The sequence below is a fragment of the Eulemur rufifrons genome, chromosome 20 (genome assembly GCF_041146395.1).
Source record: "Eulemur rufifrons isolate Redbay chromosome 20, OSU_ERuf_1, whole genome shotgun sequence".
Taxonomy (NCBI): Eukaryota; Metazoa; Chordata; class Mammalia; order Primates; family Lemuridae; genus Eulemur; species Eulemur rufifrons.
In genome coordinates this window covers 38886559-39029298 of record NC_091002.1, presented here as the reverse complement: position 1 = coordinate 39029298, position 142740 = coordinate 38886559, and the positions used below count along the sequence as shown (strand labels likewise).

General features: G+C 45.0%; 4 protein-coding genes, 2 long non-coding RNA genes and 2 pseudogenes across 6 annotated transcripts; 6 read left to right on the top strand and 2 right to left on the bottom strand.

The window, feature by feature from the left end:
• Window positions 1-7253: 7253 nt before the first annotated feature.
• WFDC9 (WAP four-disulfide core domain 9) lies at window positions 7254-8500 on the top strand. Its single transcript, XM_069495775.1, has 3 exons — window positions 7254-7344; window positions 7939-7962; window positions 8355-8500. Exons 1-3 carry the CDS (start codon window positions 7254-7256, stop codon window positions 8498-8500), a joined length of 261 nt encoding a protein of 86 aa, XP_069351876.1.
• A 6234-nt stretch (window positions 8501-14734) lies between these two features.
• On the top strand, window positions 14735-16640 carry LOC138401013 (uncharacterized). Its single transcript, XR_011236406.1, has 3 exons — window positions 14735-14830; window positions 15867-16017; window positions 16397-16640. It is a non-coding gene; the product is annotated as an uncharacterized lncRNA (long non-coding RNA).
• A 9273-nt stretch (window positions 16641-25913) lies between these two features.
• On the top strand, window positions 25914-39827 carry LOC138400730 (WAP four-disulfide core domain protein 8-like). The gene is made up of 7 exons (XM_069495774.1): window positions 25914-25928; window positions 28106-28191; window positions 29403-29512; window positions 34776-34916; window positions 36431-36598; window positions 38597-38737; window positions 39688-39827. The coding sequence occupies exons 1-7, from the start codon at window positions 25914-25916 to the stop codon at window positions 39825-39827; spliced, it is 801 nt and encodes a 266-aa protein (XP_069351875.1).
• Window positions 39828-45087: 5260 nt separating this feature from the next.
• LOC138400837 (actin, cytoplasmic 1-like) lies at window positions 45088-45963 on the bottom strand (annotated as a pseudogene).
• Window positions 45964-48369: 2406 nt separating this feature from the next.
• On the top strand, window positions 48370-53245 carry LOC138400967 (eppin-like). Its single transcript, XM_069496148.1, has 3 exons — window positions 48370-48464; window positions 50182-50307; window positions 53083-53245. Exons 1-3 carry the CDS (start codon window positions 48370-48372, stop codon window positions 53243-53245), a joined length of 384 nt encoding a protein of 127 aa, XP_069352249.1.
• A 2884-nt stretch (window positions 53246-56129) lies between these two features.
• On the top strand, window positions 56130-60820 carry LOC138400729 (WAP four-disulfide core domain protein 6-like; annotated as a pseudogene).
• Window positions 60821-61200: 380 nt separating this feature from the next.
• SNX5 (sorting nexin 5) lies at window positions 61201-84405 on the top strand. The gene is made up of 8 exons (XM_069495772.1): window positions 61201-61254; window positions 75451-75556; window positions 75645-75720; window positions 76607-76647; window positions 76735-76820; window positions 78512-78671; window positions 82752-82837; window positions 84304-84405. Exons 1-8 carry the CDS (start codon window positions 61201-61203, stop codon window positions 84352-84354), a joined length of 660 nt encoding a protein of 219 aa, XP_069351873.1. The 3' UTR covers window positions 84355-84405.
• A 22835-nt stretch (window positions 84406-107240) lies between these two features.
• LOC138401163 (uncharacterized) lies at window positions 107241-111981 on the bottom strand. The gene is made up of 2 exons (XR_011236424.1): window positions 109206-111981; window positions 107241-108226 (listed from the first exon to the last, which is right to left on the bottom strand). It is a non-coding gene; the product is annotated as an uncharacterized lncRNA (long non-coding RNA).
• Between the last annotated feature and the right edge of the window lie 30759 nt (window positions 111982-142740).

Genomic DNA, 142740 nt, shown 5'->3' with positions numbered 1-142740 from the left:
ACTGACAGAGTTGGGGGCATGCGAAGAAGGTGCTATGGGGGCAACCAGTAAATATCTTAGGGATGGGGGAGGCAGGTTGTCCAGAAGGAGGTGGTCACTGTCCTTGAATATTGTGCAGAAATGGGATCTCTGAAGTAAAGATGTTTATTTTCCCCTAACAGGAGAAAGGGGGGACTACTTGGGGGCATTGGATTCTCAATAGGCATAGAAGCTGGGAAGAAGGTGGTGGGAAAGATTTAAACCCCATTTTGATGCTCAGAGCTATTAATGCAGATTTAGGGGGTAGAAATTTTTTTGTTTACATGGATGAATTGCATAGTGGTGAAGTCAGGCCTTTTAGTGTACTCAGTCCTTTTAGTGTACTCATCACCCTCATCATGTGTCATTTTTCATCTCTCACCTCCCACCCTCACTTCTTCTCAGTCTTGAATGTCCATTACGCCAATGCGTGTGACTATACATACCCATCACTTTGCTCCCACTTGTAAGTGAGAACATGTGGTTTTTGTTTTTCCATTCCTGAGATACTTCACTTAGGATAATGGTCTCCAGTTCCATCCAAGCTGTTGCAAAATACATTATTTCATTCTTTTTTTATGGCTGGATAGTACTCTGTGGTATGTATGTATGTATGCTTACATATATATGCGTGTGTGTGCACACCATATTTTCTTTATTCACTCATCAGTTGATGGGCACTTAGGTTGATTCCATATGTTTGCAATTGTGAATTGTACTGCAATAAACATATGTGTGCAGGTGTCTTTTTTATATAATTTGTTCTAGAGTTCTATTTAAGTCCAGTGTTTCTTTGTTGACCTCTTGCCTCGATGATCTGTCTAGTTCTGTCAGTGGAGTGTTGATTTCTCCCATTATTATTGTGTTACTGATGAAGCATAACTTTTATATGCACTGGGAAACCAGAAAATTCTTGTGACTTGTTTTATTGTGATATTTGTTTTATTGCAGTGGTCTGGAACCAAACCTGCAGTATCTTTGAGGTGTGTCGGTATCTTGGGAATAATTGCTCATGTATAGACATCTCATGTCACTATAAAATAATCCTGCAGACAGGGTTTCAGAAAAGGAAATCTTCTCCTTGGAAGTCCCTGCCTCTTGCCTGCTTGACTCTTTTCTAATGAGCTCCAAAGCATGTATATGTGTGCCCAATACAATGCCCCTCTCTGGCTTTGGTGAACAAGTCAACCCCAATCAACAAGCCTGTGCCAAGATCTTGGTGCTAGATTTGATTGCTTTACTTCCTTCATTTGCTAGGTCGTCATGTGCCATTTCTAAAATTCTTCCTATTCAGTCTCCTTTTATCTACCTAAAAGTCAGAGGGCATTTGGTAGGAAAGGATGTTATGCTTTGATTGACAAAGGAGAATCAATACTGAGAAAGATGGAATATTAAATAAGACACACAAAAAATTCAAAGATAGATGTAGACTCTATCCTTAACTCCCTACCTATGGATGGACACAGATAGATTCTGGGGACAAGTAACTTTGTTCTGCATGGGGTGGCCAGAGCTACAACCCGGGTACACAATGTTCTTCCCAGCTTATTAGAAGATCCCACCTGCAGCTAAGAAAATGTAGTGCTTCTGGATGGGTATCAAAGGAAAGAGCCTGTGATGCAGCCAACATGTAATTCCTGAGTAGTACTTAACAATCTATCACTACCAAAATCTTCATTAAGTTCTTGGCTGTGGAACATTGAGTGTTGTTGTTTTTTTTCTTTCTTTCTTTTTTTTTTTTTTTTTCTCTTTTTCCCCTGTTCTAGTTCCCATCCCCACTCCATAACAAGAGGTCAGATAAAAGAGCTGTCAGCCAGTTACCACAGACATTCTTCTCAGACAAGTTCAGAGGTAGGTGGTGGGAAGGGTCTTGAGCTTTTATTTGTGGCTTGCTTGGATGAGTTCCCAGCCCAGATGGTGTCAACACCATTCCTATGAGGTGGAGATTATTGTCTCTTTTGTTTAAATAAGAAAATCGAGAGAGAGAGGTGACATGACCTGTCTGAGGTTCCATAGGTAAAAAGGACAGAGATTAAACAAGATACCAGCATTTTTTTACTCTAAACCCGGTACACTCTCTTCTTTAACATTATCTGCACCAGGTGTCGGGCAGATGGGACGGAGAGGAGGGCATGGATAAATTCACAGCTAATGTGTGGTGCATGATGTCTGGGGGGTTGGGCACACTTAGAGCTCTGACTTGGGCAGTGCAAAGGCAATATATGTAACCAAAGCATTTGTACCCTCCCATAATATTCTGAAATAAAAAAATAATAATATAAAAATAAAGGAAAAAAAATTGTCTGCAAAGCCGAGGATCTCAAATTTTGGAGATGGTGGGGGACATCAGTAATTCTGTGTCTTTCTGATGCCTGGGGGCATCAGAAATTGTCCTGCACTCTATTTCAGAATCACCTAGGAAGTCACCCAGAACTCTGTATGTGAGAAGCAGTCATTCTGGGCCTGATGATGTTTCTTTTCTCTGGGATCATTTAGTACATGTGAGGCATGCAAAGAAGGGTATTGGGCATCCCCAGGATCCTAAGGCATTTTGGGGGGCAGGTAGGAACTAAAAAAAAAAAAACTAGAATAAGAATGAGGCCTCATAAACAGACAGATCTCAAAGCTCTGGAAAACTTGGGTCTAGGGTGATATTTTTTAATACAAAGAAACAGCCTCATAGAACCCATTGGTTTGGATGTATTATGTTCCTGTCACGGCATGCCAGCCTTCTCCCTTCTTTATTCAAAAGGCAGGTACCAGGAATCCAGAGGCCCACTCTCACCCTGACATTCCACCTGTAAGTGGACTGAGGGGAGTTAGATACACTCCCAGCAAAAATTGGGTCCCTTTGGCAGGGGTCATCACAAGAGATAAGGAAATAATAGAAAATAGAAAATAATAGAATATGGAAATAAAAGAATACATGGAGACGAAAGTATAGTTTTATAAAGTATAGATTTTATAAAAGTTGGAAGATCAGGGGACCTCCATCATTCCCGTGAGCTGTGAGGCCCTGAGTGAAGTTTTACATCAGTATTTATCGGTACAGAGATCGGTTGCCAGGGGTAACAGATTTACATAACAACAGGCAGTTTGTTTTAGGTTAAAAGTCTCCCCAAAAGCTTCTAGAGCTCCCTTAATTAACTCTATCTATGTGAGCAAAAGGTTACAAAATCTTTCTAAGACAAACTTCTAAGATAAAACTATCACTTAGCAGAAAGGCTAAACAGAAATATAGTGGCTCTCTATTTTTTTTTTATCTAGTTTATGTGGATTGAAACAGGTAGGCAGGAGTGAAGCAGGAACTGTCCCTTAGGCTAACTGCTTTTAGTGGCAGGTGTCTGTCTGTCAGGCAGGCACTCTTTGATCAGTTATCATCCTGTGGCTTCATGCAAACCCACTTTGTCATACAATACAGGCGAAAGCCGACGGATTTGAGACACAGTGTCACCTTGGAAAGCAGCTGCCACTGATCTGTGAGATGCCCTCCTGAGGCGAGGCAGCTTTTGATATGTGAACTAACACGTTTTGCCCTTTTGCCCTTCAGGGCAAAGCCCTGCAAACCCCCTGAAATCATTGCTTTCTCTATATAGCAATATTAATCTATGGAGCAACAGTGGACAACAGAGCATCTGCTTTGCATACCTGTTTTTCCATGTGCTGGTGTAGTCACATGATTAGAAGAGCACTCTGAGCTTCAGGCTCAAGTCTGCCTCAGTGTGGCTTGAGGAAGGAAAATTGGCTAGTTAAGATGTTGGGACTTCACTAGGCACAGTGGCTCATGGCTGTAATCCCAGTAATTTGGGAGGTTGAGGCAGGAAGATTGCTTGAGGCCAGGAGTTTGAGACCAGCCTGGGTAACATAGCAAGACTCCATTTCTTACATATACACATAAAAAAAAAAAAATAGCTAGGTATGGTGGCATGTACCTGTTGTCCTAGCTATTTGGGAGGGTGAAAGAATAGGATTGCTTGAGCCCTGTAGTTTAAGGGTATAGTGAGCTATGATTGTGGCAGCTTGAGCAACAGAGACCCTGTCTCTAAAAAAGAAAAAGGTATAAGCATCTAAGGCTGGAAGCCCCCAAACATCTGATCTTTCATAATTTAAAAGGGCTTCTCTTCTCCTTTTCTTTCTCTCCCTAATCTCCTGCTCTTGCATCTAATGATTCACGTTTCTAAAACTTGTATTTTTCCCACTTCTCAATTTTATATATGCCAAGAGGAGAATGAGTTTTCAAAACCCCCTTTGAAAAATCCTGCACCTGATCTCTAGTATAACAGCTGCCTTTGAGCAGGTGGATTCATCTGGAGCAGCATTGTTTCACAACTTTCTACATCTGAGTTGTTCAATATAATAGGGACTAGCCACATGTGGCCATGGGATACTTAAAATGACTAGAAACTGAATTTTAGTTTAATTGTATGCATTTAAATAGTCACACGTGGCAAGTGGGCACCATATTGGACAGCACAGAGGAGCCTCTTTTGCTTGGTTAAAAACTTCTGAACAAATATAAAGACTTTGAAGAGGAGAGACAATCTCTGTTACTATGCAATTCACACAGAATTTTTCCCTTTTCTTTGACTCTTATTTTCTTTCCTTTTTGGTTCCAGGAAGGTAAAGCAACAAATAGAGAAAGAGGGGAGAAGATGGGAGAGGGCTAGGAATTTTGAACGATAATTAAGTCTCCTCTTCCCATTTTCCAACTGCCCCCACCCCTCAGCTGCCACTTGGCATCTGGCTATTTTATCTCATTCTGTCTCCTTGTTTTTCTCCTTCCCATGTACCACCATCTTCATATTTCCTTATTATCTTGTTTACCTAGAATGTCAGCTCTATGAACGTGAGGATGTTTGTCTGTTTTGTTCACCACTCTATTCCAGTGCCTAGAACTTGGGATATAGTTAGGCACTTAACAAGCACTTATCAAATGAATGAACTTTCCCTCCACACACAGGCATACATTCTACACAGATTAAAATGTTATGTGTTTAATAAAAGAGAAAAAGAAATTGTAAATGAAAATAGTTTTCAAGCATCTGGAAAAGGAAAGAAATTCTGAGCTTAAGATTAACAGGTAACATTTATTGAGTGTATACTATATTACAGTTCCAAAGCTTAGGGTTTCATACATATTAGATTATTTAACCTTCCCAGTAAGCCAAGGAGATGAGTTTTGATATTTTTTCTATGATACATATGGGAAAACGAGGCCTGGGAATTATGTGATTGGTCCAGGTTCTACAGCTAAAAGCTGGTGGGATTGGGATTCTAGTTCACAGCTACCTGACTCTGGTGCCTGTGTTCTTTCGTTTGTAAAATACTGAACAGTGGCGAGGCACACTGGCTCACGCCTGTAATCCTAGCACTCTAGGGGGCCACGGCAGGAGGATTGCTTGAGGTCAGGAGTTCGAGACCAGCCTGAACAAGAGCAAGACTCTGTTTTTACAAAAAATAGAAAAAATGAGCTGAGTATTGTGGCATGCACCTGTAGTCCTAGCTATTCTGGAGGCTGAGGCAGGAGGATCACTTGAGCCCAGGAGTCTGAGGTTGTAGTGAGCTGTGATGACGCCACAGCACTCTAGCCAGGGGGACAGAGCGAGACCCTGTCTCAAAAAAAAAAAAAGGAAATAAAATGAAAACCCAAAAAATTAAACAGCCAACAGTGTGGTGAGAGAAATTGTCTTTGTATTGCCTAGGGTAGAACAGGAGGGTAGAACATGCATCTTATGTCCAGTAGGTGGAAATGTAACCGAACTCTCTTAGTGAGAAAACTGTGACAGCCACTGTTCAAAGCCTGAAAGAGACAATGTCTTTTTCCTAGAATTCTTTCTTCATTAGCTCATGCTACAAAAAGAAGAATATATCTGCAAAAGCTTTACCTATAAGGACGCTCATCAGGACATTTTTATAACAAGAAGAAATGGAAACTATTTGGGCCTTCATGACATGGGGAACAATCATAGTATTTATAATTGAAGTGTGGCTATGACTTATACAATGCATTTATATTTTTTTTGTCTCCATCTGTATACTGTGTTCCAAATGGTTCACGTATTTCCCTGTTTCTTCAGGAAAATTTATAGAGGTCCCCACAAATTTTATGTGACTCTTCCAGTGGCAAAACGTCTTCTCAACTAAAATGTTCAGGCCCGTGCAATTAGCCACAGCTCCACAATTTGTTCAGAACAATGGACGCTCCTCTCCCTTAGAAGCTCCCGTTATGGAACAGGGATGTGGTCAATCTCTCTCTCTCTCTCTCTTTCCGGTTCTTTGTGATTCTCTTCCTCCACCCCCACCCCACCTCACTAAAAAAGTTCTTGTCTCCTAGGTAGTAGAGGGAGGTAGGAGAGGGAAGAAGGAAAGTTCTTAGACAAGAGATACGATCATCAGCTGACTTTGTGCTTCTGGTCCTGACTCTTTCATGGGATATTTTAAGGGTTCACTGGAGACATAAAATGTCTCCCCACCATTTATGGTTTGGATACTTCCCAAATTGCAGCCGTCTTCTCTGCTACTATAGGCCACTTTAACCAAATCCTCACCCTTTAGGGGCTTTAGTCATGATTCGAACACAAGGCTACTGTGTCCCCGTAAACCTCTGGGAACACGTACTAAACTCTACGAGCAGTATTCATTAAGCTTTTTCTTTCGAGTTGGAATCAGAAGGCAGCATCTCCGCTTCCCCGAGCAAAGCTTTTTACCAACAAAATCTTCAAAATCCTCTATACAATTCCTTCAACTCTGGACCACTTATGTGAACGAAATATAGCATCCTGTTACATATGTTTTTAAATAAAATATCAGGACACTTAATGCATCTGATTTCATGAAAATAATGATTACAACGTAAAAGTACATACATGTACTGATTATCTCTAGGTGGTAGAATTACTCATGCTTCTCCATTTCCTCTTTGTATTTCTTAATTTTACAAATTGTATCATCTGAAAAAAGCAATTCATTTTAAAAAGAAACAAATTTTGCAAAGGAAGGGGTATGTACTGTGAGATGGGAAGAAACCTGGGGAAATCACTGGCCAGCTTCAGAGTTGATGTGCTGTTGGGTAGCTGAGGGTAAAAAGGGAAAGTAGGGGAGAGAATATCATAGCATTCACAAGCACTTTCCTTGTGTTTCCTACCCTGTTATTCTCAATCCCTTCTCTTCCTCTCACAGCACCGGGAAAAGACCTGCCTTCTTCCAGAAATTAATCCAAATACACAGAGACCACCATGAAGTCCTGGGTTCTCCTGCTTCTCGTGTCCATCTCTGACGTTGTGATCATTCTGCCTGTGCTGGGAGGCTTCAAAGAATACATTCCCCGTAGGTGATGTGAAGAGGGAAGGGCCGCTCTTCCTAGTCCTGGGATGTCTGTAAGAGCTGATTCAAGGCCTGCATTTCCAGAATCAGATCCTTTCTTAAGCAGAGACCTCCAAGCAAGATTAGGTGGGATGTTCCCAGTCTGGTGACCCTTCAAGCTCCCCCTCCCAGCTCTGAAAGCAAGCCTAGGTATATGAAGAGGGACCAGAGCTTTTGTGAACATTCCATAATCATATTTTCCAATGTCAGACCAGCTTGGTTAGAGGAGACACCAATATAGCTTCCCTCCAAGCCCATATTTTCAGAATCTCTATGCCTCAGTTGGGTGAGCCTTTAATGAATAACGAAAGGGTAATGTTTAACACATTCATTTAGTTGCGGGGGCAGGGGAAGAAATCTTTTAGAACATGTAAAAACAGAAAACACAAATCAGAGGTCCTTAGTTGATCAAAGTTTGGGTTCATATGATAAGAAAGTGGGGACAACAAGGGACTGAGCAGGAGGGTTGTGAGCCCAGTGAAAGACATGAAATTTAGGGAGAAAAAGAAAAAAAAAAGAAATTTCGAGAGAGGCTGAGTGCTTAGGTGGTATCATCAGGGAAGCAAATACAAGGGGAGAAAAGTAGGTTTCGATTCTCCCTCAGCTCAGTTTCCCATTGTGCAAATTCGGTGTGGAAATTAGATCTAGAGGATATTGCAGGCTCTGAAATCTAAGGTTATGTGAGAATAAATAGAGTGGTGTCATACATGGTCAGGGTGTTCCAGGTCCTAATTTTAGGAGCCAGAGTCCTGCAATGCTGTGGGGACATGTGGCAAAAGGGAACACATGTCACAGAAAGATGGTCTCTGTTGAAGAGACTGGTTAAAATTTGAGGAGGATATTATCTTGGAAGGCAGAGAAATACACTGTGGCTTGAATCTCAAGTTCCAGATGGAGTTGTCAAGCTTGAAAAGGGTTTCTTTTCCAAGTTGTGAATGGATGAACCCTACTAACTTCTACTATCTCAATTCCAGTTGAAACGAAACTACCTGAGCAGTGCTGGGTGCAGCCTCCACCTAAGTATTGTAGAAAGAAGTGCACTATAATCGCAGCCTGTGTAGACTGGAATTATACATGCTGCTGGACCTACTGTGGAAGCGTCTGCTTGCATAATGGGTGAGTTGGTTGGGGTGGGAAGGTTGGGGCCTGGCCATGCTTCATCCCTGCTCCTCATCCACCATCCAGAAGCTGTGATCAGGAGCAGAAAATTGCAGTCACCCAAATCCTGCTCAAGGGAACAGGCAGTGAAAGGCAATAGGCTTCTTCTATCTCCAAACCTAGGCTGCCTCTCACTAAAAAATAAATCAAGACACTGATATGGGGGCCTCTAATTTTTTCTTCGCTCTTGTTCGGTTCCCTTTGCTTCCCTCAAAACATCACCCACAAGTGTATACATCCCTCCTTTGTCCAAGGTCCCAATTACTGTCCCCTTAGTTGGGCCTCCCCACCGGCCGCCTTCACTAAGACAGGCACAGAGACCTGGTCTCTGCCTGTCTGCTCAGTCAGCAAACCTCATGGGAAAAATTGCTTAAAACTTAGCAACTCCTGTTGTAACATAAAGAATTTCTAGTCTTCTTATCTTGAGCCTAGGGGACTGTTAGGTTTGGAAATACATTTCCCCCAGGGTTCTTGCCTTTTGACTACCTGGCTTTTCTATTTCAGAGAGCCCTTCACATCAATGCTAGACTATGAGCCTCCTCCAGGTCTATGGTAGACTACCACCAGTGTGGGCTGGAGGATGACCAAGTGGTCTAAGAAGACAGCTGCCTGGTTCCCTGTTGGGACACCCACTTGCCCCAGTTGAGGACCTCCCTGCTCTTTCTTTGGCCTCTTTACCCTAAGAAGTCTCCAGTTTTTGCCAAATAAACGCATACACCAACCTGAGGGCTCTGCACTTTTTTCCTACTCCATACCTTTGACTTAGTTTCCCTCATTACAATCTCCAGTAGTCCCAATAGCTGTTCCCATCCCATCATGGGCCTAGGTACCCAATTCTGCCTTCCCAGTTAGACCTATGTATTAGCCAACCTGTAGCAACTATACAAGGAGATTTAATAAAATCTCATGGTCTTGACACAGTAAGAGTTTCTGTCATTCACAATGCATGTCACTGAGGGTGGTCAGTGGGAAGTCATCCATGCCATAATTTAAGGAACCTGGATTCTTCCTTCTGGAGCTCTGTTATCTTCCAGGGCCTCTACATCCAGCCAACAGATGGGAGAAGAAAGGTAGCAGGGAGACTCATATAGAAAGTTTTTAAGGGCTGGACTTAGAAGAGAAGTTCATCATTTTTATCAACATTGCACTGGCCAAAATGCAGCCCTATGGGTCCACCTACTGGCAAAGGAGGCTGGAAAATGTAATCTAGTTATTACAGAAAAACTGAAGATGGGATTTGATAAACGCTTGGCAGTCTGTGATCTGTCTACTCATGCAAAGCCAGACTCCTGAACAAAGACCCAAGACCCTGGCCTCCGCATCACTCTGTCCAATGAAACAAGTACCACTCTAGTAAGAAGCTGGTATATCCTGTCATTAGAGAAAGCATCCCTGCCTTTCAAGTGGGTACCACAAGCTTCCAGAATGGACTCATACTCCTGCCATACCTAGCGTCCTCTTACTCCTGCCAGGTCAATTCTGTTTCCCTAGCAATTTTACTGGGTAATGTTTCTCATATTTTGCAATTTCAGGTAATGCAAGGGAGGTTTTTTTGCCCATATTGTTTCCCTAGAGTATGTCTGAATTTTCACCATTTGTCATTAGTATTTCGACCATTTAAAAAAATGTAACTTCCCCTGGATGAGGAGATTATAGAGCACCCACTGTGTATCCAGTCTTGTACCTCTCCCTGGGCAGAGGACCAGATATTCTCACTTAGATGGGTGAGTCAGAATGTCACATCTGTCAATGTGATAGCCCAAGAAAAGGCTTGGGAATGTGGTAGGATATACCATTTGATCCAACAATCCCATTACTGGGCATCTACCCAAAAGAACAAAAGACATTCTATAAACAAGACATCTGCACTCGAATGTTTATAGCAGCACAATTCACAATTGCAAAGATGTGGAAACAACCCAAGTGCCTATCAATACATGAGTGGGTTAATAAAATGTGGTATATGTATACCATGGAGTACCATTCACCTATAAGAAACAATGGTGATATAGCACCTCTTGTATTTTCCTGGATAGATCTGGAACCCATTCTACTAAGTGAAGTATCCCAAGAATGGAAAAATAACACCACATGTACTCACTATCAAATTGGTTTCACTGATCAACACCTAAGTGCACACATAGGAATAAATTTATCGGGTGGATGGGAGGGGGGAGGATGGGATGGGTATATACATACATAATGAATGAGATGCGCACTTCAAGATAGACATGCCTGAAGCTCTGACTTGGGGAGGGGTGGCAAGGGCAACATACGTAACCTAAACATATGTACCCCCATAATATGCAGAAATAAAAAAAGATTAAAAAAACCTCCAAACAAACAAACAAACAAACAACAAAAAAAAAATGGAGGCTTGTATGTCAGTTTCTTGGTAAAGGGGTAGAGAGTCTCCAGGACTGGAGGACCCTCTCCTATTTAAACCATATAGGGCAGTTTCTGGGAATTACCATGGCGTCTGTAAACTGTCATGGCACTGGTGGGAGGAGTTTCTTTTAGCATGCTAATGCTTTATAACTAGGGTATGAGGGGCAGTGAGGGTGACCCGAGGTTGCCACCTGGGCTCCAACTGTTTTTAGCTGGTGTCTCTGCCAGCTCCTGTTTTATCAGAGACCTTGGTTTGGGGCTTATGACTCTTTATTGAGTAAGGCCTACTGGTTCCCTATCTCAAAGTTATCTTCATAACATGATAGTTCAAGATGAAGCAGTGCGTGCTGATGTAGAAGATGCAGCAAATTATTGAGAGGACCTAGCTAAGATAACTGATTGAGGTGGTTACACTAAACAGGTCTTCAGTGTACATGAAACAGCTTTATATTGGAAGAAGATGCCATCTAGGACTTTCATAGCTAGAGAGAAGTCAGTGCCTGGATTCAAAGTTTCAAACAACAAAGTGACTCTCTTGTTAGGGACTAATGCAGCTGGTGACTTTAAGTTGAAGCCAGTGCTGATTTACCACTCCAAAACCTTAGGGCCCTTAGGAATTATGCTAAATCTTCCTGTGCTCTGTAAAGGGAACAACAAAGCCTGGACAATAGCACGTCTATTTACAGCATGGTTTACTGAATATTCTAAGCCCACTAGTGAGACCTACCTCTCAGAAAAAAAGATTTCTTTCAAAATATTACTGCTTATTGACAATGCACCTAGTCACCCAAGAGCTGTGATGAAGACGTACAAGGAGATTAATGTTGTTTCCATGCCTGATAACATAACACCCATTTTGTAGCACATGGATCAAGGAGTCATTTCAACTTTTAAGACTATTTTTTTTTTCCTATGTTTTGTAGAGACGGGGTCTCATTCTCGCTCAGGCTGGTCTTCAACTCCTGAGCTCAAGCAGTCCTCCTGCCTTGGCTTCTCAAAGTTCTAGAATTATGGGAGTGAGCCACCGCACTCAGCCCAAGAGTTATTGTTTAAGAAATACATTTTGTAAGGTGATAGTTGCCATAGATAGTGATTCCTTTGATGAATCTGGGCAATGTAAGTTGAAAGCTTTCTGGAAAGAATTCACTGTTCTAGCTGCCATTCAGAACATTCATGATTCATGGGAGGAGGTCAAAATATCACCATGAACAGGAGTTTAGAAGAAGTTGACTCCAACTCTCATGGATGACTGTAGGGGCTCAAGGTTACAGTAGAGGAAGTCATTGCAGATGTGGTGGAAATAGCAAGAGAAGAAGTGGAGCTTTAAGATATTACTGAATTGCTACACTCTCATGATAAAACTTGAATGGATGAGGAGTTGCTTCTTATGGATGAGGAAAGAAAGTGGTTCCTTGAGATGGAATCTACTCCCGGTGAGGATGCTGTGAACATTGTTGAAATGACAACAAAGGACTTAGAATATTACATAAACTTAGTTTATATAGCAGTGACAGGGTTTTAGAGAATTGACTCCAATTTTGAGTGTTCTACTGTGGGTAAAATGCTATCAGACAGCATTGTATTCTACAGAGAAATTTTTCATGAAAGGCAGAGTCCACTGATGCAGCAAACTTCATTGTCTTATTTGAAAAAATTGCCATAACCACCCCAACCTTCATCAGTCACCACCCTGACCAGTTGGCAGCCATCAACATGGAAGCAAGGCCTTCTACCAGCAAAACGATTACAACTTGCTGAGGCTCAGAGATTGTTAGCATTTTAAGCAATAAAGTATTTAAAATAATATTTAAGGTATGTACCTTTTTTAGATATAATGCTATTGTACACTTGATAAACTACAGAATAGTGTAAATGTAACCTTTATATGCACTGGGCAACCAAAGAAAATTGTGTGATTCACTTTATTGCAATGGTCTGCAACCAAACGTGCAATATTTGAGGTATGCCTGTAATTGACATCTATAAACTACTTCATCCAAAAACAACAGAATACATGTTCTTCTTGATTGAACATTCACCAAGATAAACCACTTTCTGAGCCATAAAACACAACTCAACAAATTAAAAGAATAGAAATCATACAGTGTCTGCTCTTAGATTACAATGGAATCAAACTAGAAACCAATATCAGAAAGATAGCTGGAAAATCCCCACATACATGGAGATTAAACAGCACACTGCTAGACAGCACATGGGTCAAGTAAGAAATCTCAAGAGAAATTTTAAAAATATTTTGAACTAAATGAAAATGAAAACACAACTTAAGAAAATTCGTGGGATTCAGTGGAAGTAGTGTTTAGAAGGAAAATTTATATTCATCGTATTGACTGAATATATTAACAAAGGAGAAAGATCTAAAATCAATCATCTAAGATACCTATTAGCATGGCACTGACAACAAAAAACGCTGCTGAGGATATGCAACAACAGCAGCTCTCATTCATTGCTGGTGGGAATGCAAAACGGTATAGTCACTTTGTAAGACAGTTTGGCGGTTTCTTACAAAATGAAACATACTTTCACCATATAATCCAGCAACTGCCCTCCTTGGTATTTTCCAAAAGTATTTGAAAACACGTCCACACAGAAATGTGCACATGGATATTTATAGCAGCTTTATTCATAATTGCCAAATCTTGGAAGCAACAAGGATACCCTTCAGTAGGTTAAGGATAAATAAACTGTGGTACATCCAATGTAATATCATTCATTGCTAAAAAAAAGAACTATCAAGCCATGACAAGCCATGGAGGAAACTTAAATGTATGCAGGGTTGTCTGGAAAGTATCCAGCCACATGGCTTTGTGGGGGCAGAGAGGAATATCTATCTGGTTGCTGTCTCTATGGGTATGTTCACTTTATGAAAATTCACTAATGATCTCTGCATGTATGTGTGATGTGCATAAGGAAAATATACGGCAATTGCCCTAAAAATCATTTTATAGAAACTAAATTATTTCTACAATATTTGATTAAGTGAAAAATGTTAGAAACAGCATTTATAATCTGATGCCGATTTGATGAAAAACACATAAATAGATATAGATTGTATATGGGTAGAGGTAAAGATTAGATATCAATATAGATGATATGCATATTGATATAGTAGAAAGACTGGATGCATATATACTAAGTTATCAACAGTTGTTATCTCTGGGTAGTGAATAACTACTACCTTATTACTTTTCTTTGTTCTTGTCTGGTTTTCAATTTTTTTTTTCAAATTTCTAAAATAAAAAATTATGAAATTCTGAAGAATTCATTTTTACAAGAATAAGAGGGGTATGAGGTATAAGAGAAGGAAAGTACTTCATGGGAAGCCAGTGCCCAGCCGGGGAGTGCTGAGCAGAGGAGGAGGAGGAGAGGAGGCAGAACCAGATAGGGCGGTGAGAGTCCAGCCACGTGTTCTCCCAGCACCATGCCTGGAAACCTTTTCTACCCCCAGCAGAGCCTGGTAAAACCCTGGGACTCCTGCCAGTTTACACACAGATGTCCAAAGTCAGTATCATGAAGTGGTTTATTCTCCAGTTGCTGATAGTCCCCTGCATGGTGGTCCTGCCAGTGACGGGAAAATGGAAAGAAAGAATTTCTTCTGTGATTGTATTGTCAGATTACAGTAGGTATTCTGGCTGGGTTTCAATATGAAAAGGGGGTAGAAAACAAAAGGACTTTGCCCAGTCGACTTGCAGACAGGAGCCTGGGGCTGGAAAATACACAAACATAGTTCCTTTTTTTTTTTTTTTTTTTTTTTTTTGAGACAGAGTCTCGCTTTGTTGCCTGGGCTAGAGTGAGTGCCGTGGTGTCAGCCTAGCTTACAGCAACCTCAAACTCCTGGGCTTAAGCGATCCTACTGCCTCAGTCTCCCGAGTAGCTGGGACTACAGGTATGTGCCACCATGCCCGCCTAATTTTTTCTATATATATATTTTAGTTGGCCAGATAATTTCTTTCTATTTTTAGTAGAGACTGGGTCTCACTCTTGCTCAGGCTGGTCTCGAACTCCTGACCTTGAGCAATCCACCCACCTCGGCCTCCCAGAGTGCTAGGATTACAGACGTGAGCCACCGCGCCTGGCCCATAGTTCCTTTTTTAAGCAGAACACCAGAGGGCAGCTAAATGTTTAGTTCTCAAGCTTGAGATCTCCTGATGTTACAAGTCATACAATGTTTTTATGTGTATTTAGAGGACTGTGGTGGCCATGTTGAGGTTTTGTCCAGGAAGACACTTAGCAGTGAAGAGCTTCACCAGGTTCAGAGCCTGCATGGAGGGCACCTAGCTTGAGCCACCAGGAATCCATGTCCTCAGTTCAAGGATGAACACCAAATTGGGAAAGGGCTCCTAATCTCTTGAGATGTAACCCTTTTAAAGGGAACTGAATATTTTAGAACATTGGCCATAGGGTGGAAAAATAAAATTCATGCTGGATGGACAGAAGTTTGGAACCACTGATGTAAAAAAAAAAAAAAAATGAAATCTACAGAATTGAGGATAGGGTGGTGGGCAGATAGCAACTAATAAAATCTTCTGGCAAAGAGGTGAGTTTTTTTGAGGCCATTTCAGCCAGAAGAGGAGAAGTATAGGTACAGGCAGGCTCTTTCCCCGCCCTGGAACTCAATTCCCCCCACCCTATAAAATGAGGGTATGGAACTAGAAGATCTTTCAGGACTCTTTGCCCTAAGAATTGGACTCAGGTTCTGTGAATTTAAATTCAGGTATGGGGGTGACTTCATAGTGTTTGGGTTTGTTGCAGGACGGGTAGATGGTGACTGGATCCTTACTCCAGGAACCAAAAAGACTACCCAGATCTTTGGGCAGGGAGAGGAAGAAGGAAGTCAATGGAGTGGATCCGGGGGCTTTGGAGGTGCTGATGAGAGTGAGAAACACTTTTCTGGGAGTCACTGCTCATGTATTGCTTTTCAGTTTTATCAAAGGTGAAACTGAAACCCTGCCCAATGACTCCCTTGGATGGGCAGTGCAGCACCTTCTGCAAGAGACACCTGGAATGTCAGACTGGTCAACATTGCTGCAAGGCCTTCTGTGGAAATGTCTGCCAGTCTTTGGAAAAAACCCGGTAGGATCTAAAAAGCACCATTCCCTTCTGGTTCCCAAAGACTATGGACCCTCAGGCTGTAGGGAGACAGACAGCAGGACACTATGTCTTCCCAATCCCAGTATCCAATCCAATCTGGGGACTCCAATTCCTCATCCTAGCCCCAGAATCCCCACTTTCCACTTGCAGGAGCCACCTTACTTAGCCAAACCTCAGGAGGTCTGGCATTTACAGCTCTGCTCACTGGACTTAAAACATCCTAGGAGAAGCCTTGTATGGGCATCTCCTAAATCCTAGAAAACATCCCTGCCCCAAGGGTTTGGGAGGATTGGTTATGCTTAAATAGATCTCTTTCTCCAGATTGTGTGGCTACTGAATTCTTAGCCCTTTTCTCTTTCAGAGAGCAGTGATTGGCCGTAAAATCAGCAACATAATTCCCAGTGCTGAGTCCTTAAACCATCAGTGAGAGTTGGAGGATACCTGGGAGGTCTTGGAGGAGCGCTACATGACTTCCTGCGGGACCATCTTTTTGCTGCAGTTGTGGTTTGGGGAGTGTGCCCAGGACAATGTCTCTTCTACCTGTCAACCTGCTTCCCTGAGCTATTATGTTAGCAGCCTTTAGTCCTTGCCAAATAAACCGTGCAACCCAGGATCCTTGTTTCTTTTTCTATAGTCCCACAACGGTTTGCTGCCCCAACTATTTGCTCTAACCCTGCCTTCTGCCTAAGTCCCCAGCCCTTGCCTCCTAGTTTGGATTTCCCTATCTTCTTGCCCTTTGGAGGCTTGGCCAGGACTCCTGGACTCTCCTTATCTTTATGCACTGACTGATATTGCTGGGAAAAACTGCTTATGTGTGGAATGTTCTTAGGGCTGCAGGAAACACTGTCCTTCAGGGTGCAGCCTTTCTCCCCGTATCTTAGGCCTGTGATTCTGGTAGGTACCCTCCCTTTTAACTAATCCATAGGGGCATTATACAATCTTACATAAAGGTGACAGCCCCAATGGTCTGGAATTGGAAGGAAATGACATTGGCCACTTTGCCCAATTCTCTTCCCAGACAATGCCTAATTTGTTACTGTAATTTATTCAGTAATTTGGGATCTGTGAGGATCTTTTCAAATGTATATATTGCTAGAAAGAATAAAAAACTTTCAGAGGGTTATAGAGAGCCTACCATGTGCCCAGATTGTGGCAAGGGCCACTTCTCATGAGTAGAGCTGTCACTATTATATATTTGCTGGCATATAGCTCAAAGAAAGATTAAGTTGTATGAGCCAACCAAGTAGAAACCAGGGAGGGGTATGACAGAAAGGACCAATGGGACACATAATCAGTGCCATAAAGAGTGGAGAGGGGGGTTGCTGTGGGCTGTGGTATCAGGGCAGCCTTCCTGGAGGAAGGGATGCATGGTTTTATTCTGAGGGACAGGATGGAATTGATATACCTCAGGGTGAAACTTATTTTTCCTTCCATGACAAGATTTAAATATAGAATTTGGGGGGGGAGAAGAAAGAAAACTTGAATGAAATGAAAAGCTGGTATCTCCCCACCCCCAAACAACAGGTGAAGCCCAGACATGGTTGGATCATAGACTTGTTAGTAAGCTCCATGACCCTAGCGCATTCTGATTTGCCAACTTTTTCTTTTGAGCTTCTGCTGTTATACCTATAAAATCTGCAGAGCCCAAGTGTTGTGCTGTAATTAGCAAATGGGAACAAATAGGCCCAGATTGAATCTACCCAAGTTCACTCAGCAAGCTGGTGATGAATGGGTATACAGACTCCCTTCTCTAAACCCCTTTGTACTTGAGTTTCTTGTGTCTATTTCAGGGACTAGAGCTGTACTTAAAGCGGGGAGTCCAGGGAGGAGTAGAGGTGAAGAGGGGCACTGTGCAGAAAGATCCCTAACTGAGCTGGGCCATGCAGGACAGGTTCTTCTGGACTAGCGGGGAATGATTGCCTTAGGCCAAACCCAATGAACTGTTTCCTGCTGAGCAATTAGAAGGAAGAAGCATTGAGGAAAACCTCTGAGGTCACCTGGCAGATACGACAATCTAATTGACCCCCAAGCCTGCTGAGGAACACCCTGAGCCTTTGTACTTGGTTGCCTTCTTTCAGAGCCTATGTTACCGAAAGCTCAGTGCTTGTCCCCAAGGCAGCATCAGAAGAACAAGTGGTTTGAGGACAGGGAAAGAGAAGTTTTTTAACTTGTTGGTAAATGAGGAGGCTGGCAGACTCCTGTCTCAAAGTACCAATGTCCTGCATCTGAGCAGAAGTACAGAGCTTTTAAAGGTTCTGATTAATCCCATAATTCCATCTTTGGCTAAAACAGTCTTGTATCTTGTGGCCTCTGCCCAGATTCATCCCATCTTTGACTAAGACAATGTCATGACCTCCACCGGGGCAATTCCCCTGAGCCATTGCCTGTGGCACAGAGGACAAAGGACACTCCCCTGCCCCTCCCAACCACTGGCCTGCAGCAGAGATACAGGTTTTAGTTCTCAAAGAGGGTTAAGGGTGTTCTGAAGAGACAGAAAACATTTTTACCCTTTTCCCGGCCATTTTCTCTGTTACATATTCCCCACTGTCAATGTTACCCATCTATTTCTATGGGAGGAGGGGCAATGTAGTCATCAAGCTACTTCCTGCTGAACTGGGGCAATGTTTTAGATGTAAGGTCAGATTATCAGGTGAAAAAGGCCATAAGCAATTACTACAACCACAAGGATCAACAAAGTGAAATGGACTGTCGCCTTGCGCACAATTTCCAATATGGGGCTGGGTTAGAAAAGAAACATGGGACCTGTGAGCACAGAGATATTAGTTGTACCCTCTAGGTGATCCAAAAGACCGGGTTCTGCATATTCAGAAATTATGTACAGAAATACTTGTCCCAAATGAGGTTTAGGATAACACCTAAAGACAGATCAACAGATTGGGAGATAGATCAGGGAAATCCTCACTGAACAGTTGTCCCTCTATCCCACAGACAGAACAAATCACCAAAGAAAGATTAGCAAAAATTTCCACATTTTCATTTTTTTCTTTTTCTCAAACAAATACTTTAGATCTCCTAAAGGCTGGCCCCTTCATTGGAGGCCACACCTCTTTACTTTGGTATATGGACCCAAGGTTTCACTTCTGACAATTTCAACAAGGTGGGAGTTGCTAGAGTCACTTCATAAGGTCCCTTCTCTGCTTCCAACTGGGGCAGGGACTCGAAAGAGGCAAACTCATGCGTAGTGGTTAGCACCTGACCCACTCTTTTGACATACTATTTTATTATTATTTTTTTACTCATGGGTGTATTACCATACTTACTTTGGTGTGCTAGGAAGGGTGTCTCATAAACTATTTCTTAGAGGCTTAACTTAAGCCTGCTTCTAAAGGCTACCCTTATCCAGGAGGGCAAGTGGCAATATCTTATCCCACTTTTGGTAGGTTTCATGTAATTTTCATTTTAGGTGTAGGATTTTGCTTGTTTGCTGTGTTACCTCTGCTACAAAGGAGTGTCCATTATCACTGTTGTGAAATGCCCAGGCCTCCGCAGAGTGTGCTCCTGGGTCCTGTTGAAATGGGTGCTTGCTGATGTCCTCGATGGAGGAGGAGGAGCAGCTGAGCCGTCTCTGTAGCTGCCTGTCCATGGCATCCATCCCCAGCATGACATTCTCTATCTGCTTGGCCTCCTTCCCTGAACTGAACTACGTGCATGCTTGCTGAGGCCCTAACTTCAAAGCGTAATGGCAGTGTCCTGTGTACTTCACCAAGCCCCGGTATGCATCCAGCAGGAGCTTGGCGGTGCACCCACTTGGAGGGGAGCTTCCACTGCTTCTGAAACAACCCCCAGTCCTTCTGCTGCTCGCCCCGGTCCACTTCCTGGGCCCACTGTGATGAGTTTCTCAGCTGCCCCTTGTCTATGGCTGCCTTGCTGCCACCTCGCCCCTCCTCCACTGCCCCATGCCTGACTGCAGAGCACCAGGCACAGCTGGTGCCTGAGATCAGGGTGGAAGCCAGGGAAAGTGGTCCCCGGGACCACCTCTCTCTGTGTGGTTAATGCCAATCAAATTCCCACTGTCAATTTTGCCCAGGGCTCCTGTGGGGATATTTGGGGGCAGGGGGTTTTGGGCCCCTTCCTTTGCTGTCTGAGTCCTGGACTTAAAAAAAAAACACAACTATTTGCTTTTCTGGAGGCTTCCTGCCATGCAGAGTTCTTTACGATTTTGGGCAATGTTCCTTTCAAGGTCCTTCTTTCCAAAAAGTCAGTCCGGGATGGCTTTTTCACCCATTCCTTTTGACTGTCTCAAAGGACCCTTCCAGCTGTTCTTGCACATTCGAGCACCTACCTGATATTGTTGCAAATTGCCCGCCCTGGCTATGGGTTCTCCCTCTGGCCCAAGTTGAGTTTGCTGCCAGGAGAGACCATTCTGAAGCCCGAGTCATAATTTACTGGGTGTGGGACTGAAGAGTTAGTTCAGGGGGTGTCCTACCCAGCCCCTCCCATGGTGCTACGATGGCAGCAGCCGCAGGCATCCCTTCCCGCTTGCTGCACACCACTCAGTGGCAGGCCACATGCACTGTGCTCCCTCCTGCTTGATCTGCCCCCAGGCTGTGGCCCTGCCTGGTACCTCACCCCGGCCAGCTGTGGGGGTTCCGGCAGGAGCAGGAGGATCTCATTTATCAAAAATCATACAAACATAGATCACTTTGTATACCATAAACAACGGGTTTACCTCAAGCAGAGAGGTAAACTCAACATTTTAATTCTATGGTTGCAGGTTGACCATTTGATCTCTGAATTTTAAAAGAACCAACAGCTCAGAACAAACCATGGACCATCAACCACTACTTTTCCTCATACTCCAGACAAGTGGTATCACAGTAATCTTTAGACATAGGTACAAAAGCTCATCAGATGAAAACTCACAATCAAACACAAACAATAAAGGGAATTCCCAACACAATCTGAAATGCCAAGACCTGTCAGTCAAGTGGGAATTTTCATTTAAGAGCCGCTTCTCCCAACACTCCAGCAAGGACACTGGATTACAATAACACCATTCTCTTTACTATAAGTTAAAAGTGCAGCCAGTGTTTTTTCCCAAGGGACTCTGTTTCCTTATGTTGTAATAAAACTCACAAATAATAAAGATAAACAATATAGAGAACTTGCAACACAAAATTCCAGGGCCTCTCAAACAAATGGGAACCCAAAGGGACCAAACGCCACCCCAACTGGCACCTCAGATGGTGCCTCAAATGGTCTGCCACAGGGCTGGGAGGTTCACAAATGGGGATCGAAAGGGCCATTTTCTAAAAGTTTTCTGTCTTGTTAGGCTGCCTCTTTCCTGGTCCTTCGGCAAGACTGAGCAGGCTGCTTTTTAAATTTTTTTTTTTTTGAGGCTTTTATTGTTTCTACCCTCTGATTCTCTGGGTTTCCAGCTTCTCTAGCACCCAGTCTTGAATATATGAGGCCAAAACAAAACCCAAGGATCGCACTGCTGTGTTGTTTTCCAGGTCCTGGGGTCTGCCTGGCCCTTGGCACCTTTCAGAGTCTTGTGCTTATTTTGTATTTAATGTCCATGGTGTTTAGTTGTTCTTAGTGAGAGGAATAGAGAAAAGTACATCTACTTCCATTTTCCCAGAAGTAGCATCTCTGTTCTCTGTATTAGGTTTCTAAAATAAATAACTTAGAAGAAAAATTAGGAGAATAATTTAATAATCTTAGCACTGGAGAGAACTTCTTAAGCAAGAAACATAAAACCATAAAGACAAACTAATAGACATTGTTGATTACATGACTCTTTAAAATTTTATTAAACAAAACACATAATAAATAAAGATCAAGATATAGGCTGAGGAAAATATTTGTGATACATATGACAAGCCAAAAGTCATTTTCTCTAATACACAAATTGAAGAGAAAATGACAATCATCTCAATAGAGAAAGATTTGCACAAGCGATTCACAGACGAGCAAATTCAAATGGCCAAACGTGAAAAGCACTTCAAGATTGCTGAGAGTAGATTTTGAATGTTCTCATCACAAGAAAAGATAAAGGTCAGTAAAAACTCTGCATCCAATCATTCCAACATTGGGGAAATAGAGCACAATGGCGATCTCTATCATGGAATATAATGTATCTATTTAAGATAGTTTGTTGATCTATGTTTTTATATGGATGGACGACCATCAAGTAGAGTTAAGTGAAAAGAAGCAAGTGCAGTAGTAGAGGAATGTATACGTCATAATTCCATTTTATGTTTTTAAAGTATCAAAACCTCATGTACATACATGATTGTATGTGTTTGAACACAGAGAAAGGTGGTAAGGATAAAAAACGGACTGTTAAAATTGGTTATTAAATAATAACCAAGGCTATTAATATTGGAGGAGGCTATGTATGGAGAGGTGTGGCTTAGAGATCATTTACTTTTCCTTATACATGCTTGAACTATTTCACTTATTGCAAACTCAATGTGTGTAATTTTGTAATTAAAATACTAATGTATAAGTAGGACTCTAAGAAATCATTCCAAGTAAAATATGTCCCCAAAATATTGTCTTAAATACTGGAAATGCATGACTCTTTAAATCAATGAGTAAAGTGACAAGAAAGAAAGAGAAAATTTTAAAAGCCAAAAAGGATACAAAAGCATGAATTCCAGAGAGATAGGAAGTGCTTAAACCACAGGCCTCCCTGAGAGTACCTGTGAATGCCTGGTAATCTGGAGTTTGGGTTTTTATGGACCACAGGCAAGGGCAAGAGAAAGCAGCCAAGACTCAAATGAGGTGGAAAGTCAGACCAGAACCCCACACGCAAGGACCCCAGAATGTTGACACCTTAGTAAAAGGGTGAACCAGAAACACATACACATGCACAACTACAGTAAAGGAATTTGCCTATCTTGTCTTTGGATCCAAGTGGGAAAAAAATTCTTCCAAGAATATATAAATACAAGCCGGTTTCCTTGAATGGGAGCAGAGTAAGAACATTTGCACATGTGTGTAGTCCGAGAGATGTGAAGCTATGAATTTAATTCAAATAGTGTGAGTTGTTAGGGTAACATTTAAAACAAACTGATTCTTAAGAGTATTCCTTTAAATGCAGGAGTCCAAGAAATTCTGTAGATAAAAGTGCCATTACATACATAAGCTTCCACTAAATGAGCTCACAATTTAAAAAAGTACACATAGCTTAAGAAAATAAGATGAAAAAAAGTCATAAGAAACAAGCAGCAGAGATCCACAAAGGCTTCAGATATTGAAATTATTGTATGTAGTGTATAAATGAAAGTATTTAAAGAAATTAAATAAAATGAAAGGAAAGGAAACAGAAGAGGACGTTAGCAGCAGCATAGCTAAGGGAAAAAAGAGAAGAAAAATGACCAGCATGTCTGAAAAAGTACCAAATAGAACACATAGAAATAAAATCTAGAACAACAAAAAGCAAAAACAAAAATACACTATTTGACTAACAAAGGATTTCTCAGGAGAGGAGCAATGAAAGCCTGAAAACAGTAGAATAATATTTCCAAAGTGCTGGTAGAAAACAGCTGCTGTTAGCTCTGAATATACAATAAAACGTTCTTTTAAGAGGAGGAAAAAAGACATTTCAGACAACAAAAATCAAGAAAGTTAACAGCCACCAAATCCTCACTAGAGGAACTTGTAAGGAATGTCCTTCAGGAAGAAGAAAAATGAACTCAGAAACAAATCTAAGGTGCAAGAAAACATGGAAAGTAAAGAAAATGGGAAATATGGACAATCTAAACAGAATATTAAACGTATTAACAGTGATAAAATATTTTATCTGTGTGGTTTAAGAAAAAACAAGATATAACCAAAATTGATAGCATGTTAAAGTATTCCAGAATTTGTATTGTTCAGAAAAAAGGGTAAAGATGTTGACTAGCTTAGATCTTGTTAATTTAAGTAATTATGTTAAATATATATAATTTAAATTCCAGAATAACCACTAAAAGAACAGGAATGCATGACAAAACTTCCAAACTGTTACAGTAGAGAGAATTAGAAAAATTGGAGTAAGAGAAAACTAGATCAAAAGACGAGAGAACATTGAGGGAAAGAAACGTAGAAATAGGATTCCTGATTGTCTCTCGGGTAGGAAAGGCACACAATAAAGACATGCATTTGAAATGTAAAAGACAAACCAATAAAGGTTTTAAAACCTCACTCTTTATTCTGGGAGATGTTTATAATGCATTGTAACTGATGAAATGCTAGGATTCATAGAACTCGGTAAGAAAAAGTCAGACAATCCTAGAGAACAATAAGCAAAAGACTTCAATGGGAAATCATAAGAGAGGATGTCCAAGAAGTTCGTAAAGATAGGAAAAGGTGCTCAACCTCATTAATATTCAAGACATTCAAATGAAGCCCACCATGATGTACTTCAACACTCCCATTAGGATGGTAAAAGCAAAAAGATCCTGACAATACCGTGTACAGCATCGATGTGGAACAATAGGCATTCTTGACTACCAATGGTAAGATGGCGAATTGGTACAAATTCTTTGGGAAATAGTTTGGCATCAGCTGGAGAAGTTGAAGATACACATCCCCTGCGACCCAGCTCAGTGCATAAACTGCAAGAATACCTCCCCACGTGCTCCAGCAAACATGTACAAAGCATTCATAGCAGCTTTCTTCTTAGTGGCCACAAACTGTAAACAACCCAGATGGTACCATAAAGATATTGTGTATATTCATACAATAGATGATACAGCAATGAAAATGAATAAAATATAGCTACACACAACACTGTGGATGAAACTCAAGAATATAATGTTGAGCACAAAAAGCCAGGCACAAAAGAATACATCCCACGTGACTCTATGTAGATAGAACAGAAGCAGACACAAGCAAAAATATGTTTTGGGGAATGCATACTTAGATTTTGAAAATATGGAAAACAGCAAGGAAGTTATTACCATTAGCCACCTTCATGAGAGCAGGAAGAGGCTGTGATTGGGAAAGAACAAGCAAGGAGCGGGAAGTGTTGGAAATCTTTCCCCCAATCTCAGAATAGTTTAATGCGTGATCACTTGATAATAGTTTGTCAAATTGAACATTAATGTTCAATACATATTTTTATTTTTATATATTTTTTGCACAATATATATCTTTACAAAAAGGAAAAGTAGTTCTTCCTCTTTTTCTCTCCTTTCTTTTTTTCTCCCAAAGCCATTAGGTAGGGCAGACTAAGGTAGGCGTTTGCCCCAAGGGGAAGGGAGCCACAGTGGCTCTGTGTGGGTGTCTGAGCTGGAACAGGTCAGCAGGGCACCTCTGTAGGAGGCCGGCTGGCACGGAGCACTGGAGCCACAGGTGGGTGAGAATGCCCAGTAAGGGGTAGGGAGCAGCGTGGCATGGAGAGTCAGCCTGAGCAGGCTGAGAAGGAATTCCCCTGGGGCTGGGGACAGCTGGCACAGAACCAGAACTGAGTGGGGTGAGGAGGGCTTCTATGCGGGGAAGCAGCTGAGTGAGGAGCCTCAGGGCTGGAGCAGAGTGAGGAAGCTGTGTTCCCATACAGAGGAGGCCCGGTGTGGACTTTCAGAACTGAAGGAGTGTGAAGAGGGTGTCCACGGGGGGGTGGGGGGGGGTGGGGGGGGGTGGGGGGGGTGGGAAGACAAGACCCAATACAAGGTAACAAAACATGAGCAGGGTGAGAAGGGTGCCTATGCATGGGGAAGCCAGACTTGGAGGGTCAGGGCCCAAGGGGTTGGAGGACATCTAGAAGTTAGGGTGGTCTCCTATGGGGAATCAAGACCAAGCACAATGAGAAGGGGTTCCTCAGAACTGGACTGTCTGTGGTGCGGAATCAGAGCCTAAGCAGGGTGAAGAGGGCATCAACCCATAGGAGGAAACTGATGTGTCTGTTGGAGCCCAAGTAGGGCGAGATGGGCATCTACAGGGTGAGGGGCCCAGTGTGGAGTGTCAGAACCTGAGCAGGGTAGAGTTTGGTATTTTCTCAAAAGAACAAACAAATGCACACACGCACACCACACACATGTTTAAACATATATATATATATATCTGTATATGTACTTTTTAAAATGACATTTTAGAATATTTTAAAAGTTAAAATGGAACTAATAGTAATAGGTTATATTATTATTCACAATTATTCATTCCATCTTTCCTTTAAGAGGATTAGATCCCTGCCCATTGCCTTGCGATGTCCAGAACCTCCTGTGGAAGGAATACACATCCCTGCCTCATTGACTTTGGGCTTGACTGAGAGCTGTGCTTTGCCTGTTGGAACATGAGCAGATGTAACACATACATTGTGAGTTTTGTACTGTGGGTTTCCGCAAGCTCCTTTGTTTAACCCCTCTGCCACGAGAAGGGGCCTGGTCTGTGTAGAGACTGCTTCTTCACTCTGAGTCCCACAGCCCGGAGTAGAGCGCCCGCCTGGAACAAAGCAGCAGACAGCTCACAACCTAGATGTATCTTGAACAAGAAAACACTTTTGTTGCGACAAGCCACGGAGAGTTCAAAGTTACTTGTACCCCAACAAAAGCAAAACTAAAATACAGTTGTCATTATTTATGGTAGTTATGTTGTATGAAGTCACTGCAAACACGGAATTAGCACATACTGAGCTATTGCTCTTTGGGAAACACAAGGTTAGTCTTCTGTGAGCCTCTGGCCACAATGTTTTCATGATCTGATCAATACATCACCTTGTGTGCTTCTGTTTGAAGACACCTTATATAATATATACTGTTGTTTCATTAACACTGAATCATGACCACGAGCACTAGAACTCATGCCTGGATGAAGCTTATCGAACACATGCATTTTCTTTGTAAGGCTCGTCACAGCCTTCTTGCACTTAGGACCACCAGACAGCACTTCAGCACAACTCTTGGGGCCCATATTAAACAGCAAAACCACCAACAAAAAGCACAAAATGGTGAAAGGTGGCACTAAACAGACTGCAGAAAGGACACTGCAAAAATGACACTTGTTTACAGTATGAGAGCTGAGGCAAGGCAGAGCAGCATCTTCCTTGACTTCAGCTTGGAACGTGCGTGTTGGTGACTCACACTTTTTGCCACTCTTCATATGTCCCTGAACAACTGCAAAGCATCATGATTATTGATTCTAGGATGACAAATAATGTTAGCAAGGAGGCACATTCACAAGTGCAGAACCTGGGAACAGTGAAAACAGAGTGCGGCAAACTCATGAGATTGTGGAAATGAATCCAAATATCTCATTAGTATGATAAATGTCAGTCAATAGGTAAAGACTGCTGGACTGGATTTTTACATTGTAGATTTACGCTATTTGAAAAATAAACATAAGCACATGGAATGGTTGAAAGCAGAAACATAGAAAAGAGACCAGGCAAATGCAAACGAAAAAGAGAAGATTCAGGGGAGTGGGGGGAGGGGATGGGGGTATAATTACATGATGAGTGCAATGCGCACTATCTGGGGAAAGGACACGCTTGAAGTTCTGACTCGGGGGGATGGGCAGGACATGGGCAGTGTATGTGGCCTGAACTTTTGGACCCCCCATGATGATAAGCTGAAATAAAAAAAAAAAAAAAAAAAGAAAAGAGAGAGAGAGAGAAGATTCAGTTAGGTTAATATCAAGCACTAGAAAGTTCTAAGATAAAGATTCATTTTAGGGATAAAGAAGGCATCACTAGATAATGGTAAAAGATCCAATTCACCAGGAATGCATCTGTATTTACCTAAATCAATAGAATCAGGACATATAAAGCAAACACGGATGTAATTACAAGCATAACTTGAGAAATCTGTGGCCATGTTGACAGCCCTCAACTCACCTTTCTCAATTATTGATAGGTGAAAAGGACAAAGAATTAGAAAGATCTAAAATTTTTGAACACCACACTATCGAGATATACATGGAATACTCAGAAGAGTACTATTCTTCCTAAGTATCAGAATGTAGATAGCTGAGCAAGAGTTATTTAGAAAATAATGTTTTTGGAGGAGTCTTACTTACTCTGCCTGAACTTAGGGCAGGGAGTGTTAAAGAGGTGCATGGAGCTAGTTGTCCTCCTCAAGATCTGCCCAGTGACTGAAGCTAAAGTGCGTTTCTGGTTGAGCAGCCATGCACCAGAACACGCTGTGCCTTTAATACGAGAAGAGGTCTGAGCAAGGAGCTCCGAGCCATGGAAACAGGGCCTGGAGCTAGGTGAGCTCCCAGCGCGGGAGAACCATAGGGTGTTGTGGGATGTAGGACAGTCATAGCAGGGCCTTATGTGTAAGGTAATAGGTATCATTTTTGGCATTCACTAAATTATTATTATTTGTTAGCTGCATCAAATATATTAATCTCTGATTATAAGCCAGTTACCATGCTTTACAACAATAGTTCAATTAATTCTTGTGTCTACAAGGTAGGTGTTGTTATTTCCTTTATGAGAAACCTCAGTAAGCTTGAGGGGCTGAGCCAAGACCACACGGTGGTAGGTGGTGGATCCAAGGTCTAACTCCAAATAGTAAGTTTTCTACCAGGTTGGTGGTTTTATTCCCATTTTCCAAATGAGGAAACTGAGGATCCAAGATAAGCTGCAGCTATAAGTGACCAAGCCAGGACTAAAATCAAAGAGGGGGGATGAATTGCCACAAGTCTTTACTTTTAGGCAGCCATGTAAATGCTCTCTTTCCCTTCCTCCCTCCCTTCCTTCTTCCCCCACCCTCTGCTGTTTTTAAATGCATTTACTCTGAGAGTTAATACAGTAAGGCATTATTCATTCCTCATAACTTAAAATAAAAACTACGTAAGGGCCATGAAGAGATATATAGACAATGGGGGGTTGAGTAAATGGGAGATCATCTGTTTATCGTGTCTGGGAGTGTCGTAAGATCCTAGGCTTGGGTAGCAACAGAAGACTAAGAGGAATCTCTTGGTTAACCCAAGGTCATCTGGGATCGTTTTTTCTTCTGTGGCACCAAGATCCAGTAGGGTGTGCCCCCGCCCTCTGGAAAATCTCATACCATCTGTTTCTGTCATCAGTGGAACAAAGAAAAGATGCTCACTGGTGTCTAGGGTTGCACCAGGAGTGACTGTGGGCAAACTAGCCCTGTAACCGTTCCAAACAAATTTCTGTGATCATTTAAGCGTGGCCTCTTACCTGGGAGCAAGACAGCACGCAAGTGTCTGGGCAGGACAAAGCACAACACCACGGCAGAGTATGGGGCGACTGGGCAGGGTCCTGGAACTGATTGTCCTAGACCTACCCTGACTCACCATCTGACCTCAGACAAATCCCTGCCACATTCTGAGTGTCAGTTTTCTTGTCCATCAACTAAGGGAATCTGGTGGGTCATCTCTAAGTTTCCTCTGCACACAGTTTGTCTTTAGATTGTACCTAACTCCTGCCTCTCTTCTCATTCATACAGGCACCTTCCTCTCCACATCTCCACCCTCTCCTGGAGGAATGCAATTTTCCTGCTCCTTCTCGCCCTCTCTTTGGAGCAGGCCTCTGCATCGCTGGCTGATGAAATCAAACGTGGGTTCAAAATCTGCAGCTCTTCTTCCGTGGGAGGCATTCTTGGGGATGGAGGGTGAGACAGAGGCGAGGACTAGTGTCGGGTGAGGCCACCTCTACTGTGGATAGAGAGCTACCCCTACTCTCCATGCTGACCCTCCAAATCCTTCCCTCACCTGCCCCCTCAAATTATTTCTCTAACTTTTTCTGTTATGTGTTTTTTCCAAGTTTAATTTTTTTTAAATTACTGAGTCATCAGGCATGAACCTGAGGGAGAGGACCAGTGAGGAGGCTGTTTCGATAGTTAAGGAAAGAGGAGGATGAGTTCAGGTGCTGATCTGGGGGGCGGGGCGGGGGGGGGTGGTAGTGAAGAGAGAGAGGAGAGGGGCTTGGAGAGAGATTTTGGAGATAGAATTGACCAAAGCCCGTGACTGATAGGATGCTGGGGTGGCAGAGAGGGAGGAAGGAATCTCTGGATTCTAATAACAGACTGGACCTGTTGATGCCAAATACCAGGATGGGGAACAGAGAGTAAGGAGGTGCTGCCTAGGCACAATGAGACACTGGTTCTGTCTTAAACGTGTTAGAACAGGGGTACTTACGAGATGCCCAAATACTGTCTTTCCCAGGCAGTTGGAAATGGGGCCTTTAGTTTCGAATAGAGGCTGTGTCTGGAGGGTCACGTGGGAATTGCAGTCGAGAGCATGGGAATAGATGTGATCACCAGGATGTATGTGTCAGGTAATGTCAGGAGACAGATGTGTCCAGAACTCCCCAGTAGATGCAGAGAGCCCCCTGGGGTGTTCAGGAAGGAGGCTATATACACAAGGCAAGTAGCTGAGAAAAGCCGACCAGGGAGGAGGGAGAGTTTTAAGAGAGAGTTCAAGCTGACAATAGGGAAGGAGCTACAATGACTGAAACTCAATCAAAGGTTTAAATGGCTCCTGGAAGCAGGAGGGAGGCTGGAATCTGTACCAGTGAGGGTTGGTTTGCCTTCACAATCGTAAGGATTCCCTTTCTATGCCTCTTTACCCCTTTGGAGGTGTCCCTATTGGATTTTATTAAGTCTCCCTGTTCCCAAACCTAGAACAATGGTTCCTAAGTAAAAGCCTACATCCTGGTGCCTAACTGCCTGCTTCAAGATTTCCTGGGGTTCTTTTTAAAAAGTGGGGTCCCTAGGCTTCTCTTTCTAGAGATTCCGATTCAATCAAGGGTCTACATGTTTTGGAAGATGCACAGATGGCTTTTTTTAATTGCACTTTTTTATTGATACATAATAATTGTACATATTCATGGAGTACATGTTATATTTTGATACAAGCATATAACATATAATGATCAAATCAGGGTAATTGGGACATGATTCACCTGAAACATTTATCATTGCTTTATGTTGGGAGCATTTGAAAACTTCTAGCTATTCTGAAATACAATAAATTATTGTTAACTATAGTTGCCCTTTTGCACTACTGAACACTAAAATTTTTCCTCCCATTTAACAGAATTACCCCTTCACCAACACCTCGTCATTACCCCTTCCCACCACCCTTACCAATCTCTAGTAGCCACCACTCTATTCACTACCTCCTTGAGATCAATTTTTTTATAGGTCCCATATATGAGTGTGAAAGTGCAATATTTGTCTTTCTATGCCTGGTTTATTTCACTTAATATAATGTCCTCCAGATCTATCCATGTTTCTCCAAAAGAAAAATTTCCTTCTTTTTCATGGCTAAATAATATTCGGTTGTGTACATACACCACATATTTTTTATCCATTCATCCTTTGATAAACGCTTAAGCTGATTCCACATTTTAGCCATTGTGAATAATGCTGCAATAAACACTGAAGTGCAAATATCTTCTGGTTACATTTTATGTCTTTGCCTCACCCAAGCGAGGTTTAGAGGAATGCCCTTCCCATCTACAATGTTCACTGTGTCTGTGACCATTAGTTGTGAGTTTGGCCCCCCCAACCCCCTAATCCCTGGAGAATATTACTACCATGTGAGCACCATAGTGTTGATCAGTTAGTACCAATTTGACGGTGAGTATATGTGTAGACTATTTCTCTGATCTTATGATACCTCACTGTGGATAATGGGCTCAAGCTCAATCCAGGAAAATATAAGAGATGCAAGATCACTGTCATTTCTTATAATTGAGTAATATTCCATTGTATACATATACCAAATTTTACTAATCCACTCATGAATTGACGGGCACTTGGGTTGTTTCCACATCCTTGTAATAGTGAACTGTGCTGCCATAAACATTCGGGTGCAGATGTCTTCATTATAGAATGTCTTTTGCTCTTTTGGGTAAATGCCCAACAGTGCTATTGCTGGATCTGACGGTATTTCCACTCCTAGCTCTTTGAGGTATCTCCAGATTCTTTTCCACAGAGGTTGCACCAATCTGCAACCAGTGGTGTAAGACTGTTCCTGTCTCTCCAAATCCTTGCCAGCATTTGTTGTTTTGGGATTTTTTTGATAGAGGTCAATCTCACTGGGGTTAGGTGATATCTCATTATGGTTTTGATTTGCACTTCTCTAATGATTAGAGATGTTGAGCATTTTTTTGTATATTTGCTGGCCATTACTCTGTGTTCTTTTGAAAAGTTTCTGTTAATTTCCTTTGCCCATTTATTGATGGGGTTGTTTGATTTTTTCTTGTTGATTTTTTTAAGTTCTAGATAGATTCTTATTATCAGCCCTTTATCAGATGTGTAGAGAGCAAATATTTTCTCCCATTCTGTAGGCTGTCTATTTTCTCTAACGATAGTTTCCTTGGCTATGCGAAACCTTTTTAATTTGATCAGATTCCATTTATTTATTTTTGTTGCTGTGGTGATTGCTTTGGGGGTCTTCTTCAAAAATTCTTTGCCTAGGCTGATGTCAGAAAGGGTCTTCCCAACATCTTCATCTAGAATTCTTAAGGCTTCATGCCTTAGGTTTAAGGCTGTTATCCAGGCCGGGCGCGGTGGCTCACGCCTGTAATCCTAGCACTCTGGGAGGCCGAGGTGGGCGGATCGTTTGAGCTCAGGAGTTCGAGACCAGCCTGAGCAAGAGCGAGACCCCGTCTCTACTAAAAATAGAAAGAAATTATATGGCCAACTAAAAATCTATATAGAAAAAATTAGCCGGGCATGGTGGCGCATGCCTGTAGTCCCAGCTACTCGGGAGGCTGAGACAGGAGGATCCCTTGAGCTCAGGAGTTTGAGGTTGCTGTGAGCTAGGCTGACGCCACGGCACTCACTCTAGCCTGGGCAACAGAGTGAGACTCTGTCTCAAAAAAAAAAATAAAATAAAAAAAAAAAAAATAAATAAAATAAGGCTGTTATCCATCTTGAATTGATTTTTGTGAGAGGTGAGAAGTGGGGATCCAGTTTCAATCTTCTGCATATAGCTATCCAGTTTTCCCAGAACCATTTATTGAAAAAAGATTCTCTCCCCCAGTGTATATTTTTGTCTGTTTTGTGAAAGATTAGCTTACCATAGGTGGATGGTTTCATCTCCTGATTCTCAGTCCTGTTCCAAAGGTCTAGGTCTCTATTCTTGGGAAGGTGTACAGATGATTTTGATGTATGCTCCAAATTAGGAGCCATATACTATTCTTAGCCTCAAGCCATACTTGGAGTGTGCATTAAGAGTGCCATGAAGGTTAAAAGATATAGCTGGAAAGTACTAAAATTCTCAGTGGCTGGTGGAAGACGTGGAGCTTCTGAATTGAGTCCTGGATTGTAAGTCCCAGACCTGCCCTTAATTCACTATATTGTCCTATCTGACCTAATTTTTATAAACATGTGAAATTAGGTTGGTGCTCATGATAAATGCTTGGAAGATATGGTACTTCCAATTCTAAAGTTCTATAATACCAAGACTCAGTAGTATCCAAGAGGATCATGCCTCTCTGGCCAGATTCCACTGGAGGGATACCCAGTTTAGAGCCATGGAGCCACAACATTAAGCACTGTATTGTCTATCTGTTGCTGTGTAACAAATTATCTGTAAATAAGAAGTCTGGCATGGTGCATCTGGGTTCTTTGCTCAGGTTCTTACCAGGCTGAGGTCAAAGTGTCAGCCAAGGATGTAGTTCTCATTTGGGACACAGTGTCTTCTTCTAAGATCACTGGTTATTAGCAGAATCATTTCCTTGAAGTTGTAGGACTGAGGCTCCCTTCCTGGCTATCCCTTCTAGAGGTCACCCTCATTCCTTAGCACTTGGCCTCAGCCATCTTCAGAGTTACCAGTTGGATCCTTCTCATAGTTTGAATCTCTCTGACCTCTTCTTCTCTACCGATCAGAAGAAAACTCTGCTTTTAAAGGAGCCAATTTATTGGTCTGGCCCACTTGGTTGTTCTCTGATCTTAAGGTCAACTGACTTGGGACTTTAGTTTTTCTGCAAAACCCCTTCACAACAGTATCTAGATTAGTGTTTGATTCAATAACCAGAAGATGGGAATCTTGGGGGGTACAACTTTAGAGTTCTGCCTACCATAAGCACATGAAATCAGGAAGCCATGTCTAACCCTAGAAAAGGAGGAAACAAACTCCACATCTGCCAAGCTCTTACCTTGGGCCAGATGCTGTGATAAGTGCATTATTGACATTATCTCTCTTGACTGTTATAAGCAGCCTGCAAAGTAGGGGATTGTTATTCTCATATTAAAGGTGGAAAACTTATGACTCAGACAAAGGAAAATACTTTACCATCATTGTTTAGCTAGCGAGTGTTGGAGCCAGGGTCCCAAGGTGGATCTGTCTGACTGTAGTTCTCCTTCCACTCCACCATTCCTTCCCCACTTAGAGGTAACCAAGAAGTCATACAACCGAACTCAGATTGGTCTTGAGTTTACCAGGAGCCAAGGGCCAAAGTTAAGCCTCCTGACTTCTATTTCCATGATGTTTCCACCACTCCTTACTAATTTCACCTATCAACCAAGGTACTGGAGGAAAAGGAGTTAAGCAGTAAAATATTAAGTTTCAAAAAGAGAGGGGAGCTCCTAAATTTAAGGCAAGGATCTAGGTCCTTACCTAACCCCTTGTCCTGGAATCCAAGATCCTTCTCCTTCCGTTCTACCTTGGGACTAATTCCTGATTCAGATCCATCTAAATGGGCTAAGAGTGGTAAGAGACACACCTGGCTCCTAAATATAAGCAGATCAAGAACCCAGAATTGAAAGTAGAGGATTGGGATGGAGAATTTCATACTCCCTTTTTCTGTGGGAGGAGAAGAGCTGCAACTCTCAAGGGATGTGTGTGTGGACATTTATTTCTTGCAGAGAAACCAGGAGTGTGCCCCAGAGAAAGGATTTCCTGTCACGTTAAAATTCAGGACCATTGCAGAACGGATTTCGACTGCTTGGGACATGAGAAGTGCTGCACTTTTGCCTGTAGAAAGAAGTGCTTGGATCCCTATCAAGGTAGTGGCACCCAGATTAAGGGCAAAGTTGCCTTTTCCGGTTTCCCTCTTCTTGCTCTGTCCAGAACTGGTGGGATGGCAGGACAAAGAGTCCAGGGCTCACACTTTTCTTTCTCTTGTTCAACTCCCAACGCTAGAGTACAGATCATGAAGTCTAGACATGGTGGCCACGAACAAGATAATATTAATGTTAGTCTTCTTTGGTCAATATTCAGTCATTCACAAATAACTAACACCTGTTGCATGCTCACTATGCATCAAGAGACCGTCACTCTCACGTCTGTAATCCTAGCACTCTGGGAGGCCGAGGCGGGTGGATCGCTCAAGGTCAGGAGTTCGAGACCAGCCTGAGCGAGACCCCGTCTCTACTAGAAATAGAAAGACATTATATGGACAACTAAAAATCTATATAGAAAAAATTAGCCGGGCATAGTGGCGCATGCCTGTAGTCCCAGCTACTCGGGAGGCTGAGGCAGTAGGATCGCTTAAGCCGAGGAGTCTGAGGTTGCTGTGAGCTAAGCTGACGCCACGGCACTCACTCTAGCCTGGGCAACAAAGTGAGACTCTGTCTCAACAAAAAAAAAAAAAAAAAAAAAAAAGAGACCGTCACTGGCACTGTGGCAAAATCAAACCTCAGTCAATTTAGACTGTGGGGTCATTTTGGGACTCTTTGGCCTTCAAGGAGGTTTCCTGGTAACTCAGGGAACTGTGAGTTTTATCAATATTCTTTCATTCACTCACTCATCATTCATTTATTCAACAAATATCTATTGTAAATGTCCTTTGGACAAAGACCACCAGGAACACACCTGCAGTTGAACAAGTTGGGTTTATTCCTTGTTGCAATGTGGGAGAATGTTCACCATAGACAACAATGAGGCATTTCAGTAAAAAGCTGTTAGAAAGAATCTATTATAGGATTTGGGTTTTGACTGGATAATTTGGGGAAGGGTCCAAAGGAGTGAAGTCTTGCTCTAGATTGTGTCTGTCAGAAAGTGGGAAAATTCTATGACTGGGTGTCCCAGTGAATCTTAACAATACAGAGAACAGACTAGAGTGAAGGTAAAGCTTTAACTGGTAGAGAAGTATAAGTCACCCATGTTATCTGAGAGAGGGAGGTGTTTGGTATCTTGTAGGTTTCACTTTATCATGGTCTCAGAGTGATCTTGTCTGATTTTTTACGTTCAACAAGGGTCTTGTCCTCCTGAAGCTCACAGCAATGGAGAAGAAAGATAAACTCCAAAGTACAATATTCTTATATGCTCTTCATAATATTCTTTGCAATGAAGAAGTGATTCTAGGAAGTGCTGTACAACATAGAGTATTATTAGTAGAACTAGGACTAGAACCTAGGCTTTCTTTTCTTTTCTTTTCTTTCTTTTTTTTTTTTTAACTGTGCCCCTTTCTATCTATGACTTGGATGATAATACCATGAACTATGACAATGGCTGGGGACCTGACCTCCTACTTTTATCTCTACCTTTTATGTTCTTCTCTTTTTTTTTCTGCCCTCAGAACCCTGCACACTGCCCTTAAAACGAGGAATATGTAAGCTTAACCTACAGCGCTGGCATTTTGACTTTGAAAAAGGTAGCTGCGAATTCTTTATATTTAGGGGCTGCCTTGGGAATGTGAACAACTTCTTCAGCATTGATGACTGCAAGACGGCCTGCATGTCAGTTGGTGAGACCCATATCCTGGCAGTCGGAGGGCCTAGTTTAACTAGAAATAGTATACCAGTGAGGTTATAGGCTCAGACTTTGAGGTTAAACTTCCTTGGTTCAAGTCTTAGGTCTGTCATTCACTGGCCAGGAGGTCTTGGGCCAGTTGCCTGCCTTTGTGAGTTTCAAATTTCTTGTCTATAAAATGAATATAATAATAGTATTTACCTATGGAATTGTTCTGTCAAAAAATGACACAGTATACATAAAGCGTTAATAAATTTTGGCCAATGGGACCTGAAAGCCAGGTCTACTCCCTTGGAAGAAGGTTCCTCATCATATCAACTTGTTGAGCATCACCCTGAGGATTTATCCAAGAATGAACCATAGAAAAGCCAGCTCAGGAATCCCATGGAGTAAGTGTAGACACTGGCAGTGGAGAGTAGGATGGGGTGGAGGGGAAGGCTGTGGATTCCTTTCTTATTATAATGATCTCCAGTAATGTTGGGAGACAGTGCCCTACAGCACTTAGGAGTCAAAAGACCTGGATTACAATCTGACCTTTCCCACTTACTGCAAGTTTCTTTACCTCTTTGAGTTTCAGTTCCCTCCCCTGTGATACTGGAATAATAGCAAACACCTCATTGCACTGTCGGTAGGAGTATATGTGATCAAAAACACACAAAGACCCTACATGGTAGCTGTCCAGTGGTGTGGGTTCACCGAATGGTAGCAATTGAGGTGGTGACCACTGACCTTCAAAATGCAGCACTGTGTGATGTATGAGGCAGCGTTGCAATATCAACCTCAGATTCTGTGAGGCACACTAAAAGATGTACCATCACCACCACTTTACACATAAGGAAATAGAGACAGAGAGGTAACTTTAGTTGCCCGAGCACCCATGATCGGTCAGGAGTAGAGCTGGAGTTTTAATTTCATGGGCCCAATGGCAATCCTGTGGCCTGACTTGATGAAACAGAGACCACAAGCTTCCCTTTGTGGGAGGCTCTGAGGAATAATGGCGCTGTGGATGAGGACTTGGTCCTCTCTCCCAGGAGCATCAGGAAGACAAAGCCAGGGAAATGGGATTGGGCTGGTTTGTGGAAAATTTAGGTTGGGACTCAGAGACAATGTGAGAGTCAAGCATGCCATGGGCTGCCCCTGACTGGGGGAAGAATTTCCTGGAGAAGTCCTCATAGAATTTGTAATCAGATAAGGACAACAGCAGACATGCACAAAATCCCAAAGAATTGATTTAAATACCATCAGTGTCCTAATGACCCACACTTCACTTGTCTAAAATGGAATCACTTACCTTCTTCCCCTACCCCAAATCTGCTCTATTCATAGTTCTCTTCACCTATTAATAGGTTGAAAAAACTTTAAAATCACACTTAGTGCCCCTTTTTCTCAGTTAACATCCATTAAATAAGGAAATAATTTTAGTTCTACCTTGAAAGTAGATCCTGAATCTGACCACTTCTTACCACCTCTGCAGCTGCCACCCTAATCTGAGGCTCCGTCTTCTCACCTGGATTACTGCAGCAGCCTCCTAAAAGCTCTCCCTGCTTCCATCCTTCGTGCAGTCTATTATCAACACAGTAGCCACAATGACCTTTTTAAAACATGGATCAGACCATGTCACTCCTCTGCTGAGAACACTGCAATGGCTCCCCATTTCATTCAAAGTAAAACTAAATATCCTAAAATAGCTTGCATTGATTTGTGTAGACTTCAGATGATTATCCCTATTTTACAGAGAAGGAAACTGAAGTCACTCATTAAGTGGCAGAACTGGGACTTTACCTCGGGGCTTCAGGCATGAAGCCCAGCACTCTCTCTACCGTATCCCATGATATGGTGAAGAAATGTCATTCTTGGATATTTCTAAGAATGGATAGGGTAGGATGAACCAAGTTGCAGAAAGAAGCGCTAGCTTTGAAGAGAAGGAAAAGCTGTTTGAAGGGTGGTGAGATGGGGTGGGCTTTGAAGAAACTCACATCTGCTCTTGTTTTAGTCAAGGAAGGACAGTGCCCACTCTTTCCTTTCACTGACCGTATGGAGTGTCCAGCTTCGTGTAGAAGTGACATCGATTGCCCCAAGGGGCATAAGTGTTGTGACTCCACATGTGGCTTTGTTTGCTCCAGGGCCTGGACAGGTGAGGACTGGAGATAAACCTGCCCAAGTCTACTGGGCATATGCTAAGGATGCCCTGTTGTCCCATGGAATGGGAGTGTCTTGAATCTCAGATTCCCCTTGGGTTGACCTTTGAAGAACTTTGGGAACCTTTCCCCTTTTAATGCCCAGCCAGTGCCCCAATGTTGACTTCTTGACCTCTGAAGACTATTGTGCTGTTCTTCAAAGCCAATCATCACTCTCCATTCTTCCCCAAGAAAACTTACTTGTTCTGAACCTCATTCCTTAATGACCTGCAAGGTGACAATATCCATTGATTCATAAAAAAATTTTATAACCATTAGATATATTCCTAATAAGCTCTCATGTCTGCATAGAACTACAGAGCATGAACATCACAGTCATATCCTGTAAGGTGGCCTTGGGAAAAGATTGGTAGCAAATGCTCTTGGAGTAGAAGCCAACTCTAAGCTGGTGTTTATTCCCACATGTAGTCCCAGGGATTGTCAGTGTTTTAAGGTACACCATGTTATGGTAGCAAGAGTTAAAGGCTTTTCAACAGACTTCAACTTTTCTATTTGCATTCTGTGTGGCCTTAGGCAACTCACTTCCCCCATATGGTCCTCGATTCCTACAATTCATAAAACAAGAAAGTTCTGGGTGCTTCCTAATACTCCTTCCACCTCTGGTACTCTGGGATTATATAACCCCAATTCATTAATTCTGTAGGAGCAGGCAAGTATCCTATCATATTGCATAAATCAGATATGGCAAGACTTTTTTTCATACTCTTCAAGTTATTAGCCATAGAAAGTTGATACTCCACCTCCTCTAGTCTATTGTTACTGTAGGGGAAAGGGTAAGAAGCTTAATCAGAATAAAACCCTGTTTGAGAGTCCCAAGATCCCCCAAATTTATCTCAAATTATGACCTGGTATTTCAACATCAAGTATCTTATTTTACCCTATAAAGTCAAAGAAGGTTTCTGCCCACGCAAGCCCTTGAAGTGTGCCAGGATTGATAAACCCGAGTGCCTGCAGGATGATGCCTGCCCGTTGGCAGAAAAGTGCTGTACGGATTGTGGACTGAAATGCATGGAACCCCAAATGTGAACAGTAAGTAGAAAATATTATCATCAAAATAATTAATTATGACTAGCATAATCAAAAGCTATCAGTTTTGTCTTGTGTCCAAATACCTTGCCAAATTGTCTTATTTTTTTTTATTTCAGGATATTGTAAGGGTACAAATATTTTGGTTACATTTTATGTCTTTGCCTCACCCAAGTGAGGATTAGAGGCATGCCCTTACCCTCTACAATGCTCACTGCATCCATTAGTTGTGAGTTTACCCCCCCCAACCCCCTAATCCCTGGAGAATATTACTACCGTGTGAGCACCATAGTGTTAATCAGTCAGTGCCAATTTGATGGCGAGTACATGTAGAGCCTATTCTTCCAATCTTGTGATACCTCACTTTGGATAATGGGCTCAAACTCTATCCAGGAAAATATAAGATGTGCTAGATCACTGTCGTTTCTTATAATTGAGTAACATTCCATTGTATACATATACTAAATTTTAATAATCTGCTCATGAATCAATGGGCACTTCGGTTGTTTCTACATCCTTGCAATAGTGAATTGTGCTGCCATAAACATTCAGGTGCAGATGTCTTTATTATAGAATTTCTTTTGCTCTTTTGGGTAGATGCCTAGTAGTGCTATTGCTGGATCGAATGATATTTCTATTTTTAGCTCTTTGGGGTATCTCCAAATTCTTTTCCACAGAGGTTGCACTAATTTGCAGTCCCACCAGCAGTGTAAGACTGTTCGAGTCTCTCCACATCCTCACCAGCATTTGTTGTTTTGAGATTTTTTGATAGAGGCCAATCTCACTGGGGTTAGCTGATATCTCATTGTGGTTTTGATTTGCATTTCTCTAACGATTAGAGATGTTGAGCATTTTTTATATGTTTGGTGGCCATTATTCTGTCTTCTTTTGAAAAGTTTCTGTTAATTTCCTTTGCCCATTTATTGATGGGGTTGTTTGATTTTTTCTTGTTGCTTTTTTAAAGTTCTAGATAGATTCTTGCTATCAGCCCTTTATCAAATGTGTAGAGAGCAAATATTTTCTCCCATTCTGTAGGCTGTCTATTTTCTCTAATGATAGTTTCCTTGGTTGTGCAAGAGCTTTTTACTTTGATCAGATCCCATTTATTTATTTTTGTTGCTGTGGTGATTGCTTTGGGGGTCTTCTTCAAAAATTCTTTGCCTAGGCCAACGTCTGAAAGGGTCTTCCCAACATCTTCTTCTAGAATTCTTAAGGTTTCATGCCTTAGGTTTAAGGCTGTTATCCATCTTGAATTGATTTTTGTGAGAGGTGAGAAGTGGGGATCCAGTTTCAATCTTCTGCATGTAGCCATCCAGTTTTCCCAGCACCGTTTATTGAAAAGAGATTCTTTCCCCCAATGTATATTTTTGTCTGTTTTGTGAAAGATTAGCTTACCATATGTGGATGGTTTCATTTCTGGATTCTCAGTCCTGTTCCAAAGGTCTATGTCTCTATTCTTGTGCCAGTACCATGTTGTTTTAATTACTATATCCTTATACTGCAGCTTGAAGTCTGGTAGACTGATACCTCCCAGTTTGTTCTTTTTACTTAAGATTGCTTTGGCTATACAAGGTCTTTTCTGGGGGTCAGATCACACTGTTCCGGCCGGCCAATGGGCGTGGCAGTCCCATGCTCTATTCCCTATTGTATATCTTGCACTCTCCACACTTTGTGGTGGATTCTCCAATTCACCTTTTTTTCTCCAGTGCTGCTTGTCCCGCACGGCTTCTCTGCAGATTCACGATGCTGATCCTGTGGGAGAGCGATCCACTCCTATGTAACTGTCCGTGTTCTTCACCTCCTACTCTGGGAGCAAAGAGCCAGGAGGTCACCCCTAGTCTGCCATTTTTTCTTCATTCCAAATTGTCTTATTAAGTATAACAATATTTAATAGGGTTACTTTGATTATATATTCATAACATCTGAAAATAATGATAAATTTGACTCTTTTTATCCAACTTGATGACTTTATTTTCTTGTCTTCTTATGCAGAATCTCTGAGATAAAGTTGAAAATAAAGGCAATAGCATCTGTCTGTGTCTAGTTCTTTATTTTCAAGTCAATAGCTACTGCAGTAGTATAAAAAGACATTTGTTGTTGGATTTGGGATAAATAGATTTTATGCACTTAGGTCATTTCCTTTTTTAGGGTTATTTCCTATCCACTTACAGTTGCCACTGAAAATGATTGCTGAATTTTACACTATGGTGCTCACACGGTAGTAATATTCTCCAGGGATTAGGGGGTGGGGGGGGGTGTAAACTCACAACTAATGGATGCGGTGAGCATTATAGAGATGAAGGGCATGCCTCTAATCTTCACTTGGGTGAGGCAAAAACATAAAATGTAACCAAAATGTTTGTACCCTCATGATATCCTGAAATAAAAAGAAAAAGAAAACGATTGCCAAATTTTATCAAATATTTTTTAAGCATATAGTCATATAATGATTTTTGTCTTCTAATTTGTTGGCTTAATAACCTACATTAGTTTTCATATGTTGAACCATCCTTGCATTCTTAGAATAACCTTAATCACATTGATAGTATACTTGTATCAATACACTGTTGGTATTTTTTGGCAAATAGTTTATTTAGAATTTTCATATCTATAGTCAAAAGGAAAGTAGGTTAATATTTTTTGTTCATTTTGCTATTTGGGTCATATTATTTTCACAAAACTAGCATGGGAAAATAATTGGGAAACGTATCTACTTTTTCTATGATCTGAAATATTTTTGATAACATACCAAGTCTCTATTCATTGAAGGCTACACAAAATGCAGGCCCAAAAGCATCTAGGTCATGTTCCTTCTATGGTGGTATATTTTAGTAAATTTTAAATATTTCATCTTATAGTCTGTGCAGGTTCTCTACCCCCTCTTCTGTGAACTTAGGCCTTTTATATTTTGCTAAAATTGATCAATTTTCCCTATATTACTTTAGAGTAGTATAAATTGTTCTCTATGTGATTCTTTTCATATCTTTAATTTTGATTTATGTTTTCACTCATACATTCATGTTTCTACCCACCCATCTACCCACTAACCATGCAATCCACTTACTAATCTACCCATTCACTCACCATCCATCCAAGTACCCGATCCCCACTCACCTATCCTTCCATTGACACACCTTTCAATTTATCTATTTCCCCACCCATGTGTCCATCTACTTATCCTTCTTACTCATCTTCCTTCTACTTACCTAATTGCCCATTTTACATCCAGTCTTTAATCCATCTACCTATCATTTACCTCTCTCCCTCTCTCTTTCTCTCTCTCTCACACAAATTACTTTATACCCATTCAACATACTTTCCCATGATTTCTACACCTATCTGCCTCCATCCACACACCAATCTACTCATGCACCTTCCCTTCAAACAGCCTCCATCAATAGGTCCACTGTCTCATCACTAACCTATTCATCCTTATATTCAACCCATTCCACATCTCCAGCCAACCAGTCATCCACCTATCCATAATCTACGCATTTATGCACCCAAATATCCATGCTTCCCTCACCCATCCCCTTTCCTACTCATTCAACTATCCTCCTGTTCATCACTCTATCAGCTACCCATCCATCCATATATTCACCGACCTATACACACACCTACCAATCCCCCCACCTACTTCACTCACCCAGGAGGATGTACTGTTTCCTCTCGGCATATTCATGTTCTATGTACTAGGTTCTAGACACAGCTTTGTTTAATGGAGCTCAGAGCCCATGTGGGGAAGCAAACATGCCATCTAGTAATACAGTTAGAGGCACAGAGAACAACATAGAAAGCCAGCGACAGGAAATCAGTCCATGTGACAGGTCTTGGTCTAATTCAAAAGCAAGAGTTGCCAGACAGAGGCCAGTCTGCTTGGTTCTTCTCGGAGTCCCCCATTCTGAGCACAGGACTGGTCCTAGAACAGAAGTGGCACTGAGGCAGAAGTAGGGCACCATGGCCCTCAGTGAGAAGAGATGAGGCACAGACAGGCAAAGGCCCAGGTAGGTCTCTGCCCAACCTTCTCTAAGAAATTAGGTGACAGAAGGGCCAAAACCACGATGCATCCCAGGCTCCAAAGACATAAATCTAGTTCCACCTGCTTGGGAAATGAGACCCTTGGTTGTGCCTGAAAATTAGGCAGGACAGAATAGGATGGAACAACCAGAAAGAGTGTTAATTTATTTTCAACAAAATTTAGAAAAGAATGCACCCAGGCTGGGCACTGTGGCTCATGCCTGTAATCCTAGCACTCTGGGAGGCCAAGGCAGAAGGATCACTTGAGCTCAGGAGTTCATCAGCCTGAGCAAGAGTGAGACCCCCATCTCTACTCAAAAATAGAAAAATTAGCTGGGTGTGGTGGTGTGCACCTGTAGTCCCAGCTACTTGGGAGGCTGAGGCAGGAGGATTGTTTGAGCCCAGGAGTTTGAGGTTGTAGTAAGCTGTGATGAAACCACTGCACTCTACCCAGGGTGACAGAGTGAGATGCTGTCTCAAAAAAAAAAAAAAAAAAATGCAACCTTAATTGGGGACCCTGGGAACCATTTACTGACTCCATGAGTCTTGAGTCTCTGTCTCCACTAATGACATCACCTTCTTCTCCGCCCCCTTTCCTTTTCTAAGATGTGCACTTTTACTGAACCAGTCTTGAGTCTGTGTACAGGTAAGCCCTGGCTGCCTCCACACCTCCACCTACTCCCAGGGAGACTGAAGGCCTTCAAACATCTCAAGTTGGAGGACAAACAGGGGACCACGATAGCTGATCATTCTAAATAAACCAAAGATAAAAAGTATCACTCTGGTTTCTCTTCAGATCATATAAATCTTTTGCCTTTTTAAAAAGTATTAGCCAAAGATTTTAAGAATTTGCATTATATAATTTACACAAAAGGAGAGCTGTCACCTCCTCTGTGTGGACTTGGGGAGAAGACTGGATCATTCTCCTTAGAGAGAAGGGGGTGCTTTTCAGAGGACAAGGGACTTCCTGTAACAATGCATCTCATGACATTTGGAATGACTGTTTAGAAAAAAGAACAACATACAAAGTCCTTGGCCACATTGTTGAACTTTGGGGGATGTCAGCTCCAACTGCTGTTGCCTTCACCATTCCAGTTTTTAAATCCTGAATCAAACCAAAAACAAACAAACAACCCCCCCCCCCACAAAACCAAAGAAAGCCATGCTGATCTCATCTTGTTTTCTGAGCAAGTTAGGTTTTATCAAGAAGAGGTGTAACAAATGCAGCTAAGGAACAGTCTGCCTAGAATAATTTGTGGTGGATGGTGGAGGGGCAGACTCCTTGTATTCCTGCTTGGTGATTCACATCTGCTGGAAGGTGGACAGCAAGGCCAAAATGGAGCCACCAATCCACATGGAGTACTTGTGCTCGGGGCGGGGAGCAATGATCTTGATCTTCATAATGCTGGGAGCCAGGGCTGTGATCTCCTTCTGCATTCTGTTGTTTGGTGTCTGGGTACCTGGTAGTGCTGCAAAAAGCACTGTGTTGGCATACAGCTCCCTGCAGATGTTCATGTCACACTTCCTGATGGAGCTGCAGGTAGTTTAATGGATGCCACAGGATTCCACTCCCAGGAAGGAAGGCCTCATAGCACAGCTTTTCCTTGATGTCACACACAATTTCCCACCTGGCCCCAGTGGTAAAGCTGTAGCCATGCTCCCTGAGGATCTTCATGAGGTAGTTGGTCAGGTCCTGGCTAGGCATGTCCAGATGCAGGATGACAGCATAGGAGGGAGGGCATAGCCCTTGTTGATGGGCACAGTGTGGGTGACTCTGTCACCAGAATCTATCATGATGCCAGTGGTATGGCCAGAGGCATACAGGGACAGCTTAGCCTGGATGGCCACCTACATAGCTGGGGTGTTGAAGGTCTCAAACACGATCTAGATCAAATTCTCACAGTTGGCTTTGTGGTTTGGGGGGCCTAGGTCAGCAGCATGAGGTGCTCCTTGGAAGCCATGGGCAGCTTGCTGTAGAAGGTGTGGTGCCAGATCTTCTTCATGTGCTCCTAGTTGGTGACAATGTCATGTTCGATAGGGGTTTCAGGGTCAGGATGCCTCTCTTGCTCCAGGGCACACTGCCCACGTAGGAGTCTTTTGGGTCTGTGGCCACCATCATGCCCTGGAGCCATTGTCAATGATGAGTGCGGCAATATTGTCATCTGTGGTGAGCTGGGTGGTGGATGTGGACCAGTGGCAGAGCAGCAGGGTGAGGGCCAGGGGTCCATGCTCACAGGGTGGACATGGTCTTGGTGGCTCTTCACCCCTTTTGGACTCACCATTCTTCTCCACCTTTAACTCCACAGTGAAATATCAATATTATATCCACATGGATACCAGAAGTTTCCCTAGGGAACTGTGGCAAGAACTGATGTGCTCAGCTCCCTCAACCTTATCTCTGACACTCACTTGCTGGGTGACATTCAGTCAGCAACCTCACTTCTCTGGCCTATGATCTTTGTCTATAAAATGAGAAAATGGGGCTTGATGGTCCCTCAGAACCCTTCCACCTGGTTATTCTGGGTTTTCACTTCTCTTGAGCTGGGCTGAGTTTGGGAGAAGATGGGAAGTAGAATAAGAGGACAGCACTGCTGAGGATGTTACTCATTAGAAACTCTACCCCTTATCTCTCGTGGGATCTTCCTTAAGTGAGATTGTGAAGTTGGCGGGATGGGATTCCCATGGAGGCTCTGTCTGTCATCCCAAATTTTGTGACCATATCGTCACTCGCTGATGATAAGGGTGGCTTCTGTCTGTCATGTAGGAAAATTTGGAGAATAAAGCTTGGCCCAAAAGGGTAACACCTAGTCACAGAAGGAAGTGGGAACCCTGCATGGATGCAGAGAGACAGGAACACTCATACACTGCTGGTGGGACTGCAAACTAGTGCAACCTCTGTGGAAAGCAATATGGAGATACCTTAAACAGACACAAGTAGACCTACCATTTGATCTAGCAATCCCATTATTGGGCATCTACCCCAAAGAACAAAAGACATTCTATAAAAAAGACATGTGCACCCGAATGTTTATAGAAGCACAATTCACAATAGCAAAGATGCGGAAACAACCTAAGTGCCCATCAATACATGAGTGGATTAATAAAATGTGGTATATGTATACCATGGAGTACTACTCAGCCATAAGAAACAACAGTGATATAGCACCTCTTGTATTTTCCTGGATAGAGCTGGAACCCATTCTACTAAGTGAAGTATACCAAGAATGGAAAAATAACACCACATGTACTCACCATCAAATTGATCATCACCTAAGAGCACATTTAGGAATAACATTAATCAGGTGTTGGGCAGATGTGGGGAGGGGAGAGGATGGGTATATGTATACATAATGAGTGTGATATGCACCATCTAGGGGATGGACACACTTGAAGCTCTGACTTGGGGGTGGGGGGCAAGGGCAATATACATAACCTAAACTTTTGTACCCCCACAATATGCTGAAATAAAAATTAAAGTTATAAAAAAAAAAAAAGAAATGGAGCCCTGAAGATAACATGTACTCTTTGAAGAATATCTCTCCCCATAACCAGGCCTGACTGAGTGGCTGGTGCTGTGGATTCCGTGGCTGCAGGATGCTGCCCAAGGTCGCCAGCACCCTCTTTCCTGTAGGTCTTCCACTATCCCAGTTAGAACCCAGAAACTCTGTGGTGTTACTGAACTGTATTCAGTTGTAGTCTCTTGGACAGTTCCCTTCATCTCACGGTCTTTCCTCAGACAATAAGGAGTTTGCAGCAGAAGGTAGAAGCTCCCCTATAAGCTCTGACCTTCTCTGTCGCTCTCAAAGCAACATGGCTTTGACAAACACCAGCTGAAGACTCTGTAATCAGCCCGATTCTTCCCCCACAGCCCACTCAGTGGCAACATCTTTACTCTTTGGCGTTAGTCAGAGAATATGAGTGACCCAAAGAGAAGATAAAAGGGAGAAGGATGGGAGGAAACTGTGGGAGAGGGAGAAAGGGACACAGAAACCATGGGAGACCCACAGAAAAAGAGAAAAAAGTTAGATATAGGCACAAAGCGTCTCAGAGAAACAATGAGTTACCAAGAGATTGATAGAGACACATTGTCGGGGACAAACAGAAGGGGTGTGCTAGTTGGCATGCATGTAAATGCAAAATGAATGAAGGATGAGGATATTCCACAGCTCTCCAGATTACCAAGATGAAGACCTGAGATGGTGGCATTCATGCCTGAGGCAGCCTGGAAAGTGTGAGATCAGCTTCGCCCACTCCCCGGGTTGACCAGAGGGCCCAGCCCAGCATAGCCCAGGGATCAAGGCCAGGAGCAATCCAGCAAGAGACCCTCCCCCAGTGCTGTGAGCTGTGGGTGCCAGTTAGTCCCATGTACGACCTTGGAACTTGGCGTTCCCAGCAAGAACGGGGGTGGCTGGCTTGTCTCCAGTTCTTATCCCCGAGGTGCTGGCTACTGAAGGAACAGGCGGGGCCAAGGCAGACAGACATTTCCAAGTTCTGGAACCACCAGACAGGCAGGTCCCTCTTCAGAATGAAATTGTCTGGACTTTTGAGCTTCCTGGTGCTATGCATCCTCTTCTTGAGTGTCCAGGGACCTGGTCTGAGAGAATGGCTCTTTCCCCGTAAGTACTGGGCCTCAGCCCTTGCCCCGGGGAGAGGCGAGTTTGCTGGGAGGAAGAAAGAAGGAACAAATTGTCAGATCTGGGTTGCTTTCCACCATCTTAGCCCTGGTCCCGGGTTGGGAGAGGAGGGAGAGGTTTGGAAGATCCTGTCTGTGAACGCAGGAACCGTGACTTAGGCAATCCCCACTTTCAGCCCCCTTAAAGTGGAGAGTCTTTCTTGGGAAGGTGGCAGAGGGTGGGTGGGTAGAGTCACAGGGTCTAACACTTATAGGAGGAGCTTATATTAATTGGAATCTGGGAAGCCCAAGGGACCTTCCCCTCACCCCATGAGAAAGGCCCACTTTTCAGGATATCATGTCTATCTGCTCCTGGTTCTTTCAAATGTAGTTCTAAAAAGTGTCCCTGCATCCCCAGGGGTTCCTTGACTTTGGAATAAAGGACAGTATTCAGAAGTCCCTCTAAACTTAAGACAATAATACTCCATTACTCTGTGGTAATAATGATAATTGTTACCATTTGCTGAACACTCAGAACATAGGGATTTCTGAGGAGGGGTTTCCAAAAAAAAAAAAAAACAAACAAAAAAAGAGGAATCTGGAGTCAGACTTAGTGGCTCCAAATCTTGGTGGCCACATAACCTTGGCCAAGTTACTTCAATTCCATGTGCTTTGGTTTCCTCATCTGTAAAATGGGGATATTAATAGGATTCGTGTCATAGAGCTGCTATGGGGATTAAATGAGATAATACATTTAAAATGTTTAGAAGAGTGTTTGGCTTATAGTAAGTACTTAAGAAATGTTAGTTAACATTGCTGTGCAGCACTTACTATGATTAGAGCTTGACACAGTCTCGTTTCTTCCTCACAAGTCTGTGAGGCCAAAATGCTTTTACAGATGAAGAAACTGAGGTTCAGAGAGGGTAAGTGGCAGGCCAAGAGTTAGAATTCAAAAACTGAACTGACTCCAGGGTGAATGACATTAATCACTGCTGCAGTCCTCAAACCCCAGGCCACGGACTGGTATTGGTCTGAGCCTGTTAGGAAACGGGCCTCACAGCAGGAGGTGAGTGGCAGGTGAGTGAGCGAAGCTTCGTCTGTATTTACAGCCGCTCCCCATCGCTTGCCATCCCCCCCACCTCACCCTCCAGGCTGTGGAAAATCGTCTTCTGTGAAACTGGTCCTTCATGCCAAAAAGGTTGGGGACTGCTGGATCACCAAATAATATTGCCCCCCAGAGGAACTTCCAAACATTGACTCCTCAACAAGAGAAAAGGGCAGATATGCTTAAACCAGCTTAAACCAAAAAAGGCTATTTTGCCTTCCCGGGGACATATGCAATGTCAGGAGGCATTTTGGGTTGTTACAATTAGGGGTGCTACTCTATATAATGGGAAGAAGCGAGGGGTGCTGCTAAACATCCTACGGTGCACAGGACAGCCCCCCACAATGAAGAGTTATCCAGCTCAAATGTCACTAGTGGTTGAGAAATTCTGCCTTTTAGCAGGGATGGGGCTAAGGACTGGGGTTAGAAGGTGGTCTGCAGGGAGGGTGATGCCCACAATAGGGAAACACATGAGGTCACCCCAAGGGAAAGGACTCCCGGGGATCTTGCCTAGATGAAAGCAAACTTCCCTGTCTCCCTAGAATCGCCTTGTGTCTAGCAAAGGACGGGCACTGTGCCCTCCGAGGCTCATGTTGTAAGACTGCTCCTTCCCTAGAGAGATGCCCCAGAATCAGAGAGCAATGTGAATTCCAAGAAAGGGACCTGTGTACAAAGGACAGACAATGCCAGGACAACAAGAAGTGCTGCGTCTTCAACTGTGGGAAAAAATGTTTAGACCTCGAACAAGGTAATCCTCAGAGCCTCGTAATAACCAACCAACACCCCTACCCACGTCCTCACCTGCTGCCTGCCTGGACTGGCACTGTCCCCTGGTTCACTGAGGGGTGGTCTCTGGACAAGATTGCCGGATTCGAGAGACCTGGGATGTAGGTTTGTTACTGCCTCTAATATGGCGTGTGACATTAGAGAATGTCTGAGACTCACTTTCCCCAAACAAAGGTGGGTGAAGGAGTGGAATTGAATCAGATGGTTTTTTGGCTACGTGGCTACTTTTTGCTATCATGATTTTCTGAGTTCCCAGGTGACCATTGTTGTCCTAACGTATACCAACATTGTTGCCTCCAATGATAAGTTAAGAAATTTATATTTCCTAGCTTTTTGCTCTGGGGTGACCACCCCTCTGCCTACACAACTTTGTACCAGGAATCCTTCCCTGCCCACTCCAGACCAGAGGGTTTTTCCTTCGCTGCTGCAATCTTAACTCCATGCCCATCTCCCGGGGCTCCAAAAAGACTATCAGAGATTCTTTATTTATTGGTTTAAAAAATATTTATTGAGTGCCTCTGGGACCCATACTAGGATTTGGCCTGCTCAGCGTGGTCAGGAAGGTTGGGAAAGCCTTCTCTGAGAAAGCAAGCCTGGAGTTGAGTTTAGAAAGACGGGTGCTATTTTAGGCACAAAGTGAGTGGAAGGGCTTTCCAGGCACAGGGCACAGCACGCACAAAGGCTCAGCGGTGCGGCCCGCGGGGGGACCGGATTGCAGAGTGCGCATGAGTGTGGTATAAGGGAGGAAAATCCTGGGTAGGTGGGGATTAAACAATCCCGGTCTGGTGGGCCAGGTTAGAGAGTCTCGCCTTGATCCTAAGGGCCACGGAAATCCCTTGAGGAGGGTTGGGGACGTGATCAGGTTTGTACTACGCCTTCAGAGAGGGAAAGAGGAGCAACGGAGTATCTTGAAGGACATCAAGATGAAAGAAAATGGTAGCCTGGACTGGAGAGGTAGCAGAGGGGATGAGGAAGAGTGGGATGTCAGAGAGGAGAGGTATTTGGGAGGTGAAGCGGACTGGGTTTGACAGGGGAGTGGAGTGAGCAGACAGGGGGCTACGTTGTTCACACACCTGCAGGCGAGGATCCTGAACCCAGACTTCCTGGTGCACATCTCAGTCCAGTTTTTACCAGCCTTTTAGTCTTGGGCAAATTAACAACTTCCCCTCACTGTGCCTCAGTTTCCTCAGATGATGAAAGGACCAATGTTAAAGGTCATTTGAGGATCAAATAAATTGATGTGCGTGGAGTGCTTAAATCAATGCTGGGCACATAATGTCCACCTGATATATATTAGCTTAAATCATTTGTCATTCCTGACTGGGAGCTCCTAAGTAGCAAAGGCCATTGCCTTTTCTTTGTCCCTTAAAGCATTTAGCATATTGTAGGTGTTCAATGAATGATTTATTCAGTTCAGATCAGGATATATTTTATTTTGCCCCCAACATTCCATAAAGCCCTGTACTGTGCCAGGCTACCGGTTAGGGATTTGGGATTCCAAGATGAAATCAGACACAGTCCCTGCTCACCAGCAACTCCCAGCCTCAGGGATGAGACCGAAGATGTAAACAAATGACGAACATGCACACGAGATCCAGAAGCAAGGTGTGGCAGTATGGGATGTAGAGTGGAGTCAGGAGAGATGTCACAGGGGAGCTGATGTCTGAGAAAGGCTTTGAAGGAAGAATGGGAGTGTCACTAACGAGCGGCAGTGGGCACATGGCGGGGCAAAGGCATGGAGGGCTGGCATAGCACGGTGTGCTGACTACTGCTGGAGCACGCAGCTCAGGGGGGCACCGTGCCAGGGGGGGAGGCCAGAGCCACAGCAGGAGCCAGATGATGAAGGGCCTTGTGAGTCACGGGAGGACTATGTCACAAAGTCAAGGGAGGTCTTATCCGTGGAATGACAGGATCAGCTTAGCTTTCAGACCCACCAGAGGGGCAGCATAAAGGATTGACTGGAGGGGCCAGGACTGGAGGCAGGAGAATGGGTGCGAGGTTATCTCAACAGCCCAGCCATGAGATGCTGAGGCTTCAACTGAAGAGAGACTGGCAGAGAGGTGAGGTCTTAGGAGGTAAAAATCAACAGGACTTAATTGTTTAGCTGTGGTTTACCCTCACTATGCAGGACTATGCAGGTATTGTTTAGTTGGGGCCCGTATCAGGTTGCTAGCGGTGCTGTAACAAAGTACCACAGGCTGGGTGGCTTAAACAACAGAAACGGGTTGTCTCCCAGTGCTGCAGGCTGCAAGTCCGAGGTCAAGGGATCAGCAGGACTGGTTCCTTCTCGGGGTTGTGAGGTGTCAGGACGGCGAGGGAGAGTCTGTTCCACGCCTTCCCCTAGCTCCTGGCGCTGTGCTGGCGATCATTGGCGTGCCTTGGCTTGCAGACGCATCACCTGATCTCTGCCTTCATGTTCACATGGTGCTCTCCCTGTGTGTGCGACTCTGCCCAAATTTACAGTTTTTTAAATAAAGACACCAGTCACATCAGATTAGGGGCCCACCCTACCTTGGGATGACCTCATCTTAACTAACTGCGTCTGCAACGACTGTCTCCAGGGATGGGATGCAGACACCCACTCTGGGGTCTCCCTGGCAATATGTGCAATATGTCAATGGAGCTTGGGTCCCGAGCTGTGATAGGGAAAAGGAGTTTATTCCAGTTTCATCCATGGTGGTTTCCAGGGGGAACAATTTTGTTCCGGGGTGGGTACTCTGATTTCTCAACTCCAGGGTCTCTTGGCAGATATATGCACTATGCCCAAAGAAACTGGCCCGTGCATGGCTTTCTTTCGTCGTTGGTGGTACAATAAGGAGAACAATACCTGCTCCCTTTTCATCTATGGTGGCTGCCTGGGAAACAATAACAACTTCCAAACCAAAGCCAACTGCCTGAACACCTGCCAAAAAAAACGTGAGTTCGGGGCCCCAGTCTTGCCAGGGCCATGCTGGGAGGCCTGGGTGTTGGCTGGTCCGTCCCAGGATAGCTACGTCCTTGGCAGACCTGGCGCTGACAGAACCAGCTCCAAGCAGGAGGGAAGAGGGCACCTCGAAAAGGGGTAGACAATGTGGCTTTCTGGGAACTGAGGATCAACAGGGACGCGGGGGCCAATCGAAGCTGGCAAGTATGAGGAGAGGTGGGGGGTGGAGGGAGGTGTGGATGGAGTGAAATCTCAGACACCTATTGCAGAGGGGCCACGGGACATCCAGCCTAGACACGTGAGCCGACCAGCCCTTCCAGGCCATCAGTTTCCTCAACACGGCTTTTGCCAGCAATCCCCTCCCATCCAGTTTTCCTTGACGGAGATGAGTAGCTCCCAACGCAAACCCACTTCCTTTTAACGTCCTCCTGTGGAAAGATGTATAAACATTACTGCAAGTTCCAAAGATAAGCTGAGCCCAAGATGCTCAGCTGGTCCTGTCCTACTTTCTCAACAGGCTCCTCTTCCTGAATGGATAAGGACACACAGGGATAACGGCCAGGATTTGGCTCATGCTCTGAAGAACTGTCCGTGAACCTGACTGATGCTCCGACTTGGCTTCCACAGTTCCACTCTCGGTGTTCCGAGCCCTGTCCCTCTTCCCAAACTGAACCGCAGGGTCTGCCTCCCCTTCCTCCCTCTCCACCCCTCTTCATGAATAATATCCTTCAGGTTTGATCCCATATTTATACTTTACCCTTTATCTCTAACTTCTAAAGCTCCTTACTTACACTGTGTGGCTCCCAATTTTTCCCAATAAAGTACTTGGCTTAAGTCCTTTACTCTGAGGCTCAGTAATTCACATCTGCTTGGCACGTTGAAGCTCCCAGTGACATCAGTGAATGGAGGAGAGTCAGAAAGTTGAGAGCTCCAGGAACATTGTTATCCTCCTCTGTTTCTTCAAAAAATTGTAAAACCCTTTTAAGGCAAAGGCCCACGAATGCTGCCTTAGTTTGGATCCCCCAGAAACCGACCCTGGGACAAAGGGCAGGGGCGCAGGTGGTTTATTTGGGAGATCTCTCCCAAGAAGCACAGGGCGGAGAGTGGGGTAAGTGTCGCAGGGAAGAGAGAAGGGTCGATTGTGAGCTGGTTACCACTGTGGGAAACTGTGGCCCAAGCCCACCGGGGACCCTCTAAAGAACCATGTAATACAGACCTTCAAATTATCTTCATCTGTCTCCCGGGACGGGAAGGCTGAGGTACTTACCCACTGATTCCATTCCCACCAGATGCCTGGGGTGCTAAATCCCTCACTCTTCCAGACTGTTCCGCATGCAAGCTGAACAACTCCCAGGGAGCCGGAGAAAACCCACAGCAGAGAAGTATGGACTCTGGCACTTGGGGTGGGAGGCTGTCCCCGTGCACTGGATATTATTCAGCCAGAAAAAAAAGAATGAAGCGCTAATGCTACCCTGTGGATGAACCTCAAAAACATTATGCTAAGTGAAAGAAGCCAGGCATGAAAGGTAGCACACGGCATGATTCCATTTATATAAAATATCCAGAATAGATAAATCTCTAGAGAGAGAAAGTAGATTAGTGGTTGCCAGGGGGTGGAGTGGGTTAGGAGGAAATCGGGAGTGACTGCTAATGGGAAGGGAGTTTTCATTTGGAGTGACAAAAATGTTTTGGACTAATAGAGGTGGTGGGTACACAATGTTGAGAATGTACTAAAAAAAGCCACTGAATTGTTAACCTTAAAATGGCTAATTTTATGTGATGTAAATTCTACCTCAACTTTAAAAAAATGGATTAAGAAAAAATGTGCAGTGGGACTGTCTCTTGCAGCTGCAGGTGAAATTGGAGGTGAGCCAAGGCCTGTGGGGTGGGGGCAGCAGTCACCACTTGAATTCTGCAGTCACTCACTCCCGCGTGGCGTCCACTGCCAGAGAACTTACCACTCTCCGGTAAGGCCAGTGGGACATTCTTCAGCCCCCGCTGCGGCAGCTGGTTCCGAAATCATAACTGGCATTTAGTATTTCTCTCCTGCATCACCAATTCTAAATCGCACCCGATGATAGAAGCTCTAGTATTCTTTCATTCTTTCAAAATACCATGACCTGGACAGACACTTTCTGAAGGTTCAGTGCAGCCTGGAATCAACCTGTTTCTTCCCTCAAACCCCACTCAGGACAATACCTTCACTGTGACAATGGCTCAAGAAAATGGGTACACCAAAGAGGAGAGAGAGGGAAGAGAAGGGTGGGGAGAAAGGATCCCAGACACAGAAAGACCCACTGGAAAAGAGACAAGCACAGGGTACAAGGCACAGAGAGGCATAAAAGGGAGAAAAAGAAACAGCGTGAGAAAAATAGACATGTCAGGAAGAGAGTAAAATTAGAAAGAAAGGTGAGAACCGGGATACTCTTGACCTCCACACTTCCCCTGGGAAATGGGAGACTCTGTAGTTAAACACCCCCTTCTGCTAAGGAAGCCTGGAGAGCCCCAGACAAGATGCGCCCCATCTCCCCTGCAGACCAGAGAGCCAGAGGGGCTCAGACTGCTGAGTTAAGAGCCACCTCTCTAGAGCCCCTTCCCGCAGGGTAGGTACCAGTTAATTGCATTGATGGCCTTGGGGAGTTGGTGTTCCCAGCAGAGCGAGTGTGGCTGGCTCGTGTCCAGTGCCGACTCTTGAAATGTTAGGCTACACTGGAGCATCCAAAGTTCAGAGGCAGTACAAGAAAAAAAAAAAAAAAAAAACAAAGAAAGAAAAGAAAAGAAAACAAAAGTTCAAAGGGAGGAGCTCCTGAGCAGCAGTTGCTAGTTTTGGTGCAACCAGCCAGACCAGTACCTTCTAAAATGGGACTCTCAGGACTTCTGCCGATCCTAGTACCATTCATTCTCCTGGACGGCATCCAGGGACCTGGGCTGGTTGAAGGGGTCATCAGTAAGTGTTGGGGACTCGGTCCTTGCAGTGAAGAAAGGGAACTCAATGGGGAGGAAGGAAAAAGGGACAATTTCACAGATGAGGGGTGTTTTCCTCTGTCTCAGCCTGGGATCTTGGGTAGGAGGGGGGAGTTATTTGGAGCCATTTTTTCAGTCCCCTTCCTCTTGGCAAGGTGACTTTGGTGAATGCAGGAACCTAAGTCCGTGGCAACTGACTCCTCACTGCCATTGCAAGGAGTTCTTCCAGGAGGTGCCTGGACCTAGACCTAATGAAATGGACTAAGGGACTGGGAAGCCCAAGGAACTTTCCCATAAGAAAAACAGGCCATTGCCCCAGTACCACCTCATCGGCTCCCACATCCTCCCATGGCAGCCCCCAAAGGTTTCCCCACAGCCACAGCCACAGCCACACCCACACCCAGAGGATCCTTGCCTTTGCGGTGAAAAATGGTACCCAGAAGTCCCTTGGAATGCTGGAATATGAAGGCCCATAATTAGCAGCTTTATATACTGAGCACTTTAAAAGTAGTGGTTGAAAGTGAGTGCTCAGGAGCCACACGTTGTAGGTTCAAATCCTGCTTCCACCCCTTAGTAACTGTGTGATCTTGAGCGAGTTCACATAACCACCCTGTGTTTCAGATTCCTCTGTTTATAAAATGTGAATATAAATAGTACTTCCCCATAGAGTTGTATTGGGCATTAAGGAGAAAAGGCCAGGCACACAGTGAGTGCTTCCTCAATATTAGTCGTTATTATTTTGGCCCAGGCAGTTTGACAATGGCTTTTCAAACTTTGTTGCATTAGTCTTCAAAACAACCCTGTAGGCAAATGAGGAAATCAAGGTTCATAGAGGGGACCTGCCACACCAAGGGCGGTGCAAAATCTAAAAGCCCAGGCACGTGATGCCAGAAATGGAGGCCTCAGTCATCGCCAACTACCGTGCCTCCTGGGGAAACATCAAAGCACGGGAAGGCAGAGTGACCAGAGTAGTCCTAGAGGAAAGCATCCTTCTCTCTGGAACCTTACAGGTGGTGAGGGTAGGGGGGAGGGGTTGGAATAGGGATTAGGTGAGTTGTTATGGGGTTGGGGATGTGGGTGGTGGTGTGAAATTCCTGAGCCCTCTGGGGGTCACTACCTTCTGGGGACAGGGGAAGTGAAAACAAGTTTCCCTGACTCCGCAGTGCTGCCCTGGTTCTTGGAAAGGAGAGCACTGGCCCCTTTAAGGCCTCAAGTGAATATGTCTTTCCCTCCTTTAGAACCGTGTCCCAAAATTAGAATAAAATGTGAAATGGAAGAAAGGAATCAATGCATCAGGAGCAGAGATTGCCCAGAAAACATGAAGTGTTGCCTGTTTAGCTGTGGAAAGAAATGTTTAGACCTCAATCAAGGTAACTCAGAGACCCCGTGAATTACCCAATGCTCTCACCTCCTACCCCACCTGCACGGCCTTGTCCAACTCCTTCTCCTGGTTCACCGGTGGCTGATCTCTGTCCAAGAGTCTTGGCATATCTTCTACGTGACACAAACCTGCCAGTGCTGGACTTGGGAAACATGGATTTAATTTCATTTCTCCCTCTATTTAGGTATGTGATAGGAGCAATGTAGTTTTTCCTTTCTTGGCCTCACCTTCCCCATCCATAAGACAGGTGCAGGTATTAGATCACAGGCTCTCTCGGCTACTCTTCGGTGATCCTCTGAGATGCCAAGTAGCCACTGAAGTCCCATCAAATGTCAACATTGTGACAGGTTATACGATGGCTACAAAAGACAGGGATGTGATCTGTATTTCCTGGCTTTTTTCTCCAGGCCCCTCTGTGTATGTAAATCAGCGATTCTTTCCCTGACCACCTTAGACCTCCTACACTCTTTCTGCTCTGCCCATATAATTGAGCTGTAAAGACCATCAGGGACTATTCATTCAACAAATTTTCACTGGTGGCCTGGCACCCGTAGCAGGCTCTGCTCGCTCTCTGTGGCCATGGAGATCAGAAAAGCTTTTCCTGGAAAAGGAATCCATGATTGAAGATCTGAAAGATGGGTAGCACATAGGCAAAAGTGGGAGGGAATAGCCTTCTAGGCACAGGGAACAGCACGTGCGAAGGCTCTGTGTTAACAGCATACCCAGGCCCAGTGAGGCAGGGACGCGGAGAGTAGCGTGGGCACAGTAGGAGATGAGAAAGATGAAGCTGGACTTGGTGGGGGCAGGGGTAAGGGATTTGCCCTTGGTCCTGAGAGCAATGGATTATCCACATCCGAATCCCTTACAATCCACGTGACCTCAGGAAAGTTACTCAGCCTCTCCAAACCTCAGTTTCCTTCTCTGCATAATGAGAACAAGAGGGCCTGCTTCATAAGATTAAATGTTAATGCATGTCAGATGCTAAGAACGGGCCTGGCACTCAGTAAGTGCTATCATTATTGTTCTGTTGTGCTTCAGACTAAGAGATTCTAAAGATCTCTGTTTGTACCTCATAGTACTGTGGGCAAAACAGTTGCTTGCTCAATAAATGCTTCTTTATCAGGGTACATTCTTTTTTTGTTTGTTTGTTTGTTTCTGTGAGTACCCTTGAAGCATCCACTCTGTGCCAAATTATCTGCTAGGAACTGCTGTACCAAGACAACATTAAAGCACAATCCCTACCTACCCTCAAAAACTTCATGTTCTCATGGAGAAAATAGAATATATGAACAGAAAATTAAACGGAAGTGAAGAAAGTATGTTCAAGATTGAAAAGCAGTTAAGAAAAACAAGGGGTAAAGAATGGATTCAGGAAGGACATCATCCAAGAGTTGATGTCTGGGGAGGGTTTTAAAGAATGAACAGGAGTGCACCCAGTTAGCAAGAGAGGAATGGAGATTTCAGGCATGTGCAAAGGCATGGAGGTGTGTAAGAACGTGATTATTTTTAGAGCATGAAGTTTCAAAGGGTGGGTGTTGGGGGCAACAGGAGACATAAAGTGGGAGACGAGGAGGAGGAAATGGATTCTGAAGTCCTTCTGGGTTTTGGTAGAACTTCAGTTTGAGCCCAATGGATCAGTCATTCTGGAAACCAATGTGGAGCAGATTGGAGAAGCCTTGGAGATCAGTTGGTGACCTTTCATGGCAGTCCTGGAAAAATATAATGATGCTTGAGTTAAGAAAGTGGCAGAAAGGAAATAAAGGAGAGTCATTTAGGAGGCAAAATCAGCGAGATTTAGTGTTCAGATGTTGGGGAAGCACGGTACGAGAGGCCACGTGGTGTCGCAGCTGTTCCTCACAGTTGCCCTGCAAGACAAGCAGGGTGGGATTTTGTATTCTTGTCTCACAGATGAGGAAGTCGAGGATCAGAGACGTAAAGTGAGTGGTCAAGGTTCATACTGAATTGGGAGCACAGCCCTGAGCCAAATTGACCTCTCCGGGGAGACAAAGAGAGCAGTGGCCCGAGGAAGAAAAAGATGATGGATGTTCTCCATGGAGACAGGTACCCACATTGCTGTGCTCTGCGATCTCCCCACAGACATATGCAGTTTGCCACCGGTGGTTGGCCCCTGCCTGGCCTACTTTCCACGCTGGTGGTATGATAACGAAACTGAGCGCTGCTTCGAATTCATCTATGGCGGTTGCCTAGGGAACAATAACAACTTCCAATCTGAAGCTGTCTGCATGGTCACCTGTGAAAGAAAACGTAAGTCCCAGGGGCCCCAATCTCCTGTGCTCACCAAGGCCACATGGAGAGGTCTGGGTGTTGGCTGGTCTGTTCCAAGGCCTTGATAGGCTAGGGGCGGACAGAGCCAGCTCCAATCAGAACGTATGAATGCACCTTGCAGAGGTGTAAGTAGAAGGATATTTTGGGAAAGAGAGGGTGGGAAGGGAGGCAGTAGTTAAAGGGAAATTGGCAGATATGAGGGGAGTAGGGGTGCAGAGAGAAGGGGGTGCATAAACAGAAGCGGTGGGGCATCCCAGGCCAAGTCAGAGGGAGGTCAGTAGGCCCAGCCCTGGGCTGGACACCCTTCCCTAGCCAGTCATTACAGGCCTTTCCTACTCACCAAGCTTTGTTGCCACTTTTCTTCCCTTTTTAAGTTGATTTATAGCTAAGGCAACGACATACTTTATTGGCCAAAGCAAGACACTTTTGAGAGTGCTTCAAAGTGGGGTGCCATTAATTCTTACACAGGGGCAACAGGCAAAAACTGGACCCCACTGAACAAATCAGAACTCACCATCACTCCATGAGCCCCCAAACTCACCTCACTACTGTTTTTTTTTTTTTCCTGCCAAAAGATGTAAAAATGATCCCACCTGCTTTTTTTCCATTAACTGCAAGATTTGGTTCCTAAGGTGGCTGGGATTCAAGCATCTCACCCCTTACCTTCTGTCTCACAGACTCATCTTCCTGGTTAGGATAACGAGGAGCTGGAAATACCTCCAGGGTTTGGCTTGTAGGCCAGGGCTCTCTCTGTGTGTATCTGACGGATGCCCCACGTCAGCTTCCACTGGCCAAATCTCAACCTCCAAGACCTTGGCAGTTCCAAAAACCAAACCCAGGATTTGCTTACTCCGTTTCCTCCAGCTTGGCTTCTCTTCAAACATAATGCCCTACGCCCTTTGACCTCTTCTCAGTGTGAGACCCTATCTCTTCAACTTTCATGGCCCCCATTTATCCCTTTGAAACCTACAGTTGCCCCTAATAAAGTGCTCTGTGATGTCTGATCTCTCTGAGGCTGAATAATTCATGACTACCATATGCAGATATTCTCATCTCCCTATATGAAGTTTTCAGAGAACAAGAAGTCATTGGGTTTTCTGGTGACACCAAAAAAAGGGAGAGAGACATGTAAAAATCCTGCACATTGGGAATCCCGGTGGCACTGTTACCCTGGTAAAATTGCCATAAGATGCTTAAGAATCGAGCCAGAGCAGATCCAGGATTTGTATGGTCTAAACCTTTGGCTTATAGACACAGTGGGTAGGATGGTTGTTGCCAAGGGGAGAGGGAAATGGGGTGATGTTGATTAAAGGGTACAAAGTTTGCAAGGTGAATAAGTTCTACAGATATAAGGTATGGCATGGTGAGGACAGTTAACAATACTGTATACTTGAAATTTACTAAAGGGATAGATCTTAAATCTTCTCCACACATACACACATGCTCACAAACATGGTAACTATATAGAGGTGATAGATATGTTAATTAGCTGCAATGTGGCAATCATTTCACAATGTATATGTGTTTCAAAACACCAAGTGGTACGCCTTAAACGTATAAAATTTTATATGTCAATGATATCCTAGTAAAGCTGTTTGAAAAATTTACGGTTTAGTCCAAGTAATTACTGAGAAAATGAGGTTTAATACAATTGTTAGAAAATAACCCCAAACAGGCAAGACATAATGTTTTTAAAGTAATTGACATGATATGAAAGAAAATCAGTACTATTCTGGAACTAAAATTCTTTTTTTTTTTATTTCAGCATATTATAGGGGTACAAAAGTTTAGGTTATGTATATTGCTCATGCCCCCCACCCCCCAATTCAGAGCTTCAAGTGTATCCATGGAACCAAAATTCTGAATGATTACAATAAAATTGTGCCAAATGTCTTGCTATTAAAAAAGAAGTCTATTCCAACTTGGGCAGCAGAGTGAGACCTCGTTACTATAAAAAATTTCAAAATCAGGTGTGTGCTCAGCTACTTGAGAGGCTGAGGTGGAAGGATTGCTTGAGCCCAGGAATTCCAGGCTGCAGTGAGTTATGATGGCACCACTGCACTCCAGCCTGGGTGACAGAGTGAGACCCTGTCTCAAAAAAAGGCAGGGGGAAGAGAAGGAGGGGAAGGAGGAGGAGAAGAAGGAGAAGGAGAAGGAGAAGAAGACATCATCTATTGGTGCCTGATTCTGGTGCAGAAGGAGATTAGGAGAAAATGTTAGAATTACTGAAAAGAAGAGGATCAAGGCAGGGTCGTGATGAAGACCCTGAAAACACTGCTAATTTGGCAGTTTTGCAAAATGTCCTCCTGGACAAATTGTCCCCGTGCATGGGATCTCCCATTTACATTTGCTCTTGCCTCTGTACCTCTGTAAGAGTTCATGTGTTTCCCTGGGAAGCCTATCCCAGCCCTGTGCACCCTTATGATGCAGACCAAATCACTAACAAGTCATCTCTGGTCTGCATCCTATGGGAAGAGCATGTCTGGGAGTAGAGATCCAACTTTGCCCCTGGTTGAATGTATGCTCCTGGTTGGGATAGGGTAGGGTGGAGGGATGTTCCCCTCAGGGGCTCAGTTTCCCATTTGTAACATGAAGGTGATAGACTAAGGCTGTCGAAGAGTACTTCCAAATTTGAGAAAATACGGCAGCTCAGGAACTCTGCCAAATCTGATAAGTACCTAGTGCGTGTCCATCTCATTGGAGCCCCTCAGTCCTTGATTGGTGATGATATTCATGAATGACTGGAACAGAATCATTCTGTCCCAGGCACCAGTGGACCAAAGAGTCCCTTGGAAATGTCCAGAGTGTGCCCTATGGTTGACAGTGTCTGCTCACCTGCTGTGCTCAGGAATGAACTCAGAGCCCTCAGGGCTGAGCACAGGCAACTCCTGCCTTGCAGGAATCTCAGTGGAGCTGGAGAATGCTGGGTCTGTGTATTATCAACTGTTTGCTCATTCCTCTGCCCATCAGAACCCAGAATATGTGTCAAGTGGAGTCTTTAGGTGTTTCCCATGGCACCACACAGACTCAGCACCCCTCATCTTCCTCTCCTCATTCTATCCTTGGAGCTGCCCCCAGAGCCAGATATGCCCAGAGGAAGCTTGGCTGGTCTGGAAACTCAGGGAATGTCTGAACCAAGGGGCCTAAAAAAACCCCACCAGCTCTAATCCCCCTCCTTTTTAAACATACGTGCAAATGGAAGCTTCTAGTAAGAAATGGACTTTTCCAAGACCACACAGCAAGTCAGGGGCAAAACTGGAGCCCAGGAGTTGGAGGTTGCAGCGAGCTATGATGATGCCACTGTACTCTGGCCTGGGTGACAGAATGGTTTAAGGAGCTATGTATGGGTGCTAAGTTGACAAGAGGTGGACTTGTGAGGGTTAATTTTATGTGTCAACTTGACTGGGCCACAGGTGTCTGGATATTTAGTTAAACATTATTTCTGGGTGTGTCTGTGACAGTGTTTCTGGATGAGATTGACATTTAAATTGGTAGGTTGCTCTCCCCAGTGTGGATGGGCTTCATCCAGTCCATAGAGGGTCTGAATAGAATAAAAGTCTAAGAAAGAAATAATTCTTTCTCTCTGCCTAATTCTGTCTTCAATCTGGGACATTGGTCTTCTCCTGCCTTCCCACTCAGCCTCAGACTGGAGCTTACACCATGGGCTCTCCTGGTTCTCAACCCTCTGACTTGGACTGGAGCTATGCCTTCAGCTCTCCTGGGGCTCCAGCTTGCGGACTGCGGATCTTGGACCTCTCAGCATCCTTAATCATGTGATCCAACTCCTTATAGTAAAAAGAAAAAAAATATGTACATTATCAGTTCTGTTTCTTTGGGAAACCCAGACTAATACAGCAGGTCTGGCAATTTTTTACAAAACTAAGCATTTATCCTAAGACCAAGAAATTCTGCTCATAAGTATTTATTTAAAAGAAATGAAAACAAATGTTATCAAAAAGATTTGTACAAGAACATTCATAAAATCTTCATAGTAGCCATAAACTGCCAACATCCAGAGGTCCAGCAATAGGAAAATGGAATAAATGAACTGTGGTATATTCATACATTGGAATATGACAGAGTATAAAAAGAAATGGACTATTAGTATATACAACACAATGAATGAATCTCAAAACATTATACTAAGTGAAAGAAGCCTTATGCCGAACAGTGCATACTGTATGATTTCATTTATATGAAAATCTAGAATATGTAAAACAGTATGTTGTAAAAGCAAAACACAGTGGTTGCCTCTGGGAGAAGTCAGCTGGGGGAGGAAATTGACTAGGAAGGGAATCATGAAACCATTTGGGGTCAAGGTATTATTCTATATATTTATAGTGTTTTGGTTACGTGGGCACATAAATTTGTCAAACACAGCATATATACACTTAAGATTGTATACAAATTTCACATCACAATAAAAATGTAAGCCAATACTGAGCTCTAAATCATTATATCCATGATGAAGTATTTGGGGTGAAGTGTACTGAAATACACAATCTACTTTGAAATGCATCAAAAAATAAGATGGATTAATGTACAGACAGAGTGTATAGATGGAGAAAGCCATTGCAACAGAGACCTCCTCTGCCAAGTCCCTGGGAGATCTTGAGCAGAAATGGACCTGAATATTGTCTTCAGTCAAGGCAGGGGGGTCAGGTGTTTGTATTTCATCATAGGCCAGTCATTGGATGTGGGCAAGGTGACTCCTTAGGCCAAGAGCAAGTCCCATAGAGAAATTCAGCTGTGAGCCTTCAGCAGCCAATACTCCTAGCAACTGGGGGAATGAGTGCCTCAGTCCTGAAGGGCCATCTAGGTGATGGCCCATAGAGCCCATATGACATTAGATATCAGGTGTGAGATTTTGTAGGCATTAGATCCAGGAGTTCCCAAATTCTACCTAACGTCTCACTTGCCCTTCAGGGAGGGAGTCCGACTTATGGACAAAACAAGAGTCAAATGTGAAACAAAGTACCACTGTGAAACATATGGGCAAGCACGCAGCAATACTCAGCGCGAGGTTTTCTGATTAAAACAGAGTTGTATCACATGGCTTAAGCTCTCCACTCCCACCCCACATCCAAATTTTAGAACAACACATTCAGGCATAAGTGCTAGTAGGGAAAGAGAGACAGCTATGTCTTCAAAGTAGATAACAACTAGCATGAGGATATAAATTTATCATCCAAACAAGACACTTCTGAGAATATAACGAGGATCTATCAATAATTATCCTAGAGCAAGGTGCAAGTCAGGACTATTGGGGAAAAACAGAATGTATGGTCACCTAGTTATTGTTAGTTAACTTGCCCATCTAATTGCAAGTCATAGGGGAAATACAAAAAACAAAACCACACACATCATCTCCAAGAACGGCATGTCTCTTAGGTATATGGCTGATACATTGCATCTCTAGCAAGTTGTAGAGTAACACATATTTGAGGAGGAGGCTCATTATAAAGTAAATGTTTTATTCTAAATATTTATCCAAGGGAAAGACTTCCAGTAATATTGACCCAAAGAGGTCAGGCGATTCCTCTCCACAGAAAACAAGTATAAAACTGAATGAGATTGTCAAAAACAAACCCAGGTGCTGGAAATTCACCAAAGTAAAACAACAAATTGAGAAACATTTATTTTGTAAAACAGAGCTTCATTTCCGAGAAGCTCAATAAACCCCTAGTAGATTAAACACATACCTAAAAACCACACTTAGACATATCATAGTCAAACTCTGAAAGACAAAGAGAAATATTTGAAAAAAAAAAAACTAGGGAAAAAATGACTCATAACATACAGGTGACCAATCATAGAACTAATATTAACAGTTGACTTCTCATCAGAAATGAATGGAGACCAGAAGGCACTGGAATAATATAGTCAAAGTGTTGAAAGAAAGAAAACTATCAAAAAAGAATGCTATATTCAGAAAAACTATTCTTCAAAAATAAAGGCAACAAATCATATATACAACAATAACTACTATCTAAAATATATAAAGAACTCTCAAAACTTAACAGTACAAAATCTAATTTAAAAATAAGCAAAAGACATGAACATTTTGCCTAAAAGAACATACAGACAAAGAATAAATACATGAAAAGACATTCAACATCATTGGACATCAGGGATATGCAAATTAAAATCACAATGAGATATCGCTATACACCTATCAAAATGTCTAAAATAAAAGAGAGTGACAACAGCAAGCATTGATGAGGACGCAGAGAAACTGGATCACTCCCACATTGCTGTTGGGCACGGAAAATGCTACAACTGTTCTGGAAAACAGTTTTGCATTTTCTTATATAACTAAACATTCAATTACCATACAACCCAGCAATTGCACACTTGGGCATTTATCTCAGAGAAATGAAAACATGTTCACACGAAAACCTGTATGTGAATGTTCATAACAGCTTTATTCATAATAGCCCAAAACTGAAAACAGCCCAGATATCTTTCAACAGGTGAATAGTTAGACAAACTATGGACCATCCTTGGACTAGTACTCAACAATATAAAAGAATGAACTAGTGATGTATGTAAAAACTTGGATGAATCTGCAGAGAATTATGTTGAGTAAAAACAGAAAAGCCAATCCCAAAGGGGTAAATACATGTGATTCCATTTATATCATTTATATAACATGTTTTAGAAATGGAGAATGGGTTAGTGGTTGCCAGGGGCTATGGATCAGTGCAGGAGGTGGGGACAGTGGGAAAGAGAGAAGTGTGGTACAACAGGGCACAATTAGGGATACCTGTAGAACTGTTCAGTATCTTCATTGTGGTGGTGGATACACAAATCTACACACATGATAAAATCATATAGAAGTAAGTACATGCACGCGCGCGCACACACACACACACACACACATGATTACAAGTAAAACTGGGGAAATCCAAATGAGATCAGTGTATAGTTTTAATGTCAATATCCCAATTGTGATATTGTGCTACAGTTTTTCAAAATGTTACCATTGGGGGAAACTGGATAAAGGGTACAGGGGCTCTCTTTATTATTTCTTACAACTGCATGTGAATCTACAAATATCTCAATAAAAATTTCAATTAAAGAAAATAAAGGCCAAATAAAGCCTTTCTCATATAAACAAAACTGAGGGGAGTTGATGCTTCTCTCAAGCAAACCTTATCCTTAAGGCTGAAAGGAAATGACACCAGATGGTAATTTGGATCCACAGAAGGAATGAAGAACAGAAATGGTAAATATGTGGGTAAATATAAAAGTGTGTATGTGTGTGTGTGTGCGTGTGTGTATGTAGGGGTTTGTGTGTAAGTGTATGTGTGTATCTATATCTATATATATCTCTCTGGTCTCCTCTAGATTTCTTTAAAAAGAATAAGATTCTTTGAAGTAATAATTATAACACTTACTGTTAGGTTTATAACATACATAAATGTAATATATATGACAATAAAAGCACAAAGAAAGGGGCAGAAAATGGAGTTATAGTGGTGCAAAGTTACTATATTTTTCTGGAATTAAGCCAATGGACATACACTCAATTCTAATACATCTCCATCCATAGCCTAGGCTCTCTCTGCCACACCAGACCCTGCCCACTACATCATGGGTTCCTTCCTCCACCACCAGACTCCATTTCTAGAAGGAATAAAGCCCAGAAGTGGACAGACATTGAGTTCATGGAGGATTGATGGTCTGTCTGGGACATGAGAACTGTTGGGGGGGGGGTAGTGGCCCTTCTGAGGGACAGAGATCCTTGCAGGGTGGTGGTGGTGATGGAGTGATGGGGTATAAGGGGTTAACAAAGGCTTGAGTCAGAGAGACTTAGTTAAGTCTCAGTCCAGCCACTTGCAAACTAGATAAACCTGGACACATCTCATGACTTCCCTGAGTCTTGGTTTGCTCATCTGCGAAATATGAGAAACAATAAAACCAGTGTCATAGAATTTTTGTCAAGATCACACAAGACGATTTATGTAACATGCATAACATACTGCCTGGCATGTAGGAAATGTTCCATAAACAATAAAGATTAGTGATTAGTATTGTTGGAACAAACAGCACAAAATTCAGGCACCACTTCATGATCTCAACCACTGAGATGGGAACCCTATGGCGTCACAGCTACAGGAAAGGGGTCAACCTGGGGGCCCCCACAGTAGGAATTTCCCACATCTCATGGAGAATTTCAGGCTTCTGAGTTCTATAGACACTTTCTCCCCTAGTCTGGAGTCCCTATTTATGTCCCTATTCATAAAATGCTAAAACTTATCCCTTGCTAAAATGTTCACTTGGATTTCTGAAGACATAAATTGTCTCTTAATGTGACCAACCCTATTTTCCCCCTCTGGATATTTATTTTGAACATCAATAAGGTAAAAAGAAAATTAAACTCTCTTGGTATGTGTGTGTTTATGAAAAATGTATTTGTCCTATGTACAAAGCATGCCTCCTTTCTAAGTCCTTGTTCTCCCATTTGGTAACATGGGATGATAATTATACCTACCCTAAGGACTTTACATGAGAATTTAATGAGACAGGGCAGAAAATTACCTGACACACAGTAGGTGCTCATAGGATGCTTGCCCCCTCCCCCCTTCTAGAAAGATAAAGGTCATACGGAGGTTAGAACCGGAATGGGGAAATCTTTTTCTTTCAAAATCCCACCTTATGTACTTTCCCCATCCCACACCACTCAAACGAATGGGTCTCAATCTAAAGTAATTTAATATTCTTTACACATGCACACACACATGTTGTTGACATGTGCAAGAGTAGTGATGTTGGCATATTATTATAATTATTCAATTTTATTATTAGTTATTATTGTTAATCTCTTACTGTACATAATTTATTAATTAAACTTTGTCATAGTTATGTATGGGGAAAAAACATAATATTAATATATAAAGGGTTCAGTACTATCAGGTTTCAGGTATCCACTGGGGGTCTTGGAACATACGCCCCACAGGTAAGGGGACGGGACACCAAACTTGCCTCAGGTTCCTACCGGTGGGCCTCCGGTAGATGCTGAGGGACAGCACCCATACTCCCCTTCAGGAACATGCCCACTCCCCCAGCTGCTGGGAGTTCAGTATTACAGCTGACGGTTCTCAGCTGAGTCCTTCTATTCCTCTACGGAAGCCGGGAGTCCAGATCCTGCCTCTCCTTGCTCATTGGCGGCTTGAGTGTGAGCATGTGACATGGACTCAGCCAATCAGATGCTCCCTCCCTGGACCTTGGCTCTGGAGGGTGCAATGCAAAGACGCAACCACTGTTGAGAAAGTTTTTACGGTGGTGCTGGGAGTGGTGGAAGCCTGGGGGTCACAGAGCCTTGAGTGCCTGGCAGTGGCAGTGCCATTTACAGCAAGGATGAAACTTTGCTACAAACTCAGATATGTGCAAAATGTAAGTCTTTAAAAAAAAAAAATATATATATATCGTATGAGAAATTGGCCTGAATTTCATTTTGAGCTCACATTTAATGAGGTAATGAAAATTAATCTCTTTCATTTGGTTGTTTTTGGCCACCATCTACCCGCAAAATTTGCTTCTACATTCCAATGCACTTGCTTAATTCCAACGCATCCAAATGGGAGGTGTGCTTGATCCTTTATATATACACACTTTTTTTTTTTATTTCTGCTGAGTCTTCAGATATTTTTCCAGCAGGTAACTACTGCATCCTTCTCAACTGAAGGGAGCTCACTCAGTGATTTGTATTCTCTGCATGCTGCTCCCTAGAAATACCTCAAGAAATACCTGGCTGCTCCGCACCACCCGGGGCAATAGGAAACTCAATGGGATTCTGAAAACGCTGTATTGGGCACCCCATGTGCCAATTTCTGAACTACCCTGCGGGGGTTCTCAGTTGCAACTGTCTCCTGGTTTGTGGAAGTATACCCTGGCTATGGCCACTTCTCTTAATTCTCAAATATACCTGGTACTCTAACCACCATCGATTTCCCTTGCTTCCCTTCTAACTCACTTCCTTAAACCTCCAATGGGGAGAATTTTATACACCTGCTGGAAAAGACAGAAGGGAGCAGGGGGTGGTAAAACCTGGTTCTGATTTATCATACATTCTTCCAAATATTTGTCTTAGGTCTGCACCTTCTCTTTTGAACTCTACAGGCCAAGAATTTAAATATTTTGTGAATTACATTCCACTGTACTGTCCCTTCTCTAACCAGGAAGTAGAATGCCCAGGTGCCTGGGGTGAGGGAAAGACCATAGAGAAGTAGATCTATAGGGATAAAGCTTCAGTTAGCATGTCAAAATAATATCCCTCTGAATATGCCTTTAGTTACTTTTTCTTCATGTATATAAAAAAATCATCCAGTAATATTTTGTACCATGGTTTTTTTTCTACCAAGATTTTTATATAGCACTGTATTATAAACATTTTCCCAGGTTAGTGATTATTCCTTAGTGTCATTGTTAATGGCTACATAATATTCTAACCTACAGAGCATTGGAATTTACATAGTCTACTTAGTTTCCAATTATTCATTATTTTAAAATTGCACAAGGTTAAACAAACATGGTGTTTAAACATACTTTAAAAATAATATCTTGTGATTCTGGGAAGGAAGAAATTACAAAACAGAAGTCAGCTCTGTTCCAATGGGTGTATCCCAGACATACCCCATTCTGTATCCTCAGGGCAGGAATTCAGGGGAACTCTCACAGGGGGTGAGGGCAGCGGCAGTCCACAAGGACCACAGGAGCTGATACAGGGAATCCTCCCCTAATAGCATTCATTTTTGTCTAGGCCTGTCACCTTGGCTAAAAGTGTAAGAACACACGGCAGGGCTGGATTCTCCCCAGGACAACCCCTGAGATCCTTCCTCTCCACTCTCCATTCGTGTTGGGACAAAGAAATTGCAGCCTCTCCTCCTCCTGAATGAATTCTGGAGAAGTGGAAAGAAAGAGGGAGAGGAAACTGACATGTTGAATTTAGGAGACTCCAAGACAGGGCTTATTTGGAGATAACTGAGAAATTAAGTGTAGGAAGGGTCTTAGAGATCATTAGGCCATCGGAACTAGAACCTTGATTTTGGGAAGGAAGTGTTTTTAACTACATCAGAGTAAATGCAGGCCACTGAGAGGACAGATTGGTGATGAAAAATCGGAACAGATTATGGTAGATCCATTGAAAGTCAGATTTGAAAGATCAGATTCCACTGAGTGGGTAAAAGTCCACAATCTGGTTATGGTGGGTGGTAAGCTTGGACAAAGGTAGCCACAATGACAATTCAAAGAAAAGAATAAGAAGTAATAAAAACACCCTGTTTTGCTTTATGGAAGTTTTTCACTTCCATGTGTCCTCTCTCTCTATCAATAAAAAGGCCACACTGGGGGGAAAAGAGTCTTAGTTCTTGGGTCTCTTCCCTTTCTTCTCCTTCCCTGTATTTGTTCACAGGTGCAAGCTCAAGGCTTGTAGTGCCTGGTCCCTATGAGTACAGATACCCAAGTGGCTCTACATCACCAAGTCAGGAATCTAAGAGTTGCTGTGTTACAAAAGATGCTCAGATGGAAAGACAAATTTAACAAACTGTGCCAGAGGCTAGTGGGTGCTAGATAAGCTACATGGGTGCTGGGAATAACACTCCTGGCATAGTATTGAGATCTCATTAAATTTTTAATCTACACATGCTCGAAAAAGATCTTCCAAATGCCCCTTGGGGCAGTAGCAAGCTTCTTAAGTCCTTTAAAAATGTTTCTGGGAAGAATAAAATAAATACATGGGACAGTTAGAGAACAATTTAAAATAATACATTAATGCAGATTTATAGCCTGCTTTTACCAGTTAGCAATATTAGATGAAGGTTTTCCTATATCATTAAATATTCTGCAACATAATTGCTAAAATATGTGGCATTTTCCTTGTATGGAGAGATCGTAATTTAATTAAGCAAACTTCTATGGTTAAATATTAAGGCTGTTTATGTTTTCTCAATATAATAAGTAATGTTTTGAAGATGATAAATTGCTGTGGGCATCTCTGACTGTTTACTTATGATAGATTCTAAGAAGTGGAATTTCTGGGTCAAAGTGGACATGCATTTTAAAAGCTTTTGATACACAATAGCTTCCTTTACATTTGTAATTACTACTATTTATAAAACACTTATGTCAGGAAACAAGCTAAGTGTTTTACACATATTATCTCATTTAATATTCCCAATAGCCCTAAGAAGAAGATTCTATTAATATCTGTATCTTACAAATGGGGAAATTGAAAGGCAGGAAGATAAATTACTTGCTCAAAATAACAAATTAGCAAGGAATGAAGCTGCTGTTTGAGCAAAGTCTAATTCTAGGGCTAATGCTCTTAATCTGTTTGCTATAATTAAATTTCAGCTCTGCCACGAGCAGCCCAGTCCCTGTTTACTTCTCCATCCCATAAAATCCCCTGAACCTCTCCATGTAGGCTACACAGAGATATCCTGGGCCTGCCTGCTTCTACTTCTTTAGGGTGACATCTTGTGGATTCTTAAAAGCAGTGACTTTACCTTACACATTTCTCCTCTACACTGAACCAAGCAAAATGGCATGCACAGAATAAGTACTCAACAAGTACTTGTTGATTCGTTTTGTAGACATTATACCATGGAGGAAAGGAGGGACCTGGGGTTTAGTTTTTAGCATTGAAGTATTAAGCTATGAGTCAGAGCCGTGATTCTCCTCATCTCTGAATTGTGGAAGGAAGAAAGGACAGGTGGGAAAGTGGAGGCTAAGGGTAACCACCTCTCAGAGGTAAGACACTCCGTTAACTAGATGGAGTAAACCCTGGCGTAGGACACTGGATGGAAACCTCCTCAAATTAGCTGAGCATGGTGGCACATGCCTTAGTCCTAGCTGCTCTGGAGGCTAAGCCAGGAGGATCGCATAAGCCCGGGAGTTGGAGGCTACAGTGAGTTGTGATCTCACCACCGCACACCAGAGTGGGTGACGGAGTGAGACCCTGTCTCAAAACAAACAAAAACAAAACACCTCCCCTTTCCCCACCATATCCCTTAGAAGAATAGATGGGATGCGGTACCCACTCCTCCCACTGTAGCTAAAGAAGGAAGCCAAAAAAGGGCTCAGTGAAGGTAGAGAAGGGGTCAAGGATAGAAAATCATCATTTAGCAGCCATTAAATAATCATTGATTCAGGGATAAAGCAGATGTGGTTTAGATACACAATGGAATACTCTTCAGCCATATAAAAGAATGAAATTCTGTCACTTGAGGCAACATGGGTGAGCCTGGAGGACAGTATGTTAAGCAAAATAAGACAGTCACAGAAAGATAAATGGTGCATGTTCTCACTCATATGTGAGCTATTAATTAAAAAAAAGTTGAGGCCAGACATGGTGGTTCACTCCTGTCATCCCAGCGCTTTGGGAGGTTGAGGCGGGAGGATCACTTGAGGCCAGGAGTTCAAGACCAGCCTAGGCAACATAGCGAAACCCTGTTTCAAAAAAAAAGGTTAAAAAAAATTTGAGCCTATAGAGTTAAAGAGTAGAATTGTGGGTATTAGAGGCTGGGAAAGGTGAAGGGAAGATGAGGAGGGGTTGCTTAACAAATACAAAATTACAGCTAGATGGGAGAAATTCATTCTGGTTTTCTGCATTTCACTGTAGGATGAATATGATTAACTATAATTTATTGCATATTTTCAAAAAACTAGAAGAAGGGATTTAGAATGTTGGCAACACAAAAAATGATAAATGTTTGAGGTGATATATATGCCAATTACCCTGATTTGATCATTACACATAGTATACACATATTGAAATATCATTCTATATCCCATAAACATGTAGAATTAAATATGTCAACTAAAAATTCAAAACACTTCTAGTCCTTTGGACCTCCTATAAAAGAGCTCTCCATCTGGAAAGGACATACAGGCATCATACCTGTTTTTTTTTCTTGTCAAATATCCATAGGACCCTTGGTGTAAGTAATGCCCTGAGTCTAGGGACGAAGGAGGACCTTCCTGCACCACCTAGATAGCACATTATTTTCCAACATCTTCTCCCTCATTCATAAATGATCATTGGATTTATTTCCTGTCTTAACTTCATACCTTTGAGACTTCCGCATATTTTCTCAGTAAGTTTCTTAACACCACCCAGTAATGGGGTAGTCAGTGAGTAGAAGATGAAGAACCCTAGAAGAAATCCCAGCCCAGCGGTCTTCATGGTGCAGCAAGGAGCAGGCAGGATAGTCTTGGTATCAACTGATGTTATATTTTGTGCTTGATACTTGAGAGCATTGAGTCCACCTACCCCAAGGGCCAAGACTGGGCATTACTAGGTGTTGAGTTGAACAGTGAGTGCTTGGGTACCCAGCCATGAAGCCGAAGGTCCCACACTGATTAGACCCCTGATAGTGAGTCCCATGTTCATCTAGAAACCATAGAAACTTAAGGATCAGAGCTTCTGCATATGTTTAACCACAGAGGGTTGAGCCATCAGAGCAAAGAATTAAAAAAGGATTGCTCTTTGATAGCAGAGAAGAAACTGATCTTGGCACACTAGAAAGAATGTAATAAGCACAGCAAAAATAGTAATAGGGTTGGTTAAACCCCTATAGTACTTATTTCTTTCCAGGCACAATTTTAAGTAATTTGTATATGCTAAATCATTTAATTGTATGTTCTTCATGAAGGTACAATTATTATCATCATTTACAGATGAAGAAACTGAGGCAAAAGTTAAGTTATATGTCCAAGTTCACTCATTTATAATATTATGTGGTGGAGACAAGATTTGAACTTGGCTTCACAGTTTATGTTCTTAATTACACTGTGTTATACTATCTATGAACATGGGGGCACCTTGGCTCTGTTGTGTTCTAAAGGTTTTGAAATTTGGCCCACATTTACATCCTAAAACAACCTGATGTTTATTTTTTTTTGGTAAGGTATGAAATAAGACTCCTTTTTCATTTTTCTTTTCTTTTCTTTTCTTTTTTTTTTTTTGGAAACAGGGTCTCGCCTCACTCTGTCACTCAGGATTTTGGGATGATTCGAACACATTATGTTTACGGTGTACTTTATTTCCATTATTATTACATTGTAATGTATAATGAAATAATTATACAACTCACCATAGGTTGGGGTCCTCTGCATTATGGGATGTTTGGCATCCCTTGCCAGTGCCTATCAGATGTCAATATTGCCTCCCAGTCTGAAACCACCCAAATTGGGAGGGGGGAACACCCACACACAGATGCAGGTATCCAAGGCTAGATGCCAGTGTCCCGCTTAGAACCATTGCACCAGCAGTAGAAATTGCTGGGTCTTAGGGTACCAGGGTTTTACTGGCCATTGCCAAATTGTTCTTCAAAATGGTTCCCTCGGTTGACAATTCCTGCCAGCCCTTGATTTTTATCAGTCTTGGTTATGAAATAGTGTCTTATAAATTTGTGCAATTCCTTGTTCTATAAAGGTTAAACTTTTTATTCATGAGTCTGTTTGTCAAATATTTCTTCTAATACAAAATACATATTTACATTCTTGAATTGTCTAGTTCTTAAATTTCTTTTTTCCTCCTTTTAGGAGGTAGGTGACTTTTTTGAGCAAGCGAAGAACTTCCTTATTAATTATTACAATAGGATCAAGGATTCCTGTGTGAAAGCTGACAAAATGACCAGATCTCATAAAATTAAGTACCCTGTATTCCCTAGCCACTTAGAGCTTTGCTAATGTGCCTGGCTTTGTTCCTCTAAAAAGGGCTATCCTTGTTTCTGCAGATGTTGCTGATGACGGTATTCACCCTGCAGCCTGCTTGCATACCCTGGCTTTGGAAGAGCCCACGGTCATCAAAAAGTAAGTTTTTGTTGGAAAAGCATTTGCCATTACTTAATTGAAGACTGCTGAGTGGTATACTTGTAAGAATAATGAGTAATGGCTACATAGTTTCAGTTCTGCTTGGAGATGAGATACAAGCTCATTTAGGAAAGTCTTCAGTTCTCAAGTCTTATATCCTCTGTACTTAAGATGCTTCTAAGACAGTAGGGGACTTAGAAAGCTCTTCTGTAGATGAACAAATGTGGTAGCTGTTACCACAGCCTTTATTTCTGTCAAACTTAAATGTCTCAGTTTTAATTTTGGACTTGTCTTTGAGAGAACTTTACCTTTTATCTTTTGGCACTTGGTGCTTGTCATTTTGCCTCGTAGTGCCCTGGACTTTATTGGTTTGGTTGTGGTGGTCATGAAAATACTATAATCACCCCAGTTCGATCTTGCACTTATTTTTATATATGTTTTTCACGGTTTCTCCCTCCTGGGCATTTCTGGAGTAAGACAGTATTTTGCTTAACACCTAAGCTTGAAACAACAGGCGGTATTACTTCTGATTTGAAATTGAAAGTCAGGTTAACGGCGGAAGACAAATGAGGTAGCAGCATATTTTATAGCTGTGATGGCCACAGCGGTAGCTCATTAGAACCTGACCTTGGTTAATACAGCGCTGGTGTCTAATAAGATAATTCTGGTCACATGGCAGCATGACTGAAAGGCTACCACTGGGTGGCGCTGTAAGCACGTGCAATGTGTAAGCATTCTCTGCTGTTCTAGGCCAATTGGAAAGAAAGCACTAAAGTGCTGAAGGCCAGGGCTTCTGAGTTTATTCATTCACGTCTTGAAGTATTGATAAGATCATATTTCATAGCTTATTTAAGACCTGAAACCAAAATTATGTGTGTGTTTTCATGTACCTATTGAAGGTTGCTGAGCTATTTGAAAAACTTAGGATAAGGATTTTTGTGTCAGTCTTTATGATACATATTTTGTAATCTATAGATTTCTGCCTTGATGGTGACATTTACTTTTTAAAATATTAAGTAGAGGGTCGAGTCTCATCAGATGAAGATTTAAAGCTGACAGAGCTTTTCCGATACTACATGCTCAACACAGAGGCTGCTAAGGTAAGACAAGTTGTTTCATTTGTTGGAGCGGTACAAGACCTTGCCATGAACAGAAGTTTGATGTGAGGAGATGTATTCTCTTTGTTTAAAAAGGAAGTTAACTTTATCCTCAGGAGGAAGATAGGAATTTGTCAGGTGTGTTTGTGTAAATGATAGGCCTTTCTGTGGCATTGTCTCTTTAAAGCTTATATTGTTTTTTTTTTTTTTTTTTTGAGACAGAGTCTCACTCTGTTGCCCAGGTTAGAGTGAGTGCCGTGGCGTCAGCCTAGCTCACAGCAACCTCAAACTCCTGAGCTCAAGCGATCCTCCTGTCTCAGCCTCCCGAGTAGCTGGGACTACAGGCATGCACCACCATGCCCGGCTAATTTTTTCGATATATATTTTTAGCTGTCCATATAATTTCTTTCTATTTTCAGTAGAGATGGGGTCTCGCTCTTGCTCAGGCTGGTCTCGAACTCCTGAGCTCAAACGATCCGCCCACCTTGGCCTCCCAGAGTGCTAGGATTACAGGCGTGAGCCACCGCGCCCGGCCTAAAGCTTATATTGTTGACAGCGCTGTGGGGGTTGTATGGAGCAATAGTTTTGGGAATTATAGGTTATTGGATGTGGATATAACATGCCGAGAGGGCTATTTCTGAGGCAGAAAAGGTTTGGGGGTTTGTGAGCTTTTATCAAATTGTAGCTGTCTCTGCAGATTTTGAACCATAAAGCGTTACTTATGAAAAGCAAGACTAAGTGGTAAACAGCATATTGTTTGGGAATTAAACATGCATTCTTAGCTGTCTGAATTGCCCCAAACAAAAATGTTTAAGTTAATTTTACACGAAATGTGCTAAATCAGACAACATAAAATTAGGTAAGTAGGATTCAGTACCTTCTAATGTTATATATAACAAGGGGAAATGTCATCAGAAAGTAAAAATATATTTTTCCCAAATAATGTACTTTTATTTTTGGTTAATTTGCCTTTTGACATGTTTTCTTCGTCTTATATTTGGACATTTTTTATGCATTTTAGACTTGTATTTTATTTTCTCCTTTCATGGAATTAAGAGCTCACTTTAAATTTTTTGAGTATATGCAAAAGTGGATAAAATAGTTTCACCTGGCGTTAATTATTCTGCCAGCTTTTAAGAACTGCATAATCTATGCATCATAATTGCCAATTTTAGATACTGAGGTATCTTCTTTGCTTATAAGATTTGTGAAGTATCTTTATTTCAGATTAGATGGATCCCCAGGGTAGACTACCAGAAGCAGGATTTGCAGGGAAGGGTTATATGTTTCTTACTATCTCACTGCGCAGTTGTATTTTAGCGGCATTTCATTTGACTGCCCAGCAATAACTGTACATGTGTTTTGATACACAGTGTTTAGTTTTTTGAAATTACCTACAGTTATTGAATCAACTGACAAAAAATTCTTCTGTTTTTACTCTGTTGGACTTTTCCCCTGGCCATATGAAGAATTCTGGAAAAAGCTCTCAACAATGCTGTCAGAGTTGCTCATCCCTATTGAAGCTGGAGATTAAATAATGGGAAAGGGAGGTGTAGGGGTTGATTAGCTTCTTGCCATCTAACAATTTAGACAGTGTATTGGCACTGGGGACATGGTTAGAATGGTTTAGATGTTTATTTAGTGCTCCAGTTCTCTGTAGTTTTTTGTGCTGTACCTGTTAATTTCTTTCTCAGGATCTCTTATACAGATGCACCAAAGCCCTCGTTGACTTTGAGAACTCAAACAAAGCTCTGGATAAGGCCTGGTTAAAAAGCAGAGAGGTCAAGGTGGCTGAGGCACACCAGCAAGAATGCTGCCAGAAATTTGCACAGCTTTCTGAATCTGCAAAAGAAGGTCAAGCAGGGATATTCTTTTCTTTGGAAATAATTTCAAGCTTACAGAGGAAAAGTTGCACAAATAGTGCAAAAAACACCCATGTTCCTTCACCTAGCATCACCCAGTGTCAGCACTTCACCCCCATCTACTGTATCACTTGCACACGCATGCTTATTGTCACGGTTCCTGAGTGTTCATAAACACTCTGGGGTTTTTTGGTTTTTGGTTTTTGTTTTATTGAACCATTTGAGATTAAGTTGCATACATCACGGTTCTTTTATCCCTAAAAACATTGTTATGTATATTTCCTATGACTGAGGTCATTCTCTTACATCCCTACGATACAGTTATCCACTGCAGTATACTTAACTCAGTCTACTGACTGTAGTCTCGTAAAGTTTGTTCCAGTAATGCACTCCACTGTAAGAACTGGTCTAGGATTGCATCTGGTTATCTTAGCTCTTAGTCCTTTACTCTGGAACAGTTCTTGTTCATTTTTATATCCAATAATGCTAAGTGTGTTCATTGTTCCTGGGGTGTCTGTCTCCAGCAGATGGAGCCAGGAGACGTAGGTGTGTGTGCACAGGCACAGAGCTGCACACGTACACAGGTTTCAGGGATCGTGAGTCTACACTCACTTCTAGTCCACGTCCACAGGGTTCTTTCTTGCCTTCCCCTCTTCCAGAGCAGGGGACTTTTTAAATACAGGTTAACTTTATTGGGAGGTGGTACACCATTTCCACTGAACATGAACGTAATACATGGTTTTTCTTTCTTTCTTCCTTTCTTTTCCTTTTTCTTTTTAAAGAGACAGGGTCTCACTGTCACCCAGGTTGGAGTGCAGTGGCCTGATCATAGTTTACTGCAACCTTGACCTTAGCCTCCCAAGTAGCTAGGACTACAGGTGTGCACCACCGTGCCTGGCTTATTTTTTAAAAAATTTTTTTGTGGAAACCTCCATCTCACTATATTGCCCAGGCTGGTCTTGAACTCCTGGCCTCAAGCAATTCTCATGTCTCAGCCTCCCGAAGTGCTGGCCACCACACCTGGCCATAATATGTAGTCTTTACCCTAGAGGATCTTTTGGATCTTCCATGGCATTCTCAGAGGCCATGGAACATTCCAGAGCAAATGTTCAAATGTATCTCCCAGAAAGTGAGTGCAATAATAGTAGGACAGAGCACTTGACTCAACGCCTCCTCCCCCCTAAATAAATAGCTTGCATGAAAATAGAAATCCCCATTTCATTTAGTTTTCTCAGGTGTGTTTTGTATTCCAGTGGTAGGGAAATCTAGGCATGTCTGGTAGTGTTCTTATGTTACCAGGGATCTCTGTTCAGTAACGTGCTTGAAAGCTACCTGACGTGTCTAAACCTAGGCTTTCTGGGATTTGTCTTCCTTTGTCTATTCAGGACTATAAGGCTTTAGCTGTAAGACACAGAGCTTCTCTTTCCTGGAACTTGGCAAATGTCATGCAGATACATTCACAGGGCTGTTTTTGGGTTCTTCTGAAGTAACCTTCTTATGCCCCATTCTTAAATTCTTATAGTTCTTCTTTTTTTTTTTTTTTAAAGAGCTAGTAAGTTTATAAAGAAAAGCATGTACTTCAAAACTACTGAGTTGAAATCTTAGGTTATTATATAGGCCAATTTAGTGGCTCTCGACAGTTTTAGAGGAGATAAAAGAAAAACCACCGAAGTCAGAATGGTGCCAATTTAGGCCTGTCTAAACTATCTAAGTTATCCCCTTGTGTTGTTTGATTATATCCTCTTTATTCAAATTGCAAGCCTAGGTATACTATACTAAAAGTATAGTATTCTGTAGAATGCTGAGATTGATAAGTATTAACCTGTTTGCCTTTGGTATGAGTTCTTTCTAAGATTTGTATCTGAGCTGACTATACAAGTTGAGTCAGTTTAAGGAACATAGCACAAATGGTGGTGAGGGCTGGTATGTTAGTGTGTGTCTATCTCCTGTGATCCTGTGTACAGATGGCCTGGACCTCTGTGCAGGTACAGAGGAAGAAGGGGAGCTTATATCGACCTCTGGGAAGACCTGTTTGACCTAGGATGTCCAAGGGATTGTCATTACAGTGCTAGCGCTATAGACTTAACATATCACTGTAAAATTTGTGACTTTTTAATGTGGCTGCACTGTAGTTCTTTTGGGCAGCACTATAGAGACAGTGAGACAGGAGACGGACTCTTCTGAGTATCCTTGAGTGCCAGCTGGAGCTACAGAATTTTTTACCTAAGGAGTGATGGCCAAAGTTTTACCAAAGCAAATCTGCAAAGCAGAGCTTAAAGTCACAAACCTAACAAAGGGATCAGAGGGAGTACACATTCTTGGCTTATCCCAATTTGCAATAGGTCATTAATCCTGAATCCTGATGGTGGCAATAGGAAAAGAAAAGACAGAACGGGGAGATGTCTTACAGATCACATCCAAAGTAAATCCATCTTGAACATGAGAGTAACTGTTCTCTCCCTTTATATTTTTTAATGTTTAAAATATTATACTTAATAAGTCATAATTGTGCTGCATTTATGGAGTACAATGTGACTTGGTATATGTATTATATAATGTGAGATGATTAGATCAAGCTAGTCAATGTCTGTCTCCTCACTTAACATTTTTTTGTGGAGATAATATTTGAAATTGACCTAGTTATTTTGAAATAAACAATACTACTGACTGCCGTCATCCTGCTGTGTAACAGATCTCAAACTGTCTAGCTGAAGCTTTGTCGCCTTTGACCAGCAATTCCCTCCTTCCCTTACTCCTCCCACTGCTGCCCCACCCCACCCGACCCCCAAATTCTGGTGACCGTGAGGTTCTTCTCTCTACTTAATTTCGCCTTATTTTTTGGATTCCACCTATAAGTGAGATCATTCAATAGTTGTCTTTCTCTTCCTGGCTTATTTTACTTTGCATAGTGTCTAGATTTATCTATGTTGTCCCAGATAACAGAATTTTGTTCTTTTTAAAGGCTGAATAGTATTGTGTATCTATTAATATACCACATTTTCTTCATCCATTGATGGACACTTACATTGATTTTAATATCTTGGCTATAGTGAACACGGGAATGCAGATATCCGTTTAACATACTGGCTTCAGTTCCTTTGAGTATATTCCCAGAACAGGGATTTCTGGATCCTATGGTAGTTCTATTTTCCATACTGGCTGTATTAACCTCCATTCCCACCAACAGTATAGAAGGATTCCCTTCTCTCTGCACTGTTGCCAACCTCATCTTTTTGATAAAATCCATTCTAACAGGTGTGAGGTTATAATCTTATTATGGTTTTAATTTGCATTTCCCTAGTCCTTAGCGATGCTGAACATTTTCATGGGCCTGTTAGCCACATTGGAGAAGAGTTGTCACCCTGTTTTCAAAAACCAGTGGTGAAATATGTCTGGCTCACCAGCACCCCGCCTTCAACCCTGTCCTCAGTCATCGGCACCTACGCTGCTCATCACGTGTTCCCCAAGTAGTCAACTGCCATTCTCCCAGTGACGATGCTTGGTGATTGGGTGCTGTTGCCCACTTAAAGACAATGACACCCACATCACTGCAGCGAGCATAAGATATTTAGTATGTGTTGCAATCGCAGAGATAATTTGAGAAAATAACAGTTGTACAGAAAACCTTTGGAGATTATTTGTTAGGAATATTTTGAAGTTAAAGTGAATATAAAATTTGTTTAATTTTTCTTGGATTTGTAAATTTTAACTATTTCTTCCTATAGAACTGATAAATTTTCGGCCGGGCATGGTGGCTCACACGTGTAATCGTAGCACTCTGGGAGGCCGAGGTGGGAGGATCGCTCGAGGTCAGGAGTTCAAGACCTGCCTGAGCAAGAGCGAGACCCCGTCTCTACTAAAAGTAGAAAGAACTTATCTGGACAACTAAAAATATATATAGAAAAAATTAGGTGGGCATGGTGGCACATGCCTGTAGTCCCAGCTACTCGGGAGGCTGAGGCAGGAGGATCGCTTGAGCCCAGGAGTTTGAGGTTGCTGTGAGCTAGGCTGATGCCATGGCACTCTAGTCCAGGCAACAGAGTGAGACTCTGTCTAAAAAAAAAAAAAAAAGAACTGACAAATTTCAAACGGAAGAGAGTGGCGGCATTTAGAAATAATCTAATCGAGAAGTCTGAACTGGAAATAAAGCATGCCAGGGTAAGTGGTGGTTTTTTTTTTTTGGTTTTTTTTTTTTTTCCCTTAAATTAAGCTGACTTCTTTAGGGTTTTTTTTTTTTACCTCCCCCCCCAAGTTTTTATCCCAGTGTCATCAGGCAGTGGGGTTTGTCTTGTGGCGTTAATTTTCTGTAATACTTGGAGAGGGAGTATTTTTGCCACAGCAAACCATTAATTCACATCTTGAAATACTTTTTTGAGAGGAGCATTCTTGGTGGAGGCTGCCCTGCCTGACTCTCCAAGGCCTTTGCAGGCCAGCCTCTGAAGAACCTAATTTATGAATAAGCTCTTCAATATCTTGGGCTTTCATGGAAATCTTTTTTCAAAGAAATTGTTTCCTGGTTTTTCTAAGTGTATTCTGATAATCCTGTTGTAGCACAGAAACAGTGGCGAGCAAGGGTGCTCCGCTAGGGACCTCTAAGGAACATGGTGCTCCCCACACTCCATTTCTGGGGGTGGCTTCAGGACTCAGCTTGGCTCTGGAATGCCATCTGGTTCAGGGCAGCCCGGTCAGTCCTCAGACCTGAGAGGTGAGAGGAGGGAACTATCACTGGCCTTCAGCTTTGGTTCAAGTAGGAAGACTTGAATATTGATATGTATTTTGGAAAAGCCTTTATTTTGACTAGAACATAGATGTGTTTATAGTTACTTGCCTTTTGAAGTTAATGTGAGAACTTTATAAAGCAATTTTTGCAGATTCCTGTATCAATATTGTTTATAATCTCATCTGTAATCTTACCCATGACTAATTTTTAGTAACCAGTCTTTCTAAGGCCTTCATCTACATAGAACACTTTTTTTTTTTTTTTTTCATTTAAGACAGAGCCTTGCTCTGTCACCCAGGCTAGAGTGCCATGGCATCAACCTAGCTTACTGGGACCCCAAATTCCTGGGCTCAAGCGATCCTCCTGCCTCAGCGTCCTGAGTAGCTGGTACTACAGCCATGTGCCATGGTGCTCAGCTAATTAGTAGAGATGGGGTCTCGCTCTTGCTCAGGAACTCCTGACCTCAAGCGATCCCCCTGCCTTGGCCTCCGAGAGTGCCAAGATTACAGGCATGAGCCACCGCGCCCGGCCAGAACAACTCATTTATATAGCATTTAAGTTAAGACTTTAAAGTAAGCAGGACTGGCACGATCACATTTGGGAGGAAACAGGTAGGGGAAGGTGAGGGCAAAGGTGCTGTAGCTCTTTCACTGGGAGCCTCTCCCAGCAACAAACAGCCCAGACCCACAGAGAAGGGAACCCTTCCGGCATGACATAGGGATGAGGGGCAGGTTGCAGTCAACTGAGATTTAATGAAGAGTAGTGTCAGCCTAGTCTGGCTGGTGTCAGATCTCCCTTGAGAAAAGCCACAGCTATGTCTGTGGACTTGTGTTGTATTCTTACAGCTGTATAGCAAATCTTAGACTCGAGTGATTCATTGGTCTACTTTGACTTTTTTTCCCAGAACAATGTCTTCCTCTTGCAGAGGTGCATTGACTTGTTCAAGAACAACTGATCTGCCTTTACTCTGAAGGAAGGAAATGAATGTGAAAGAAAGCCAAGCATCACTTGCGCTTAAATCATTACCACGGAAGACTTACTAGCTTTGACTTTAGTTTAAAATTATGTGAATAAATATTTTGATTTCTAAAAATCTTAACACTTAACCATGTTGGTATAAAAAATTTTTATTGTGGGCTACTTGGACATAACTAATCTTTTCCTTATGCATTTAATATCTCAAAGTGGGCAGGAATCTAAATACTGAGTTCTTCTATAGTTTGTCTTTAGTTACTAAGAAAGGGTGTAGGAGACATGTGCCTTTTGGAAACAAGTAGAAGCTGTCACCTGGTCACCTGGCCCATGTTTGTCTCCTGTTTTGTGTGCCCATGTCCCTACTAATTGTCAGGAAGGTGCCAGTTATAACAAATAGCTACTTTGTTACAGGTAATTCCTTAATATTTTTTTGCCCTAATACTCCCATAACCTCAAGTGTTTGTACTGTAACAACAGCAAGAAAAATCTCATTTATCTTTATATACTATTTGCAGCTCCATTTTTATAGTTGGGATATAAATACTTGAGGGGGAAGAGATGTTATCTAAGGATATATAGAGAAACACATAACAAGGCCTCCTTTAGAAGATAGCCACTTCACCAATAAGAAAGATGTGAACTCCCTCCCTAATGGTAGTGGGAGATATATGTGTTTGGGCTTTTGTTTTTTATAAAAAGTATATAATGAAATAATAAATGGTGCTACTATATGAGTGTTATCGTGGAAAACGAGGCCAGGGTGTGCCATGCATGCAGCTGCACTAAGCCGTGGCTGTGGCGAGAGGGCTTCAGTGTCTTCGCTCAGCATCCCAGGGGCCTTTGTTCTAATCTTAACATTTTTGAATCCTACAGGCCTTTTTAAGAAGTTCCCTACATCTGGGGTTGTCTGTTTGCTCCTGTCCTGATTGAGGTTTGTGGTTTTTGCCAGGGACTTTAACACAGGGATTCTGTGTCCTCCGGAAGTGTGTGTCTTAAGACTTAAGGCGGCGTCTGCCACATTTTCTGTAGTGTGAAGTTTACTGGTTACATTTGTAATTAGTAAGTAACTCATGGGAAGATCCTTTGAGACTATGTTAAAAAGCATTTTACCTGCCACTTTTAGCATCTGTTATAACCAGTTGTAACTGGTTATCACTGGTATGAGGGTTGCAAAACTGATTTCAACATCATATGGATTGTTTTTCTTATATTTAGCTGGTCTTGATGTCTTTCCTCCCCGGCTAGCTACAGGCAGCTAAAGCTGAACTACGTGCCTTCTCCTACCTTCAGGGCGCAGGCACGGTTGGGAAACATGGTGCAGGAAGTGAGGGAATTTAAACTCAGCAGTTGTAGCTTCAGTGTGGGCTCCTAATCACATCTCTGTCCGCCTCCCTACCTGTCGCCTCCATACCGTCCATAGTACCGCGCACACACACTGGCTGTGGCGGAGGGCGTGGTGTCGGCTCTCAGTAGATCCGCTGCTCCTGGCGGCAGGTGCCTGCGCCATAGCTGCTTGAGCAGCGAGTGTGATCAGAGCTCTGGCGACTGGCCTTGGGGCCTGGGTGTCGAGCCCATGAGGGCAGATGTGAGGGAGGGCAGGTTCTGGACAGGCCTCGGCAGGAGGAGCTCCATCTACAGCCGGGGACGGGCTTCGGTCACACTTGGAGAAATGTTCTGTTGGAATTTGGGCCACTTCAAGATGTGGGGGAGTTTTTTTGTTTTGCCTTCTAGCTTAATGCGTCAGTGTTCTGTGCTAGGTTTTGAAAGTCTTAATAGCTAGCAATCCTCCAGGAAAACCCACATGGGTGCATAAGTCCTATTCTTTGAAGGGTTCAAGAAGCAGGAAACGAAGGCAGTGGGAAGTGGTTTTAGAGGTGGGCCAGCTCTTAGGGAGTCTAGCCTAGAGAGGCTATGACTTGCCCAGGTCATGCAGCTAGGAGAACTGTGTTACAACACACACAACCCGCAATTCACAGGTAATGCATCTTCCCCAAAGGAAAATGAGTTGGTGATAAGCAAGGGAAGACCACCTCCTGGGCTCTAAAGACTTTGTAGAAAGTTGAGGTCACATGGGGTCACTTGTGATGACAAAGCACAAGCCGTGGGCCGGTTCGCTTCCCAGCATGTTCATTTGTTCCACCCCCGTTTTTGAGTCTGTTTCCTGGACATTTGCCTTGCATACCTTTTGGGGTTGTGAGGTTTTTTCCTGAATTGCCCAGGCTCGGCTCTGTGAAGGGCACTTTCTATCGGAAGATGTTTTCAGCAGAAGAGGAAGTGAGTGTCACGCACCATCAGCCTTCCTCCTGTGGGCGGCAGGGGCGACCCAGCACAGCCAGCCGCCCACCGCTGAGGGGGAGCCAGGTGTCCCTGCAGAGCTGCTAATTATTGGCTTGCAGCTAACGTGCCCAGGGCAGCAGGAAGAGAAATGTCGCTACTTCAAGTGGTTCTGGATGGTGTCCTCCTGGACCAGGAGTCCCCTCCAGAATTGCTGTAGGCCTCACATGCGTGGGGACCCAAGACACAACCTCCATTGCTGAGGCCATTCTGTCCCAGAACTCTCCATCTGGATGTGACGTCAAACAGCTGTGAGGGGATGGGGCTTCGGAGCTGGGCCATATGACGTGCCTGGAAGGTGACTGGTTATGAACTTCAGGCAGGTCCAGGGGGACCCTCCCACATGCACTCTCCCCCCCCCCCCCCCCCCCCCCCCGCTCAACACACGCATGTACACCTGGTCTCTCTTGTCTGGGTGGGCCTCCCAGACTCTGTCCTTACTGGAGGTTTGGTTTGTCACCATTCAAAGGCGTTGACTTTTTCCATTTTTAATCTTTTTGTCCAACTATAATGGTAATACATACGTGCAGGGGATTCAAATAATACAAAAATGAACAAACTAGAAAGTAAAAGTCCCCTATTTTGTCACATCTCATAATACTCAATTGTTAAATGTTCCCAGATTTTTTTCCTATCCATCTATGTATGTGTATTTTACAGAAAGTGATTCAAGATGACAGAGTTGGGGTTAGTTTCTAGAGGTTTCTGGTTGTTGGCTCTCTCTCCCTTTGGAATGGTCTCCATGGAGAGTCACAGGATGGCTTTCCAGAGTCCCCAAAGCAGCTCTCCTGCATCTTTGTCCTTCCACTGCAGGTTCCCCCCAAGCCCCCTGCAGACAGACAAAGGTACCTCCCTCTGGAACCCCCTTCCCTCCCTTCAGCGTCCACCGCTACCCCCAAAGCTTTCCTTCGCTGGAAGGTGTGAACGATTTAGGGAGCTATTTAGGAGGATTTTAATTTTAACCAAATGCTAATTAAATTTTAACCAATTAGAGATTACTTTGTAATACATGCCCTACAAAACTCCTTTAAAGCTTGTTAAATTGTGGGACCTGTAATATTCAAAACACTCAGGAGAAGAAGAGCCCACAATCCCAGGCCACAGCCACTTCTTTTTGATGGTTGCCTGAAGGCTCTTCCCAACGTGCATTAATTCATTGGTTGCACCCATAGCTAAAGGAACAAAGTGCCTATTTGGGGGGATTATTTTAGCATCAGTCAAAGGGTAGGGATTTGGGGGATTCGGGGTATAGGGTTTCCACCGAAGCTTGCTGCAAGGATAATGTGGCGAAAGACTGGCCAGCTGCTTCTGTTTCAGGAACTGTTTATTACTGGACTTATGTTTTAACTGCCACATTGCAGATCCTTTCCTGTCCTGATGGGGTTTGGAGATCATGTGCTGTTTGCCCTGTCCCCTCCACGTTGCAAAACCACAGGAGGGCAGGATTCATGCCCCTGATGGTCACGGTGCTGCTGGGGTCTTAGGCTTGTGTGTATCAGTTATTCTGATTCAGGCCTGATCCCCATGGCAGTTCTTGGCATAGTTCACATAAGTCCCGGTTCCCCATGGCCCTGCCCTGCCGAGGTTAGGCAGGCTTCTGAGAAGCAGTTGAGCGCTTGCTCGAAGGTGGAAACTCTGAGCTAGAGCCAGCCTTGGAGATCCCAGCTGGACCCAGCTGCTGCTCCCTGGGCCTGTCTGCTGCTTGCATTTGTTGTATCATGAGCCCGAGATTTGGGTCTGTAGACAGGCAGGTGGCGGGCATTTGTCTGGGGGCAGAAAATGTGGCAGGAGGAGGAGGAATACCTGAAAAGGACCCTAAGGTAGGAGAGGAAGGAAGCTAAAGAGAGCTTGCAAACAGCCCTAGTGAAGCCCCTTCCTTCCTTCCTCCCTCCCTCCCTTCCTTCCTTCCTTCCTTCCTTCCATCTTGGCCTGCTGAGTGAATGCCTGAGAAGACAGAAAATCCTGAGCCAGCAGCCACGAGAAAAACATTGGAAACGCCTGCTGCGAATCCCAACAGGGTTTGTACTATGTGTTTTTCTAAAGTCTGGTTTGTGTCTGCAGCGCTTTTGACCCCTTTTGCACTGTCTGTTAAAGCTCTTGTCGCCGTGGGGGTGGGGGGGAGTGAAACTGACCGGATGTGACTTGCCCCAGAGTGGGGGGCAGGAGGTGAGGCCATGTGAGGTGCTGCTTGCCAGCGGCCTTGGGCGGAGCCAGGAGGGAAGTGGGGCCCAGAGGCTGGGATTGTCAAGCCAGCTCCTCCACTACCAAGTACTAGGGTGGGGTCTGATTTCAGCCTAGCTCAGGGCTGGGGACAACCTGAGCAACCTCCCAGGCGGACATTTACCCCTTAAGACTTTGGACACAGCGGCCAAAGGGGTGTTTTTGAGTCACATTGTGATCCTCCTCTGCAAATACCCTCTGTGACTCTCCAGAAACGCCCAAGTCCCTCCTACAACTACAAGGCCCTCCCTGATTTGATGCCCCCGCACCTCCACGATTATATTTTCCAAAGGTATCACATTGGAATTTCTGATAACAAATACTTCTTTCGTATAATATGTCCCACGCAATATTTGCGATACACTTATATTAAAAAAAATTATTTGTTGGTTATTTAAAATTCAAATTTCACTGGACGTCCTGCATTTTTATTTGCCTAGTCTGGCAATTCTGTGTTAAGCACCTGGAGTGTGGCTTAGTACAAATGAGGAAGCAGGTGAGTTTTACACTTTAATTTTAATTAGTTTACATTTAAATAGCCACACCTGCCTAGTGGCTACTGTATCGGACAGTTGTGCCCCCAAGACATTCCCATCTTCCTAGCTGAAGCCCCAGACATTGTATGACAGAGACACACATTCCCACTAAGCCCTGTCCACACTCCTGACCCAAAAAGCCCCAAGCATGATAAAAAAAAGTGGTTGTTTTGTGCACTGTGGGGTAGTTTGTCACTCAGCAAGTGTAATTGGAACTCCCCTGAGCTCTCCGACCTTGTCTCCTCGTGCTGGCTCCCTCCCTCATTCCACTCCAGCCACCCGGCCTCCCTTTGCTCCCCCTGTCCCTGTGCCTGGAATGTTCCCACCCCGCTACCCACAAAGATTCTGGTTTCAATGGTACAGAGTACAGCCCAAATGTCAGTAGTTTAAAAAATTCACCTGGTGATTCTGATAGGGTTAAAGGTCAAGAAACACTTGTAGTTGATTCGCAGTCACCGCCTGTGAGCCCAGGGTTCTCATCAGCCCCATTTTACAGATGAGGAAAACGAGGCTCTGAGAGGCTAGGCCAGGTGACCAGCGTCAAAGGGTGAGAAACGGCATATTTGGGACTACCTTTGGGTCCTCCCCCTGCAGTGAGGGGACAGGTTGAACAGAGGTATGGACCTGGGCTCGGCCCTCCGAGCTTTGGAGGGGCCCTCGGCTCCCCAGGAGGTAGAGAACAGAACAAGCTCCCCCAGGCCTTTCCTCCCCCTGCGCGGCTGGGCCTCTTTCCATGGCTAATCGGGCTGATGAAAGGCTGTCCTGCCCGCCCTTTCCCCCCCTGTAATTTGCCCAATGTCCTTCTCTTTAATTTTATTGCCTCCTCAGCAGTTTCCCAAGGACTGGGGGCTCCGTGCCCACCAGCAGGCCCCTCCCTGGCCTGACAAAAGGGGCAGCGTTGCTGCAGTTGCTCACGGGAGGCTCCTTCGCAGAGCCCCACGGGGAGGAAAGGGTGTTGGCGAGGGTTTTAGAGTAGGGGGCCACAGCCCCTCCCATCTGCCAAGTGCCACTCTACGTATTCTTGGGGACACTTCTTGAGAAAGGGCGTTACAAGAAGGAGCGAGCAGGCGGCGGCCACGCGGTCCCTGGGTGGGGGACGTCTGGCTCCCGGTGGTAGCCGCTCTTGTATTACTGCCTGTCTTGTGGTTTAACTTCTCTTGCTCATTTTCCTCAGGGTCTTGTTTCCCCGACCGGACTGTGGTTCCTTTGGGGTCAGGACTCTGTGATGTGTTTGAGGCACCGCTGTGAGGTGGGGGGAGGTTAGTCTGAGCACAGAAGGCGGGCGCAGCTTGTGAAGGGGCCGGCCCCCTGCCCGGCCCTGAGGGGCATCAGGAGTGTCAGTCCCACGGCAGAGAAGGACAGTGGCTGAGACTAGCCTGAGGGGCTGTGAGGATGGGGGCAGTAAATCATCCATCCTCAGTAAGTGCTTCAAGAACGTGACCGTGGTGTTCTGTTACAGGTCCCTGTCCATATTCTGGCTGCAGCTGTGCGCACAGTAGGCCCTCAGTCCACGCTGTCTGTACCTTTGCATGTGGAGCCCTTGGTCCGGGGGCTAATTCCAGGAGCCCCATTTCTGCAGTAGAGTTCATACCTCAGGACTTCCATGGTGTAGCCAGAGGCGACAGTTGTAGCTTTTCTAGGCAGCTCTCCAGGCTCAGATCCTGCTCTCTTGGAGCCAGCAGCTCCCTGAAAGCCCTGGTCTTGTGCTCAGGTGCCTGTGTGGGCAAAGCCCCTCAGCCAGGTGGGCTTGGAAGTCAGTCCAAAATGACATGTTAGGATGGAAAACACAGAAAAGCAAATAAAGTCTCTGCAATGGTAGGACCCAGAAGTGATATGCCCAAATGTCCTTCCAGGCTTTTGTCCTGCACACGCGTGTGTGAATCCACACCCCCAGCCTACATGCACGCACACAAACGTGCACACACACATACGCACTCAAATGCTTTTTCAGGTGGTGTCTTGTTTATCTCAGGGAGGAAGAAAGTAAAAGAAAAGTGTGGCCACAGGTAAGATCTGTCTGTGGGATAGTCAGAGTTTGGAGATATTTACATTTTTGAATCATCAGAATAGGCTTGTGGAATAATAACTAAGTGCCAGTAGCATTTTGGGGTCTGATTTAGACGAGTGTCCAACACCAGAGTGATATTTTGGATGGCAGATGAGGAGGCGCCATTGGAGGGATTGCGCAGGGGGTGGTCCATGCGTGGGGGACGGGGCTGTCCGTGGCTGGGCAGGCGGCAGCATGGCAGGCGTCTGGAACCCAGGACATGGAGGCTGGGCAGATGAAGTAAGAGTGGGACCAGGGATACACCACCGTGAAGGGAGTGGGGTTTCCGTGGCTGGTGGAGGACAGGAGAGCCACCAGCAAGCCCCTTCAGGGCCACCAAGAGAACTCAGGAAGAGGCAGAACCAGGCATGATGGGAGAGGAGAGACAGGGATTTCGCTGGATTTGGAAGGACTTTCTACTCACCAGAGCAGCCATGGGCAGGTCAGAAGAGTGGGGTGGGCTGGAGCGGACAGGTGCTGGGTTTTGCCTGCACAGCCCTCCTGCCTCTTGGTGGAATCCCCCCATTCTCCCGTGGGGTGCCTCTGCCCTCCTGCACGCTGACTCAGCCTCTGCATGCAGCTGTGGCTGGAGCACTTGAGCACTCAGGTCCAGCCCAGGAGAGCCTTCTTCCCCGCCGGCTGCAGTGACTGGTTCACAGACAGGCCCAGGACCCAGTCCAGGGACTTGGGGAAGAGCTCCTACCCTGTCAGAGCTGCAGGGTGGGAGTGGGGACAGTGGGGTGTGGCTGGGGGCCATGCAGGGCCAGGCAGGACTGAAGTGGTGGGAGAGATTCCTGACGGCACCCCTCGAGCCCCTGTGCCCCCTGCACCCACTGCCTGCCAGTGCCACACTGGTTAGTCACACGTACTCCAGTGCACCAGTGCTGGGCCAATGGCAAGCTGGGGGCTGTGGGCCAGAGGACAGGCAAGGGCACCCCCAGGCTGTAGGGGAGGGCTGGTCCCCCTTCTTGTGGGACGTGAATTGAGCGCCTGTGGTCCAGAGGGGTCATCCGGACAACTCTGGGTGGAAGCTATGGGGGAGATTAGAGAGCTTCCAGCCTAGGGGACAGAAGCAGCTCTGACTGTTCACTCCAGCCCAGGGCTCCCGGACTCGCCCTCATTGTCCCTCACTCCTTGTGTGACCAAAGAAGGTTGTGTCCCCTCTCTGTGCCTCAGTGTTCTCTTCTGCTTAATGGGTCTAATGGGCCCCCTACCTAGCAGGTGTCAGGATCTCCTGGGAAGGTTGTACAAATGTACCTTCCTGGGCTTGATCCCTGCTCTCCAAGGGCAGTTGTGGGGCAGATGGGGCTCAGGAATGTGCCCTTTTATCCAGCGCCCCAGGGGCCTCTGCTGAGAGCCCTGCACCCACACTTTGAGAAGCTCCCCCTGAGAGTACCAGCAGGCCCTTTGTACCAGGAATCCAGAAGGTACCCTGCTGGAGCAGGACGGATGTTTACCCAGGGCCTTCTGGCCACAGCACTGGCCAGAGATTAGGTGTGGCCCCTCTAGGCCACACTGTTGCCAAACACGAGCAACTGAGCCCCTGGCTTGGCTCACCATCCTGGTGGCCTGACTCACAGTCCCCCAGAGTTCGGCAGCATCGCTGAAAGGGCCTCTGGGGAGGGGAGCTCAGGGGCCTGTGGTTTCCTTGAAGCTCCCCTGGGAGGCCCTGTCTAGGCCAGGCTCCCTCTGGGGCCTCGGCCACCTGGTCTTGCTGCTGCTTCTCACCTCTGTCAATATTTATTCCTTCCCTCGAACAGCCTGGTATTTGCTTAAAGGGCAGGAGCAGACGAGGCCGACCTCACTCCTTACTTTGCCCCCGCTTCCCGGCATTTCCGAGGGGGCTGCCTCTTCCTTGCAGGGAGCTCACCAGGCAGGCCGCCTCTCTCTGTCCCTGGGCCTCATAAGAGGTTTCTTGTTTCACTCTTGACTCTACTTCTCTTCAGAGACACTTCAACCTGGTCCTCTGGCTCCAAACATAGCATATCTGGCCTGCAGGTTAAAACTGGGTTGCTCAGAGCATTCTAAATATGACGAAAATACTCCTGGCTGCAGCACGGGCTTCTGATCCAATAGAACCAGCTATAAAGAGGTTGTCGTGAACGGTCATGAGGTTTGAGACAGATGTGCACATCATTTTCCATGAAATCAGATCCTGGCGTTGGCTGATGCCAGAGCATGGGCCTGGGAGACCTGAACTGGGAACATGGAGCTCCTACGGCTGTTGAGAAATGTGTGACCAGTCCTCAGACAGGTCACTGGACATTTTTCTGCCAAATCGGTTCAGATGGAGTTCATAAATGTTGCCTCCTCCCAATCTTGGGGCTTCGGAGGGATGATGCTTCAGCCTTTATCTCCTACTCCCACATTGCAAAATATCTTGAGATCTGCTGCCTCCATTTTGAGCATTGCTCACACCAACACTGTGCTAACTGCTCCTTTTCTAATAAAGACACTGCTGGAAAACTGGACATTTGAGGCTTTTTAAAGAAAACTTTATATTTCGGCCTACTTTTAGAAAAGTAGCCAAAGTAGTAGAAAATTGCAAGTCTGGGACAGAGGTTGTCCCTCTGTCTCTCCTCCAGTCTCCCTCAATTTTGCAAACCCACAGTGCAGTGATCAGAACTGGGAGACTGACCTTGGCGCAATATCCTTAATCAAACTAAAGGCCCTGCACACACTTCACTAAGTTTTCCCACTAATGTTCTTTTCTTGCTCCGGGATACCACGTTTGGATTTAGATTTTTCTCTCTGGTCTCCTGGTGTCTGTATCGGTTCCCTGGTCATTCCTTGTCTTTTAAGACCTGGATACCCCTGAAAAGTATAGATCAATTGCTTTGCAGACGTCCCTCAGTCCAGGCATGGCTGGGTCTTCTCGTGCTTGAGCACAGGTCATGCACCATGTCATGGGTGCATGGCACTGGTGTCTAACTTCTGCAATGATGGCCCTGGTTGCCTGGTCTCCTGCCTTTTCTTCTGTAATGTGTTATCCACCCCCCAATCCCTGTCTTGTCAACAAACCTCCTGGGAGAGATACCTTGAGGTTTTGCAAGTCCCTTTTCTCCTCCAATCTTCCACCAATTCTAGCATCTACCAGCAGATCTTGTCTGCAACCATCACCACTGTGGTGTTTGCTTAATGCTGATTTTCTTCTTCCCTCCTTCCTTCCACATCGAGTGATTAGATTCTCCTTACAAGGAAGAGCTGTCACTTTATTGATTTATTTGATCAAAAATTTATTTATAACAGTATGGACTCCTGGATTTTTTTTTTCTATAGCTTATAGTCTGATCCTATCATTATTTTTCTTACTGTTCAACCTTGGACATTGGAAGCTCTTTCAGGTCTCCTGTGTTGTTTCAACAAACCCCCATCTTCTTCTGGTTCCACACAATGTTCAAGGATTTGTTGCTGGTTTTGCTGAGTTAATAATTGTTAGATATTCTCTTTGGGTTCTGTGTAGACTAGGAGCTACTAGAGCCACACATTACATCTGCTTGATATCAGTTATGAGCCAGATTATTCTCAGAACATATTCCTTAGTTGACTGTTGTGTTGGCAGAGCTGGTTCTTTGGAAATTGGAGATTAGTGGTTGTGATTGTTGTGTTGGGAGCATTTAAAACCAGGCAGGACCCAGTAGGCTCCAACTCTACTGTCTGTTATGGCTGTGTTCATTCCACCTAAAGTCTCCACGTAAGAACCTTGCATTCAAAAGCTCTGGAATACCCCATTTGGATTGACCTGTAGCTCCCTTTACCTGGTATATGGAATACTGCACAGATTTCATGATAACCTTGACCTTAGTCTGAGAGTTTCACCTGATCTTACCAACAACACGGTGAGAAAGTTGGGGAAGTTTCTTAGCTTTGGGTTTCCCCAGATGCTGACCCCGAGGATTCAAGTATTTCATATGGGAGGTGATCCCAGGGGGTGTGGGGAAGTGAACAAGGGAAGGGAGGGCGGCTGGTACAGGGTGTATTGTCAAGCACATTGTCACTATGGGCAACTGGAGCTCAGTCTGGCTGGAGAACCCTGGGAGACAGCATAGAACTCGAACCTACGAATATCCTGCTCCTCAGGACTTGGGGAATTTATATACTAGCTCCTGGTAGTGTATGTTCGAGTGCTGCTCTTGGGTATGTTAATTCTCTAACACTTCTAAGCATGCAGGCAAAGTTGTGCTTGGGAATGGGAAGGGCCTTCAGGCTACAGGCGTGACACCAACAGCAGCCAACACAGGCAGAGCCCAATTTTACAAGCGAAGAAACCGAGGTACAGGAAAGCTAAGGGACATATCTAGGGTCTAGAAACAGTACTGAGACCTGGTACCTGAACCTGTGAATTTGGGTAAGGGTTGGGTTAGATGGCTCTAAGTCTCCACCCAACTCTGGAATCTCCTTTGCCCCACCTTTCATGGCATGTTCCTCCTCTGCCACTTGCTTGCTTGCCACGAGGTGACCAGCCATTACCACCCGTTGTTCCCGGAAATGGCCTCCCAGGCTTGGCAGGGCGAGTATTTGCACAAAGGCGCACCCAAGCAGAACGAGTGATGGTTTGGCCTAATGTCTTGGTAGTTGCAAGTTCATTGTTTGCATTGGACAGGGATAAGCATGTTATTTCAGGAGGTTGAGTTATATCAACTCCACTAATAAACTGTGTTAAAAGATTAGGCGAATAGACAAGAGAAACTCCAGGCTTCTTTGCTTAGACTGTTGGGCTGACAGAGAGTCTGTTTATCTCCCTGGTCCCAGGCTCTGCTGACACCTCCAGAAGATGGACATTCCCAGTGTTGACATACACTGGGGGGTGACCCAGTTTTCACAGTGCCCCCTTCCCCTTCCTGACCTCCCAGATCTAGTTCTTGGCCCTTATTTTAACTCCCCGCTCACCCCACCAGATAGTCCCAGCCTGTTCTCCTGGTGAACTTTTGGGCTTGGGCCATTGTCATGAGTCTGTGGAGGGAAATCTGGGCTAGGCCACCTGGGCCCAGCCTGGCCCTGCCAATAAATACAAGTGCATGTAGCCTGGGGGCAGCCTTAGCTTCAGTTTCCCACAGGAGGAACTGGGATGTTTACAGAGGAAGTTACCCCTGCCTGGTCCACCTCCTAGGACCGCAGGGAAGTTTAAACCAGATGAGGCTGCAAAACGATTGTCACAACCCAGGCCTTGATGGATTTCCTTTGCTTGAGGCTGGCTTCAAGAGACACACGAATGGATAACAAGCACAAAAAAAGAAGCTCCACCTCACTGGTATTCAGGAACATGTGAATTGCAACAAGATACTAGTGATGGTGGGAGCCTAGCCCTTTGGGGACCAAGTTGGCGCTGTGAATTACAATAAAAGATGTCTATGTCCTCTGCCCCAGAGAATCCCTTCTTTAGATCTACAGCAGAGAGACGCTGACACGACAATAAGGAGATATGCGTCAGGTTGTTTACAAAAGTAGCGCTTCCCAGCAATCTGGGGACAGGTCCAGTTTTTATTTCCAATCTGTTGTAAATATGTCCATTTTTACTTTTACAGTAAAAATGAATACTGGGGAAATGAAAATTTAGTTTGTTGGTTTATTTTATTTTATTTTATTTTTGAGACAGAGTCTTACTCTGTTGCCTTGGCTAGAGTGCCGTGGTGTCAGCCTAGCTCACAGAAACCTCAAACTCCTGGGCTCAAGCGATCCTCCTGCCTCAGCCTCCTGAGTAGCTAGGACTACAGGCATGAGCCTCCATGGCCAGCTAATTTTTTCTATATATATTTTTAGTTGTCCAGCTAATTTCTTTCTATATTTTTTTTAGTAGAGACGGGGTCTCCCTCTTGCTCAGGCTAGTCTCAAACTCCTGAGCTCAAATGATCCTCCCACCTCAGCCTCCCAGAGTGCTAGGATTACAGGCGTGAGCCACCATGCCCACCCAGAAATGAAAATTTACAAACTAAAATCACTCCAATTTTCATCTCGAGGTTCGACATAACATTACCCTGCCAAATTGCTATGAAAGTTTCTCAATACGTACCAATTTCTATTCTTATCTTGTCGTAGACTGCTAATAAACAACTCCTGTTGGCCAGTCCCTGGCGTCGTAGCATAGACTTTGAGTGGTGTTGCAATGCGCACTGCTTGCAAAAAAAACCCTAGAAAGAACGGAAACATCCACCACTAGAAGAATGATTATAAAAACATGTCATGTCTGTACTGTAAACTCCACATCGTAGTGCAAAATGAGGATGGGTGATTTGTAAATCCTGACATGGGAAGGTGGCTGTCACACGATATCGAGTGGGGAAAAGAAGCAAGCTGCAATATGATACACAGTTTTCTCCTGTGTTACATGTAAAAAGAAAAAAAAAATCCACAATAAAACAACACTCTATATTTTCTATGGATACATAAATATCTATGAAAATATGTAGAAAAAGGACTGGAAATTTATGCCTCTGGTATTGGGAATGGTGGGTAAAGGGGGAAGCTTTTGTAATGATTTAATTTTTGTGATATTATTCAAATATTACTTGTATAATTTTAAAAACTAACATGTCAGCAAGGGTGATTGAAGGCAGGCACAAGCGTCTTCCCACCCCTCAATCCACACTGAGAACCAATTTTCCCAGCTCCTCCCTACTTCCTAACAGAGGGACACCGCCACCCACCACCCACTCTGCTATGCAGGTGACACACGGATTAAATGAACCCCAAGGGCAAACTCACATGAAAAGAGCCGCCCTGGCCCTACTTGCAGCCCGAGAGGCAGGAGAGGGACTGTCCATTGGTTGGTTGAATACGAACCCTTTGCGAGGTGACCAAGGGCAGAAGACAGAATTTGGATTTCAGATTTAAATGTAGGGTAAAATTCTGGCGCCTGACTTCCGAGTTAAGAGGGTAGATTGAGCACAAGTATCTGTCTCAGCTCCCTCCTGAATCTTGGCTAAAATGACAGTAAAAGGAGGCAAAACCCTACAAAGATAAAGAGGGTGGAGCTGGAAGGCAGGTGGAGGCGTCGTTATCGACTTGGGGGACAGGAGACAACTGAATCCTCAGTCTGCCGGGAAGGAAGCCCCAAAGGCCCTTTTATTTTTTCTCCCTTGTGTTCTTTGACCCTACAGTTCTGATATTTCATGGTGATTTACCTTTATATGGGTCTTTCAGTGTGGGAAATCATTTTCTTTCATTCTGGTAGTTTTATTGTATTATTTCCTTGGCATTTTTCTTCCCTGCGGTTCTCTCTGTTCCTTCTTGGAACCCTTCTTAATTGGATGTCTGTACTACATTATTCAGGGTTCTCCAGAGAAACAGAGCCACTATGATATCTCTATCATATATACATATTTAAAAATACATTTAGAGGGAGAGAAAGAGAGAGAGAGTTGGATTTATTATGGGAATTGGCTTATGTGGTTACGGAGGCTGAGAAGGGCCATGAGCCGCCAACTGCAAGCTGGAGACCCTGGGAAGCCGGTGGTATTAATATAATTCGGTCTGAGTTTGAAACCCTGAGAACCAGGAGCCTGGTGTCCAAGGGCGGAAGAAAATGAATGTCTTTGCTCTAACACAGAATGAATTTACCTTTCCTCTGTCTTTTTATTCTATTCCAGGTCCTCAATGAATCGGATGGTGCCCACCCACATTGGTGAGGGCAGATCTGCCTTATTTAGTTCGCTGATTTAAATACCACTCTCTTCTGGAGACATCCTCACAGGCACACCCAGAAATAATGGTTTGCCACTGGGCATGACTTAGCCCAACAAAGTTAGCACCTAAGATTAACCATGGCAGTATCAGACCACCTGAATTGATGCCGTATCTTTCTTAAATTTTATATCCTGGTTTCTACCATATCATTTTTTGTTGCTGTTCTACTTTTGGAAAATGTCATTGACTTTATGTTTTAATGCTTCTATTCAATTTTTTTCAATTAAACATTCTTTTTCAAGATAAATAAACTAGATTCACATGTAGTTGTAAGAAAAAAATACAGAGATCCTGTGTACCCTCCCTGCAAGGGTATAGTACAATATCATAACCACGATACTGACACTGACACAGTCCAGGTACACGACGCCTCTGGCCTCTGTCGCCACAAGGATCTCCTCTCCTGGTGCTTGTTTACGGACACACTTCCCACCAGCAGCCACTCCCTTCTTGACTCATTCCAAGACTTTGTCATTTCAAGAATGGAATCACACGTATGTCACCTTTGGTGACTGCTTTTTTTTTTTTTTTTTCCACTTAGCATAATTCTCTGGAAATTCTGCCAGGTTATTGCTGGTATCAGTGGTTTATTCCTTTTTAGTGCTGAGTAGTATTCCGTGGTGTGGATGTACTACTGTTTCTTAAACCATGGCCCATTAAAGGAATTAGGTTTGTTTCTAGTTTGGGCTACTACGCATAAGGCTGCTATAAGCATTCATGTACAAGCTCATGTCTGAACATAAGTTTTTTTTTAATTTAAAAAGATTATTTGTATAAATTCATTTTTAAAATAATTTAAAATAATTTTAAAATAATTTAAAACTTCAATATTTAAAAAAATTTTTTTAAACTCATATTTTAATCTTATTTATCTTTTGACAAAAGGAACAGGATGAACATAAGTTTTTATTCTCTGGGATTGCAGTTGTTGGGCCATATGGGAGTTCATGCTTAGATTTTTTTAAAGAAACTGCCAAACTGTTTTCTGGGCTGGCTGTTCCATTTACGTTCCCGTCAGGAACGTACGAGGGATCCATTTTCTCCACGCCCCACCAGCGTTCAGCGTTGCTCCCATTTCGCATTTTAGCCATTCTGATAGCTGTGCCGCGCCACCTCACAGTGGTTTCGAGTTGCACGTCCCTGGTGGCTGATAACGTGGAGCTTCTTTTCATGTATTTACTTGCTGTCCCTCTATCCTCTTCAGAGAACTGTCTTGTCATATTTTTTGCCCATTTCTAATTGAATGGCTTGTTTTCATACTGTTGAGTTTTGAGAATTCTACTTCTTACTATTATTATTTTTTTACAAAGAAAAGAGATTTATTTGGCTCATGGTCTGGAGTCTGGGAAGTCCAAGACTGAGGGGCCACCTCTGGCAAGGACCTTCTTGTTGCGTCATCCCGTGGCGGAAGGCACAAGGATCAAGAGAAATATGGGGGGTGCGGGGAGAATTCTTTATGTTTTCTGGACACTAATCCTTTGCTGGCTAAGTGGTTTGCAAATATTATCTCCTAGTCTACAGCTTGTGTTTCCAGACTCTTAACGGGGTCATTCACAGACCAACAATTTTTAATTTTGAAGTCCACTTTACTGATTTTTCTTTTTATAAATAATGATTTTGGTATCAAATGTAAGCCCTAAATCTCCTATGTTTATTTCTAAAAGTATCATAGTTTATTTTATGTTTACGTCCACAACCCATTTTGAGTTAATTTTTGTATAATGTCGTCCACATGTCCCACGTATGGGTAACGTGTCATTTCTCTCTCGCTGCTCTCAATCTGTTTTTTTTTTTGTCTTTAGTTTTCTGAAGTTTTACTATGGTGTGCTTGTTGTGGATTTCCTTGTCTTTATTCTGTCTGGGGTTCACACAGCTTCTTGAACCCATACATGCATGTCTTTTACCAAATTTGGGGAGTTTTCTGCCACTATTTTTTGAGTAGTTTTTCAGCCCCACCCTCTTTGTCTTTTCCTTCCAGGATTCTGATGAAATGAATGTCAGATCCTTTGTTACAGTCCCACAGATCCCTCGGGCCTTTTTTTTCTTTTCCTTCCTTCCTTCCTTCCTTCCTTCCTTCATTCCTTCCTTCCTTCTTTCTTCCTTTTCTTGGCTATTTTCTCTCTTTTTGAAGACTGGGCAATTTCTATAGTTGTATCTTCCAATTTTTCTTGCAAGACTGCTTTTGCCCTAGTCCTTTGGCTAAAGAGAGCAGGCTTTCCTTGGGGCTATTTGGTCTGTGTCTGTTGCGGTTTCTGGGCCATGGATGTCTTGGGCACCTAGTCGGGGATACATGGGGCAAAAGGAAAAGCGTCACTGCTGTGTCATTCTGGGTCCCCAGGACCCTGGCCATGTGTCTTCTTGTCTCTCTACCCTTCAGAGTCTTCTTGTATTTGTTTTATATGTAATGTTCTGGGTTTTTCAGCTGTAAGTAGGAGGAAGAAATAGGGAAAAGTATTGTCTATTCCATCTTCCTGGAAACAAAAGTTCATTTCTCTTGAATTTTAAAATTTCAGTTATCACATTTGTAATTTCCAAAGACTCTTTCTTGTTTTCTAGTTGTTCGTTTTTCTCCTGACATCCTGCTCTTGTTCCTTGAATGCAGTGTTCTTTCATATCTCTCTGATTCTGCCTTATTTCACTGAGAAAGTAAAAGCCATGAGATCCAAACACACTCATCTCCCAATTTGAGACTATGTTCTTTGACACCATCTACCCCTTCTTCTTGTCTGTTACAATGAAGGACGTATGTCTGCTCCCAGTCAGGCCAAATCTCTTTGTCTATTCCCTGACCCCACCCCTCTTGCCAACTCTAGACTTCATTACTTAATTCATTTTTTCAATTTCTGTCCCCATCATCCATTCCTGATCTACTGGATCATTTTCGTCAGCATTTAAGTAGGCTGAGTGTTTTCTGTCTTTAAAAAAGACTCTCCCTTGAGAGCTCACATCATCTATGTGATATTCTTGCCAAAAATGTTTAACTTGAATCCAAACATGAGGAAACAATCAGACAAATCGAGAATGTGGGACAAATCGAGAATACGTGACAACTGGCCCAAACTCTTCAATGTCAGTGGCATAAAAGACAAAAAAAGACCCGGTTGTTTCTGATTAAATGAAACTACAGAGACGTGACAACGAAATGGAATGCATAACTCTTGATCGGATCTTGGACCAGAAAAAAAAAAGAAAAAAGAAAAAAAGTTACCATGGATGCTTTTGGACAGTTGGGGAAATGTAAATATGGCCTGTTTATTAGATGACTTGGATTCATTGCTGAATTTCTTTGAGTGGGATATGGCATTGAGGTCATGTGGGAAAATGGGGCTTGTTCTTAGGAAAAGCATGCTGATGCGCTTAGGGCGATCTGCAACTGTATGCCCAATGACCACCCCAAAATGGATACATATGGATATGTGCCTGGGATATAAATGTAGCAAAGTGTTAGCAAATGAATTATAGTGGAGGGTATACAGGTGTGCATTGTACTATTCTTTCAACTTTTCTGCAGGTTTGGAATTTTTCAAAATAAAAAGTTGAGCAGAAAAAGAATCTTCCCTTGACCCATACCCACTTATAGCTACACCCAATTTGCTCTCCTTCTCAGCCAAAGTTCGGGAAGGAGTCATTGACACTCAATGATCCTCCTGCCTCACCTCCCATTCAACCCTCAGTTTTTTACCACAGGCTTTTGCTCCCACTCCTGCCCTGAAACTGCTCTCCTACAGGTCCCAACAGACTCCGTGTTGTCAATTACAATGGTAGTAATCCGCGTGGGTGGCCAATTCCTTGTTCTTGAAACACTCTTGTGTCTTAGCCTCTGGGATAACTTCTTCTCCTGGTTTTCCTTCTACCTCACTGGTCTCTTTCACTCTTTGTTCCCTTTTCTCCACCCAACTTCTGAATTTTGGGTTCCTCCGAGCCTAGACTCTATTTATTAAAAAAAATTTTTTTTTGAGACAGAGTCTCACTTTGTCACCCCGGGTAGAGTACAATGGCATCATCATAGTTCACTGCAACCTCAAAATCCTGGGCTCAAGTGATCCTCCTGCCTCAGTCTCCTGAGTAGCTGGGACTACAGGCACGTGCCAGCACACCTGACTAATTTTTCTGTTATTTGGTAGAGATGGGGGATCTCACTCTTGCTCAGGCTGGTCTCGAACTCCTGAGCTCCAACGATCCTCCTGCCTTGGCTTCCCAGAGTGTTAGGATTACAGGCATGAGCCACCACGCCTGGCCTGACTCTATTAATATTTCTTTAAGTCCTTGTTTGTTGACTTCATCAATTCTTATGAATTTAAAAACTGAATTTGTTCTAATCATGCCCAACTCTATACCTCCAGGTTGGAGAGTTCCCACACTTGACCACTCGACAACTCTCTTCTTGACATCTCTCCTTGGATATTTCATGGACATCTCAAGTTTAGCTTTTACTCATTTTTTCATTAACTGAGCAAATATTGGTGGAACACCGACTGTGTACTAGGCAACTGGTTGTAAGCATGGGGGATTCGGGGAGAAAAAACAATTTAGTCTGGGTGTACCATGAGAGCACGTTCTAACTGGGAGACATGGACGACAAGCAAATAAGAAAGAATTTGTTGGTAGTCAGGGCTATGAAGAGACTAAACGAGAACAGGGAATGTGTTAGAGATGGCTTGGATGGACGGTATATTTTGGGTGATCAGAGAAGGCCTTGCTGAAGAGGGAACATTTAAGTTGAGATCAGGATGAGAAGAAGGAGCCAGCAGGAGCAGGTTTAGAGAGAGAGTTCTAGGCAGAGTGCAAGGCTGGTTTAGATGCTCCGAGGGAGGAAAGTGCTTGGGTTGTTCAGAACTGAGATGTGTCAAGATCTCGTTTTTGATGTGTCCCCAGAACCAGAGCTTTGATCTCTTCTTTCTCTGGTTTGTATCTTTGAATTCCAGGCCATTTAAGACCTGCTCACTGTTATAATGTGGAAGCGCGCAAGCAGATCACAAGAGAATTTAATGCCAGTTTAGGAGTCTTTATTAGCCGGCCGGCGACCACCTCTGTCCACCAAACAATAACAGAGAGTGGCCCCGACTTGAAGTTGTACAGGGATTTTATACCCTTTTTGAGGAGGGCTACGTGCCTATACACATGTACAAGAAGAACAAAGAGAACAAAAACAGGACAATCATTAACAATTTAAGGTTATACCGCCCGGAGGTCTGGTGATTTTATAGACCCCTTGGCGCTACAAAACAGGTTGCAATCACTGACGTAAAAGGTCATCTATTTTACTGATCAAGCATACCACATTTATCTTGATTATCTTTTAGGCCTATGTTGAACCCATGACAGGGCAATCATCCTCCCCACCTCCCTGGTTCCCAGACCAGCAAGCTTAGTACAGAAGCAGATAGCATTCATTAGAGTTTCTCAACAAGTTAACCCTACAGGGGTGTCTTTCTTCCCTTAACCCATTACATTCCCCACTGGTTTTCAGCGAGATATCAAATCTTTGATAGTTATTACAGTTTATCTTCACAAATGTGGTGATAATGGGTGCGCAACACCATTAATTTCACACCTTGTATGTGCCTTTGTACATAATTTGTTAAACAATTAAGTATGCATGGACCAATCAGTATTATTAATAAAAGTAACAGTAATGGTCCGGCTATAGCTGACAACAAGGTGGTGAGCCATGGGGACCAGGTGAACAAGTTTTGATACCAGTTATTTTTAGCATTAATTTGTTCTTCTCTTTCCCGTATTCTATTTCTTACTTGGGAAAGACTATTCTGAATAATTCCAGAATGATTGGCATAGAAGCAGCAAGTTTCTCCCAGGGCTACACATAATCCACCTTGTTTCAGGAATAATAAATCTAACCCTCTTCTGTTTTGCAAGACTACTTCGGCCAGTGAATCAACTGATTGTTCTAAATAACTAATGGATTTTTCCAAGTCACTTAAATCTAAATCTACCTGGTGACTCAGGATTTTAAAATTTTGATTTTCAGTTATTAAGGCCGCAGTACTTACAGCAGCCGAACCTGCAATGCCTAGTCCAATTAATAACGGTACCAAAACTGGAATGGCTCGTTTTTTAGCCGCCAAGGGATGGAAGCTTGAAGATGTTCTCGTCCGCCTTCTCCTGAATAAAAGTAGACTTGAGGCACGATATGAGATAGAATACACAAATCCTGCTTTTGTATAATTATCGAGGGTCTGACACAAGGGGTGATACCTGTAGTACACGCAAACCACGTGCCATTTGGGGCCACCAAGAGTGTTTTAGGTTCGGGATCTGTCAAATTATTCAATTGAATAGTAATATTACATGACGCTATATAGGGAGACTGGGATAAAGTGAACCCCACAGGGTAAATACAAGTTCCTTGTCCCTGTAGGTCTTCTAAAGTCAGCTTGGGCCTTTGACCCCATTTACATAAATGTTGCTTATATATTTCTTCAGCAGTCAAGTTTCTTATATTATTTTCATTTTGACCTAAGGGTCGGATGGCTCCAATCCCTACATAATAAGGAGGTTCTGGATTAAGGCAGAGCCAACAATCTCGAGTTATATTAGGCCTTGTTTGGTTAACAAACTTATACACTGAACTTAACAAATTTAACACAGGCTTTCGGCGTGGCTCTGGCAACAAGTCCTTTTCTGGTGTTGTGGGCTCTAGGATTGCTTGTGCCGGTAATTCAGGTCCTAAATAAGTCTCACGGTTTGGGCCTATAGGATTAAATTGACGAACAGGGGTAAATCTCTGAATAGTGAATGAGACTTCTGGCCCCTTCTTTCCCCCTCTTCCGTACAGGTGAAATTCCCAGGTCTTCCCTGTGGCCCAAGTCTGATCCTGGCCCCGTTTAATACTTATAGTTACGGGGTTACAGGTATTTGAAGAAACACATTTAAAAGCTTCTTTTGTCAATATAATATCAGGGTCATTGTTTATCCAACTAGCTATAGTTTCACAGCCCCACTTTATACAGTATTGTCCATTTGCATGACAATGCGAGGGGCCTGTAGTAGGGCAACCATAATACCTAATGCGTTGCATGTTTCCTTCTATGTTAATATTGCCACATCCATAGGCCCCGAACCTCCCTTCAGGTAATAACCCCATCACAGGCTCAGTGTTACCTAAAAGTTGACATAAATCAAAATATAGCAAGGGAGAAAAGACCGTAACATTTTGAGTTATCACTGTCCCATCGACTGTGCGCGTGAGCACCCAAGTGTAATTTAAAGGCTGGTGGGGGCTCGTCGCCACCATCCCCATCAAGATGCTCCAGAGGAATGTCTTAAAAGTCTTATCTTTAGTGGATCTTCGGTGGGCCGAGCCGTCCATCGTTTTTCTTGGACTGGAGTCGCCTTCTTGATCTGGGTATGGTGAATCCAGTGGCGTTTTCCTGCCACCTTTACAGCCGTAGGGGTGGTGAGAATCACCGGTAAAGGTCCAGTCCACCTTGGTTCTAAAGTAGCGGGCTGGAGTTTTTTTATCCAAACAAGGTCACCGGGCTGTACCTGGAGAGAAACTTTATCAGAAGGAGAATTAGCAAGACTAGAGTGTGCAGCCCTGACTAAGTTGTGGATCTTCCGGGTGCTCAGCTGTAAGGCTTGCAGGGATTTAAGAAGAGTGTGGTCACTTAATTCAGCTAGTTTCTCTTCTCCCACTTTAGGAACCAGTGGGGGTGGACGGCCAAACATTATTTCATATGGTGTTATACCTCTGACATATGGAGTACACCTAGTTCTTAATAGTGTAAAAGGAAGGAGGCTCACCCAGTCTTCGCCCGTCTCCGCTCTTAGCTTACATAATATTTCCTTCAATGTTCTATTCATCCTTTCTACCTGACCTGAACTTTGCGGTCTATAAATACAATGTAATTTTCATTTAATTTGTAATGCCTGAGCTAATAATTGAGTAGTTTTGGCAATGAATGCCGGGCCATTGTCGGACCCCAAGGCTAAAGGAAGGCCGAATCTAGGTACAATTTTCATTACTAACTTCTTTATTACTACCTGTGCTGTTTCTGATTTCGTGGGAAATGCTTCTACCCATCCTGAGAAAGTGTCCACGAATACCAACAGGTAGCGGTATCTATACTTGCCTGGCTTGATTTCCGTGAAGTCAGTTTCCCATTGCTCCCCAGGGGCTTGTCCTCGCAACCGGACTCCGGGGAGGGGGTTCAATCTTTTACCTGGATTAACTTGCGCACATGTCAGGCATCCGGCCGTAATCTGTTGGGTCATCTGATGCAAATTAGGTATATAATAGTCTCGTTGAAGCAGTTCTGCCATCTTCGTGCTTCCTAGGTGCGTACTTTGATGTATTTGTTCAATTAACCGGCGACCCAGGTGCTGTGGGACTAAGATCCTGCCACTTGGAAGGACTTTCCAACCTCCCGGATCGGTGGTTGCTCTTAGAGTCCTTCCCAGTTCCAATTCTCCCTCTGAATAAACCGGCGAGGGCGGCAAGAGTCGCTCAGGCAGAACAGGCAAAATATGGAGAGGCCCCACTGGTTTTCGGGCAGCTTCCTTAGCAGTGACATCAGCAAACATGTTTCCCTTCGCTGTAGGGGTACTCTCATTCTGATGCCCCCGACAATGAATAATGGCCACTTTCTTTGGCAGCCAAATAGCTTCTAGGAGAGCTAGGATCTCAGATTTATTCTTTATTTCCTTTCCGCCTGAAGTTAAAAGGCCCCGCTCTTGGTAAAGTGCCCCATGAACATGTGCCGTAGCAAAAGCATATCTACTGTCAGTATAAATGTTAATTACTTTATTCTTTCCCCATCTAAGAGCTTGGGTTAAGGCAATAAGTTCAGCTTTTTGGGCTGATGTTCCTGGGTTAAGAGCTTGTGCCCAGATAACCCGGTCCTTGGTGACTACTGCTGCCCCTGCATACCTTGTTCCTTCATTCACATAGCTGCTCCCATCCGTGTATAACTCTTCTTCAGGGTCCGGCCAAGGTTGATCTGTAAGATCAGGTCGCAAACTTGTCAAAGATTCTAATATTTCACAGCAGTCATGCAGAGGTTCTGACAATTCTGTATCCGGAAGCAGAGTAGCAGGGTTAAGGGAAGCAGTTTTCAAAAACCGAATCCTGGGCGGATCCAATAGTAACACTTGATATTGAGTTATCCGAGCATTTGAAAGCCACTTATCAGGTGGACTCTTCAACAAAGTTTCTATTGAGTGTGGGGCAATTACACATAAATCCTGTCCCAAAGTTAGCTTCAAGGCCTCCTTTACTAAAACGGCAGTTGCCGCAACGGCACGCACACATCCTGGCCAACCTGAAGCCACCGGGTCTAGTTTCTTTGACAAATAGGCTACTGGCCTATTCCAAGGCCCCAATTCCTGCGTCAACACTCCCTTCGCTATTCCCCGTGCTTCAGCCACATATAACTTGAAAGGCTTAGTCACATCAGGCAAAGTCAGTGCTGGGGCATTCACAAGTGCCCGTTTTAAACTTTCAAAAGCTTTGGTCTCAGTTTCAGTCCACACTAAGGTTTCTCCCTTTCCTCCAGTGCTAGCATACAATGGCTTTGCTATTTCAGCAAACTTGGGAATCCAAAGTCTACAATATCCCACTGCCCCCAAGAATTCCCGCACCTGTTTCTTCGTTTGGGGTTGTGGAATTCCTAAAATAGCTTGGATTCTGTCAGTGGAGAGAGTTCTCTTTCCCTCTTTTAGTTCATAACCCAAGTATGTAGCTACTGGAGTACATAATTGAGCCTTCCTGGCAGGAACTCTGTAACCTAACTGGGCCAATTCAAGCAATAAATCTTCAGTTGCCTTTTTACATGTTACTTGGTCTTGTGCGGCCAAGAGGAGATCATCCACATATTGCAAAAGAGTCACCTGTGGATGATTTTGTCGGAACTGGACCAAATCCTGGCTTAGTGCCTCATCAAACAGGGTAGGGGAATTCTTAAATCCTTGTGGCAATCGAGTCCAAGTCAACTGTCCCAAATATTCCCCCTCTGGATCAATCCATTCAAAGGCAAAAATAGGCTGACTTACCGCTGCCAATGGGAGTGAAAAGAAGGCATCCTTTAGATCCAGCACAGTGTAAACTTGATGATTTGGAGGTAACATACTCAAGAGAGTATATGGGTTAGGCACCGTGGGATGGATAGTCTCAGTCCTTTTGTTCACTTCCCGCAGGTCCTGTACTGGTCGATAATCATTCGTTCCCGGCTTTTGAACTGGGAGCAAAGGGGTGTTCCAGGCAGATTGACAAGGCACCAAAATTCCTGCCTGTCTGAGTCTTGCTATGTGAATGGCAATTCCCTTCCTTGCTTTCAAGCTAATGGGGTATTGCCGCACGCGTATCGGCGTGGCAGTGCTGGTCAATTGCACGATAATGGGAGGGCGGTGAGAAGCCAGACCGGGTGGATTGGTTTCTGCCCAAACACCAGGTATTTTATACTGAAGCTCCTGCAAGTATTTACTCAACTTAACCCTTTTAGGGACCTCCTCGGTTAGCAAATATTCTTCTGATAGGGGGCAGGTGAGAAGCATAGCAGAGGGGCCTTGGCCAAACGAAAGTTCAGTCACGTCCCCCTGGAAGGTTATAGTGGCCCTCAATTTCTGTAGTAGATCTCTGCCCAGAAGAGGGTATGGGCATTCAGGTATGACTAGAAAAGAGTGAGTAATCGTCCCTTTTCCTAAATTCGTTATCCGCGTCTTAGTCCACGGATACGATTTAGTCTTTCCTGTAGCTCCCTGTATGGAGACTCTTTCCTCCGATACAGGTCCCATTGCCTTCTGTAAAACAGAATGCGTGGCTCCAGTATCTACCAGAAAATTTACTGGGGTGCCCCCTACATTCAACGTGACCCTGGGCTCCTGGGGGCTCATCAAAATGGAGCCCGGGCCCCGTCACTCAGTCTCTTCCACCAAAACTGGAGTTGGTTGGCCTCCCTTCTTTTGGTAAAGGAGCGGACAATCTCTCTTCCAATGTCCATTTTCTTTACAATAGGCACATTGGTTTGGTGCTAGATCACTGCGACCCTTCTTGGGGTATCTCCCCTTCTTGGTTTTGTTCATTTCTGTACACGGACTCTGAGAATTCCCCATAGCAGTTACCAGGATCTTGGCCATCCTTTTAGACTGCACAACATTAGGGTCTTCTCGATTGTTATAAATTTTCTGGGCAATTTCCACCAGTTCAGACAGCAATTTCCCTTCAAACCCTTCTAGTCTTTGCAACTTTCTCCTAATATCAGGGGCCGACTGTGTGGCAAAGGCAATATTAATAGCCCGCCTATTTTCAGGTGCCTCAGGATCGATAGGGGTATAAAGGCGATAAGCCTCAAAGAGGCGTTCTAAGAATGCCGCCGGAGCCTCATTTTGTCCCTGCACTGTTTCGCTTACCTTAGACAAATTAGTCGGCTTCTTGGCGGCGGCCCGTATACCCCTAAGCAGAGTCTGGCGATACTGATCAAGAGCCCCCTTACCTTCATTTTCATTTGGATCCCAGTCAGGACGCAGGGAGGGGAATACACGCTCTATTCGGACAGGGTCAGTTGTTGGCTGCCCGTCTGGGCCAGGAATTGCCCTAGCAGCCTCCCTCCGAATTCTCTCTCGTTCCTCAGATGTAAAAAGCACCTGCAAAAGCTGTTGACAATCATCCCAGGTGGGCTGATGAGTAAAAAAGATTGTTTCCAAAAGAGATATTAATCCCTGAGGTTTCTCAGAAAAAGAGGGGTTTTGATTCTTCCAATTATACAAGTCGCTGGTGGAAAAAGGAACATATACCATAAAAGGAGGATGATCGGTCCCGGGACTCATGGGTGCCTGTCGTAAAGGAAGAATAGGGGCCTCAGATATGGGACCACCAGGCGTTGGTTGGTATTGGGAACCGCTACGAGTGTGCGGGGGACTAGCTGGATCAAGGGGGCTCTGAGACCCTGTTTCGGAGTGCTCCGACCCTCGAGAGTGAGCTGTAACATAAGGAGGGGGCTCTTCCAAAAAGGGGTCCCCCTCTTGCCCCGACAATACTGGATATAGCTTGCGCCCCGCTTGTCCCTCCCTCTGCCCTCCTACCATCTTTGACACCATGACAGCCTTTGGCAGAGAAGCCGCCTTTTTACAATGACACAACCACCGAGGATTATCTGCCAATATATCATTCCAGATTTGAATATAAGGAATTTGATCAGGGTGACCTGGGTTTCCATAAACCACCGTCTGCACTCGGGCGGCTAGGGATCTTTGATAGCTACCCTCCGGCGGCCATCCAACCCCGAAAGTTGGCCATTCTCGTTCACAAAACTTCTGTAAGTCAAGAGAGTTAACAGTAAAGCCATAAGGCCGTGCCCTCTGTTGGAAATCTGTGAAATTCTTTATAAAACACTCAAGAGGAGAGCAGTTAATACAGTCTGCTGGTCGTGAGGCCGTCTGCCCCATCTTTCTCAATCTGTGTAAAGAAACACACAGCAAAATTATATTTGTACGTATAATTCAAGCTCAAATTGTTGTTGCATACACTTCAGAGGGGGAGGTGGCAGTTTGCAACCACACAAGGCCCACCAAGAACCAGCAAAGAAGTGTGAAGGCAGCCTTCTTTAGAGGTCCCCAGGATTGAGGGGTCACGGTGGACAAGCCAATACCAAGCAGTAGCGCCAACAGGGAAGGGAGCCCCCAAACAATCTGTAACCAGGAGATTGTAAATCCAGAGACTGAGAGGGCCGTAGAAAAAGGAGAAGCTGTTGGGCTGCTCCACTCAGCAGCAACTCAGCTCAGCAGACTCACTCACGAACCTCATTCACCAATAGTCACACTTAGAGACACTCACACAGCAGACATTTAATTTCAATCACACACCTGACCTAAGAGTCCGGACCCATTTCTTGGTCTTTTTCTCATAAATTGGCCAATATCACTCAAGAGAAATCCACAAAGGCACAAACAGACAATACTAGACCGGTCCTGTTCTAACCATCTAAAACTCAGACAAATAGAAGCAGAATTTTCACCGGGCAGCCCCGGACTTATCCCCTTGGGGTGCCTCCCGCCCGTTGGAAAATGCTTTCCGCCCAGCGGCCCTGGACTTATCCCCTCTTGGGGTGCCTCCCGCTGGTTGGAAAACGCCTTCCGCCCAGCGGCCCCGGACTTATCCCCTCTTGGGGTGCCTCCCGCTGGTTGGAAAACGCTTTCCGCCCAGCGGTCCCGGACTTATCCCCTCTTGGGGTGCCTCCCGCTGGTTGGAAAACAAAAGACAAACACAGAAGCAACAAACAACAGATTTTAGCCGGCTACCGCCGCCGGCTACCGCTTGGATTCCTCGTCAAACGGATCTACTTGGTTTCGCTTTCTCAGAGAATAGATAGAGGCTTTGTCTGAGTCTGTCCCATGCTCACAAAGGAAACGGGGAAGGGAGTTTCTCTCAGGTGTCCGCCTGGCTGCGTCCCTCGCGGGAACTTAGGCGCGTCTTGGCTAAGGTGTACCCGTATAAAGCCCGGGCCCGGTCACTCCTTTTTCGGGGAGTGAATCACCGTTATGCCGTACGACGTCGCCACAGAAACGCAGGTTAGGACCCACTCAGATTCCGTAGCCGCAGCCGTGGAACCTCATACAGTCACGCTTCACTCACTCAATCAGACAGACAGACTTTACCTCTCTCTCAGCTGCAGCTTGTTACAATAGGAAGGTTGCCCAAGCGCACATTCAAAATAACAAACAAATATACCATATAATAGACAAACACCACATATATAGAGCAAAACCAGAAACAGAAACAGAAAACCTGGCTCACAAGCGACGTCTCGCCTTTAGAGCCTCAAACCAGGGGAGTCAGCTGCGTCCAGCCTCCCTCAGGTAATCAAAAGGGCCCACAGAACAGAACAAAACAACTCACCGGTGCAAACAAAACGGAAGACTCCTACAGCAAATTTGCAAGAATTTTAGAGGGTCTGAGCCTTCCCGGAGCTGAGATCGTATTCCCAGGAGCTCCCTCCGGTGAAGGACCCAAACAGCGCTTCCACACTCTAGTCCCTTCGAATCTCGCTGGGGCCTCCAAATGTTATAATGTGGAAGCGCGCAAGCAGATCACAAGAGAATTTAATGCCAGTTTAGGAGTCTTTATTAGCCGGCCGGCGACCACCTCTGTCCACCAAACAATAACAGAGAGTGGCCCCGACTTGAAGTTGTACAGGGATTTTATACCCTTTTTGAGGAGGGCTACGTGCCTATACACATGTACAAGAAGAACAAAGAGAACAAAAACAGGACAATCATTAACAATTTAAGGTTATACCGCCCGGAGGTCTGGTGATTTTATAGACCCCTTGGCGCTACAAAACAGGTTGCAATCACTGACGTAAAAGGTCATCTATTTTACTGATCAAGCATACCACATTTATCTTGATTATCTTTTAGGCCTATGTTGAACCCATGACAGGGCAATCATCCTCCCCACCTCCCTGGTTCCCAGACCAGCAAGCTTAGTACAGAAGCAGATAGCATTCATTAGAGTTTCTCAACAAGTTAACCCTACAGGGGTGTCTTTCTTCCCTTAACCCATTACACTCACCAGCTCTATCTGCAAAACCTTCAATTGACCTTGAATTTCTATTCTGGAATCTTCTTCAAATTAGGAGCAGCTCCCTTTCTGAGCTAGAAAGCACTTTCAACTTTTATTGGCAATGAGTCAGGAATTTTAGGACAAGATGTAAGCATTTGTTGGAGCTTTACCGGTCCTCTCTCTACCACATGCAAATCCCCCATAATAATCCTGACATCTGCTTGCAGGGGGAAGGTTTCCATAGTCCAGTGGGTCTTGGGCTCCACTCCCAGCCCACCCCCTACCCTCTGCAGCTGCCTTTGTTCTCCAGGAGACTGGGGGGGAATGCAGAGAGAAGTCTTGGGACTGACAGCTGACACATGCAGTAAGCGTCCTTCCCAGCAAAGTGGGAAGGGTGACCTGACCCTGTTTTATAACCTTCCTGGGTAGAAACTGCAGTGATGCTGATAAAGGTGATGACAAAATCTTCTGCGCCTCCCTCAGGGCTGAATCCCATTAGGCCTTTCTAATGAGGCAAAATCCATCTTTTCCTAAATGGAGGAAACACTCCTTAAATAGATTAGAAATACGCTTAGAAGTTAAATTCTTTTAAAAATGGGCAATGCAATTATACCTTTCTAAAGTTTAAAAAATAAAGACTAAAAAAATATTTTGCAAAAAGTCTTCCAAGTCCCTTTTCACAAGCTCTTGGTTCCCATTCCTTTCCATCCCCTGCCCTACAAATACCTAACCACTGTTACTAATATTACTTTTCTGTGTGTCCTTGTGTGAGGATCCACTATGAACCGCAGTAAATTCCATCTTTGGGGCAGCTTCCACTTACAGGAAAGAGACCAAGAGTAAACCTACCGTAAATCCCCTATTTGGGGGAGTTTTGTGGCCACAGAGAAGACAGACCATTTGCACCTACATAAACAAGCATTACAAACTTTTTAATCTCCTGTTTGTTTCCTAATAACCCATTTGGAAACCTATTTGTTCTTCCCACGTAGCCCTCCCCTTCCCCTGCTAAGTTAGGTAGATAAGGCCCCATTTCTAACCACCCCTTTGAGTTACCCACCACGAGCATTTTCCGCATTTCCGTGTGTATGTGCACCATGCGCTTAATTAAACTCTTTTTTTCTTGCTAATCCGTTTTGGTCAGTTTTCATTTGCAGTTCCCCAGGTATTAAACCTAAGAGGGTAGAGGAAAGTTTTTCCTTCCCAATACTTGCAAAGACTTTTTTCGGGGTGGCATATATAAACAAATGTATTCTTCTGCACCCTACCTATTTGTACACCTTTTTTTTAAACAAAAATTTTATGTTTTACCCCAGTTAGGCATCTTGCTTTCTTTCACTTGAAAATATATCTTGGAAACCTTTCCATGTCTGTACATAGAGAGCATTCTTACGATTTTTTTGTGCCTCAATAGTATTCACTGTATGCGTGCACCTTACTTTAAAAAATAAATATTAAATAATAAAATATAATAAATATTCAATATTTATTGAATATTTCAATATTATTCTGGTTTAAATGAAGGTGTCCCTCCAAAATTCATGTTGAAATGTAATCCCCAATGCAACAGTATTAAGAGGTATGGTCTTTGGGAGGTGATTATAAAGGGCTGGAGGTTGAAGGGAGTGTCTTGTTCTTCTGCCTTCTGCCATCTGAAGATGTAGCAGTGGGGTGTCATCTTGGAAGCAGAGAGCAGCCCACAGAAGATGCCAGGATGGTGCCTTGATCTTGGGCTTTCCAGGCCCCAAACTATAAGAAATAAATTTCAAAATACCCAGTGTAAGGTATTTTGTTACAGCAGCACAAATGGACTGAGACAAATGTAAATAACTAATAGATATTAATATTTATCTAATGCCCCTATTCAGAGGTATTTGGGTCCAGGTACATATGTGGTTTCATATGTGGGCAAGTTTATCTGTAAAATAAATACCTGGAGGTGGAAGTGTAGGGTCTACGTATTTGTAATTTTTTTTTTTTTTTTTTTTTTGAGACAGAGTCTCACTCTGTTGCCCGGGCTAGAGTGAGTGCCGTGGCGTCAGCCTAGCTCACAGCAACCTCAAACTCCTGGGCTCAAGGGATCCTCCTGTCTCAGCCTCCCGAGTAGCTGGGACTACAGGCATGTGCCACCATGCCCGGCTAATTTTTTGTATATATATATTTTAGTTGTCCATATAATTTCTTTCTATTTTTAGTAGAGACGAGGTCTCACTCTTGCTCAGGCTGGTCTCGAACTCCTGACCTCGAGCGATCCACCCGCCTCGGCCTCCCAGAGTGCTAGAATTACAGGCGTGAGCCACCGCGCCCGGCCTGTATTTGTAATTTTGATAGATTTTTGCCAAACTGCTTTCCGTGGAGGTTGTGCAAATGTACGTTCCCACCAGCAATGCAGGCGGCTCCGTGGGGCAAGCCAGTCTCATTCCTGGGAAGTTGAGGTGGGGCAGTTCACCTGGTTTATTTAGCTTTCTTCAGTACAATAAACTCTTTACAGAAAAAGGGTGAAGGGACCTTTGGCACATCTTGCCCTGGGCAATGATTAAAATAGCAATATCCATCCCTCTATAGGAATAAAGAGTTGCAAGACCACAGATGCCAGGAAATTCAGGCCACACTATGGGTTTTCCTGGGGATTCTCAAAGCAACCTCCCGTTGGGAACCCGCTTTCCTTCCCCGAGGTCCCTGGGAAAGCTCCCTGCTCGCTCAGCCCAGGTCAACTCACCTTCAGAACTGGCCTCTCAGGAGTGACTTCTCAAGGTGGGCCCTCATCTGACTGCCTGGCTCGGCTCTCCTTAGCCTCTGCTGTCCTTGTTTGGCAAGCTCCTTACCTCCTTGGCCCCCAGGGGACGCTGCCTTGTGCATCGCGGATTCTTCTTTATTCCTCAGGTTAGACAGGTCTTCAGGGGTTCCACCTTTGTTCATCTCTCTTTCCATTTTGTGCACTCTCCCTATTTTACTATTTTGTTTATTTATTTTCTTTGTTTTGTTTTTGTTATTTTATTCTTGTTTTTTCCTTTTTTGCTATTTATTGTTATTTTATTTTTATATTTTCATTTTTGCTATTTTAAAAATCAACTTTATTGAGGTATAATTACATACAGTAAAATTTATTCATACATTTTAGGTGCTCAGTTTGATGACTTTCGACAAACACATGCACCTAAACAAGATATGGAATCTGTCCAGCACCCCAGAAAGTTTCTCAGTCCCCTCGCTTGTAGCCCCCTCAATCCCAATCACTGATCTGCTTTCTGTCACTGTAAATTAGTTTTGCTTATTTAAAAATTTTGCATAAATGGAAGCATATGGTAGGCATCTAGCATCTTTTATTCTGCACAGTGATTTTGAGACTCATCTATGTTGTTACCTCTATTAGTAATTTCAAACTTTTTATTACCATCCTTTTCTATACCTAGTCCAAATTTGGTTTACCTATCCCCTAGTCGATGGATATTTGGAGTTGTTTCCAATTTTTAGCAATAGTGAATTAAGCTACTATGCAAATTTGATACAACCATTTTTTTTTTTTAAAGACAACTTACTATTTTAATGTAGACTTGCACAAAATTTTGAGCAACCAAATCATAGGGCACTATGGTGGCCACTAGCTTCCTGTGCCTATTTACATTTGTGTGCAAGTCTTTTTGTGGACTTATGTTTTTACTGTGCTTTAGTAAATATTTAACAGCGGGAATGCTGGGTCATATGGTAGGTGTTTGTTTAGCTTTAAAAGAAACTCTAGTGGTTCTCCCAAGTGGCTGTACTATTTTACATTCCTTCCAACAAGCTAGAATTCCAGCTGCTGTGTATATTAGCCAACACTTGGTATTACCAGTCTTTTTATTATTTTATTTTACTTTATTTTTTACTAAGTGAATCCTACATAAAGGTCTTTTTAATTTTAGCCATTCTGGTGGGTGTGAAGTGATATCTTGCCGTGGTTTTATTTTGCATTTCCCTGATGAGTACTGGTGCATGTTGACCATTTGTATTTCCTTTGAAGTATCTATTCATGTCTTTAGCCCATTTTTCATTTTTGCCTTCCTAGTAGTGAGTCGTAGTGGTTCTTCATGTATGATGAATGCAAGTCCTTTTTCAGGTACCTGTACTGTGAACATTTTCTCTCAGTCTGTAGTTTGGCTTTTCAGAGTGGGAAGTTTTCATCCTGACGCAATCTGACCCTTTGGCACGGCAGGCCTGGCCTCTGGCCCTTCTCAGTCCTCCGGGGCCCCCTTGACTCATTTCAATCCTTTGCTTTCCTGCTTTGCAGCTCAGCTCACCCAGCTCCTGCTTCTGGTCTTGCACAGAACCCTTCTCAGCACTCAATTTAAAAAATGAAAGCGGGTGGGGCCTCCTTGGAAAGGAGGAACTATCTTCCTGGCCTTCTCTCCACAGTTCTCTCCCTTCCTCCCCATCTGATCTCTCCTGTCCGGCCCTTCTCTTTCTCCCCTGTTCTCCCTAACTGCCTCTCACCTTCTCAGTCTCATCTATCTTGGACAGAAAATTAACCTTTTAGGGTAAAATTAGGTCTTTTCCCCCAAATAGAGGGTTTTATGCAAAGTGTTCTGCCAGAAATGTGCCAGGTTCAATATTGCCAGAACAAATTCTCAGGATGGGCCCCTAGAAGGGAAATCCTGCCACACCAGGAACCCCAAATTGCAGTTTTAAAGGAATGGAAAGAGATCCCAGACAGGTCAAATTGAGGAAATTGTATTTCTTCTCTTGTACCACTCTCACCTGTGTGGGCTCCCTGCTCAGGTGTAGGCCTCCTGCCTGAGTAGGTGGTGAAAAAGCTATGGAAGTGCTAATTAACTCTCACCTGCATCAGAGTCGCTCACCTGGGCAGCTTTTCATTCCCCCCATTCTCTCCCAGAGCCTGGCTCCACCCATGATACAGTTAGATACTGGTGGTTGTCAAAGTGTGATCCCCAGAGTAGCCACACCTGCCTCACCTGGAAACCTGTTAGAAATGCAAATTCTAATTACAGCCTTAGGTCTCACACTTGTGTGTGCATCAAACTCCCTGGCAGAGCCTGTTAGAACAGCTAGAACAAAGGTCCAGCCCCTGAATTCAGTAGGTCTGGAGTGGGGCCTGAGCATTTGCATTTCTAACAAGTTCCCAGGTGACCATGCTGCTGCTACATTGAGAAGCATTGCAGAGAGACTCTGATTCAGTTGGTGTGTGTGGGGTGGGCCTCTCTGTGCGTGGTTCCCATGTGCAGCCCGGGTTGGGAACTCCTGGTCCATGGGCTGCGGTGCCACATGCCTAGAGCCGTACATCTCCAGAAGAAAAGAAGGACCTTCCTAAAGGGCTTCTTCCTTCATCTAATCTCTCATTACAAGTCAATTCTGCGTGTCCAGTGTACTTGGGCCTCCTAGATTTCCTCTAAGGACCTGCAGGGCCCTCTCTGAGCAGTTCTGCTCATCTCCCCACCACCTGGGGGTGGTCCAATCAGTATTTGTGAATTGAGTGGACGAGTGAATGATTTAGGGTCCTACCCACCTCCCAATCCTGTAAGGCATCTTTAATTCCTGCTACTTTGGGCCAAAGGGAAAAACCAAGAACATCTTTTCATGCTTTACCAGAGACTCAGACATCTTGATGTCTTCTTGTTCTTGATGATTTCATAAAGTCTAAACATTTCTTGATCATTGAACACTTTTCTGTCGGCCAAGGGTTTTGAAATCCTGGTTCTACATTGACTTCATAACTTAAGAGATGTGTCCAGTTGAAAAATAATGCTAAAGAAGACAAGAACATGTTCAACGATAGAGTTCTAGAATGCTCAGAATTAATCACTTATTTATTTATTTTTTCTTGTAACTAACATATATCTCCTTGTTGCTATGCCTTGTGATAGACCTGAGGGATGTGATACTGGAAATTTCAGTCTGGTGGTGGATGGATTTTTCTGACCCTGTTTCTCCTGCTGGTGCCTCATCCATGAGTGCCTCCTGGTGTGGATTTCCCCCGATCCCCTGGTACCCTATACGGCAGCGGGTTCCAGTGTCTGATCGTGCTAGGTTGTAATTCCACGTGCTGCCAGTAGGTGCCTCTCTCTAACACCTGATGCTCCCGTGGCTGAAAATTCTGGTTTCCGTGAGACAAATGAGAACAGTATAAAAGACATTTTTGTAGGTTTGAAGTTTTATTTACAAAATAAGTTAACTGTGAATGAAAAGTTACCTCGGGCACTGAAAGGTATGCACAATTTTTTGGAACAGCATTGGGCAATGGAACTTTCTGCAAGGTGGGACGTGTTCTGCCATCTGCTGCGTCCAACAGCTGCAGCCATTAGCCACGTGCAGGTATTGAGCACTTGAAATGTGGCTACTGAGGCTGAGGAACTGAATTTTACATTTTACTTAATTTTAATTAATTTAAATTTACACGGCCACATGTAGCCAGTGGCTACTGTATCAAGGAGCATAGCTTTAGAATCATTTTTAAAAATTAATTTTTAAATGGACACATTGTAATTGTACATATTTATGGGGTACAATCTGATGTTTCAATACATATATGTTGTATAGTGATCAAATCAAGGTAGTTAGTGTATCAAGCACCTCATTCATTTGTCATCTCTGTGGTGAGAACATTCAAAGGCCTCTCTTCTGGCTATTTTGTGTTATACGATCCTTTACTGTTAACCATAGCCTCCCTACTGTACAGCAGAACACCGGAATTTATTCCTCCTGTCTAACTGTAACTTTGTACCCGTTGACCAACCTCTCCCCATCATCATTTCTCCCCTCCTAGCCCCACTTTCTGGTAACCACTGTTCTACTCTCTGCTTCTATGTGGTCGACTTTGTGTGTGTGTGTGTGTGTGTGTGTGTGTGTTTAGATTCCACATATGAGTGAGATGGTGCCATATTTGTCTTTCTGTGTCTGGCCGACCTCACTTGACACGATGTCCTCCAAGTTCATCCATGCTGTCAACAATGACAGGATTTCATTCTTCTTTATGGCTGAGAGAATCACTTTTGTTTCTATCATTTCAGCAAAGGAGAAACAAGAGAGGAGGTGTGAACAGAGTAGCAGTCAGCGCGTCTGCTCATCAATGTCAGGACAGTTGAGTGTAAGAGCCTGGAGTCCGAGATTTGGGAGTCAGTTCTGGCCTTGCCACCTCATAGCTGTTGTGACCTTAGGTCAGTGAGTTCATCTGTCTGAGGCTCAGTTTCCTAGTTGGAGACAGTGACACCAACCTCCAAGGACTACTGTGAGCAGTGGGTGAAGTACTGTGTACAGCACCCAATGTGCACGGTGACTTACACCGTGAGTGCTCAACACACGTCCTGCTGTCCCTGCTGGTGGTGACGGTGGCAGTGACAGCGCCTTTATCGTCCACCAAACTCTCAGCTGCGTTTCCTCCTCAGTGTCTCTAGGCTAAATCAGGGTGAGGACACAGCCCAAGGTCAAGAACACCAAGCAAACGAATTAGTCAGGAGTCAGCCTGGGCGTCAGGCAGTTGTGTCAACTTCATTAACCCAGAGGTCAGAATCACAGGGGCTCACAGAAAAATTGCAAGAATAGAACAAAGAATGTTTTTCTTTAACTCTTCACCCAGATTTCCCAAATGTTAACATTTTACCACATTTACCTTATTGTTTTCTCTCTCTGTGTGTATAAATATATATTTTTTCTGAATTATCTGAGAGTAAGTTGCAGATATGATGCCCTTCACCCCAAAGCTTCAGTACATAATTCCTCAAAAGTAAAGGGCATCTGCCACATGGCCAGAGTGCAATTACTAAGTCAGGAAACTGACATCGATTCAATGCAATTATCTAATCTACAGACCTATTCAGATTTAGATGTCACCAACTGTCCCAATAATGTCCTTTATAGCAGCACAATGTCCCAGATCACGTGCTGCGTTTAGTTGCCGGGTCTCCCTGCTGTCCTCCAACCAGGAGCAGTTCCTCGGGCTTTCTTTGTCTTTCATGACATTGACATTTGTGAAGAGTGCAGGCGGTTATTGTGCAGAATGTCCCTCTGTTTGGGTCTGCCTGATGTTTCCTCATGATTAGACTTAGGTTGTGCATTTTGGGCAAGAATACTAGAAACATGATGTTGTATTCTTCTCCGTCCATCATGTCATTAGGGACATGAGGTCAATTTCTTAGATTGGGAGAACAAATCCCGATGATAAATATTCCCAGTGAGAAGGAACATTGAGAAGCATCTAAGGAGACTGGTGTGGTTTGCACTAGCAACTGCTGTTAACTCGAAGTTTCGAAGGGCTTAAGTGAAGGGTGGAAGGCAGAAGCCCCGACACAGAGCGGGAGGACGGAGGAGGATGCTGGAAGGAGCCAAGACCCTGAAAAACGCTGAAGGCCACCAAAGGGACTTTCACATTGCTCAGTCAAAACACACTTGTTTTTCTGACAATAAAAGATAGAATGTGCCCATTGTGGAAAATACAAAAGGTATAAAGAAGAAAATAGCAACTCCTTAAATCCTCCCTCCAGCTGTAGCCACGGGTAATATTTTGGGCATCTTCCCTCCCAGCCTCCAGGAAAGGTTATTCCAGCTGCACTTGGAGCGTGAAGCCAAATGAGAAAGAGTTAAGTCTTCCCAGCTTGGGGAAGGTGATGTCATGCCAGCAGAGGTGGCTATAAAGGGCCGCCTGTGTGTCCCCTTCGCTCCTTGAGGGCATGTCTGTGAGCTGGGAAGGAGAGAGCCAAGTCCAGGGAGGAGTTGCAGGGCGCATCTGAGAGCCCAGGGCCACTGCTGTGATCTTTGGGAAACTCCGAGGCTACTTCTAGAAGCTTGATCTGAGCAAATATTTGACTGGTTTTTAAAAATATAAAGGGTAGCGGGGCAGGGTGTGTGGTGACAGGGAGTCTTCATTGGCGACTCAGCCGTGCGCCCTCCTGGTTCAGACTGGGGAGTCCTGCCAGGGCCGGGGTGAGCGGGGCAGTCTGGGGAGGAATCCATGCTAGGGACAAGAGCCACAGAGAAGGTGGGCCCAGGAACAGGCCCTCAGCATTAGAGGGGTGTCCGTCTGGATTCGCTGGCAGCGCAGCCCCCAGGCCCTCGAGTCCAGGAAGGCGGAAGGAGCTGCCTTATCAGGAAGCAGGAAGAGCTGTCCCAGGGCACAGTCTCTATGCCGCACTAGGGACAAATGGGTGGGGGCATTCTGGGCCCTGTAGGGCCGGTGTAGCCGTTGTGGAGCCTCTCAGCAGAGGGGTCTGGGGGTACCCAGCACCAGTCTGGTGTGAGGTGTGCAGTGGCCCTGAAGGCAGGGTGGTCAGGGAGGCTGAGAGGCAGTCGTCGTTGAAAGGGAGCCTGAGCAGGGATGGCAATGACAGCTCTTCCCTGGCCTCGAGGGAGTTGTTCCCACCAATACAAAGGGCTTATGTGTATAATGGTTTTCCAGGCACCGTCTAAGTCTGAGTCTGCACGTGTCATCCGAAATAGCCTTTGCCGTCGTTCTGTTGAAGTGGGTGTTTCTCATCTCTGTTTTACAGACGAGGAAATAGAAACTCAAAGCTAAGTGATGTGATGGATGAGGTCAGTGCCCCAGCCGTGTCCTCGGCCACGGAGGTGACCTCAGGCCATTCCCACATGTGCCTGTGACTTCCTGCTCTCTCTGCCCTTTGAGTGTGGAGTTAACCCCTCAAGAGTGACTCTTGGCCATCGAGGGATGGGAGTTGAGGGATGAACGCCAGCTTGTGTGCTCCTTGATGAGGCAACTTTATTTTTAATTGTGGTAAAAAACATACATACAACATAAAATTTACCATTGTAGCCATGTTTTTTTTTCAGAGATGGGGTCTTGCTATGTTGCCCAGGCTGGTCTCAAACTCCTGGGCTCTAGTGTCCTCCTGCCTCAGCCTCCCAAGTAGCTGGGACTACCAGCAGCTACTGCCACGCCTGGCTGCATCTTAATCATCTTTAAGTGTGCAGTACAGTGGTGTGAACTGTATGCACCTTGTTGTGTACCAGATATCCAGAGCTTTTTGTTTTGCAGAACTGAAACTCTATACCCATTAACAACAACTCCCCATTGCCTGCTCCCTGCAGCCGCTGGCAACCACATTCTGCTTTCTGTCTCTACGAATTTGACTACTCTAGGTACTTCATATTCAGTATTTGTTGTTCTGTGACTGGCTTACTTCACTTAGCACAATGTCCTCAAAGTTCATCCGTGTGTAACATGTATCTGAATTTCCTTCTTTTTGATGGCTAAAAAATATGCCATTGTATGCATACACCACACCTCCTTACCGACCATCTGCCGATGGGTATTTCGATCGCTTCCACCTCTTGGCTATCGTGGATAATGCTGCAACGAACATGGGTATGCACATACCGCCTCAACATTCTGTTTTCAATTCTTGTAGATACAGACCTAGAAGTGGGATTGCTGGATCATATGGTAGTTTTATTTTTAATTTTTTTAAGGAACCATCATACTGTTTTTCATAGGGGTGGCAGCGTTTTATTCATGAGGCAATTTTGAGTTGAGTTTTACACGCTCTCTCAGAGGTCCCCGATGGTGACCTGTCCATGGACGCTTTCCTCCTGTTGGCTGCCTGCCCTGTCTCACTTCCTTATTCCCCCACCTGTACTTCCTGAAATCCACCCAAATAAACTGCGCGCACAAGGTCTTTGTTGCAGAATCCACTTCTAGCAGGAACCTACGCTAAGGCCTGTCACTTGCTTCAAGTTACACAGTCAAAAAGTGGTTCATTTGAACATCTATTGCTATAAAATGAACCACCCGCAAAACCCAGTGGCTGAAAACAATTTATAATCACCCCTGCTTCTGTGGATTGACTGGGCTTGGCAGGGTGGTTTTTGCTTGGGGTCTAAAGTGGCAGCAGTCAGGTGCTGGCTGGGGCTGGAGGTCCATGTGTCTCACTCACACGCTGGCTGCCAGTGGCTGGAAGCTCAGCTGGGGCTGTCAGAGCGTCCCCAAGTCTCTCCATGTGGCAGGGCTTCCTCACATCCTGGAGGCTGGGTTCCGAGAAGAGCATCCCGAGAACAAATATTCCAAGAGATAGGAACAGGAAACTGTTCCTGGAAATGGCACAGTGTCACTTCTGCCATAGTCTATTGGAGAAAGCACTTTGTGGGGGATGTGAAGAAGTGGACCCCTCTTGCTGGGGCAGGGGCAAGGCCAGACTGCAGAAGAGCATGTGGGAAGGGAGATACTTTTGTAGCTGTCTTTGGAAAGTACAGTTGGCCATGGTGACAGGGCCAGGATTCAAACCCAGGCAGTCTGACTTGAGAAGCCACAATCGTAACCTCTACACTAGCTCCTCTTCATCACCCAGACAGGAGCTAGCTAATGCTGTCGCACAAATCACCCTGCGGGACAAAACAGAATGGCCTAAAGCAACAACCGCCATTTAATGTTTCACAGTTTCTGTGGGGCAGGAATCCAGGAGTGGCTCAGCAGGGCGGTTCTGGCTTGTAGGTTGCTGTCAAGATGCAGCTGGGTGTGCAGTGGTCCAAAGGCTCGACTGGGACCGGGGATGAGCTTCCACCATGGCTCCTCCCGTGGATGGAGAGTTCATGCTGGCTGTTGGCAGGGGCCTCAGTCTTTTGCCCTGTGGACCTCTCTGCAGGGCTGCTTAAGCTTCCTCACCGCACAGCAGCCGACTCTCCCCAGAGGGAGTGATCCAAGAGAGAGCAAGGTGGAAGTCACAATGTCTTGTATGGCCTAGTCACGTCCTGCCATTTCCACGACTGGTCACACAGGTCGGCCCTATCTAATGTGGGAGGGGATGCACGAAGGCAGGATTGCCAGGAGGCGGGGTGCGTCTTGCAGGCCAGCTGCCACAGGAACAGTGGAAGGGGATGTGCCGTGGCCAGAAGGCGATCAGGACGGATTAGAGCTGCAGGGTGTGATGAGATCTGCCCTGGCTCAGGGTGGCCAAGCTCCCACTCTAGTTCCGGGATGGAGAGCTCCAGTCCTTCATCCTGCTAGTGGGACTTCTGCACGTGCTGGGTGGCAGTGAGGGCTGCCCTTGAGCCTGGCCGGGATCGTGTTACACGACAGAGCAGGACTTCAGGGCCAGGGTGATGCAGTGTGAGGACAAGAGCTGTGGAGGCTCCTGCCGCACACAAAGGCTTCCATTGAGGGACTATGACATAACGAATACGCAAGTCCACGGCCACTTGGGAAACAATGGGCGTTTCAAGAGGGCACAGGAGTTGTCACCAAGAGGCTCAGCCACACACCACACAGCACTGTGCACCCTCCCCACTCATGGTCTCAGAGACGGTGCCAAGAGAGAAATTTTGCTGGGATTTGTCTGAAAAGGTCAATTATTAAAAACGACTTCTTAAAGCCACTGTGTCTTCAGACCTTCATGCGGTTTGTTCTTGCTCAGGTCAGGGTGGCATTTTCCTGATCCATCCCCCAAGTTCATAAAGAAGCTGTTCCCAGTCAGCGGAAGGTGAGAAAAGAGGGGTAGATTAGGAATTAGCAGGAGAGGGTCTGAGCATGGCTTGTTTAAACCAGTCGCACGGGCCTCTCTGTAGACACGCTGAGCTTGTCTGTTTCCCTCACTTCTGTCTTGGGGAACCTGTGTCCAGCAGAGCGCTGGCTGACGTGCTGTCCCCAGAGCAGGGAGAATTATAGGTGAATCCAGCCATCTGTCTGCTGCCCGGGACACTGTTGGTGTGCTTGGCCCTGGGAGTTGAGCAGAGTCCCCAGCTGGACCCGGGGTCTGGCCTTCCCGGTGTCCTAGGTGAAATTATTACCAGTGAAGTACAACTCTGCAAGGATGGCTTCCCGCCGAGACACAGAGAGGGCAGAAAAATCCCCTTATAAAGACTTTCCTTGGACAATGCTTGCAGCTGCCTGGTCTCCCAAGACAGAAGGCACACGTGGGACAATCCGGGTGTTCTAGATGGGAGCACCGAGAAAGAACCTCTTTGGGAAAGACCCAGCTGATCTGGGGCTTAACGGTGCCCTGGAACTATGGTTCCAGGTGGAAGGCTGCCTGGAATATTTGCCAAAGCTGTTGGGGAGGACAGGTTGGCATTTCCCTCTGAGCTCAGCCACTTATGGAGGGTGTGACCTTTACGAGTTGATCTGAGCCTTTGTAGAACGGCTGGCTGGCATTCCGTGGCCTTCCAGCATCCCTTTCCCCTTCCAGCAGCCCCCAGTTTCCCTTTGGGGAGCTATCTGCCCTCTCCCCACTTGGATGGAATCAGGGCTGGGGGGACGTCTGTGGGAAACGTACACAGCTCACAATAGACCCGGGCTTGTTCCATATCTTTATTTACCTGAACGTCTGCGGTCCTGAACAGCTCTGTGTAGGCTGAATTTCCCATAAGCAAAATCCTATTTTAATTGCAGGGGAAGTTTGTTTTTTAAAGGAAACTAGTTGAAAATATGTATAAAATTAAAAAAAAATCACTTAGCTGTGCAAATACTTACACTCTATTTCTGCACTAAGTTCGTGATTTCTAATGGGGTCACGAACTCTCAAAACATTTCTCCTCCTCCCAGCTTCCATCTAGGCCTTTCCTAACCCCTCTCTGCTCTGCGTCCTGGGATGCGGGGCCCTAAAGCCTGCGTCAGTGGGCCCCCGTGACATCTAGCTTCCAGGTAGGCTCTGTCGATGGGGTGGTATCCGGAGGACAGCAGGAAAGTGAGCCTGGGTATTTGCCCCCTACCCCAACCCTCCCTTTTCAGGTCCCTGTAGGTTGGGTGCATCCTCCTCCTAAACGCCCCAGCTTCTGTCCAGGGAGCTCTCATCACTGCTGCCCTCTCTGGGGTCCCGTAATTCCTCCCTTTTGGAACGGTCCCCAGTGTTGCTGGCCACAAGATTCTGCATAACTGGTGCTGATTCCTAAATCCTACCTGCACCTTTGCAGATAGGCTCTTTATTAAACTCTTTCCAAATTGCCCCATTTGAGTGTGCCATCTACATCTCCACGGACCCTGGATGACACCATATTCAAAATTTTATTTTGTACAATATTTTTAAAAGCTCAGTGTTCTCTTTCCCTTTTGAAGGCCTCAGGAAAGATTTGGATCTGTGTGTTCAATCGAATCGCTATTGTTTGAACTTAAAAAACCAGAGCTGGCCTTTGGAGAAGGGGAGAGGGGGAACTTTGTGTCTTTCTTCATGCAAGAGCCAACTGAGTTTTAAAAGTCACGGCGGCTCAACCAAGTTGAAGATGGTTTCATCCCCAAGGGGGACAGCTCCAGAAAGCTCAGAGTAAGTTATAACAGGACCGGAGAGAGAGACACAGAGAGAGAGAGAGAGAGAGAGAGAGAGAGATGATACTGTGTCTGCTACTCTACTCACTATTTCAAGACTCCAGTAAAAGCCAGAGCAAGGGTTGAGGGGTGGAGGGAAGAAAGTTCCCAGCTTCCAAAGGGTCCTGGGAGGTGACTTTGGGGAGGGGCTGTGTGTTCCAAATATAAGTGATAGTTACTAAGAAAACATTCCAGACTAAGGGACAAGCCGACAAAATGAATATTGGTAGACCATCCAGTGGCTGCTTAACGTGATGCTGTGCTCCTTCGGTGTAGGACACTTAGTGACATGGGGAGAGGTTCATGAGGCTGAGTGACTAGAGCAGGTTGCAGGGCAGCATGCAAGTGTGAGCCCATTTTTGTGGAAAGGGGAATAAAGTCTGTATTTATTGAGAGCACACAAACTCGTGAGCCGCAGGGGAGCCGCGTTCGGCCACGTGCGAGGCGTGGCAGACAGCAGGGACAAGGGGAGAGAAGCAGACACGTAGCACGGGAAGAATGTGCGTCTAGGTCCTCGTTCTCGTCACGGACCCCAAAGCCCTTTGGTAAATCCCCTTCTTCTCCTGCGCTGGTCTGAAGGGGGGCAGTTACTTGCCACATTGAGGATACGGAGACATTTCGCTTTGCCATTATCACTCCCGTTTTCCAGATGTGGAAACTAAGGCTGAGAGAAGCCAAGCAACTGGGAAGTAAATGGTGAAATGTGACTCAAACTGAGGTCATCTGAGCTGAACACTGCACATTTGCCCCGTGGCTGGAGTTACTTGGAGGCGATTATCAGGCCCCCTACTCTGTCGCTCAGGGCAACAGTAGGCAGCAAGGCGCCTCAGTGCGGATTTCTAATGGAGATCTTGGTGGAGGGCTGCTCCCAGCCGGGTGTCTGTGTGTAGGGAACCAGGGGTGTGAGGCGCCCAGGCGCTAAGCCGCAGTGGGAGCCGTTACGCGCTCCACCGGGCATGTATGAGTGTTCCCAGCCGGTGAGAGGGGCTGCCTGGAGGAAGGCCATGGGCTGGGGGCGGGAAACAAGGGGTGGGGGCATAAGTACTCTGTGCTCTGTCTCCTCTCACCCCACCTCCTGCCAGGGTAGGGCCGGGGCCCCAGGCAGTGCAGTCCCTAGAGCTTAGCCTCAGGGAGGGCACACTGGCCTCCCTGCAGAGCACAGCTGGGTCTTGAACCAACTTTGTCTGCAGGACTGTGGGGGGCGGGGAGGGGGGTGAGCAAAGGCTTTTCTGGAGAAGCTGGCGGAGTGGAGAGCACCGGGCCCCAGGCTGCCCAGGCCTCAGGCTGTCACCTGGGGTGATGTCCCACTCTGTCACCCATCCTTTCTCCCTCCGCTTGCCCCTCTCTCCCACATTTCCCCCTCTGTAGATTCTACTTTCTCCCTCCTTCACCACAAAAGGAGAACAATGGGGAAAAGGGTGGCAGGGGCATTGCAGGATGTCTCCCACCCCAAATCCCTACGTGTGACACATGTCGGTTGCACGTGTGAACGAGCAGGTGGTGAGACCTGGAGTGCTGCTCTACACCCAGACAAGGACCTGCAGGCAGAAGGGAGGGGATGGAGGAAGGGGCCGGGAGGGGGAGCCAATGGCGAGTGCATTTGGGGGCCATTACCAGTGTGGGCACCTGGGACCCCATTCTGGTGGGGTCATCTGAGGGCCAACATCAGACCCTCCTTGGTGAGGTCTGCTCTGGGTGGCAGTAAATCCCCAACACCTCTGGGCTGCTCTGCAAACAGTGAGAGCCACTGCAGGTCTTCAACCCACCATGGTGTCGCATGCAGGCCGGGCGGCAGGGTGTGGGGAGGCCGGGGGTGGGAACCCCGATTAGGGGAGAGCACGGTGGAGCCCTTAAACTGCCGAGCTGAACCTGGAGGGGTGGCACACCCTGCCTGTGAGTGCCGGGAGCCTGGAAGCGGCTGCCACTTGCCGGGCACTCTGGAGTCCTGAGGGCCAACTCGGCCTTTAGCTGAGCAGCTCCCGTGGGAGCCTCCGATGACTCGATCCAGTGCCTGGCAGAGGAAGGGAGGCCGCACAGACCGGCCTTTGTGCCGTGTGGTCTACGGGAGGTGTAGGCTGTCTGCACGCTCAGCGCCTGCAGGGCCCAACACAGGCTCTCTTTGTGGTGCTCAGGAGCCAGGAGGTGCGGAGGCGGGATGGGGTGGCGGGAGGCACAGGAACAGGTTTCCCAGGGAGCAGCTCAGTCGCGAGGTGTTGGGGTGACATGGTGGGAAGACAGCAGGCTAGGCCCAGGGGCACCGTCAGCTTCCAGGGGTAGGGTAGGAGGTCCCAGGAGAAGGTTCCTTTCGGCCAGCCCGGGGATTCCACACAGCGGGCAGAGGCCACTGCCAACGGGCAGCCTCTCCCAGCTGCCTGGCCTGAGCTTCAGCCCCTCCTGCCCTGTCCCCTGGCTAATTAAAGCTGCCCGGCACCCAAGGCCCTCGGAGCCTGCTGTTGGGCCTTAAACACACCAGGAGCCAGGGTTTCAAATGCACAAAATGACTGTCGTGTTTGCTCTGGTGAGATTCCTGGTCAGCTGACGGGGTCTGTGTGGTCCATTTCTCACTCAGGCCTGGCGTCCAAGGCCGGGATCAGCTCCTCCGTGGTAGTTTTTGCTGGCCTCATCCCCTGCCCTGTAATTTGCTCAGATGGTCTCTCTAGGCAGGGCCAGCTTGACAGGCTTGCGATGAGTCACACAGCGGCCCGTGCCCAGGAGAGCCCTGGGCTTGGCTTCGAGCTCTGCTGTCACCATCTACGAAGTCTCAATAATTTTTGAACAAGGGGCCCCACATTTTCATTTTGCACCGAGGCCCACAGGTATGTAGCCAGTCCTGTCTCTGAGTCACAGCCGCCAGAGTCCTCAGCTCACCTCTCCGTCTCTGAAGTCCCTTCCCTTCCCAACTCAGGCCTCGGCAAACACGGGGGCTAAACAACAGTCTCTTAAGCACTTCACAGATGTCAATCTACTCTGAAACTGCCTGGAAAATTATTTTATTTTATTTTTATTTTATTTTATTTTTTGAGACAGAGTCTTGCTCTGTTGCCCCGGCTAGAGTGCTATGGCGTCAGCCTAGCTCACAGCAACCTCAAACTCCTGCGCTCAAGCAATCCTCCTGCCTCAGCCTCTCGAGTAGCTGGGACTACAGGCATACGCCACCATGCCCAACTAAGTTTTTCTATATATTTTTAGCTGTCCAGATCATTTCTTTCTATGTTTTAGTAGAGACGGAGTCTCACTCTTGCTCAGGCTGGTCTCGAACTCCTGACCTCGAGTGATCCTCCTACCTCGGCCTCCCAGAGTGCTAGGATTACAGGCGTGAGTCACCGTGCCCGGCCTCAAATCTTATTTTAAAACACTTTCTTGAGGTATGGTTGCCATACAAAAAGCTGTAGATACTTAATGTATACAACTTGATGTGCTTGGAAATACGTACTCACTCACCTGTGAAACCATCTATCACTGCCATAAACTCATCATCACCTCCAAAAGTTTCCTACAGCCTCCTCTGTTTCTTTCTCTTTTTCTTATGTGGCAAAAGCACTTAACATGAGATCTACCCTCTTAGCAGATTTTTAGGTGCACGATACAGTATTGTTAACCCATAGGCCCATGTTGTAAGGCAGATCTCCAGAATGTCTTCACCCTGCATGACTGGCACTTCGTACCCTTTGACTAACATCACCCATTTCCCCCTCTACTTGGTCCCTGGCAACCACCATTCTACTTTGAGCTTCTGCAAGTCTGATTATTTTAGCCTCCACGTATGAGGGAGAACATGCAGCGTTTGATTTCTCTGTCTGACTTATTTCATTATTTCACAATGTCATCCAGGTCCATCCATGTTGTCACAAATGGCAGGATTTCCTCCTTTTTAAGGGCCAGATAATATGCCGTCATGTATGCAGACCACACTTTCTTTATCCATGTGTCCACTGACGCATGTTAGGTTGTTTTGATATCTTGGCCATTGTGACTAATACTACAATGAGCGTGAGCATGCAGACATCTCTTTATCCTGATTTTAGTTCCTTCCAAATCAAATCTTAAATCTGTCCCATTCTCTTTACCCCCGTGGCCCCTGCCTTAGTATGTGGGCCATACTTAAACTGAAAATTATTTCTGGTTTGTCGTAATTCAAGTGTAACTGGCCGCCCTACCTGAGAGGGGCCACAGCTGGTAGTGCCTCCTGCTCTGTCTGACCTGCCATTGCTAAGGGGGTCCCGTCCCTGCTACCCCACCCGTGTGGGCTCAGAGTGAACCGGGACAGCCCCCTGCCTCCCCAGCCTGCCTTCCCTTCCTCCCCCACCTCCCCACCCCTCCACTGCCTGCAGCATTTGAGGGGGAAGCAGATTCTCTGCAACTCCCTGAGATGTCTCCTCGGCTCAGCAGGGCTGGGTCTGGGTCCCTGCCCTACTCCCACCCGGGCTGCTCAGATCCAGGGCTCCCACTCTGCTTGCTGTCAGCGAGACTCAGTCCAGGTTCTGATTTTATGGATTGAGCGACGGATATTTGTGAGGGTCCCAATGGAGGCCTGGCTCACTCAGTGCCCACCAAACAGCAGTGCCCCCTTGGTCCTCCTGGTGCCTACATCCTCCCTGGACACAGTCGGGGTCCGGGCAGGTGGGGGAGCGATTCTCCCCAGGGGAGTAGATACAACAGGAACCGTCCCTTCTCTCCCTGAGCAGCCGTCTTTTAAAATCACTGCATTGAGGCCGGGCGCGGTGGCTCACGCCTGTAATCCTAGCACTCTGGGAGGCCGAGGTGGGCGGATCGTTTGAGCTCAGGAGTTCGAGACCAGCCTGAGCAAGAGCGAGACCCCACCTCTACTAAAAATAGAAAGAAATTATATGGACAGCTAAATATATATATAGAAAAAATTAGCCGGGCATGGTGGCACATGCCTGTAGTCCCAGCTACTCGGGAGGCTGAGACAGGAGGATCGCTTGAGCTCAGGAGTTTGAGGTTGCTGTGAGCTAGGCTGACGCCACGGCACTCACTCTAGCCTGGGCAACAGAGTGAGACTCTGTCTCAAAAAAAAAAAAAAAAAAAAAAAGTTTAAAATCACTGCATTGAAAACCATGCGTGGTCGTGAAGAGTCCTATTTCAGGGCAGTTCTGGGAATTACAAGGACAAAATCTGGCCTTGCAGCTGGTGGAGCAATAGGGGGGTGTGGACACTTGTGTGTGGTCTCCCCTTGCCCACGCAGGACGAAGTCCAGACCCCGCAGCCACACCAGGCACTCAGCAAGCCAGCTGGCGTATCTGTCTGCCTGGTGTAATAAAAGGAATGGCCCAAGGGGAAACAAAAATCGGCAAAAATATTTTATCTCTTTAAAACATCCCCCAGTTTTTATTGGGAACTGAAACCTACATCCCTGCCTCAGGCCAGGGGTATTTTGTTCTTTGCGCCACCAGAGATGGTTCAGCCCTGCCTGGCCGCCTCCTCCCCGCTCCTGTCACAGGTGGAGGTCGTGGACTTACAGGTGGGCCTCTCAGGGGGGCAGAGGTCACGGGAGGTCTGGGCAGAGGTCATGGAGGTCAAAATTGTCTTCCCTAGAGACGGGATGGACTGTGATTGAACAGCAATTGCCTGAAACTAAATGGCAGCCCTTTAAAAGCTCTGTGTTTCTGCTTATTAGCAGGACAATAGCATTGTAGACGGTAGTCTCCATCCTCCTCATTTGCCAGCAAATTAATAAACTCCTCTTTCCTTCTCCTCAAACCACTTGTCCTCATTCTTCTGATGTGGCCTCAGGGACAAGTGCCGAATTTTTGGTAACACTGGCTTCTCTCTCGTCTTTGTTTTCCCAGCAAACTCCTGCCAGATTTGGAAGCAGAAAGAGCTGGTGGTTTGGGGTTGGGGAGCAGACGCCACCTACCCTCAGGGCCTCAGAAGCCAGACGGGGCTGAGGAGCTCTGCCTGCTTCTCCTGCTGGGCATGAGGTGGGACCTACTGTGCCCTGAGCTCAGCAAAAGAGCTACCCTCTGTCCATGCGGGTGGCCCTCCTCTGAGGCCCAGCCCCTGGCTACCCCAGAAAGGTCTCCAAACTGTCCCCACCAGCTTGGAGCTGTCTCCTCTCCTGTTCCGCGGCACTTTCTATCCTCTTCTCTTGCTGCCTTCAGTGAGTTGCTTGGTGACCATTTCTTTTTATGTTTCTTTCTGCTACTGGAATCTGAGATCCCTGATTTGTAGGAGGCTGTGATTCCCCCACACAGTGCCTGGCACACGGATGGTGCTCAATAAATGCTCAATGCTGCAGAATTTGACTGCCTTTGAGGTATCCAGAATATAGAGTCCCCTGCAGCCTCCTACTCCCCCCTACTCCTTGGGAAGAATAAGGCTCCAAATCCTAACCAGCCCTGATTTTATGCCAGGCCCTTTACTTGTGTTATTTTATTGACTCCTCACAATAATCCTGTGAGGTTACTGTTAATATTCCCGTTTTACAGATGGAGAAACTGAGGACCAGAGAAGTTAAGTAACTGGCCCAAAGTCACACAGCTAACAAGCAGTCCATGAGGGATTTGAATCCAAACCCTTTTAATACTGGAGCAGCAGCAGCCTGTGCCCTTGAACCTCTGGGCTATACTGCCCGAGGGTTGTGAGTGCTCTAGGGAGATAAGGAAGAAAGCTTGGAGGCACTGGGTATGTGTTGGGGGGGAATGAGAGGGTAAGTGTGTCAGTGCACACGTGTGGGTGTTGCAGAGGGGAAGAGGCAGGGGAGGGGGGTGCCTGGGGAGTGGACAGAAGCAGTCAGCTGGGGCTGGGGAGAGTGCCCAGGCGAGGGGGTGGGGCTCAGCGAGCGGCCAGGCTGAGTCCTCCCTCCTGACCCGGGCCCTGGGCCAGGACTTAAGAAGCTAACCAGAAGCAGATGCAGGAGTGGGATGGGCTAGAGGCGGAGGCTGTCTGGGCGACGTGGCATCCCTCAGCAAACCCTGAGCTTGCTGCCACGGGCCAACAGCAGGGCAGGGCCTCGAAGGTAGACGGCGGTTCTCTCTCCGGTTTTACTCCAGCTCAGACTTGCCAGCCCAAGAGGGTGGATTTTATTAAGAGATGGGTTTAAATATTAGCAACTTCAGTGGATGATGCAGCCTGGGCTCACGGAGACGCCGGTCACTCACAAGAGGGTGTCCCTCCCGCCATGGGTTTCCCTTTCCTTCCCTGACACATGAACAGTCTGGCCCACGGGTCTGAGCTCCTAGGGCAGCTGGCTCAGGAGCTGAGTCATCTCTTCTGGGGTGGTGGGGGCAGTGTGAGTGCTTTGAAGCCAGAGGGGCTGCTCTGAAGGGGTAGTGAGGGCTTTGGGGACTGGGGTGGCAGCCCAATGAGTGCCAGGACTGGGCATGTTACTGACAGCTGTGTCCCCAGCGCCTTGTATTGTGTGCCTAGTAGATGCACAACGAACACTTCAGCCACATAATATAACGGCTCTGCAAACAGGTTCTGGAATCAGCCATGGACCTAACCACAGCCCCATGCTTACTAGCTCAGGAGAGGGCTTGATCTCTTTAAGACTCAGTTTTCCTATCTCTAAAATGGCATAATAAGAGTATTTACCTCTGGAAGGGTGTTTTGAAGAGTATACCTAATATTTATTGAGCACTTACTATGTGCTAGGCCTTGCTTTAAGTGCTTTACCTGTTTTCACTTACTGAATCCCCACAACCATTTGCAGAGGCAGGTACTATTATTTTTCCGATCCTGTGGGTGAGGAAATCAACACCCAGAGAGGTCAAGTAACTTTCCCAGTGTCACACAGCTGGGAAGAGGCCGAGCCAGCTTTCAAACTCAGGCAGTCAGCTTTGAGCCCAGCCCTGAACCAGCCACCACTTGCAGCCTCTGAAAGGTGCAGGGTTCAGCACAGTGCCTGGCACATAGTAAGTACTCAGTAAAAGGTACCATTGCCATTTAATTAACAAACAAGTGGAGGATGTAGCAGAATGTCCTAAGTCTTCCTGAAAGAAGTGAAGTGATGGCATTTTGTACTATTCATCATTCATTCATTCATACATTCAATCTTCATTCAACAACTTTCCTACAAACCTGGCCTAAAATGCAGGCGGAGTCGGTGCAAGGGAAGGAGATGGCTCTGGGTCCATCAAGCATGAAGCCTGTTTGAGGGCAGGAAACAGAGAGCCATTCAAGTGACCTTGAGGAAGAAGGGGATCCCCCTAGGAAACCCGAGACTCCCAGGAAACCGATTACCAGAGGAGCCTCACTGCAGCCTCCTGGGAAGGGAAGGTTGCCAGGCAACCTGGGGCCAGGTGGCTTCTCTGCCGGCCTGTTCCAATCTCTCTGCTGACTGATTATCAGCTCGAAGCTTTGAGCTTCTTCTCCCCCAAACTCGGCGTGTGACAGACGCTGGGTTGCCATGGGAACAGTGGGGGCCCCAATTTTTTGTTCTTACTGCTGCAGGGTCAATCCCACCTGACTGTGGTTGAGTCTTTCTGAGTTCAAATTCTGTCCCCCTCTAATAAGCGGGGTGAGGCATCGTCTGTTTCAAACCTGGTTGCCTGATTCTTCTTCCTCAGCAAGGAGGGGGGTCATCTCCCAAAAGAGGTCGGGTCACTAGGAAGGCACCCCCAAAATTGTCTGCTACGAACAGAGTAAAGGACCAGCACCTCCCAGCAGCCTGCACAGATGACCGTTTCTACACTGCTTTAATTACTTCTCTTTCTCTGGGATTGTTGATAAGCTGAGAGCCACGATAAAAAGCCACAAGGATGTCCCGATTTACATTTCCAACCTTATCACCTGCCAGTTTCCTTTACAAACCCGCTTTCCTGGGCCGACAGGTCCGCTCTGCCCAACAGAACATTCTGGGTTCCTTCCGGCCCCGAACTTCCGCTTGCTCTGGCCCCTTCACTCGGACGCACTGCTCTCCACGTCTTCGCCACCTCACAACCCAGCTCAGCTTCCGTCTCCTCCAGGAATTTTCCCCACGATTCCAATCTGGAGGGATCAAGGTCCCCCAAGTGTGGCCTTTATTGTCTCTTCAGCCCATTTGGCCACCTCCTATATTACCCACAGGAAAAATGAGTGAAAGACTTTCAAATGGGTAAGAAAAAGAAAGCGGTTACTGAATGTCCCGTTTAGAGCTTCCAGGTTATCCCTGCCTCTCGTCACTCTCGAGCTCCCTTGGACTCTGTGAGCCACAGAAACCTGGTAACGATGTGAATAATCGGTGTTCGTGAAACTGCAGATGAACGGTGCCCAGTGGAACGCGATGATTCTTGCCTGTGCGTAGACTTCTGCACCCCGCTGCCTGTACGCGTGTGGGTCTTGAAATTCTCGTTTGAACATCTTGGCTAGTTCTCTCATTAATGAGTCAAATAAAATTTTTATATTTTTATGAGTCATAATTTTACCTTTTTTCCAAAAATTATTCTTCAAGCTTATTTAACTCTTGAATTAAACAGAAACAATAGCGTGGTGCACCGTATCAGCCAGTGTTTGGGAAACAAGCAACAGGAATAGGAAAGGGGCTGCCAAGACATGACACCTGTCTGCCAGTCTTTCTTGGCCACTACACTGTAAGTGCGATAGCGACAAAGTACACATATTCCTGTTTTTAAAATAAGGAGGGAATGACTAAGGGGCTCAGTGTATTAGACCTTGGGAGTCCTTATATAGGAGGCCGAGGTAAAATATGGAATGAAGAGAATGTCCGAGCTGGGCGGGTCATGAAAGCCACCTTGAGCAATCCTCTCATTTTCCTCTTGAGGATACTGGGCTACCCGGGCCAGAGGGTTGTGTGTGGCCCAGACGATGGTATGATTTGGGGATTAACCGGCAAATGTTCATGAAATGGGGCACACCCACTTACCCCTAATCTGGTCACCGTCACTAGTGGGAGGGAACAGCCATTGGCCAATTTAAAACAGATTGTCCCGAAGCACGTTTGGCTTCCGGGCCATTTCCCAGCTTCCTTGGCAGCAAACTCCTCTTCCGAGGTGTATTTTGCTGACATGGCCGGCCACGGGAAGCTGGGATGCACAATTTTCCAAGGACCCGTTTGCAAAATTGAAACCCTGCCCTTGAGAACCCTCTGCAGATCGCAGCTGTGGAGAGCTGTGAGCACAGGGCCAAGGGCAGCCTTCCAGCCGGCTCTGGAGACCCACCAACGTAACCCGGGATGCCCTCGCTCAGGCCGGGGAATTCAGCAGCCCCGGGCTCCCACGTGTGCCTCACAGGGGCCCTCTAGGGGAGAACCGGCCCCTGTCTTCCCTGTGCCCAGGCTGTTGGCCCCTCTTCCCCCACCTCCTATTTCTTCTTCTTTCTCTCGCTCCCATTCCCTGATTTCTGGAAGGCAGGGGGACTCCCCCCAGGACCCAGGGGTGCAACTGCAGCTGCTGGGCTTCCACCCCCTAGCCCCACTTTGGGGAGAGGAGGGTCCTTCACACGGCTATGAGTGCCCAGCCGGGACTGGGTGGTCTCCAGCGGGGGTGGGGGTGAAGGAGGGCTCTCTGGCAGACGGGCTGCATGGTCTTCTTCCGGGGGAGGCCACTGGATGGGAAGAAGGGCCTTGGAAAGGCAAGAGCAGGAAGCCAGGAGTTCCAGTTCTGCGTTCCCTATTGGGGGGGCTTCTCTTCTCCATCCAGGAACCCCCAGCCCCACTCCAGAGGGACCCAGTTGCAGCCCTGCCATAGCCTGCCTGGAAAGGGAAGAGGAAAGAAAGCGGGGGTGTGGGGAGGCGGGGGTAGCACTATTGCGTTCTGACCCATGTCAAGTGCTGCATTCTGCTTAATTTTCAGCACCACTCTGCGAGGCAGGGATTAGAACCCGTCTTACAGATGGTGAAACTGAGGCTGAGAGCACCAAGAAGGCAGTGGGCTCAGCCTTGCCGGGCTCCCAAACCCACAGTCTTCCGTTGATACCATGCTGAATCCTATCTCTCCCTCACAACCCTCTGCAGTTCTTCAGTTCTACTAATCAGAAAATACCCGACATGCCACTGACTAATTAGCAAGAGAGAAAAGAAAGGGGGAGTTGAGAATTTTTCTGTTGTGTCTTGTTTCTAAAACTCTTGCAGACGTTTGCTTGCCCATTTGAAATGGTCTTGGAAGGAACCCCAGACCCCTGAGGGAGACTTTTCCTTGTGTTTCCTCACAGAGGTTTCCAGCTGGAATGGTGAAGGTTGCCTCCTGCTTCCCTAGCTCAGGCAAGTGGGGGTGTAGAGTGAGGACCCCACCATGGCTGCTGGGCCAGGGAGTCTACCAGCTTCACCCATGGGCACAGTCCTTGCCCATCAGGGATGGCGGTGTTGTGGGGGGGAAGGTGTGCACACTCGGAAGTCACATCCACCACTGTCACTCCACTGCTCCTTGAGCCACCCGGAGCCTCAGTTTCTCCATCTGTAAAATGGAAATAATGATAGAACCTGCCTCCTGGGGGTGTTGTAGAGATTGAGATGGGTTGATGCGTGTGACTGTCAACACCACTATTGTACTTGGATACTTCGTGAAGTTCCCCACTCCCTGCGGGTGATCTCTGGAATAACAGGCTATTTTCAAGAAAGATCTCACACAGCCTTTCATGTTGTGGGTGCACCCAACTATTTTATTTTGGACAACCAAGTGTTGTTTAGGCAAGATGTGTAATCTGAAACAGCCTCCACCAGCGGTCGTTTAGGCCATTTACCAAGGTCATCTGAAAGAATTGCTAAAAAGGAGGCTAGGAAATTTAACCCAGATTTGGAACTGATTCCCAAGGGTGTGTCGTCACAGTGTTGCACCATGAGTGTGAACAAGTCTTTTAAGGACACTTAAGAAAGCCATGCCATCAGTGGTTACATTATGGAGAGCATGCATTGGCACCCCCGAGATGAATGGAACAGCCAGCTGCCCTAATGTTATGCAAATAGGTGCTCAAGGCTTGGGATAAAAATTCCAGCAAAAGCATCCTACAGATTCCAAAAGTGCTGTATCGCCAAGAACCCAGAGGGGAGGAAAGAAGATGTGCTTGGGAAACTAAGATGACTAAAAAGGTGGCTCTGATGATGACAAAGACCCTTAGAGCAAAGATGAGTTAGAAGAGTTGGAATAAAATTGAGTCATGATATGAGGGCAAAGAAAGCAACTTTTCTAAATTAATATATCATGAACATATAATATGTGAGTATAAGTATATATTTAGTGAGTAATAAATTGTCACAAATAGATATTTAACTATTTCATCTACTTTTAAAAAGATGATCTATCTATTCAATTAGATCACAAATCCTTTGAATCTTTTGAGTGGGGAAATGGGCAATCGTGATATTTTTGAGTTGTTTTATACTTGGGCACTGTAGCAGATGGGGCTGGTGCCTTTTCAGAAGGCCTGACTCCTGCCTGCTAGCGTTGGGGACTCTTTGCCCTGGGGCTTCCTCCAGCTGCCTGCACTGGGGATGGCTGGAAGTGCCAGGGAGTTAATACACCCCAGGAATAGCCCTCAGCCAGTGGCTGATGGGACTTGGGGTGTAAATTCCCCAGCTCGCTTGTCCCTGGATGAGACGATGCTGAAGTGTACATGTCCTCGAATTCCTCAGGGAGATTAAGCCCCAGCTGCCCCCTTGTCACTTGCTCACGACCACACCCTTTGCTAGCTGCTGTCCATCCTGTCTTCCCTCCTGGGGCTTCCACGATTCTCTCCAAAGAAAGCAGATTGACTCGAATCCTTGCCTCAGAGTCTGCTTCTGGGGGACTCCAACCCACGACCAGCACAGATGATAAAGGGTAGTGATCGTTATGATCACGCAATATTATTTCGAGAAAGATCAGGAAGATGAAGCGACTGCTCTGTGCTCTGTGTCCTCAGAGCTTGCAGCAGTCAGGCCAAGGGGAATCTTTGAGGTCCGGGCAGGAAGGAGGATGTCTGACTGTGTATTTATCTCAAAGCAATCTCAAAGTGATATTCTCTCTCTCTTTCTCTCTCATTCAATTATACGCTTGAGTAGCTAAGCCAAAAATCGGTTCATCCAGAGCAATTAAAAGCTTCCTTTGCCAGACCTTGGGGATTTCTCTCTGATCAATGAGAAAAACACCGCAGCTGGAAAACCTCCGAAACCAAGAACAGAGCAGTCAGATGGGCTAAAACACCATTAAAATTTGTGTTTTTAAAAGAACCTTTTTTTTTAATTTCATCTTATTATTATGGGGGATACATTAAAAGAACCTTTTATTTTCCAATGTGGGGTGATAGGGCAGGGATGTTATATAAATGACTAGAAATTTCTCATTAGTTTTCCTGCCCTTTTGCCTCCAAACTGCAATTTATTTGCAAAAATTTGTATGGGGCTCCATGTGTCAGCTCTTGAGCCATGGTAAGGTATTTGTTACTATATTTATGATTAAAAATAAAATAACAACTGGAGTCATGTAATGCATAGCTACAATGTGCTGGTTTCTGTGCTAAGAGCTCCCCGTACATTATCTCAGCTGACTCTAATGATCCTATGAAGAGGTCACTGTTACTATCTCTGTCTTAATAATGCAGCTACTCAGGCTCAGAGATGTTAAGTGACTTGTCTGAGATCACACAGCCAGGAAGTCACAGAGTGGGCTTACAAACCCAGGCAGTCTGGCTTCAAAGCCTGGGTTCTTAACCATGGGAAGAACAATCTGGCTTTGCACACCAGGAGGAAAGAATGACTTGGCTGACCTCATTGCCCAAGGCAATGGAGGGGGTGTGTGTGCGTGCGTGTATGTCTCTTCCCCTCCCCCACATCTCCCCCACTGGCGGTGGCGGGGGAGGGGGGGGCCCTTCCCACCTCCAATGTCCTGCTCTGCCAACATCTGGCTTTTGTGACAGGCTGTGGCCTTTGTTCCGGAAAGTGTGCCCTTTCTAAGAAGGTGGGGGTGTTAGCCCAGCTTGGGCAATCAGCCCAAAGTCCATTCTGTGTACTTCTGGGCAGTGCGCCCAGTTTCTTCCTGGAGTGCAGCTGGGCCTGGGAGGGTTTCTGGATTTTCCACGTTTCCTGGAGCAGGGTGGGTGGGGAGCTGGGAGCTGGGCAGGTGACCTGTGCCAGACACCTTTGGGGCCTGCTGGGGGTGGACACTCTGCCTAGGGCCTGCTTGCTTGTCCTCCCCCGGGCCCCGGGCAGGTGTGTTTGGGAACATAAAGCTGCCTTCCCAGGGAATACACGGCAGGGGAAAGAGGCAGGGCCTCGTGACACCCCTGGAGAACACGGCAGATTCTGCTCGAGTCATGAGGGGAGCTGTGGCCGGGATGTGTCAGCTGGAGCTCGGCTGAGGCTGGGTGCTGGGCTGGGGGCCTCAGTTTCCCTCCATGAGAGGCTCTCTGCGTGGTTGCTTTAGGAGAACCAGATTTATTACATGGGGGCTCAGGGCTTCAAAGGCACAGCCCTCAAGAGAGAGAAACCTGTGGAAGTGGCACGGCCTGGGCCAACCATGAGGTCCAACTGTGAGGGCGAGGTCACCCAACATCCTCTACGGTGGGCTCTAGCAGCTGAAGTGGTCCCAGAGGCCCACCAAGGTTCAAGGTGAAGGGACATTGACTCCACCTCTGCGTGAGGGTGTGCCGAGGTCACACTGTGCAAGAACAAGTGGGATGGGAGACATTATTGTGGCCATTTTTGGAAAATGCCATCTGTTACCGGCTGTAATGGGTTCTTGGAGAGCAGGGTGATACCAGGATCTTCCATCTGCAACCAAGGAGCTCAGAGCTCCCCTTAGTTCCGCTGAGTATTTCCTTTTACGGCTCTCTCGGCAGCTAGGACAAGCCCAAGGCTAGGGCAGGTTCAGGGGACCTAGACGTCCCTTGAACATGTGCCCACATCTCTTCTGCTTCCCCTGTGT

Bases quoted from the DNA above. Each gene is read 5' to 3' on its own strand.
- LOC138400967 (XM_069496148.1), top strand. From the start codon at position 48,370: ATGAAATTGTCTGGACTTTTGAGCTTCCTGGTGCTATGCATCCTCTTC. The intron at 48,465-50,181 runs GTACTGGGCCTC...TTCCCTAGAGAG, and splicing joins GAATGGCTCTTTCCCCGTAA to ATGCCCCAGAATCAGAGAGC. The intron at 50,308-53,082 runs AGGTAATCCTCA...TCTCAACTCCAG, and splicing joins AAATGTTTAGACCTCGAACA to GGTCTCTTGGCAGATATATG.
- LOC138400730 (XM_069495774.1), top strand. The intron at 34,917-36,430 runs GTAGTGGCACCC...TTCTGCCCTCAG, and splicing joins GTGCTTGGATCCCTATCAAG to AACCCTGCACACTGCCCTTA. The intron at 38,738-39,687 runs GTGAGGACTGGA...TACCCTATAAAG, and splicing joins TTGCTCCAGGGCCTGGACAG to TCAAAGAAGGTTTCTGCCCA.
- WFDC9 (XM_069495775.1), top strand. From the start codon at position 7,254: ATGAAGTCCTGGGTTCTCCTGCTTCTCGTGTCCATCTCTGACGTTGTG. The intron at 7,345-7,938 runs GTAGGTGATGTG...TGGTATCATCAG, and splicing joins CTTCAAAGAATACATTCCCC to GGAAGCAAATACAAGGGGAG. The intron at 7,963-8,354 runs GTAGGTTTCGAT...TCTCAATTCCAG, and splicing joins GCAAATACAAGGGGAGAAAA to TTGAAACGAAACTACCTGAG.
- SNX5 (XM_069495772.1), top strand. From the start codon at position 61,201: ATGTTGATTAAAGGGTACAAAGTTTGCAAGGTGAATAAGTTCTACAGA. The intron at 75,557-75,644 runs TTAAGTACCCTG...TTGTTTCTGCAG, and splicing joins AATGACCAGATCTCATAAAA to ATGTTGCTGATGACGGTATT. The intron at 76,648-76,734 runs TAAGGATTTTTG...TTTTAAAATATT, and splicing joins GCTATTTGAAAAACTTAGGA to AAGTAGAGGGTCGAGTCTCA.